The 107,595-nt window shown below is 49.5% G+C and overlaps 1 protein-coding gene across 2 annotated transcripts; it reads right to left on the bottom strand.

The window, feature by feature from the left end:
* Positions 1-645: 645 nt before the first annotated feature.
* Positions 646-96,052, bottom strand: LOC119973154 (protein SSUH2 homolog). 2 transcript variants are annotated; one of them, XM_038810771.1, is made up of 12 exons: positions 95,721-96,052; positions 69,504-69,608; positions 67,590-67,668; positions 58,162-58,291; positions 46,669-46,729; positions 21,921-22,042; positions 21,041-21,103; positions 18,715-18,797; positions 9,949-10,041; positions 6,531-6,636; positions 5,745-5,852; positions 646-934 (listed from the first exon to the last, which is right to left on the bottom strand). In XM_038810771.1, the coding sequence occupies exons 1-12, from the start codon at positions 95,734-95,736 to the stop codon at positions 797-799; spliced, it is 1,104 nt and encodes a 367-aa protein (XP_038666699.1). In that variant the 5' UTR covers positions 95,737-96,052; the 3' UTR covers positions 646-796. The 2 variants fall into 2 exon arrangements, with proteins under 2 accessions (XP_038666699.1, XP_038666700.1); XM_038810772.1 differs by lacking the exon at positions 95,721-96,052 and adding an exon at positions 84,773-84,859.
* Between the last annotated feature and the right edge of the window lie 11,543 nt (positions 96,053-107,595).

Raw genomic sequence — 107,595 nt, 5'->3', positions numbered from 1 at the left:
TACCTGACCGGCCGGATTGACAGCGCGAGCGGGCTCCGGGGTCCTGGCGGAGTCGCGAGGCGATCTGACCCGGGGGTGCCCCCACGGTGGCCTGGCCCGCGATTGGGGACAATGATCAGCGGGCGGGCCTGTGCCGTGGGGGCACTCTTTTTCTTCCGCCTCCGCCATGGCCTTCACCATGGCGGAGGCAGAAGAGAGCCCCTCCCCTGTGCATGCACCGGTATGACGTCAGCAGCCGCTGATGCTCTGGCGCATGCGCGGACTTACACCGGCCGGCGAAGTCCTTTCGGCCCTGGCTGGTATGGCGCCAAAGGCCGTTCACGCCAGCCGGCGGAGTGGGAACCACTCCGGCGCGGGCCTAGCCCCTCAATGTGAGGGTTTGGCCCCTAAAGGTGCGGAGAATTCCTCCCCTTTGGGGCGGCCCGACGCCGGAGTGGTTCACGCCACTCCGACACGCCGGGACCCCCCGCCCCGCCGGGTATGGGAGAATCCCGGCCCCTGAGTCAGAATGACAGTTTAATGGCTGTATGGCCTGTGCAGATAAAATTTAAAACTTGCTTTCATGTAGCCAGAGAACTCTGCGCGCCAACATTCAAGATCAATTCATTTGGGTTCTTTATCTCTGTCTCATTCCTGCAGCAAGAATTATTTCAGTATATAGAGCTGTTTATTATATGTTTGTGTATGTATATTTCAATTCATTTATTAATCTTCCCATTGATATGTGTATATACCTATTGGAAACATTAAAAAAGTTGTACAGTAAAGAAAAAATTAAATTGGTGTGTAAATCGCTTCACATAATTGTGCAATTCTTGCCAGGATATTCTGGAGCATGAACCTTATTTTCGGTGCCATACACAAAGTAACTGTAATCTTTTCTTTTCCACTGGAAGTGCACTTCGGTGACAGGGATGAGTTCAATTGTATGGCGCTGTCAAAGGGAGGGAAAAAAATCCATTAGAGTTACAGGGAGATGGGAATATGTGACAAAATGGCCATATTTTGTGTAGCGGATGGCTAGAGGATCTGAAATGCAGCACCTGCCAGTGCAGCGGAGGCACACAAAAGGTAATTGGATAATTAGCTGAAAGAGAAAGTTAGGTTGGTTATGGAGAAAAGGCGGGGGAGTGGGCCTGGCTGAGTTCTCTTGCAGAGAGCCAGCAAGGACACGACAGGCCGAATGGCTTCCTTCTGTGCTATGGCCATTCTACAATTCTATGGAGATAAATACATGAGGAATAAACAGTTGATCAGGATGAAAGACTGACTTAATCTGATATGGATACCACCATTATACGTGAGAACACCACCCACCTGGTACGCAGTGCATACTCGTGCGACTCGGCCAACGTTGTCTACCTCATACGCTGCAGGAAAGGATGCCCAAGGCGTGGCCACTCCCCCGCCTTTTCTCCATATTGGCGAGACCATTCAGACGCCGCGACAACGGATGAACGGACATCGCGCGACACTCACCAGAGAGGAATGTTCCCATCCAGCCAAGGAACACTTCAGCAGTCGAGGGCATTCAGCCTCTGATCTCTCCAAGGCGGCCTTCAGGACGCGCGACAACACAGAATCACCAAGCAGAAACTTATAGCCAAGTTCCGCACACATGAGTACGGCCTCAACCGGGACCTGGGATTCATGTCGCACAACATTCACCCCCCCCCACCGTCTGGTCTGGGCTTGTAAAATCCTACCAACTGTCCTGGTTTGAGACAATTCACACCTCTTTAACCTGTGATTGTCCCTCTCTCCAGTCGCACCGTCTGGACCTGTAAAGATTAAATTACCTGCAAAAACTTGCATTCATCTTGCATCATTGACTTTGTCTATAGATGTGTTTGTGGAACCCACCTCTTCACTCACCTGATGAACGGACTGTGCTCTGAAAGCTAGTGATTCCAAACAAACCTGTTGGACTTTAACCTGGTGTTTTAAGACTTCTTACTGAGACTTAACCTGAGCAAATGATGAGAGTATTGATGACTGCTAAGAGGCAGCAGGAAGTGGTCCGGCAAAGGTGGAATTTACCCAATGCCTTTTTATAGTCCCAATGGCCAAACACTGCACTTTGTGCAGTAAGTAATAAAGTACACAGAGCAGGTTTGATCCTTGCTCAGTCAGAAATTAACTTGTTGTGATATGATGTACATGCATCTTTAAGGATGCATATTTTAAACTGCTACCAATCACTACCAGCGAGGTAGGATTTGATGTTGCAGTTCCACGACTCAACTCAGTCCAGAGCAGCTGCAGTTGAGGTCAGAATTGTGCATGGTCTCCTACTTAACGGACCGAACGCACTTCAGGTCAGCATCCCTCAGCTGAAGGGTGGGATGGGAGGCAGAAACATCAGGTGGGATTCCTTTTCTAGAATACATTCTAGTGACCGCTGCTGGAAAGGTGTATGTGTGAAGACTCGATGAGAATATGATTGACAAGTAGTCAGCCATTCCCCTCGGTCCATGTCCACACATGGAAATTGGCCACTCTGAAGCCCCTTGAGATATTTTGCTTTGTTACAGGCGCAATCTAAATGCAGATTAGTGAAATCCCCAACAATTGACTCCTTGTCAATATTCCTGGTTCTGAGTTTGCACGTTCTCCCTGTGTTTGCGTGGGTTTCACCCCCCAAAACCCAAATAAATGTGCTGGATAGGTGGATTGGCCATGCTAAATTGCCCCTTAAATTGGGAAAAAATAATTGGCTAATCTAAATTAAAATTTTAAAAAAAATTCCTGGTTCTACACACTGCTGGCATTCATGGAGTTGTTGCCCACTACATGTCAGTGAAAAGAACAACGGGAAGGGGATTTAAAAGGAAGTAAATAAAGTCTGTGTAGTGAGATGATTTTAGTCATTCTGAGATGAGCCATTCTGAAACATGACGAATGATGAAGTGCTACTTCCTGATGGCAGGGACCCCGCTGACCTCTGATGTACTCATACAAATAATATTTTCCATGACAGTACATCAGTCCAATGATTTTTATTAAGCATTTATGCTCGTCCTATCGGAAACAAGGAATGCAATTTCCTCAATTTAATTTCCCTGACAGGCAGGATTTGGTTCCTAGAGAATGGTTAAGATTTCAGATTGGAGCAACTTGATGATTTAGAACCCTGGATGAGGCTCTGTGAAAGAAGGGTGTTGTTGTTTCTCTTCCTACTCCTATTGGTACGCAGGGCAGACTTTCATCTGTTCTCATAGTGAAATTTTCTTTCTGGAACAGGTCACTAGCCTCTCACTAGAGGTTGAGAGCTTGAGACGCGGCACTCCACATCAAGTATGGATGACCAGGAGTCTCTCCTGCTCTTACCGCCCACCATTGGCGCATTGGTAGGAGTTTACAAATAAATTTAGTGTACCCAATTGATTTTTTTCAATTAAGGGGCAATTTAGCATGGCTGATCCACCGACGCTGCATATCTTTTTGGGTTGTGGGGGTGAGACCCACGCAGACACGGGGAGAATGTGCAAACTCCACATGATCAGTGACCCGGGGCCGAGATCGAACCCGAGTCCTCCGTGCCGTGAGGCGGCAGTGCTAGCCCCTGCGCCACCGTGCGGCCCTGCATTTGAAGGATTTTGCAGGTTGATATTCAACCTGTTTGGCGGCATTATGAATGCGTCTTCCTTGGCCATCAGGTTTTGGGGTGGGTCTCGAACCCGGGAGCTTCTGGCTCATAGTCAGAGACACTACCCACCGTGCCACAGGACCACCTCCATTAATCAAGGTGAGAGTTCACTGAGCATATTTTTAGCACCATGACTTATTTTATCCTCACTACAGGAGGAATCCCGCTGGCGGAGGGAGCTGACAGACGAGATGAGCTTGGCTGTTGGTGAGTGGCAGGGGAGGAGGCAGGCGAGGGAGTCTGTATTTAATCAAGCACTGCCATCAAGATCAACATGCTCTGTATTCCCAGCCACTTGCCTAATTGTACTATGCTCACGACTGGGCTCCCCTGCACCAATGTCCTGACAATGAGCTGCTGCTGTAATTCAATCCTTTAATTACTGGGTGTGGTGAATGTAATATAGATGTATATATGATAATTCACACTGTCTTTGTAAGCGCAGTAGCACTATCCTACCACTATGGGGAGTAGCTCTGGGAGTACTCAGGAACTTGTACTGGGCTCCACCCTTGGCTCCGCCCATGACTCCTCCCCCTAGTGCAGCTGTATAAATACCCTTGTCCAGAGTCAGCCTGAGTTCACTAAGAGTTCATCAACGGGTAACAGGCTGGCTCTGAAGTAAGTCGATTAAAGCCTAGATTCATATCGGAAACACGTGTCTGGTGAATTGATGGTTCCATCACTGGGTATCTTGGGTAGAAGACTCAATCAGCTCTCAAAACACATTCCACATGATGTTACATTGAATACTGACCAAGGCTTAATTGTATATTTATTCAACTATTATCCATAGAATCCCTACAGTGCAGAAGGAGGCTATTCGGCCCATCGAATCTGCACCAACCCTCTGAAAGAGCACTTCGACCTAGGCCCACCCCTCCCGCCTTATCCCCATATTTCCAAATAAATGCTTGAGATTTTGCTAAAGGTTGCTAGTATGCAGCCTTTTAGTAACACCACCACATACGCACATGGATATTTTTTCTCCAGTCATATTGTACTGTCTCTACCAATGTTCCCTCTCATGTCTGTTTTCTGTGCACAGCCAATTTGTTGCACTGCATGGTGCCTTTAAGATTGATGCATGGCTCCGCATCTTAAAGGAAATGTTGCTTGTGCACAGTCTGTTTGTTACCTGCACAGTACATTCCCAATTGCTGCACAGCCATGCACTTGTGCAGCTTTGATGAAACATTGGCCACCATGTAACCATTTTAGTCACTCATTGGACATACATAGAAATATAGAATCCCTACTGCGCAGAAGGGTTTGGCCTATCAAGTCTGCACCAACCCTCTGAAAGAGCACACTGCCAAGGCACATGCCCCACCCTATTCCCGTAACCAAGTAACCTTTGGGACACAAAGGGGCAATTTAGTCTTTAGTATTCCATTAATGACATTTAAGGACCTTATCCCACCAGTGGTGTTATCAACTTAGCTGCAGGTGGGCCGTCACTGTGTGGCGTGTACGACAGGTAAACCTGTCTATTTGCCAACTGCAGCTGGGGGGTGGCCTTCGGAGGGGCGTCTGATCCTTTGGTCATAGACACTTAGTGCCTGTTAGTGCCTGATCAAGGGGGTCTGGAAATCAGGACGCTGGGGGGACAGGTGGTGGTGTGGTGGCCCGTGAGGAGCCATCCCAGCTGACCTTGCTGCTGAACCCCTCTCCCCACGATTCCCACCCGTGAATCCTCCCCCTCCCTCACCATTACTTATATGTGACCTCGGACATGCCACAATCCTGGGACTCTGGTGCCTGTCATTCCGGCAGTGACCACAGCCTCCTTTGCGGTGCTGCTGAGCACAAGAGCAGCTCTCTTTAGGTGAGATGTCTAGCCCTGGGGGCCTTAGTTTCAGAGCAAGGCCCAAGTGGCCTTGACACTGCCTGGTTGGCTTGTGGTTTGTCAGACCTACCTGCAAAGGGGCAGTGTTGGTGTCTCAGTGGCTCTGCAGCTGATGGGCGAGCCCCCCACGCCTCAACAAGATTCCGCCCATTAACTCTTCTTTTCTCTACAGACTCTGCCAGGTCTGCTGAGTATTTCCAGCATTTTCTGTTTCCAACATTCACAGTGCTTTGCCTTTCACCTCACCTGTTGGATTATACGCGAAGTTTTGCCAAACTGAGTCCAGTGTTCCTGGATCCCTTGTTTGGAAACCTGCTGAATCCTGGAATCTGGGAAGTCCATTATAGGATACACCTAGGAAACAGGAAGGAAATGTGACATAAGGATATGACATGGGCTAAAATATAAATATTCAGTCACAAAGAAAAGTGAGGGAACAAGGCAAAATTGAGATTGAATTTAGACTTTTGAATGATCATGCAACCGACCACCCATTCCCACAGTACAGTGATCCCCATGATTTTGAGATCCCGCACTCTTATTATGTTTGGCAGGCATGCAGTGCCAAACAACAAAGGTCAGTTACCACCATGGAGAGCGGGCCTCCCAGGATGGCAACGGCCCAAATTATGTTGTGAACTCGGATGATGCATTCCCACTCCTCCAGAGCCCACACAAATAATCTGACACACCTCCTTTGGCAGCAGCCATCTTTGGCTCCATTATCCGTGGAACTGGTCAGAATGTCCACGATGTCGGTTTGGATCCGCGCTGACTGCAAATGGCAGTCAGGGTTCTATTTACGATAATAAGGTCCTGATTTTCAAATGAATATGGGATTGTTGACCAGAGCAAGTGGGCACTGTGGACAGCTGGTCATAGGGTCCCTTTCAAAATGGACTCGGTTGCATTGCCAGTGTTAAAGGGGCAAGATGGATTCTGACCCCATTTTGCGTTCATTGCCATCAGGTAAAAGCATTAGAAACCACTCCACAACAAGTCTATCAGTCTCGTGTCTACCTAATCTCTTACTTGAATCTGTTGATCATGGAAGAGTTTCAGCCCGGTGACTTTGCTGAAGCGTTCTGTAGGAAATCCACATTGCTGCTCAACAATATGTTCAAATTTGTTGTTTTCCCTTTTTAAGAAGCAGAGGTCATGGCAATTCATTCAACAGTCCATGAATAATGCATCCTGTTTTTAAATTTCCCCTTTTAAAATCTGAAATATCTTTCAGTTGGTGCCCCAGTAAAATTATAGACATAGAATAGAACAGTACAGCACAGAACAGGCCCTTCGGCCCTCAATGTTGTGCCGAGCCATGATCACCCTACTCAAACCCACATATCCACCCTATACCCGTAACCCAACAACCCCCCCCCTTAACCTTACATTTATTAGGACACTACGGGCAATTTAGCATGGCCAATCCACCTAACCCACACATCTTTGGACTGTGGGAGGAAACCGGAGCACCCGGAGGAAACCCACGCACACAGGGGGAGGACGTGCAGACTCCACACAGACAGTGACCCAGCCGGGAATCGAACCTGGGACCCTGGAGCTGTGAAGCATTTATGCTAACCACCATGCTACCCTGCTGCCCCGAAGATGTAGAGTTTAGTTCTGATTAAATATCTATCTAGAAATTGAAGTGGTGCATTTTACAGAGCCCTATTCCCAGTGTGGAGCCCTGATCGTTGGGCATATAGGTTGCAGAATCAATCATGTCCCAATCATGATCCAGCCATTTCTCTTGCTCCCCGCTGTCTAGAATGATTCCCCCTCAGAAGCAGAGTTTTGCAGCGCGATCTCTTAAAGAGTTTAGCATACCACAAAGTGCCACTCTTGAAAAATGAAACAAAAATAACCTTTATTTACATGTCTCCTTTGTCACAGTAAAACATCCTGAGACATGTCAGAGGAGCATTACAACTCATCACTTGACCCCGAGTCACATTGAGGTCAGATAACTAAAGGCTTCATCAACAAGTTAGGTTTGAAGGGACGTCTTAAAGGAGAAAAGAGAGATAGAGACGCAGAGAGGTTTAAGGAGGGAATTCCAGAACTTGGAGCCTAAGTACAGCCATCAATCGTGGAGCGATTGAAATTGGGAATGATGAAGAGGCTGGGATTAGAGGAGTGCAGAGATCTGAGATGGTTGTGGGGCTGGAGGAGATTACATAGATAGTGAGGAGTGAGGCCAAGGAGAAATTTAAAAACAAGGATGAGAAAGTTAAAAATGAGGCATTGCTTAACTGAGAGCCAGTTAGCGGTGAGCACTGGGTTAATGGGTGAATTGAACTTTGTGTGAATAAGGCCCAGGCATCATCTTTGGATGACCTCAAACTTACAGAAGGTAGTAGGGAGGAGATTGGACACGAGAGCTTTGGAATAGGTAAGTAAAGATTAAATCACCATAGTCCCAGATGACCATCAGCTGCTTTCCCCTTTGAGGGGGAGAGCTGACTGGCGGTGATTGAACCTGAGGATCACCACATTTCAGGTGAGGGGTAGGTCGAGAAGGCGGGGCCTTCATGTATAGGTAAGTATGGCGACACCAAAAGCAGGGATAAGAGGTTCTGCGGCAAATGAGCTGAAGCAGGACGGATTTAGGCAATGTTATGGAGATGAAAATAGGTAGTCTTTGTGGTGGCGCAGATACACAGTCATGGGGTCAGATAGGACAACAGGATTGCAACCATTCTGGTTTAGTTTCAGACAGTTGCTTGGGAGAGGGATGGAGTTGGTATCCAGGGAACCATGTTTGTAGCACGGATCACAGACAATGGTTTCAGTCTTCCCAATATTTCATTGGAAGAAATTCTGATCCAGTACTGGATGTCGGGTATAATAACCCCCACAAGGCCCATGGGGATACCCTGATTGATCCCCCTGTGGGACTATTGGAATATGAGTTTCTCCGCTAGTGGGTGGAGGCCTACCCAGCTGGGGTTCATAAGAACTCTGTGTAAAGGCCGGCCTGTACAGGGACAGGCATTTTGCTTCTCCCAAAGGGACTGTATTTTGTAAATATATTCATTGCCTTGGGCAGACTTCTTGTGACCGTAAATAAATCTGCGTTCGCCTTATTGCTCGGCTTTCTGGGTCTTAATATCGGAAAAGAAGCCTGGTAATTTCGAGACAGGCTGGAGGTATGGTAGTGATGTAGAGTTGTGTGTTGCCAGTGGGCATGTGGAAACTGACATACTTTCAGATGATATCAGTGAGGGACAACAAGTAGATGATAAATGAGAGGAGGCCAAAGAGAGGTGCTTGGGGGATATCAGAGGTAACGACACAGGAGCAGGAAGAGAAACCATACGAGGAATATGCATGTTACACTTATACCTGATTTGCTGAAATGTCATAATAACAAAATCACTAAATGTCATAATTGAGTAACCTTCAGAAAAAAATCCAATGTTTGAAAGTCTCTGTGGTGTAGTGTTCTTTGTGACTCTTGTTCTCAGGATGGATGTTGTAGTGCTCACAAAGACCACAGAAGCATTAACAAAGCTAACATTTATTTACATTACTTATTAAAGCTCGACCACTTACTCCCACAGTAAACAATAATCTAATAATCTACAATCTACACTGAACTAACACTGGTCTCTACACTCTATCTATAACTGCCCTCTGATCTCACTCACGACTCCTATACTCTCCTCTCCAGCCGTCTCCCAGACGTTTGTGAGTCAGTGCTTTATATAGTTCTCCATCTAGTGGTTAATTATGATATGACATTAACCCTTTCTATTCATTTCCCATAATGTCACAAATGATGTCTTGCAGCTTTCTGCTCACTATGTTAAGGTACCATTGATTAACAAGCAGCAGCCGCCAGTCTAGACAAAGTGCGGGCAGAAAGGTGCAGGTTAGGTGGATTGGCCATGCTAAATTGCCCCTTAGTGTCCAAAAGGTTAGGTAGGGTTTCGGGAATAGGGTTGAGGTGTGGGCTTCAGTAGGGTGCTCTTTCCAAGGGCCGGTGCAGACTCAATGGGCCGAATGGCCTCCTTCTGCACTGTAAATTGTATGATAAAGTGGAGCTTGATCCTGTCCTCACGCAACATCCAAACATGCACATTTCCAGCAGAGGGTGCTGGAGAGCAATCAGGAGAATGAGCCCTATTCAACGCTACTCTTTCTAAAGAAGGAGGGCACTGTGGTCAACTGTTAGCTGCCAAAATAATTTTAATCTTACTTGTCAGCTTGGCAAGTTGCTCTCTAGATAAACTGTCTGAGGGCTTAGGGTTTGGGTGGAGGAGCCAAATTAAATGTCTAAACATTGAAATGATGTGCATAATTTTACTTGTCTTTGGGTCAAACCTTGTCACCTTTCACTTGGCTAAAGCGTTTCAAATTTTGCGACAATGTGCAGCATAGCTAGCAGGTATGGCAGACCAAACAATTCAATTTTTACTTAAGGAACAGAAACAGAACTCACCATTTTACTGTCAATTGAATATAGAAAAACAACTGGCCTCGACCCTGGCATTCGTTGCACTTCTGACATCCAAGTCCAGAGCAGTTTTTACAACTGAGGGGAAACCAGAAACTTGTCATATACATATATATATATATATGTGCCTGGCGTTTTTTTGCTATTGTGCTGTTTTTTTGACCTGAATCAATGGATATCAATGCAACCGGTACAAAAGATCACAACATTTTAAGCATAAATTGTGTGCAGTGACGTTTGGGTTTCCCCCAATATTGTGAAATAGTTTTAAAAACATCCCACAAGAAGCAGGTCCCCACTCACAAAACAGGTCATGTCCACAGGCTGACTAAATCACTACTGGGTGCTTGTACCTGCTTGTAGGCTTTCAAGGAGGCTCCACAAATTAAGCTGGGTGTTTTTCAGCGCAAGGTCACCAATAAGTATATTTTGAAAGGTTAGAGATTTTTAAAAACAATTATTGAGGGATAGACGACTGTAACTCAATCTAACTGGAAAATAAATTTACATAACTTTTTAAAAGCCATTTTCAGACGGGTAACTCACTCTGATTTCAAAAGTTACTTTTTGGTGTTAAAACTCTCTTTCAGCCGGATTAATCAAATTCTATCAAATCACCACTTTTAAAAATGTCTTTTTTATGGCAAATTTTGAAAGGACATTTTGAAACGTCGCCTGATTGCGCTGTTTCATTGCAGAATTGTGTTCAGAAAAATATAAATGAGCTTCACAGAAACTAGGTGGTGGGGAGGGCACGGAGGACAGACTTTTCAATTCCGACACCATTTGTACTGGGATTTCTGACTGTGCCCAAGGTAGGATTCCATCCCATAGTCTACATCACATGTGGTGTCTTCTGAAGATCTGTTTTACAGGAGATTATGCCACCTGATGTCTACCTTCATGGCCAAAAGCACAGGGCACGATCTAACCAAAATAAAACAGAGTCTGTTCTGGGCGGGATTAGCAGGGTCGTCCTGGCACTTGGAGCGCCGGGAATGACCCCGCTATCTAGGGGCACTCTGTCTTGTTTTCGTGCCCTAGTGGGGAACACCTCCCCAAAGCTGCACTTTGCACCATTTCCTGCTCTGAGAAGATCCGACGAGAAGAGCACCTCAGTGCAAGGAGAGATCGGGATGCCATTTTTAACATTTTCCCTCAACACCCCCGATGTAGCCCCCGGAACCTTTCCAACACCCCAATTTATCTGTTGTAAGGTCCTCAAACTGGCAAAGCACCCCCAAGCCCAATGCCCAGATTGGCACCTGGGCACGGCCGGGATGCCCAAGTTGCACTTCCAAGGTGCCAATGCCAAGGTGCCCTGGTGGTGCCAGCAGTGCCTGGGTGCCACCCTGCGGAAGGCCGACCATCCAGGGGCTTCCAATCACCTGTGGGAGCGCCACCCCCCCCCCGCCACCATTTGTGGGGATCAGTATTGAACAACGCCCTGCTGGGGGTCTCCTCAGTGATGCCTTCCCTGACTGCATCATTCTCATGTCCCCTATCGGCTTCACCAGCCCAATGCGGCCCCCCAGACCCTCCACCAGGTTCTTCCCACCTTGGGGAATTCCAACCATCCAGGAAACTCCTCAAATATCCCGTAGCTGCAGAGACCTTCCCCGTATCATTTGTTTCCAGGTAGATCACCCGCCCACAGATCGCTTCATCCGCTAACAACCCCACATCCAAACTTCATAGCGGACGTTGTCCTCTCTCCAAACTATCTCGTAGATCCACCCAATGTGGGGCATGATCCGACACTGTGATTGGTGAGTGCTCAGTATCCACAACCCCCGATATTAGAGCCCTGCTCAGAACAGAAAAGTCGATGCGCGAGTATACCTTGTGGACATGGGAAAAAAAAGAAAACTCCTTCACACTTGGCCGTGCAAACCTCCATGGGTCTACTCCCCCCCATCTGTTCCATAAACCCCTTCAATTCCTTTGCCACGGCAGGCATCCTCCCTGTCCTGGATTTTAACCAGTCCAATTCCGGATCAATTACTGTATTAAAATATCCCCCCATGATCAAGTTATGTGACTCTTAATCTGGGATCTTACATAACACCCACCTCATAAATTCCACATCGTCCCAATTCAGAGCATATACGTTCACGAGTACCACCCGCACCCCCTCCAGCTTCCCACTTACCATAATGTATCTACCCCCATGTCTGGCACGATTCTCCCTGCCTCAAATGCCACTCGTTTATTGATCAAGATCGCTACCCCCTGGTCTTTGAGTCCAGCCCTGAGAGGAATACTTGGCCAACCCACCCCTTTCTCAATCTAGTCTGGTCTATAGCCTTTAGGTGTGTATCTTGTAGCATTGCCACATCCGCCTTCAGCCCCCTCAAAAGCGCAAACACACGAGCCCTCTTGACCGGCCCATTCAAACCTCTAACGTTCTATGTAATCAGCCTGGTCGGCCCCCCGCCCCCGCCCCCGCCCCCCTGGTAACAGCACTAGAAACCCAACCCCCCATATGAAGCTCCAGCTCGCCCCCCCCCCCACCCCTCACTGTGCTTCCGTAAGTCGGCTGACTAAGCTGACATGATAGCTCCATTGTTCTCTCCCCTCTCCCCCCACTTGGACAAACATATTCAAAGCATTACATTCCCCAGTAAACAAACATCAGAAAAAACATTGAAAAAAACAACCACAGAAACCACCCCCCCTCCAAACAGCTCCTAGTAAGACAAATTTAACTTTAGCCATCGAAACAGCCCCTTATTGCCCATAACACTACTTATTCAGACCAGCACAAAAGTGATTTTCAACAAATCGGCACTACAATACTCTCCAAGGATTCAGTGTCTTTAGTTCACCTCCAGTCTTTTTCACTTGAATAAAGTCCATACATCGTCTGGTGTTTAGAAGTAAAAATCCTGTTCCTCATATGTGACCTACAGATGGGCTGGGTACAACATCCTGAACTTCACACCCTTCTTAAAGAGGGCTGTTTTTGCCCGATTAAACTCAGCTCGTCTCTTCGCCAAATCCGCGCCCAGGTCTTAATAAATGCGCAGCTCACAATTCTCCCACTTGCTGTTCCGCTCTTTCTTGGCCCACCGTAGAACATGTTCCTTGTCCAGGAATTGGTGTAAACGTACCACCATCGCCCTCGGCGGCTTCTTCGCTCAGGGCTTCTTCGCGAGGTCTCTGTGCGCTTGATCCAGTTCCAGGGGCCAAGAGAAAGCCTCAGCCCCCATCAACTTCTCCAACATGTTTGTCACATAGGCCCTCGCATCCGATCTCTCACTGCCTTCAGGGAGGCGGACGATTCTCAAATTTTGCCTTCTGGACCTGTTCGCCAGGTCCACCAGCTTCTCCTACACAGGCGGGAGCTATCAAATGTGCAACCTACTCCTCCATGGCCACCACCGGAAGTCTCTTGACTGGATTCAATACTCTCACATTCCATGTGACTAACCTGCTAATCAACTATATCTTTTCTTGGGCCAGCCCCCAGCATGTGTTACACGACCCTCCAGGCCCACTCTTGGATACCCACCGCCACCACTCCCTTTCTTGCTGCGCCACAGCAACCACATCATTGTCAGCAGCTGCCCCCTCCTCCCTCCCCCTCTACTACAGTAGCCAACCCTCCCCGTTAACTCGCCCGCCCAGCTAGCCTGGCAGCCCCCATGCAAGGTGCCTGAGCCACATACCCCCCTCCCCCCACTGATTCCCCTCCCCCTCGCTTGCATACCTGCATAACACGAACAATGAAGTAAGTAAAAAGGTGCATTCACCTCCACGCTCTCCAAACATCCCACCACAGAACCCAACAAAACATCTCAAAGGAGAGAAGTTCTCCAACAACCAACAAACAGAAAGCAGTAACAAAAAGGCAGAGTAAACCAATATCTCCCCTTTGCCAGGTTCGCGCCCAGGTCCTGGTACACCCGGAGCTCATTGCTTCCCCAGGTGCACCTCCTCGTCTGCCATGCCCACCGCAATATTTCCTCCTTATCGAGGAATCGATGGAGCTGCACCACCATTGCCCTCGACAGCACATTCGCCTGAGGCATCCTCATCAGCACCCTATACACCCAGTTAACCTTCAGGGGCGGGCCGTAGGCCCCCATTCCCATGAGCTTCTCCAGATCTTGGCTATATACGAGCCAGTGTCCGCTCCCTCGCTGCCTTCAGGCTTCCTCGCGATTCTTAAGTTTTGTCTCCGGGAGTGGTTCTCCAGATCCTTCTCCTTCTCCAGCTGCTCCTCGTGTTCCCCCACCACCTCGTCCACTTTCCGAATGGCCTGGCCCTGGGTCTCTCGCCTCTGTTCCATCTGATCAATTCCTGTTTTTAGTGGTTCCATCGCCTTGGCCAGGTCTTCCTGGGCTTCCCTCCTCTGCCGGCTGAAGCTCACATTTAAGAAGTCCACCAGCTGCTCGGTTGACCACTGGGCAGGTAGGGCTGACCCTTCACCCTCCGCCATCTTTACCTGTGGCGCACAAATTATTTCTTGCTCCAACAGCTCCCTTCTTCTCGACTCACTACATGGCCGCCACTGGAAGCCTGAGTTCTAATTTTTAACCAGTTTGTGGAAAAGACGTTTCTCCTGAATTTGCTGGAGAGCATTTATTGGAGAGTATATCATATTTATGGCCACTGTAGTATAAGGGTATCTGGCATAATGCGGAACTGGGCAACAGCACTGTCCACAGTGTGATTTAAACAGACATATGACCTGAGACGAGAGAGTTGTGGACTGGGTAGGGACCTATGCAGAAAAAAGCATGGAGTTAGCTTATAGCTTGGGCTATACCCTGTATATATTTGCATAGTTATGGGTTATTAATGTTCACTACACAAGACTCATTACCTCTTGTGGGAACTACTGAACATACAACAGCTACTAATTCTGGTCTTGTCCACAAATGGAAATGTCTTCTTTCCATCTACCCTATCAAACACGTCAAACACTTTAAAATACTTGGAGACCTCTATCAGGTCACTCTTCAATCATATTTCTAGGGAGATGAGCTCTGGCTTGTTCAATTTTTCCATTGTGTATATAATCTCTAAGTTCAGCCATCATTCTAGTAAATCTTCCTTGTGCCTTCTCGACTGCATGTATGCCCTTTCTATAATATGAAGACCAGAACTGTGCACAGTACACGAAAGGTGGAATATTTCTGGTCCTTCCCGCCGGAGTGGGATTTCCCTGACCCGCCGAAGGTAGCCTCTTTGCGGCAGGTTCCCCGGTGGCAGGGCGGGCAAGCTATACAGAACGCCATTGACTTTGTTGGGACAATGACGTGCCGCCTCTGCTGCCGGAAAACCCACCGAATTGGGGGGGGACGGACATTTCTGACCAAAGTGTGTAGTCCAACCCAGTCTGTATGGAGATTTAACACTTCTCTGTTTTTCAAATCTGGCCTTCTAGGAATGAACCTTCTGTGCTTTGTTGCTTTTTATGACTTTATAAATCTGCGACCATAAGACGGGGGAGCAAAAATAGGCTGTTCGGCCCATTGAGTCTGCTCCACCATTCAATGAGACCATGACTCATCTGATACGATAATCGTCAACTCCACTTTCCTGCCTTATTCCCATAACCCTTGATTCCTTTAACTGATTAAAAATCTGCCTGTGCTTCTACTTTAGTTGTGTACCGTCCCAAATGCTCTGAACCTGCAACCCATTTACACACTTAATTTCCGAGCACTTTATGGCCTCCTTATTCCAACCAGAATGCATCACCTCGCATTCCCTGTACTAAATTAATTTGCCAATTACATGCGTAATCTGCAAATTTGTTAATGTCTTCCTGTATTTTGAAGTTCTCCTCTGTGTTAACTCCACCCCTCAATTTAGCGTCATCCACAAATTTTGAAATTGTACTTCTGAACCCAAAGTCCAAATTGGTTAGGTAAATGGTGACTGATGTACCATCAATTGGACTCGAGACACGATGAAGATCCAAACTGTGGCTTTAATCAGCTAGTTGTTAGCCCGGTGGTCGACTACAGAGAAAGGCCGACCGCCGGGAACTCTGGGTACTTATACCCCGCCTTGGAGGCGGGGCCTACTGGCCTCTCGACCAATTGGTGAGCAGTCACATGACTAGTCCCAGCCAATCGGACGAGAGGCACATGACCAGCCAGAGCCAATGGGAAACCAATGGTCTGCACCAATGGCAGTGCTCACATTCATACCACCACAGTAACCAACAGTGATCCCAGCACTGATCCATGTCGAACATCAGATCCTACCATTCGCCAATCTGAGTGACCATTCTTAATCCCTACTGTCTAGCTGTTTTAAGTTTTGTAACCAGCTTGCTATATTCTGTTGTTTTCCCTTGATTAGCCGGTGGCACAGTGGTTAGTACTGTTGCCTCATAGCTCCAGGAACCTGGGCTCAATTCCGGCTTTGGGTGACTGTGTGGAATTTGCTCAGTCTCCCCGTGTCTGTGTGGGTTTCCTCCGGGTGCTCCGGTTTGCCCCCACAGTCCAAAGACAGGCAGGTTAGGTGGATTCGCCATGCTAAATTGTCCCATGCTGTCAAAGGATGGATAGGGATAGGGCTGGAGCATGGCCCTGGATGAGGTGCTCTTTTGGAGGGTCGATGCAGACTTGATGGGCCCAATGGCCTCCTTCTACATGTAGGGATTCTATATTCTCAGCTTGTTTATGCAACACTGAATTAATTCCAGTAAACAAATAGTTTGAGGCATAGTACTAATATTATTAATTGTATCTCAGTTGGCTTCACGGTGGGCGCGATCCTGCGGGCACGCTGCACCGGAAGAACAGCTTGTCGCGGTGTAGCGTGGTCGGTGAAAGCCAGGAACCCCCCCCCCCCTCCCTCCCGTGATCTATCCGGCTCACAACGCCTCATGAGATTCAACACAATCTCGTGAGACATTGCAATGGACGGAATCACTTTCTGGCAAATCTGCATATTAGAGCGAGGCAGTAAGCCTTACCCGATTGTGCAGATTCCCGAGATACCTGAGGTTTTGGGATTCAATTCCTTTGCCTTGGGGACCTTGGGTGAGCGCTGTATGGTACTGGTCCCCACAAATGGGGACCAGATGTAATGGCACTCGTGGGGATCTCCAAGGGGATCGGAGACCCCTGGCTGCATGCCTTTTGGGCTGGGTGGTTCCCTGGCACTGCTGCTGCCACCTGGACAGTGCCAGGCTGGAACCCAGGTGGCACTGCCAGGCACACTGGCAGGTTGGCACTGCCAGGATGCCAAGCTGGCAATTTTTGCACGCATGCGATTGGGCCGGGGTTGCTCAGTGGAGGGGGGAACAAGGGGCCATCCCCTCCCCTTCCATGTTGCTTTTGGGAAGGGGGGCGAAGTTGAGGATTCTTTTCGGAGATCGGGATGCCATTTAAAAATGGTAACCCGATTTCTCGCTACAATGGGGAATTCCGGTGCGCGTAGCTCCCGATTGTAAAAAACGGGACAATGTGTGGCCTTCGCCGCACGTTCCCGGTTCAGGTCCCTTATTCAAAGTGAGGGAAACACGCGGCTAAATGCGCTCACTAGCTTTTGTTCCTTTTTGGGATGATCGCGCCCAATATATTTTATTTCTAGTAAAGCTGCATATGCTTTATTATTCCAAGATTTTGTTGCACTTGGCAATTTCTGCTTGAGCACATTGCAGCACCGGGAGTGGGATTACCGAGTTCTTTCCGCCGGCAGGATCTTCCAATCCTACCGATGGCGACCCCTCGTGGCAAAATCCCCGACGGTGGGACGGGTGGGCCACGCAACACGCCGCAGGCATTGACGGAGCCGGAAGATCCGCTTCTGCCGCCGGAAAACAAGCTGTGGAGGGGGCAAGGGGCAAGGGTTTGTGCCTTCTTCACACACTAATGTCCATCACATTGCTGCAGGCAGTCGCCATCGGTAGGTCATGGGATCGGGAGAAAGCCATGGGAAATTAGTTCTATTTTAATAGGATCCTTTACTCATTGTATAGGGGTCAGTATAACTTTCCATCCTAGTCGGTACACTCTAGTACACTCTAGTCTCCTTTAATTGGAGAGCAATAAAAGCTGATGGTACAGATCTGAATGTGGGTTTAGTCTGGATACCACAGTCTCAGATGACACCCAAAGGTTATTGGAAGAGAAACTCTGCCAGCAAGCGCAGGTGAACAGGTCGGGTTGCAGATGGTGAATGGGGCTACCACTATATTAATCTCTCCCATCCAAATGTAGCACAATTACTAGGTGCAGAATATTGTACTATCCAGAGCTGAACACAACATGGGAGCATATTGGGTCTCAGTAAGAATTCTTACTGGTCAAATTTCACTATATTTTCTAGGTGTTGTGCAGCTCAGGCTGCCAGAGATCTGGGACAGGATTCTCCGCCCTGCCAGCCTCATGTTCTGGCACGGTGCTCCCCCACCGGCAGCGGAATTCTCCATTCCCGTAGCCTGCCAATGGAGTTCCCCATTGTGGCTGCCTCCACGCCGTTGGGGCGTGGTTGCGCTGCTGGTGAAGTGGTGGATCCTGCTGACAGAGAATCCTGTAGCTGCTGTTTCTGAGGGTCTCACTACAGAAACTAGATTGCCAGAATGTGACGTGATTGATTGCACATTTGGCCACAAGATGAAAAAGGGTCATCATAAGCAGTACAACGCTGATGCAGTATTTCAGCAATTTTAACAGACAGAAAGAATCACCAGTGTTATATGCAATCAAACAAATTTAATGTACAAGTAACAGCAAACTCTATGGGGTTTGCCATTACATTCTTAGGACCCAACGCGCTTACCTTTGAATCCCACTGCCCATACAATGATTACATCTTTCATCACCAAGTCGAAAGCCTTTACCAGAACAAATCCAGCATTTCATCTGTAGTTGCAAAATGGCTCAGTGTTACTTTATATATTTCACAAAATTGCTGCCTCATACATCGTTCGGACATCAATCTGTGGGTACAACTCTGTTTAAAACAGAACTGCTCTCTGGATTCAGGGGAATTGCTCCCTCTCTCAAACCCGGGTCTGTTGGGATCATTGGGTGGCGGAGTGAGCTCCTCACCCATCCATCGTGATTTTGAGGTGGAGGCCTCCTGTACATTGACCAGGCAGGCTGCAGGACACCATATAGCCACTGCAACACAGATTGCCAGATTCAGCAGAGGAAAGTAGGAGGTTTCTGTCACCAGGATGGAGAGTGACAATCATGGATCAGTGGCCCAGATTATTTTGTGGGGCTTGGAGGTGCATTCCTGCTCTTCCAGTGCCCAGAAAAATAATTCAAGACTTAGCTTTGCTGGGCCTCTTAGCCATCACCAGGTCCTATTTAAAAATGACAATTTGGGTCCTATTGACATCAAGTGGCCTTTCACCTAAAATGCGGGAGCACCTTAGGCACTCACAAGACAGCCCACCTTTTAATGGTGGGGTAAGGCTATCAAGTATATTTTGAGGGTTTCAATCATCCATTAGCATTGAAATTGCTGTTTATTGTTGGGTATAGTGCAAGAGATGCCCAGCACCCTTTATTACTTTGACCATTTACATAGAGAAACTTTGACTGTGAGTGCCTGCAGGCTATTTCTCCAAGAGTTAAACCTGAATTCAATCCTCATTATACATCTAGGAACACACATACACTTTCATCCAAAATTACACGTGTGGTGCTTGTCTTTCTAAGTTAGTGGTTTTGGTAAAATTGCAGGCTGCTGAGTGGATGTTGCCAAGCTGTGCTCCTGTCCAATGGCAAGGGGCAACATAGTCATGCTCCTCACTGAGTGAGATGGTTGGTTGATGGATTCTAACTCCACTACAGAGTTTGAGCACACAATTTCACTGACATTTGAATGCAGTATTGAGAGTGTTCGGCACTTTCAGAGGTCCCATCTTTCAGGTGAGATGGTTAAGGTGTGTCCCCGCCCACCTTTCCAGGTGGTTAAAAAAATAAGGTTCCGATGACAATATTCAAATAAGAGTTCTCCCAGTGTCTTAAACAACAATAATACCTCAATCCTCAAGACTCCTTGAGAGGGTGCAGAGATTTACCAAAATGGTTCCAGATTTGGGAGGTGATTTTTTAAAAATTTTAAATTAAAAAAAAAATTTAGAGTACCCAATTCATTTTTTCCAATTAAGGGCAATTTAGCGTGGCCAATCCACCTACTTGCACATTTTTGGGTTGTGGGTGTGAAACCCACACAAACACGGGGAGAATGTGCAAATCCCACACGGACAGTGACCCAGAGCCAGAATTGAACCTGGGACCTCGCTGCCGTGAGGTCACAGTGCTAACCCACTGCGCCACCGTGCTGTCATCGGGAAGTGATCTTAATGACAAGGTTAGGTTGAGAAGCTAGGGTTGTTCTCCTTGGAGCATAGGATTGAGGGGAAATTTGTTAGAGGTGTGCAAGGATAAGGTAGATAAAGAAAAGCCGCTCCCATTAGGTGATGGTACAAGGATGAGGGGAACACAGATTTAATGTTTTGGGTAAGAGATGCAGGGGGAATGCAAGGATTGTGGTAATGACCTGGAACTCACTGCTCATGACGGTGGTGGAAGTGGTAGATGATTAATGATTCAAAAGGAAATTGGATAGGCACTTGAAGGAAATAAACTTGCAGGGCTTCAGCGATAGAGTGGGGGAAATAGGACTGACTGGTTGCTCTAGATTGGCTTGATGGACCAAATGGCCTCCTTGCAGAATGATTCTGACCCAGATCTTCAAAAGAGCTTAACTGCTCTTCTCAATTAACTGCCTCATTGATGACACTTTAAAAGGTTGCTCATTGAGAAGTGCTTCGTCACTGGACTAATAATCCAGAGATCCAGGGTAATGCTCTGAGGATGCGGGTTCGAATCCCCCCACAGCAGATGGTGGAATGAGTATTCAATTAAACAAATCTGGAATTTAAAAAAAATCAGGAAGGGAATTGAGGGTCATGGGTATAAGGTGGGAAAGAGGATTGTCACATCAGATTAGTCATTATCTCGTTGACTGGCAGAGCAGACCTGATGGGCTGAATAGCCGACTTCTACTTCTATGTCTTCTGGTCTTATGGATGCTCTGAGGTTGTGAAAAGTTCAATATAAATGTGACTTTCTCTTTGTTTACTTACCCGTCCTGTTTGAAGACACTTATTGCACGGGACTTTACCCATGGCCATGCATCTGTGACACCCCTGAAAGAAATCACAACCAAAGTGAGTGTCCCCTCACTGATCCTGGGCCTCTGGTGGCTACATTGCTGGCAGCTGGCACCACTCCCGCTGGCAAAAGACAGCTGCCAGCCTCTGGCCAACAACTTTGGTGGGTCAGGATTTCTGCCGCCGAGGATGGCCTGCCGCGGTCACTTAAGTGTTAATATATGGGCCTTCTCCAAAGACGGCAATGTGGGGCCCTCATCAGCTCTCCAGCTGGTGAACGAGACCCCTGTTCACCTGGATTAAATACTGCTCACTATCTCTGTTCACACTTGGATAAATTAAGATTTTTAATTGTTAGCTTTTTAGCACTTCATAAATGGAGGCCAATCTCCCATCACTAGCTTCAAAATGAAAGGTAGTGATACCAGTGAGCTAATTTGATTGTGTAAAATGGGAGATAGTTTTAGCAGTCTTTGTTATATTATTCCTGATGTATAATTCCATTAAAGAGCATACAGTTCAATTAAAATACCACTGAGGAAGTACTACAATCAGAAACCTTTTTAAAGTATAAAGTGAACCTTTCTCTCAGTTCCCCTGTAGTCTTCAATGTCTTAATCAGTGCCAGACTGTCTGCCTGCAACCAGAGTAAAATAACAAGTCGTTGCCCATGAGTGCCATTTGTCTAAGTTCCCATCGCAACTTTGGAGTCAGGGGATTAATTCTCCATATGGCGGCCTCCATCCTACATGTTACAGTACAAGTCATCTTTAACTTGGCCTAGCCCCAGGGATGATGTTTGCCGGGACATTCAGCCCCAGCTGTGTCTGACCTCTGTTCCAAGTTGACATACCTTTACAGATGCAGTGTGAGGCACCTTGACCTTCTTTTTGTTTTTCTCAAACATTTTTGGTACATCAACTGCAACTTCCCAGGGAGGGGGAGGGGGATAGCCATAGTTGTCAATGATCTGATCTAAAAAAAGAGAGAGGGAGAAAAAACCGTATATTGTAACCCCAGTTTACGAAGAGTTGCCCTTGTTGCTTTAACCATGTCACTCTTTACATCAGGGTCCAGGAGATTGGTGTATACGAGACATCTCCCTGGTGTTTGCATTTTCAGTTATTTTATTCCAGGAGAGGATTGTATACATCGGGCCCGGATTGTCCCTCCTGAGTCTGTGAATCTAACCTGGGAGAAAGAGGCCCAGAATTTGGGACTTTCAGTCTGGCAGGGGGAGGGGGCTGGATTAGAAGTTGAACCACCATCCCTGGATGATTGCTGAGGCTGCTAGGTGTGGAGGCAAGCCTGGCAGAAGGCTTATCACCGTACGCTGTCTAAAAGATTGAAAACAAAAAGCAAAAAAACAATAAATAGCCCTTCAGCCTTCACTACTCACCTCCCTAAAAAATCCCCGATGCCTCATCCATGCCACTTCATGTCCACAAACGCCCCAACACCCCAATGGACTCCCATACCCCTATGCCAACCTCTGCATCTGAACCACCTCCCATGGCTCCCTCATCCCCATGCCAGCTTTTGCCCACTGAACTACCCTTATAGCGCCATGCAACTCATGCCCCCACTCATCCAATGGCCCTTTATAGACCTTTAGTGTTGACTCAGGCACCTCAACATCTTTTGCCTTTCCCCTCTTCATGCTAACTCACTTCGTATTCGCCATGGGAAACCTCAGGAGCCATGCTGATGTAAATAATTAGGTGGGGGGTGCGGAATGGACCGGGAAGGTGGGGGGAATGAGTGGTGGGGGTGGGGGGGGGGGCAGTGGGTGGGAGGGGGGGGAGGCAGTGGGTGGGAAGGGAGGAGGGGGTGAGAAGATGGGCAAAGCCACATCCTATGAGAAGTGGGTAAGGATGAGGGCCCTGGCTCTCTGGCCCTCCGGGCATGCCGAACCCTTGCCATAGCCGCCTGTCCTCTATCCTCTGGCTACTCCCGCGGATTTTCCCTGGGCATATCCTCCAGCCCCTCCTGGTCCGGCTCATCCTGGTCATCCTCCTCTGACAAGGCCGCATGTTCCTCCTCCAAGACGTCGCTCCGCTGCTGTGCCAGGTTGTGGAGGACAGAGCAGGCCACCACAAACAGGCGACCCACCGTGGGGTGTACTGCGGTGCACCACTAAAGTGGTGAAGGAACAGAACCGCACTTTAAACAGTCCGATGCACCACTCAATGTCAGCCCGGGTGGCCACATGGGCCTCGTAATATCGGGTCTCTGCATCGGTCACTAGCCTCAGCACTGGCATCATTATCCAGGTCCTAAGCGGGAAAACTTTATTCCCCAAGAGCCAACCGGCAGCTTGGGGTGTCCCTCGAAGTTGCCTGAGATCTCCGACTGCCCAGGATGTAGCTGTTGTGCACATTCCCAAGGAAGCGTGCACACACATGCATGAATTCGACATTCAGGAGTGGAACCCCTTCCTGTTAATGAAGGGCGCTCCCATACTGCTCGGTGCATGCAAGGTGACATGCGTACTATCTATTACCCCCTAGACCTGGGGAATCCCGGCGATGGCAGAGAATCCTGCCCTGGCATCTTGATGGGCCTGGTCCAGGTCAAAGTTTATGTAGTCGGCTGCCCGGGCAAACAGGGCATCTATGATTTCACAGATGCACTTGTGGGATGTTGGCTGGAATAAGTTGCAAAAGTCCCTGCTTGAGCCCTGAGTATTAACTCAAGGCGTAACAGTTCAGGGCTGTGGTTACCTTGACGGCCATGGGAGCGGGTCGTCTCCTTCTCCATGTGGTGCCAAGTCCACAAAGACATGGCACAAGTGCCGCACCATCCCCTTGTTGAGATGGAGCCTCCTGCAGCACATGCTGTCTGACATCCCTTCGAATGAACAGAGACGCCTGTACACCTTGGGCTGTTGACGACTTCCCCCTCTGGGTCCTTCCCTGGATTGATGGGTAGCCGGGTGCTCAGAGTGTGGGGTGGGCCTCTGCACATGGGCTGCCACCTCAAGCCTCTGCCAACGCTGCAGCCACCGACTTCTCCCAGCATCTGGTCACTTGGACTGCCACCCCTACCATGAGGATAGCTGCTGTGGGGTCCACGATATTATATTATTTCTTATGTCCGAATAAAGCTCATAGTCTTCCAGTTGAAGCAGATGGATTATTGAGTAAGTTCATTCTCTCTCCAGAGCTTATACTAGATGTTACATGTGAGCTGTCTGTCTGTGTCCTCCTCACTAGCTGCCATTCCTGTGAAGAGTGAGATCCTGGCTGTCGTCTGTCTATTTTATACCTCTCTACTGCCCCCTCTAGTGATTACTTAGTTGTAGTGTATTTACATTAACCCCTTGTGTATATACAGATGTGCAGATTACTACAGATATCATCCATAATGTGATATCCGTAAGGAATTGGAGAATTTGAAAGACCGACGATCAGTTATGGCTTCCATCCCGGGACCCTCAAATTCCCCAAGTCTGTCCCACTCTTACATTCTGTGCCTTCTCTCAGGGTGCAATCCAATGAGCCAGTTGTGCTGGGGGACCCCAACCTGCGTATGCACCCCCGGCCACAGACGCGAACTCCAGACCCCCGCCGGGAACAGCACTGGGACCGGGCTCAAGACCCGCCCCCCTCCAAATCAGCACACCCAGCCTCTGGTCACAGGAGTATCCTCAATGCTGCGGCCCAGCTCCTGGGTGTTTGATTGTTGGCTGCTGTTCCCTGCGGTTTTGAAGCCTCCAGTGTCCAGGCCTCACAGTCTAATTGGGATGCTAGGCAGTAATACCCGACTGCGACATGGCATGTCTACCCACAGGAATCAATTTGAGAGCTGTAAAATACAATACTAACATTTCCAATTAACTATTAGCTGTGCGGCCAGAGGCCGCCACGGTCAGTGAGAGTTAAAGTGACCGTCACCATATTACCTGTCCTCGAGGTGTTAGGAGAATGGACAGGCAGAAGCTGAAGTTGCCTCTGGTATGGGTATACACAGGGGTGGCATGTTGGAACCACGGGTGCTGATACCCTTGCCCGCACAGCCCAGGGGCGACCCCCTTAGTGTCCTGGGATGTGCTGGTTGGGATATGGGGTTATGGGTATAAGGCCTCGTGGATCGATGCAGACATAATGGGCTAGCTGATGGTGTCACTGGTGAGGCCTCTGCCCTGAGAAGAGCAGTTTGCCAGGGATGGTGTCAAAGGCCACTGTGCATGTGTCCTTTGTTTGGGGGGAGTTCTGCTATTCCCTTGCTTCCCGTGCAGTTGGGCCACACTTCTGAGGAGTGCCAACAGCTGGTGAGCCAGTGATTGAGCTTGGCCATACCCATCCTGTTGATGATTCAGCTGGGGCATGACGGTTTCCAGAGGGGTGGCCTCGGGAGTTCCCAGATGACAGAGGCTCTCTGAACATTTACAGGAAAACAGTGAGCAGACAGCAGTGTGAGCAGCCAGGGGCCTGTAAGTAGCACCAAAGGGGTGAGTTAAAACCACATATTGCAGCAATGGTGGTCTGAGCCAGGCCATCCCAATTCTGAGGGAGACACCCTGGGTCCACGGATCTGGTACCAAGTTGCTCCCAGCTGCACCCCCAGCCCAGGCAGCACCCCCCCCCCCCCCCCAACACCCCAGCAAGCCCGACAATTTTGCAAAGTTTTTTAAAGTTTTCTTATCTTTTCGCTCCCCCTCAAGTGGGAGGAAGAGTTGGGAGAGGGTATGGAGGAGGAGTTCTGGTGTGAGATGCTCCAGAGAGTGAACGCCTCCACCTCGTGTGCGAGGTTGGGGCTGATACAGCTGATGGTGGTATATCGAGCACACCCCACGTGGGCGAGAATGAGCCAGTTCTTTGAGGGGGTAGAAGATATGAGTGAACATTGCAGGCGGGGGGGGGGCGCAAATCACGTTCATATGTTTTTGTCCTGTCAAAGCTGGAGGATTACTGGAAGGACGTTTTTAGGGTAATCTCTAAAGTGGTGCATGTGAAACTGGATCCGTGCCCACTGGAGGCCATATTCGGGGTGCCGGACCAGCCGGGATTGGAAACGGGTACGGAGGCAGATGCTGTAGCCTTCGCCTCATTGATCACCCGAAGGCAGATAGGTTGGGATGGAGATCAACCTCTCCACCCTGTGCCCTGGCGTGGCGGGGGGACCTGTTGGAATTCTTGACTCTTGAGAAGATTAAGTTTGAACTGAGAGGAAGGGTGGAGGGGTTCTACAATTCATGGGCATTATTCATTAAGCACTTTCAAGAATTGGATAACATCGAACATTCGTTGGGGGGGGGGGGGGGGAGGGGGGGGGGAACTGTATGTGTTAATGGTGACTATGGTTGATTCCTGTTTCCTTTTTGTTATTTGTTTATGTTAACATGCGGACAGTTGTTTGCGGGTTGGTGGAAGGATGGGATTGTTGTTGTTGATATGGGGATTGACATTACATTCGTTACTGATTATTGTTTATTGTTGATGGGTGTAAATTTGGGAGAAAATGTGAAAGAGGAGGAGAATAAAAATATTTTTTAAAAAAATCTTTTCACTCCCCCTTAACCGCCATGGCGTTCAGGCCCCGCTTGTAAATACTTGCACCAACGCGCACACACGTGACTTCGTCTAAGAGGGGCGGAGCATCATGGAAGGGAGCATACTGTGTCAAACCCGCTAATGATATTAAAATCCATGCAAATGACGATTTTGCATTGACCCGCGGGCACGGGCGCAAACATTTGATATCGCCGCCAGCGAGGGGCCGCACAATGCTGTCAGAATTAGCACTGGACGCAAACCTTGATTTTTCTATTTCGCATGATTCACCGCCAGTTCGCAATTTGTGCTTCTGACTCGCAAAGCTGAGAATTCAGCCCAATAAGTCTAATGGGGCTGTGCTTATGTGGTACAAACCATGGTCCAGAAAATTAGTAGCAATAGGCTAGTTGAACAGGCTATTTGACTGCAGCATATATTGCAGCCAAAAACCCGGGTCCAATGTTCCCCATCCTTCACCAGGAATGCTGAAAAGGTCCAAGGCAGAAGTAAAAGCAGTGCTCATGATCATAACTTTTAAACAGCCAAAAATGAAGTACGAGGTTTTAAAAACATCCCGAAGGATGTCCTTTGAAGAGCAGGGACAGTTATGCAGACAAATGCGGTAATTAATGTGCACGAGAAACAATCCTGAGATGATCTCCTCTCTAGAGTAAACACCGCAGATTACACAACAAATGAAACCAACAGATAGGCAACCTTTTCCATTTTAAACATATAAACTCACCATTCGACTCAAGGCTATTTGCTTACACAAGCTGCAGCAGCACTTTAGCAAATTTATTCTGACAGATTCAAGTACACCAGCCTTTACTTTAGGTATTAGTCCCTTCCCGATTGCATGAGTTGGTTAGTTCAGTTGGCTGGTTCATGATGTGGAGCGATGCCAACTGCATGGGCTCAATACCAGCTGAAGTTATTCATGAAGGCCCTGCCTTCTCAACCTTGCCCCTCGCTTGAGATGTGGTGGCCCACAGGTTAAATCACCACCAGTCAGCTCTCACTGGGAAGAGCAGCCCATGGTCCTCTAGGACTGTGGCGACATTACAGTTACAGTTCCTCCCCGGTACTGGTCCCTTTCCATTTGTTTATTCAAGTGACCGTTATTAACAATAATGAAGTCCCTGCAGATGAATAGCTTGCTGACAAGGTACGCCTCAACAATTAGTAACAGCGCGAGGAGAGCGTATTGCCACTTTTTAATTTTTTGATCCACTGGCATTAAGGTCAATTACTGCTCTACTACTGAGGTCAGCCAATTCAGCAAAGGTCAACAGTTGCATTGAAGATCTTTCCAATCTACAGGGTTTTCTTTTTTTAAAATGTTTATGAAAAAAAATTCCATAACAACCAATATAACTTGAAACAATCAAACTGAAAAATAGGCAAAACATCACAATCAAAAAAAGGGACAACACACAATACCTAATAAACTTAAATACCAAAACTAACGTAAATCCCCGAACAACTGACAGTGACTAACTCCTGAAACAAGGAAATAAATGGTTGCCATCTTAGATAGAACCTCTCCACCGACCCCCGATGGTGCACTTGACCTTCTCCAAATGCAGAAATTACATTGAGTTATCCAGCCAAGCAGAGGCGCTGGACCGAGTGGGAGACCTCCAAACAAGCAAAATTTGCCTCCGGGCTATTAACGAGGCAAAGGCAAAGACATCCGCCTTCACCCCAGACTGTATCACAGGTGAATCTGACAGCTCAAATATGGCCACCATGGACATGGATCCAAAACTACATGGAGAATCTCCGACATGGTGTTAAAGAATGAAGCCCAGAAGCCTATTAGTTTTGGACAGGACCGGACCAGAACATATGCGTATGGTTAGCTGGCATAAAGGATTAGTGCTCACACCTACCCTCAACACCAGGAAAGAGCCCACTCATCCTTGCTCTGGTCAAGTCTGTCCTGTGCAAAACCTTAAACTGAATCAGGCTCAGCCAAGCACATGAAGACTTGGAGTTGACCCTATGAAGGGCCTTACTCTGTACTTCACCATTAAGAATGGGAACACCCCCTCCCACCGAGAGGGCGACATGGCGGCACAGTGGTTAGCACTGCTGCCTCACGGCACCGAGGAACAAGGTTTGATCCCGGCCCCAGGTCACTGTCCGTGTGGAGTTTGCACATTCGGTCTCACCCACACAACCCAAAAGATGTTCAGGATAGGTGGATTGGCCACGCTAAATAGCCCGAGATAGAATCCTCTACATCAGGGATAGGGGGATGTCAAAGGAAAGAAAGGAAAAACTTTATCCGAAAAATCATGAAATACTACAAAGACTGGAATTAAGCAGTTGGAATTGCTCAACTACCTCCTGAGTCTGACAAACCTCCCGTCCACGAAATGGGCCCCAAACCACTCCGGACTCTTCACCTGCCAAGCTTTGAATGTCGAATCCAAACCAGCTGGTGGGAAAAGGCAATTATTGCAAATAGGGGCTAGCGAAGACAGGGAAAGGAGTTTGAAATGCTGCCGGAACTGTTTGCAAATTCTCAGGGAGGGGGCCACCACCGGATTGGGGGAAAATCTAATAGGGGAAAAAGGCAACGGCGCAGTAATTATTGCAAGAAGTGTAGATGTAGTGCAGGAACCAACTTACACTTTTCCCCAAATGTACCCTGGATTGCTAAACCACAACAATATTTTTGAATGTTAGCTGACCATTAATAAAACAATAAACTGACTTGACTTCCGGGCGGCGAGCGAGGAGGTCGCAGGGAGAGGGGCTCCCGCAAGCGGTGGACAGCAGGAGGAACAGCCCCCCCCCCCCCCCCCCGACAGGCCGGACGGCGGAGGAGGAGCGCCGGCGGAGGAGCCGGAGCGGGAGCCGAGGAGCCGAGGAGCCGGAGCGGAGGAGCCGAGGAGCCGGAGCGGAGGAGCCGAGGAGCCGGAGCGGAGGAGCCGAGGAGCCGGGGCGGAGGAGCCGAGGAGCCGGGGCGGAGGAGCCGAGGAGCCGGAGCGGAGGAGCCGAGGAGCCGGAGCGGAGGAGCCGAGGAGCCGGAGCGGGAGCCGAGGAGCCGGAGCCGAGGAGCCGGAGCGGAGGAGCCGAGGAGCCGGAGCGGGAGCGGAGGAGCCGGAGCGGAGGAGCCGGAGCGGCGACAGGGGGGCCCAACAGCAGCAGGTCCATCCCCTCTCCCTCCCCCCCCCCCCCCCACGCGGGCCAGGAGCGGTGCGGCGGCGGCCCCTCTTCTCTCCCCCCCCCCACGCGACCCAGGAGCGGTGCGGCGGCGGCGGCCCCTCTTCTCTCCCCCCCCCCCCCCCCCCACGCGGGCCAGGAGCGGTGCGGCGGCGGCGGCCCCTCTTCTCTTCCCCCCCACCCCCCACGCGGGCCAGGAGCGGTGCGGCGGCGGCGGCCCCTCTTCTCTCCCCCCCCCCCCCCCCCCCACGCGGGCCAGGAGCGGTGCGGCGGCCCCTCTTCTCTCCCCCCCCCCCCCCCCCCCCCGCGGGCCAGGAGCGGTGCGGCGGCGGCGGCCCCTCTTCTCTTCCCCCCCCCCCCCAGCCAGCAGCGGGGACCCCCCCCCCCCCCAGCCAGCAGCGGGGACCCCCCCCCCCCAGCCAGCAGCGGGGACACAACCCCCCCCCCCCCCAGCCAGCAGCGGGGACACAACCCCCCCCCCCCCAGCCAGCAGCGGGGACACAACCCCCCCCCCCCCCCAGCCAGCAGCGGGGACACAACCCCCCCCCCCCCCAGCCAGCAGCGGGGACACAACCCCCCCCCCCCCCAGCCAGCAGCGGGGACACAACCCCCCCCCCCCCCCCAGCCCGCAGCGGGGACCCCCCCCCCCCAACCAGCAGCGACCACCGGCCCACTCGCCCCTCCCCCCCCCCCCCCCCCCCAACTGCTGTGACCACCACGTGGCAAAGACAAAGGGACTCTCTCTCCTGGTTGAGTGGGGAAAAAAGAAAAAAGAGACTTGTATTTCTGTTCTTCCCAAAAGAAAACTGGTAAAGAGAAAAGGGGTAGGGGAAATAAATTTAAAAAAAAAAAAATATATATATATATATATATATATATACATATATAGATATATAATAATAAATAAAATAAAAATAGGGTGCGGAAAAGGGGGAAAAAGAAGAACAAGGAGAGAAGAAAAGATGAAGGGGAAGGGGGAGAAAAAAGTGCCAGAAAGGAGCCAAGAGAAAGGGGGCACCGGAAGTAGACTGGGCAAAGGGAAAGCCAGCTCGGGCGAACGAGTCAACACGCGAAGCGGCGGGAAGGATGCTTCGCCGCATCCAGAAGAGCTGGACGGGCGGGCAACCTCTCCCCTGGGGTTAGAGGGGGGCGTGAACTGGAAGGAAGCCTTTGCCGAGGTGGTGAGGGAGCAGCTGCAGGCATTCAAGGCAGAGTTAAGAGCAGACGCAGAGGCCGCAGCACAGGCAGCAGTGACCAGGGCCATGTCAGGGGTGCAGCAGGTTCTGACCAGATTGGAGAAGAAAGTGGATGCCCAAGGGAAGATACTGGAAGCCCAAGGGAAGATACTGGAAGCCCAGGGGGCAACCATTAAAGAGCTGGAGAAGGCAGCGACTGACGCGAGCGACCGGGTCATATCCCTGGAGAGGGGAATGGTGAAACTGAGTGCAACACAGGGGAGCCTGAAGGGCAGGGTAGACGACCAGGAGATCAGCTCGAGAAGGCAAAATATCAAGATAGTGGGCCTGCCAGAGGGGATAGAGGGTAGAAATCCCACAACATTCGTGGCTGCGATGCTGGGCTCCTTAGTGGGGCGGGAAACTTTTCCCACCCCACCGGAAATGGACAGAGCTCATCGGTCACTGCGCCCGAAGCCCAAGGAAGGGGAAAAACCGAGAGCAGTTATAGCCAGACTGCACCGGTACCGGGATAGGGAGACAATCCTGCGCTGGGCCAAGGAGAATAGAGCCTGCAATTGGGACGGGCACGCCATCCGAATCTACGAGGATTTTGGAGCGGACATAGCTAAGAGACGGGCGGAGTTCAACAGAGCGAAAGCAGCTCTCTATAAGAACAAAGTACGTTTTGGTATGCTGTACCCAGCAAAACTCTGGGTCACATACCAACACAAGGAATATTTCTTTACAGCCCCTGCCGAGGCGAATAGATTCGTCGAGGAGCACGGGCTGGAAAAACGCCATGGGAAGTAGGGACGAGGGGCCCATGGCAAGGAGACACGTCATGCCGACGGGGGGGTGGGGAGGGGCGAGGCAAAGCCAGCCCCCTCCCCCCTGGCAGAAACACCCAGAACGGAAAACAACCCAATGCCCTAGGGCCCGCTCCAGGTGGGAGGCCAGGCCCCGGCACGAGGGAACGGGAGTACTGGAGAGGGGAGAGGGGAAGCGGGACAGCAACCTCCGAGAGGGGAGCCACCGTGCTAGCAGGAAAGCTAGCGAAGGGGGCGCGCAACAGAGCAGGGCCGCAGCGCACCCCCAACAGGGGGGAAGGCGCCAGGCAGGGGAGGGGGGGGATCACCCATCAAAGGTGGGAGAGCAAATGGGGACAGGAATGGGGGAGAGAGGGGCAATGGAGGGGTACACAGGGGTATCCCCGAAAGGGATAGAGCGGGGGGGGGGGGGGCACCCGGGGGGCGAGAGACCAGGGAGGGGAAACGCAGGGACGAAGGGACAAAAGAGGCCAGTAAGGGAATAGGGCCACAAAGTGCCACAGACAAGGGCTCGAAACAGGGAACTGCTGCAAGCACCCACCCAGTACGGTCTGTGGGTGAAGGGGCCCCCCGGAGTGCAGGGGACTACCCGCGTGGCGGACACAAAGTGGACGGCCATGGCGGGTGTCCCCGGGACAAGGGGGAACCCCGGAGCGCAGGGACCCGACCGCATGGGGAGAGCAGTGATAGTGGACATCCTGGACGGCCCCCTAACATAGGGAAACCCCAGAGGGCAGGGGCGCGTCCACCGGACAAATATGGTTAACCCCACAGGAGCAAGGGGGCAGAAGCCCCCCACCAGAATAGTCACCTGGAACGTAAGGGGACTTAACGGCCCAGTGAAGAGATCTAGAGTCCTCACCCACCTTAGAAACATGAGGGCCGACATAGTCTTCCTCCAAGAGACGCACTTGAGGGAGCAGGACCAACTGCGGGTAAGAAAGGGCTGGGTGGGACAAACCTATCATTCCTGTTATGGGGCAAGGGCCAGGGGGGTGGCGATCCTGATTGGCAAGAGGACAATGTTTAGGGCGACAAAGACGGTTACGGACCCAGGGGGACGGTATGTCATGGTCAGCGGGGCCCTGGATGGGGCGCCGGTAGTTCTAGTTAACGTGTACGCGCCCAACTGGGACGACACGAGCTTCATCCAAAAGACCATGGCAGAAATCCCGGACATAGCGACGCACCGACTAATCATGGGGGGGGACTTCAACTGTGTACAGGACCCAACGACGGACAGATCAAACCCCAGAACGGGGAAAACCTCAAACATGGCAAGGGAACTCAGCCACTATATGGAGCAGATGGGAGCAGTAGACCCCTGGAGATTCGCCCACCCGGGGGAGAAAGAATTCTCTTTCTTCTCCCCAGTACACAACGTGTACACCAGAATTGACTTCTTTGTGGTGGGGAAAACGGTGCTTCCAGAGATAGACAAGGTGGAATACTCCGCAATTGTGATATCAGACCACGCTCCACACTACATGGATGTGCGGCTAGAGACGGGAAGGGCCCAGCGCCCCAAATGGAGGTTGGACGGTGCCTTACTAGCTGACAAGGCCTTCAGCGAAAGGATAGCGCAGGCCATAGCGGAGTACACTGAGATCAACCAAAACGGGGAGGTCTCACCCTCCACGTTCTGGGAAGCGCTTAAGGCCGTACTAAGAGGGGAAATCATAGCCTACAAAGCGCAAAGAGATAGGGAGGAAAGGGTGGCTAGGCAGAAGCTGGTCGACTCCATACTGGAGGTAGACCATAAATACTCCGAGGCCCCGACTGTAGAACTCCTGGCGGAGAGAAAAGAATTACAAAGGAACTTTGACCTGCTCTCCACCAGGAAAGCAGTACACCAACTCCGCCAGGCACGCGGGGCCCTATACGAACACGGAGACAAAGCCAGCCGCCTGTTGGCCCACCAGCTGAGAAAGCAGGCAGCCAGCAGAGAAATTGCGCAAATCAGAGATACCAGAGGCACGTTGGAAACAGAACCAGAGAAGATTAACAAAACCTTCAAGGCCTTCTACCAAGAGCTGTACACCTCAGAGCCCCCAACGGGGAAGGCTGGGATGAACCGGTTTCTTGACGGACTGAACATACCAGTTGTGGGAGAGGGCAGAAAACGGGATCTGGAAGCACCACTAGCACTGGGAGAGATCATGGAGAGCATTAGCTCCATGCAGGCGGGGAAGGCGCCGGGACCGGACGGATTCCCGGCGGACTTCTACAAAAAATTTGCGACAGCGCTGGCCCCGCACATGCGGGAGATGTTCACAGACTCGCTAGCTAGGGGCACGTTGCCACCCACGTTAGCACAGGCCTCAATCTCGCTGATACCTAAGAAAGACAAAGACCCAACGGAATGTGGGTCATACAGACCCATATCTCTGCTGAATGCAGACGCCAAAATACTGGCCAAAATCCTAGCCAAAAGGCTAGAAGACTGTGTACCTGAGGTGGTCACAGAGGACCAGACGGGCTTTGTCAAAGGTAGACAGCTGACCGCGAACATCAGGCGCCTGCTGAACGTGATAATGACCCCCTCCGGGGAGAGAACACAAGAGGTGATCGTCTCCCTAGACGCAGAAAAGGCCTTCGACAGAGTCGAATGGATATACCTCATAGAGGTACTGGAGCGGTTCGGGCTTGGAACAGGGTTCACAGCTTGGGTAAAGCTCCTGTACAACGCTCCCATGGCGAGTGTACAGACCAACAATACCAACTCCCAATACTTCCAGCTGCACAGGGGCACCAGACAAGGATGCCCACTGTCCCCGCTGCTGTTCGCACTAGCAATCGAACCGCTAGCAATCGCGCTCAGGGCAGCAAAAAATTGGAGGGGGATCCGAAGGGGAGGTAGAGAGCACAGAGTCTCACTCTATGCGGATGATCTGCTCCTCTATATCTCGGACCCACAAAGCAGCATGGACGGAATCATCGCGCTCCTGAAAGAGTTTGGAGCCTTCTCGGGCTACAAACTCAACATGAGCAAAAGTGAGATCTTCCCATTACACCCGCAAGGGGGGGGGGGGGGGGGGGGGGGGGGGGGGGCAGCACTAAAGGGGCTGCCGTTCAAACAAGCCCGACATAAATTCCGCTACCTGGGGATCCAAATAGCCCATGACTGGAAAGGGATCCACAAATGGAACCTCACCAGCCTGACGGAGGAAGTTAAAAAGGACCTGCAAAGATGGAACACACTCCCGCTCTCCCTCGCGGGGAGAGTTCAGACGATCAAAATGAACGTACTGCCCAGGTTCCTCTTCCTGTTTAGATCCATTCCGATCTACATCCCCAAGGCCTTTTTCAAAGCGCTGGACAAACTCATCATGGCGTTCGTATGGGGGGGTAAAAATGCTAGGATCCCAAAGAAGGTCTTACAAAAAACAAAAACCAGGGGAGGGTTAGCCCTCCCGAATCTACAATTCTACCACTGGGCAGCAACAGCCGAGCGAGTAAGGGGATGGATCCAGGAGCCAGAAGCTGAGTGGGTGCGTGCGGAGGAGGCCTCCTGCATGGGAACCTCCCTCCGGGCCCTCGCCACGGCAGCACTCCCATCCCCACCCAAAAAACACTCCAGCAGCCCAGTGGTGACAGCCACCCTCCAATCCTGGAACCAACTGCGGCAGCAACTTGGCCTGACCAAAATGTCGAACAGGGCTCCCATCTGCAACAACCATAGGTTCAAACCAGCACTGACCGACGCCACCTTCAAAAGGTGGAGGCAGGACGGGGGGACACTGACAGTCAGGGACCTATACACGGACGACAGGATCGCAACACTGGACGAACTGACAGAGAAATTTCAGCTAGCTGGGGGGAACGAGCTACGGTACCTGCAGCTCAAAAACTTCCTACGAAAGGAGACAAGGACGTACCCACAACCGCCACGACAGACACTACTGGAAGACCTACTGGACGCAAGTATCCTAGAGAAAGGGAACTGTAGTGACATGTATGACCGACTGGTAGATAGGGACGACACCGTACTGGACGCAACAAGGAGGAAATGGGAGGACGACCTGGGGATGGAGATCGGGTGGGGACTCTGGAGCGAAGCACTGCATAGGGTCAACTCCACCTCCACGTGCGCAAGGCTCAGCCTGACGCAACTAAAAGTGGTACATAGAGCCCACTTAACAAGAACCCGTATGAGTAGGTTCTTCCCGGAGGTGGAAGACAGATGTGAACGGTGCCAAAGAGGCCCGGCCAACCACGCCCACATGTTCTGGTCCTGCCCCAGACTCGTGGAGTACTGGACAGCCTTCTTCGAGGTAATGTCCAAAGTGGTGGGAGTGAGGGTGGAGCCATGCCCGATAGTGGCGGTCTTCGGGGTTTCAGAACAGCCAGATCTATTCCTGGGGAGGAGGGCGGATGCCCTTGCCTTTGCCTCCCTGATCGCCCGCCGTAGAATCCTGTTTGGCTGGCGGTCAGCAGCACCGCCCAGAGCTGCGGACTGGCTGTCCGACCTCTCGGAATCTCTCCAAATGGAGAAAATCAAATTTGCCATCCGAGGGTCGGACGACGGCTTCCACAGAACGTGGGAGCCATTCATGCAACTGTTCCGGGACCTATTTGTGGCCAATGTACAAGAGGAAGAATAGTCGGGGGAAGGTAGCGGGAGGGGGGGGGGGCTACAGGTTCGTTACGGGGGTTCGATGGCTAGCTAAGGCCCAAAACCAAGCTAAATAAACATGTTGAGGGGGGGAGGGGGGGGGGGGGGCGCAGTTACTACTACGAAGATGCTTACCTGTAAATATGTATGTTAATTTTTGCGTGTTTGTTTTTGTTTGTTTTTTTTTCTCTCTCCTAACAATTTGTAATTTGTTCAATATAAAATACGAAAACTGAATAAAAACATTTATAAAAAAAAAAAATAAAACAATAAACTGGGGAGAGCCAAGCCCCCCGACTGTCCCTTTGGAGCAGAACAACACAAATTCTAGAAGTCCGCCCAAATAAAAGAGGATATCAGTTTGTCAGCCTTGATAAAAAAGGATTGGAGGAGAAAAATGGGGAGAGCCTGAAAGAAAAAGAAAAACCTCGGGAGCACGCTCATTTTAATAGTTTGAACCTTCCCCGCCAAGGATAGGGGGAGGTAGTTCCACCTCTGTAAGTCTGCTTTGATACTGTTAATCAGACTGGTGCAATTTAACTCATGAAGTGAAGCCCAGTTGTGGGCCAACTAGACTCCTAGACAGTGGAAGCCTGTTTGAGCAACGCAAAAAGGCAACATCCTCAGTTGGGTTCGCCTCCCGGGGCGGCTAACCGGGAAACATTCACTCTTGCCCAAGTTCAATTTGTACCCAGAGAAGGGACCAAAGGTGCTAAACAACTTCATTATGTCGTCTATGGAGGGGGCTAGATCCATGATATAAAGAAGTAGGTCGCCCGGGTAAAAGGACACCTGATGCTCCACCCCTCCCCGACGAATCCCCCTCCACTTACTAGAGGACATCTGTGCTCTCGTGAACAGCTCTATTCCAACAGGTGTGGGGACAGTGGACACCCTGCCTTGTTCCCCTGTTCAAAGGATAATAATCAGAGTTCAGGCATTCCCACGAACACTGGAAGTGGGGGGGGGGGGGGGGGGCCTTGGACAACAGACGGATCCAAGAAATAAATTTGTGACCAAAAACAAACCTCCCAAGAATCTCAAATAAATACTCCCACTCTACTCTATCAAATGTCTTCTCCGCATCAAGAGATAATTTCAACTCAGGTTCGGGCATTGAGGAGGGGAAAGGAACAACATTTAACAGGTGACGTAGCTTCAGCGAAGCCTGTTTGATCATCCGAGATCATAATTGGGAGGCAAGGCTCCCTTGACCAGCACCTTGACGAGCTTGGCTACATGTCCACGTTCAGAAGCAAAATAGGATGGTACAAACCACACTTTGTCGTGTCTTTGTCCCTCTTAAGAAACAGAAAGATAGAGGCTTGAATGAGGGTCGGGAGCAGTGACCCCCAGGATAGGGAATCATTGAACATGCCCAGAATTAAAGGCACAAGGTGCTCCAAGAACGTCTTAGAGAATTCAATTGGAAAGCCAGACTCTAGCAACAAATTAATAAAGTGCTGGCCATGATCCCAAATAACAATTGCTGAATACTCAGCCGTCACCATTGAAGGGAGGAGAGAGCTATCTGAAAGAAAAAAAACCAATACACGAATATACTTGGTGGTCATGTGAAAAAAACAAAAGTCTTCATCACTTGGGTGCTAGAAGCGCCATGGATCTACCCCCCCCCCCCCCCCCCCCCCCCAATCTGCGCCATGAAAGATGTCAAAGCCCTGGCCATCCCTGATGAAGCAAGAGATTTAGGCTTGGAACAATCTTGAGGGAGCAGTGTGGTGCAGCGGAAGTGTGTCGGGCCCATAACCTAGAGCTTGATGGATCAAAACCATCCTCTGCCAGTTATCTTTATGGATGGCACGGTAGCACAGTGGTTAGCACTGTTTATTCACAGCGCCAGGGACCTGGTTCGTTCCTGCCTTGGGTCACTGTCTGTATGGAGTCTGCACATTCTTCCCATGTTTGTGTGGGTTTCCTCCGGGTGCTCCGGTTTCCTCCCACAAGTCCCAAAAGACGTTCTTGTTAGGTGAATTGGACATTCTGAATTTTCCCTCTGCTTGCCCGAACAGGCGCCAGAGTGTGGCGACTAGGGGCTTTTCACAGTAACTTCATTGTAGCGTTAATATAAGCCTAGTTGTGACAATAATAAAGTCTAAGACACAATTCAGGTCCCCAACCAGAATAAGCTGATGCAAGTCTAAATTGGGGAAGGAGGCCAGCAGGGAGTTAATAAAATTTGTATCATCCCAGTTGGGAGTGTAAATGTTAACCATGACAACCAGGGAACCGAGACTGAGGTAAAGCACCTAGATTAAGCAGTCTCCTGGTATCATGATGTGTTATGTACTCTGGGATAACACAGGCTGCAACTGGATGGAGCTTTAACCAAAAGATACTCCAGACCTTGAAGTTAGTTCAATCTGATTTATTGAACCTGTAGCACAGTTAGCACAGTTCTCTATGAGTTCGACTCTCTGCTAACCTAAGTGTGGTTACTCTGTCTGACTGAACCAGACTAGCTCTTAGCCACGTGCTAGAGGTGTGATACTGTACATACACCCTGACTCACTCTGTATCTGTTCATCAGTGGAAAGAGATGGAGTGTGAGTGCCTGGTTCCTTTTATAGTGAGATACCACCCCTGAGTGTCCTGCCTGTTCATTGGCCATGTCCTGTTCTCTGTGTTAATTAGCTGCCTGTCTGTATATAATTATCTGCATGTTTGCATATCATGAAAGGAGCCACAGACAATAATGTATCGAATGTTGGGGTCGGCCATAATCTTAGAGGCAAAAAACTGAACATTTTTAATAATTAAAATTGTTGCACCCTTGGCCCTGCCATCGAAATCCAAATGAAAAACTTGCCCTACCCACCCCACGTGCAATCTTATTCGATCTCTGACCCACAAATGGGTCTCTTGCAAAAACAACACATCGGAGTTTCATAGAATCACTCCAGTGCTTAAGGAGGCCATTCGGCCCATTGAGTCGACAATGATCCTCTGAAAGAGTACCCTACCTAGACCCACTCCCCGCCCTATCCCTGTAACCCCATCTAATCTTTAGACACTAAGGGCAATTTAGCGTGGCCAATCCACCTAGCCTGCACATCTATGGACTGTGGGGGAAACCGGGACCTCCGGAGGAAACCCATACAGACTCAGGGAGAAAGTGCAAAATCCACACAGACAGTCACCCAAGGCCGGACTTGAACCCGGGTCCCTGGAACTGTGAGGCAGCGGTGCTAGCCATTGTGCCACCGTGCTGCCCTTAACATCAGAGTTTAAACTCTTGAGTTGAGAAAATGCCCTTGATCTTTTCACTGGGCCATTTCAAGCCCCTAACGTTCCAGGTGACCAAATGAATTGGAGGTATCCCATCCCCCCTCAATCCAGAGTCAGCTATTTCCACCGAGAGATTAACCAAGGTATACTTAAAAGATAAAGCAAAAAGATCCACCCAAGGTGGCCACCAAACCAAGTTTCCCTGGTGGTCTATTGGTTAGGATTCAGCGCTCTCACCGCCGCGGCCTGGGTTAGATTCCCGGTCAGGGAATGGCGCTTCTATGGGCAGCACGGTATCATAGTGGTTAGCACAGTTGCTTCGCAGCTCCAGGGACCCAGGTCCGAATCCCGGCCTGGGTCACTCTCTGTGCGGAGGCTGCACTTTCTCCCCGAGTCTGCGTGGGTTTCCTCCGGGTGCTCCGGTTTCCTCCCACAGTCCAAAGATGTGCAGGTTAGGTGGATTGGCCATGCTAAATTGCCCTTAGTGTCCAAAAAGGTTAGGTTGGGTTACGGGGATAAAGGGGATAGGGTGGTGGTGTGGGGCTTAAGTAACGTGCTCTTACCAAAGGCCGGGGCAGATTTGATGGGCTGAATGGCCTCCTACTGCACTGTGAAATCTATGTGAATTCTATGATTCTATATTGATAGAGAAATACAGCACAGAACAGGCCCTTCGGCCCACGATGTTGTGCCGAATTTTTGTCCTAGGTTAATCATAGAATTTTGGACACTAAGGGCAATTTTCCATGGCCAATCCACCCCACCTGCACATCTTTGGACTGTAGGAGGAAACCGGAGCACCCGGAGAAAACCCACGCAGACACGGGGAGGATGTGCAGACTCCACACAGACAGTGACCCAAGTCGAAATCGAACTTGGGACCCTGGAGCTGTGAAGCAATTGTGCTATCCACAATGCTACCGTGCTGCCCTTATTCTATGTAAAAAGACTGAACAAAATAAATCAACAGTCAGCAAAATACCCCCACTCAAATACTCTCCCTTTCCCCCAATGTCATTGATTACAACCATACCCAAGTACAAATACAAATAGAAGTGAGACAAACAACAACTTACCCACATACTAATGCCTATGTCTACAAACCCAAACAGAACAAGAACTGTAAGCTCATTATCTAAGCAAAACTGCTATAATGAGCTTCAGCAACCCTCCAAAACCTGTTCCGTGAACTAACTCCTTAGTTAGCAGGGGATGCTCCCTACTGGAGAAAGAAAAAAATAGATATAAACAACAAAATACAAAAACCCCACTTAACGCATGGCAAAGGCTGCACTTAGTCCCATTTTGTGCACTGAGGAGCCCCACTCGCTGAACTCCTTAGTGCAGGGAGAGATCAGCATGCGCCCTCCCTCAAGCCCCAACTCACCATAAGAGGGTCCTTGGGCTCCCCTCACCCACTCAGAGTACCTCCGCCGTACAAAAAATGCCAGCTTGGCATCTTGGCAGTGACAGCCTGGAACCCTGGCAGTGCACCTGCCAGCTGACAGTGCCACCCGGCCACCTTGGCAGTGCCAGGCTGGCACACAGGTGGCACCTCTAGGGTGCCAGGCCGGCAGTGCCAGTCTGTCCAGGTGGCATCAGCAGTGCCAGGTTACCACCCCGCCCAGAGGGCAAGTACGTAGAGGCTTCCAATCCCCTGGGAAACCCCCACAATTTAAAAAAAAATACTTTATTCATTAAATCTCTAATAAACATTACAGGACATTTTGAATTGTTGTGACTGTACATTTCCATCAAAGTTACTATTCACTTGACTTTCTTGCATTCAATTGGGATGACATTCCACACGTTTCCCTGTTTACAATTCTTTCATAAGTATTTACGTCATCATGTTTCTTTCAATACTTTTGTACACTGGAGTGTTAATGACCCAGACCGAGGGGTTTTACACTGTTACCAGCCCCTCGGTGTACATTTGTTGGTAGACTTTACACAGTGGCCTTTCCCCATTGCGCCTTGGCGGCAACTGCCCCAAGCTTGAGTGCGTCCCTGAGCACGTAATCCTGGACCTTAGAATGTGCCAGTCTGCAACACTTGGTCGAGGACAGTTCTTTGCACTGGAAGATCAGCAAGTTTCGGGCAGACCAAAGAGCGTCTTTCACCGAGTTGATGACCCTCCAGCAGCAGTTGATGTTTGTCTCGGTGTGCCTCTGTAAACAGTCCGGAGAGCACAGATGGCGGTATGTCATAGAGCTGCTCGGGATGAACCACTGCATCTCTCTCCAGACCTTCTTTGCAAAGGCACATTCCACAAGGAGGTGGGCCACCGTCTCATCTGCCCTGCAGCCACTCCGAAGGCAGCGTGCAACGGTGCTGAGACTTTGGGTGTACATGAAGACTCTGACGGGGAGGGCCTTTCTCACCACCAGCCAAGCTAGGTCTTGGTGCTTGTTTGAAAGTTCTGGTGATGAGGCGTTCTGCTAGATGACTCTGACAGTCTGCTCAGGGAACCATCCAACATCCTCCACAGCCTCCTTTTCCCTGAGGGCCTCGAGGACATTACGTGCTGACTACTGCTTCATTGCTTTGTGGTCAAAGGTGTTTTTCTGGGGATAGAGAGAGAGAGAGGAATAGAGAGAGGGAGGGATGGAGAGGGAGAGAGAGAGAGAGAGGGAAAGAGGGAGGGAGGGATGGAGAGAGAGAGGGAGGGATGGAGAGAGAGAGAGAGGGAGGGAGGGAGGGAGGGATGGAGAGAGAGAGGGAGGGAGGGAGGGAGGGATGGAGAGAGAGGGGGAGGGAGGGATGGAGAGAGAGAGGGAGGGATGGAGAGAGAGAGGGAGGGAGGGAGGGAGGGATGGAGAGAGAGAGGGAGGGATGGAGAGAGGGAGGGATGGAGAGAGAGAGAGGGAGGGATGGAGAGAGAGAGGGAGGGATGGAGAGAGAGAGAGGGAGGGAGGGAGGGATGGAGAGAGAGAGGGAGGGAGGGAGGGATGGAGAGAGAGAGGGAGGGAGGGAGAGAGAGAGGGAGGGAGAGAGGGAGGGAGGGAGGGAGAGAGGGAGGGAGGGAGGGATGGAGAGAGGGAGGGAGGGATGGAGAGAGGGAAGGAGGGATGGAGAGAGGGAGGGAGGGAGGGATGGAGAGAGGGAGGGAGGGAGGGAGAGAGGGAGAGAGGGAGGGATAGAGGGAGGGATGGAGAGAGGGAGGGAGGGATGGAGAGAGGGAGGGAGGGATAGAGAGAGAGGAATAGAGAGGGAGGGATGGAGAGAAAGAGAGATGGAGGGAGAGATGGATGGAGGGAGAGAGAGAGAGAGGGATGGAGGGAGAGAGAGAGGGATGGAGGGAGAGAGAGGGAGGGATGGAGGGAGAGAGAGATGGAGGGGGATGGAGGGAAAGAGAGGGATGGAGGGAGAGAGAGAGACAGAGAGAGAGGAATAGAGAGAGGGAGGGATCGAGGGATAGATGGAGGGATAGAGAGATAGAGGGAGGGATAGAGAGAGAGGGAGGGATGGAGGGAGAGGGAGACAGAGAGAGAGGGAGGGATGGAGGGAGAGAGAGAGGGAGGGATGGAGGGAGAGAGAGAGAGATGGGGGGATGGAGGGAGAGAGAGAGATGGAGGGATGGAGGGAGAGGGAGACAGAGAGAGGAATAGAGAGAGGGAGGGATGGAGGGATAGAGAGATAGAGGGAGGGATAGAGAGAGAGGGAAAGATAGAGGGAGGGATAGGGGATGGATAGAGGGAGGGAGGAATAGAGAGAGAGAGGGAAAAAAAAAAAAAAAAGGTGTTTTTCTGAAAAAGTTTTTACACGAGGTACAGGTGATATGGCACGGTCCAACTACTTGGAGCGTTCCGCGGCAATGAGGCCAGGCCCATCCTTCGTAACACCGGGGACAGGTAGAACCTTAGTATGTAGTGACACTTGGTGTTTGCATACTGGGGGTCCACGCACAGCTTGATGCAGCTGCACACAAAGATGGCCATCAAGATGAGGGAGACGTTGGGTACGTTTCTCCCTCCCTTATCCAGAGATTTGTACATGGTGTCCCTTCGGACACGGTCCATCTTGGATCTCCAGATGAATTTGAATATGGCCCGGGTGACTGCTGCGGCGTAGGGTCGGGTAATGGGCCAGACCTGCGCGAATTGCAGTAACACCGAGAGTACCTCACACCTGATGACCAGAGTTTTGCCCGCAATGGAGAGGGAGCGTTGCTCCCACCAGCCCAGTTTCTGTCTTACCTTGGCGATGCGCTCCTCCCAGTTTTTGGTGCACGCCCCAGCAACTCCGAACCATATCCCCAGCACCTTCAGGTAATCTGACCTGACGGTAAAGGGGACAAAGGACCGGTCGGCCCAGTTACCAAAGAACATGGTCTCGCTCTTGCCACAGTTCAAACTGGTCGCAGGTGTCCAAGAGCCTGCGTACCGACATGGGATCTGAACAGAAGATGACAACGTTGTCCATGTACAGGGAGGTCTTGACTTGCGTGCCTCCGCTGCCTGGGATTGTCACTCCTCTTATACCCGGATCCTTCCTGATGGACTCGGCAAAAGGTTCTATGCAGCACACAAACAGGGCAGAGGAGAGGGGGCAGCCCTGCCTGACTCCAGATTTGATCTGGAACTCTTCTGATTCCCACAAATTGATTGAGACTGCGCTATAGATGTTTGTGTAGAGCAGTTTGATCCAAATGCGAATTCCCTCTCCAAACCCCATTTTGGAGAGCACATCCATCATGTAGGTGTGCGATATTCTGTCAAAAGCCTTCTCCTGGTCAAGGCTGATGAGGCAGGTGTCCACCCTCCTGTACTGCACGTAGGCGATCGTATCCCTGAGTAGCACGAGGCTATCAGAGATCTTCCTGCCGTGTACAGCACAGGTCTGGTCAGGGTGGATCACCGACTCCAGAGAAGACTTGATCCGACTGGCGATGACCTTGGCTAGAATTTTATAATCCACATTCAACAGTGAAATGGGTCGCAAATTTCGAATTTCTTCCCTTTCCCCCATCTGCTTGTAGATGAGGGTGATGATGCCTTTCCTCATGAATTCTGACATGCTGCCATCCAGAAGCCTACTCTCGTACACTTCCAACAGGTCTGGGCCCATCCAGTCCCACAGAGCCGAATACAACTCAGCCGGTAAGCCGTCGCTTCCGGGAGTTTTACTCGTCTCAAAGGACTTGATGGCCTTTGTCAGCTCATCCAGAGTTAGCGGTTTGTCCAGGTTTTCCCGCTCGCTGTGCCTAGGACCTCCGTGATAGACAACAGGAAGGTCTGGGAAACCATGCTATCTGTTGGCTTCAGATCATACAGTCCAGCGTAAACAAATTTGCTGATCCTTAGAATGTCAGACTGCAATGACTTTACAGAGCCATCTTCTTCCTTCAGGCTGCTGATCACAGAGGTCTCTCTGTGCACCTTTTGGAAGAAGCGTGAGCACTTTTCATCCTGCTCCACGGAGCAGACTCTGGAACGGAAGATAACCTTGGAGGCCTCCGAGGTATAGAGCGAGGCTTGCTGGCTCTTCACCTCTTGGAGATCCTCCTTGACATCAACCCCCATCGACTGCAGCTGGAGCAAATTCTGCATACTTTTCTGGAGCCTGGACATGGTCCGTCGTCTCTCTCTCACCTTTTGAACGTCTTTGAGGATGAAAAACCTTTTGATGTTCCCCTTGATTGTTTCCCACCAGAGATATGGAGACTCAAAGAGGGGTTTCACGGTTCTCCAACCTTTGTAATCCCTTTTAAGATCCTCAAAGTTCTCTGGAGTCAACAGTTTCACATTCAGCTTCCATGTCCCCTTGCCCACCCCCTGGTTTTCCTGCAGGTGGCAGTCAGCCAGTAGGACCCCCACAAATGCCGTTCCATCTGGTCCCTGTTTATGGAGACCAGTACTAAATGGCATTTGCCCGAGGTCTCCAAGGTGAAGAGGATAGATCCCAATGCCTTGGTTACCTCAGGGAACTGCATATTAAAGTGAGACTAGCTGTCTCGCTCCAATATGCAGATTTGCCAAAAAGTCCACAATGGGCTGGCTTCACTTCGTGAGATTGAATTAGATCTCGCGAGGCGTGTGAACCGAGTAGATCCCAGGAGTAGGGTATCCCGTCATTTACCGGCCACCTTGCGCCGCAGCGCGTTGTTTTTCGGGTGCAGTGTGGCCGTTAGATCGCGACCTGTGTAAAACCTCAATTCTAATCAAGAACCAGACGGACTCACCCCCAACAAGAAAAAACGAGAGCAAACATGAAACACCAACAATGGCACAATACAACATGCCCATCGACAGGACTGAAAAACCAATTACAACCTGCCCAACTTGTGTCTTTCAACAAAAGAGTCTGCTTCTCCCAGCACGTCAAAGAAATAGTCTTTTCCCTCAAAAGTTACTCTGAGACAAGCTGAGTAGACCTAATAGAACTGGACTCCACGGCGGCCTTAACTCCATTGAACATGGCCCTTTTCTTAGGTAACACCGCACCCATATCCTGATAGAAGCTGATGGAGTGGCCATCCCATTTAAAGTCACCGTGCTCCTTTGCCCATCGTAAAACCCTTTCCTTTTCTTTTTGAAAAAATATTTTCAGTACCTAATTCATTTTTTCCAATTAAGGGGGAATTTAGCTTGGCCACTCCATCTACCCTGAGAATCTTTTGGGTGGTGGGAACGAAACCCATGCAAACACAGGGAAAATGTGCAAACACCACACGGACAGTGACGCAGAGCAGGGATCGAACCTGGAACCTCGGCGCCATGAGGCAGCAGTGTTAACCACTGTGCCACCGAGATGCCCCCTTTCCTTTTCTTTAAAGCTCATGAGGCCTCGCCCAAAGTGTGCAATGGCTTGGTCCAATTCAGGAGGGGATGTGAATCCACCATCACCCACCATCTTGCAGAACATGCCCTGTGGATTGCAAGATGATGGGTGAGGATGGATTCACGTCCCCTCCTGAATTGGACCAAGCCCATTGCACACTTTGTCCATAATTTGTTGAACCATCTGTGGAATTGCAAATGGCCTTTGAAAGAGAACACTGGGCTTTCACATAAATTTCCAATAATGAGTTAAGTTTCCCTAAATGTAACATACTCACTTTGATAAGGTTCACTTTTCCATTCAGGTGATCTGGATTCGGTGAAGCTCTCTAGGCAATACTGAAGTGGAAGAGAAAGTTAGATGAACCATCAAATTATTCCGTTGTCCTTGTAAACCTTGAGGTAATTCACAAGGTGCTACAGATCACACAGTGACAAGTGACACAGTGCCAATGTGGTTTAGCCTGCGAATTCCATTAGTACTTTATTCCGGGATTGCAGTTTTTCAGCAATTCCCTCACCGTGCAGATAGAAGTTCAGAATTCAGGATTAAAAGTTAAATGGACTGTTGGGAAATCAATTGAAGAGCTTTTGCCTCCACAAACCAGACAGGTAACAGGCAGCATCTTCAAGAGATAAGGGAAAAAAATTACCAAAGACTAAAAACAGAACAAACAAAAATTCTGGGGGACTTCCGGTTGTGGCATGTATGTGAAGGTCCATGTTTGATGTCTCCTGCCAGAGCTGTCTTTTATGGCCTTTTTAGCCCAGTTTTCGGTGAAGATCTGTTCGTGAGGGGTTATGGGGAGTCTTAGGGCACTTGTAGAATGGCAAAAGCCGGCAAGAAGAGTCTTGGGAAGAAATCAGTGGGCGAAGGTCTGCCACAGACTACGTCGAGGTGTGCAACAGGAGGAAAGATGGCGGGAGAGAGTCCATCAGGTGGGGCCATGCCAATTACAGTGGAGAAGGTAATGGAGGTGATGGCTGGGGAGTTCAAATGGCTGTTGTTAAAGCATTTCGAAAAGCATCAGATGGGGATGATGGCTTCGTCGGAGCGTGGGTGGGAGAGACCCTTGCCCCGATGAGAGAGTAGTTGGTGAGAACATCAATGATGGTGCGGGAGCAGGGGGAGAAAATGAAAGGGATGGGTGAGGCCTTGTCATGGCATAGTGACCATTTCACCTCGGTGGATGAGGAGCTATGGAGGGTGGCGGAGATCAACGGAGGGCTGAGAGCCAAGGTTGAAGACCCGGAGAACAGGTCACAAAGGCATAAGCTGAGGATCGTGGGTGTGCCCGAAGGGGTGGAGGGCCAGAGGCCGACAGAATACTTCACGTGTTTGATGGCAAAGCTGATGGGAGAGGGGGAGGAGCTCCCCCAGTACGAGTTGGACTTGGCCGACTGGTTGCTCCTGCCCAAACCGAGATGAATGAGCCACGAAGGGCGGTGATCGTCTGCTTCAATAATTTCCAGGTGAAGGAGAGAGAGCTGAGTTGGGCAAAATATAGGCACAAGATGGCGTGGGAAGGCAAGGATGTATGTATATACCAGGATTTGATGACGGAGCTGGCAAGGAGGCAAGCAGCCTTTGGACGGGCTAAGGCAGCATTGTATAAACGCAACGTTCGGTTTGGTGAGGTCCATCTGGTGAAGCTGAGGATCACGTTCAATGGCAGAGACTATTATTTTGAGACAGCGGCGGAGGCGTTTGTAAAGGCAGAAGGCTTGGGATCGGCCTGAATTTGGACTTTTGGCAGATTCTGGTTGAGTTTTTGTTTTTGTTTTTGTATTTCTCCTCTCTTTTTTTTCTCTTTGTATTTTCTGAGCTGTTTTTTTCTTCTTCTATGGGTGTCACAAATACCTATTTTTTGGCAGGGGATTGGATGTTATGGGGTTGGAGGAGTGAGGGGGGCATTAGGGTTGATGTGGTTTTGTTTTTGTTATGGGGAGGAGGCTCTGGCAGGGGCCATCACGCTAGCAAATGCTATGTTTGCTAGTGAACGGGAGCGAGGTGAGGGGAGGGGCCGTGGCTGTTGGAACATGTACGGGCAGGTTTTGATGGGCCTGGGAGGTGTGAATGATGGGAGGATGAGATCGGTGCTGGGTGAGGTATTTTCAAGAGGAAGTGATGGAAGGGTTGCTGGGGGGGGGCATGGAGGTTGGATGTGGGCCAAACATTTGCAATAAGGTGGGGAGGGTGTTGAAGGAGTGTAACCAAAATGGGGAGGTCTCAGCATCGGGGGTTTGGGAGGCATTAAAGGTGGTAGTGAGGGGGGAGTGGGGTCATCGCAGGCGAAGGTAGATAGGGAGACGCGAGAGGAGCAGCAGCTGAGAGAGGAGATTTTGGAGGCGGATGGAAGATATGCGGGAGATCCAGTGATGGGGCAGTTGGTGAGGAGGAAGGAGTTGCAGGTGAAGTTTGGCGTTCTGTCTATTGACAGGGCAGTTGGGAAGTTGAGGTGAGCGTGGAGGGTTGTGTATGAGTATGGTAAGAAGGCCTGTTGGTGGGCCAGCTCCGTCGCCAGCAGCAGTGAGGGAGATGGTGCGGATTAGGGATGGGACAGGAGCAGTGGTGGTGGCTCTGAAGCAGGTGAAAAGGGTGTTTGAGGACTTTTATCGGGGGTTATATAAGTTGGAGCCGCCGGAGGATGAGTCGTGGATAAGGGAGATTTTGGAGCGGCTGGAGTTGCTGGAGGTGGGAGAGGTGGAAAGGGCTGGATTTGAGGAGCCATTCGGTCTGGAGGAAGTGAAGGTAGCGATAGGGAAGCTGCAGTCGGGTAAAGTGCCGGGGCCGGATAGATTCCCAGGGGAGTTCTATAAAAAATTTAAGGACAAATTGGTGCCACTGATGTTGGAAATGTTTGAGGATGCAATGGTGTGGTGGAGGGTGTGGGGGAGGGGGGCGTGGTAGGGGTGGGGGTGTGGTTACCAAAGACTATGAGGCAGGCATCTATCTCACTATTACTGAAAAAGGATAAGGACCAGGTGGAGTGTGGGTCGTACAGATCCATTTCTCTGCTGAATGTGGATGCCAAGGTATTGGCTAAGGTACTGGCAGTGAGGCTGGAGAGGTATCTTCCGAAGGTGGTGGGTGCGGATCAGACGGGGTTTGTCAAGGGCAGGCAGTTGGGTCGAACATGGATCTGCCGAATGTGGTGCTTTCTCTGTGGTGCAGAGGGGAGGGAGTTAGAGGTGGTGGTGGCGTGGAGAAAGCATTCGACAGAGCGGACTGGAGGTATCTGTTCCTGGGAGTGGAGAAGTTTGGGATTGGGCCTAGGTTTGCGGCTTGGGTACAACTGCTATATAAGGATAGGACAGCTTGTGTGCAGATGAATGAGATGCAGTTGGAGGACTTCCCACCATTCAGAGGAACGACGCAGGGGTACCCTGTTAGCGTTGGCGATTGAGCCCTTGACGATTGCACTGAGGGGCTTGGGTTTATGGAGGGTGTGGTTGGAGCACAGGGTATCTCTGTACGCAGGTGATTTGCTGCTCTACAACACGTACCTGGGCTCTTCTGTGAGGGACGTAATGGGGTTGTTAGGGACATTTGCGATGGTATAAATTGAATTTAGGGAAGAGCGAGTGTTTTGTTGTGTTTCCTTCGTGTGCAGGGATGGGATTGGAGGGGTTGCCTTTTAGAGTGGAAACAGCTCACTTTAGGAACTTGGGGGTGCAGGTAGCGCAGGACTGGCTGCGACTCTGGAAGCTGAATTTCATGACCCTGGTATGGAAGGTGAAGGAGGGTCTGGGGAGGTGGGGTAGTCTCCCCTTTGTCGTTGGCTGCTCAGGTACAGGCAGTCAAGATGAATATTTTGACACAGTTTTTGTTTCTATTCCAGTGTCTGCCAGTCTTTTTTCCAAAGCCATTTTTCCGAGGGGTGGATAGGCTGGTTTTTATCATTTATGTGAGTATGGAAGGTGGTGAGGTTAAGGAAGGTGGTGCTCCAAAGGGGGCAGCAGTCGGGGACTTGGCTCTTCCGAATCTATTGTACTATTACTGGGCGGCGAATGCAGAGAAAGTGTGGGGCTGGAGTAAGGAGTTGGGGTCCTGTAAGGGGTCAGGATTGTGGGCGCTGGCAATGACGTCGCTGCCGCCAGCCCCAGGGAAATATTTTGGGAATCCAGTAGTGGTAGCCGTGCTGAGGATTTGGGGGAAATTTTGACAGCACTTAAGGACGGGGCTGAGGGTGATGCCATTAAGAGGGAAACATGGGTTTGAGCCGGGGAGGATGGATGCGAGGTTCCGGGGGTGGGAGGAGAAAGGGGTGAAAGAGATGAAGGATTTGATTCTAGAGGGGAGATTCGTAAGTTTGGAGGAGCTGGGGATGAAGTATGGGCTGCAGCTTGAGGAGGGCTTTAGGTATTCGCAGGCGTGTAATTTCGCAAGAAGACTTTTCCGAATTTCCCAATGGCGCTGCCCTCCTTCTTGCTGGAGGGGGTACTGTCTGTGGGGGGCCCGGAGAGTGGGGTTGTCTCAGCGATTTATGGTAGGATTATGGAGGAGCAGAAGGAGTTAAAGCCTCGTCCTCGTATGTGAGGCTGGGGTTGATTCAGCTAAAAGTGGTGTATAGAGCGCACTTGACGAGGGTGAGGAAGAGCCAGCTGTTTGAGGGAGTGGAGGATAGTTGTGAGCGGTGTGGGAGTGGCCCAGCCAACCATGGCCATATGTTCTGGTCCTGTCTGAAGTTGGAGGAGTATCGGGGGTCAATTGTCAGCACCATGTCCGTAATTCTGCATGTGGGTCTGGAGCCGGATCCCCGAGAAGCTATATAAGACCGTACGAGCAGAATTAGGCCACTCGGCCCTTTGAGTCTACTCCGCCATTCATACATGGCTGATATTTTTCTCATCCCCATTCTCCTGCCTTTTCCCCATATATGTGGGTGTCAGAGCAGGGGCGGAGGTCTTAGCGTTCGCCTCATTGATCAGGCAGGTCCTGTTGGGGTGGAGATCGGCTTCTCCTCCTAGCGTTGTGGCGTGGTTAGAGTACCTGTTGGTTTTCTGGCCTTGGAAATGTAAAATTCGCACTGAGAGGGGTGGAGGAGCGGTTCCATTAGAGGATGTTGATTTTGCATTTTGGAGACCCGATTGTTTCCAAGGGGTGAGGGGGGGAGGGATGGGTGGTGGGGAGACATTGGGTTTTGTTTGTGTAAAAATGTAAAAATGTTGAGAACGTAGAATAAAAATATATTTTAAAAACATGTTCTAATTTTCCCCTTTCATTCTTCTCGTCTTAAGGCACTGACACCTGGGGTGGGATTCTCCGCCCTCCCGCCGGCCGCGGCGCGCATCCGCGAATTCACACCGGCGTGCTGGCGCCCGGATCGGCAGCTGGAGCTGCGTGAAGTGCTCCAGTGCCTTGCTGGCCCCCCTGTGCAACGCAGGATCGCTGATCCTGGGGATGCTCTGGCGTTTACGACAGCGTCAACACTTAGCCCCAGGATCGGAGAATCCCGCCCCGATGTGTTGAAATTGTAAAAGGACAGTTAGGGGAAAGGTGGGCCCAATTCGTCACTGTAAAAGTCAAATATGCATTGAAGCAGTGGGCATGGCTGAGGTACTAAATGAGTAATTGCACCTGTCTTTACGAAGGTATAAAAGAAGATCTAATTGAGATACTGGACGGCTAACCTTTGATAAAAAAAGAGGTATTCGAAAGACTGCCATAAAGTTGATCAGTCACCCAGACCAGGTGGAACGTGTATGAGGGTACTGATAGATGGAAGGGTGGAAATTGTAGAGGCACTGGCCATAACATTCTCATCTTCTTCAGATATGGAGGTTGTGCCAGGGGCCTGGAGATTTGAAGATTTTACACCCCTTTCCAAAAAAGGTTGCAAGGATAAACCCAGCAACTACTGCAACTGGCGGCTTGGTGGCACAATGGTTAGCACTGCTGCCTCACAGCGCCAGATATCCGGGTTCAATTCTGGCCTTGGCTGATTGTGTGGAGGTTGCACATTCTCCCTCTGTCTTGGTGCTCCTGTTTCCTCCCACAGTCCAAAGATGTGCAGGTTATGTGGATTGACCATGCCCCTTAGTGTCCAAAGACATGTAGGTTAGGTGAACGGGTTATTGAGATAGGACGGAAACGTGGACTTGGGCGGAGTGCTCTTTCAGAGGGAAGACGTTTTACAATCTTACACTGCATTAGCTTAATCGGATGGGTGTAAAATTAGTAAATGGGTATAAAAGGTAGATAGTGGCATGGTGGTAATGTCACGGGACTACTAATCCAGAGGCCCAGGCTCTTACATAGAATTTTACATAGAATTTACAGTGTAGCAGGAGGCTGTTTGGCCCATCGAGTCTGCACCAGCCATTGGCAAGAACGCCCTACTTCAGCCCGCACCTCTACCCTATCCCCGTAACCCAGTCACCCCACCTAAACTTTCTGGACACTAAGGGGCAATTTAGCATGACCCATCCACCTAACCTGCACATCTTTGGACTGTAGGAGGAAACTGGAGCACCCGGAGGAAACCGACGCAGACACAGGGAGATAGTGCCGTCTCCACACAGACAGTGACCCAAGCCAGGAATCAAACCTGGTGCCCTGGAGCTGTGAAGCAACAACATTAACCACTGTGCTACCGTGCCGCCCATTGTTCTTTTTCTGGGAACACAGGTTCAAATCCCACTACAGGGGCTAATAAAATCTGGAATTTAATTGGAACAGTAATGCTGACCATTGAATGATCATTGATTGTTGTAAAATCATCTGATTCACAATACCCTACAGGGGCAGAAATCTGCAATCCTTACCTGTCTGGCCTACATGTGACTCCAGACGCACATAAATCTGGTTGACTCTTAACTACCCTCTGAAATGTTCCAACAGGCCACTCAGTTTAATAGTAATTAGTAATGGGCAATACCCACATCCCATGAAAGAATAAATTGTAAAAGAAAAACAATCTCGTCAGTTTTCTAAATGGATTAGGTTAACATTACCCCACGACTCCCAAGCGAACCGCAGTGAGGAATTTCAGGCAAATTTTGAGGATCCTAGACATTGTTTCAGGTCTGTTGTCTCTCAGGCAAAGCCTTCCATAGATTGACATCAAAGTCTCATGTTGGTTCAGAATTCTCTCATTCCACCATCTCTCCCTTTGGCTTTTTCTCTTCCGATGTGCTCTGCCCAGCTCCCTAACTTGAAAACGCCCAGAAACCTGGATTTTAAACATCTGCTCAGATACTTAGAGAAGGTATCCATTCCCAAAATTGCGAGGAATGGTCCACTGAACAGCAGGACCTACTTCCCTCTACGGGTCAGTGGGATTTGTGAGGGTCTGATTTTATCCACTAAATCCAGGAAAATCCATCAAGACATATGAGAGTAGCTGGTGAATGGGAGCACCATCACCTCCAGGTTCCCCTCCAAGCCACACACCATCCTGACTTGGAAATATATCATTATCCAATCATTGTCGCTGGATAAAAATCCTGGAACTCTCTCCCTAATAATACAATGGGTGTACCTACACCTCATGGACTGCAGTGGTTCAAGAAGGCAGCTCACCACCACCTTCCAAGGGAAATTAGGAATGGGCAACAAATGCTGCCCAGCCAGCAATGCCCACATCACCAGAATTAATCAAAAATAAGGGAATTTTAGGGTCCTCCCTGTTTATTTCCTTATTTCCCCTTTCTTTTATTTTGCCGTTATTATTTTTTGATCCATGGATGATTAATGGACATGTATCTTTAAGTCAAGCAGCAGAGAGGAGTGAGGAATTCAGAGGTTACAAGAGAGAACACTGCTAGTTTTATAGGAGATCTAAGACATTTTGGCACGGAGAGAGATGGGTTGATACTCGGTTCGATTGGTTGGCTGGTGGCCAATGAATTGGCAAAAAAGCTGTACTCTGCTCGGTAACAGGTGGTGATTGGATCCTACCCCAGTGGGATGATTCTTAGAGATCTCAAGGAGCAGTTGAGTCCTGGACACACAAAGACAAAGATTTGCTCACTCTCTGTGTTTTCCCCCAGGAAAGCTGCATAACAGCTATATTTCCGAAGCTGCAGAGAACCTGAATGAATTAATATACATGGAAGACTATTACAGGCAGCAAACAAAGACAAAGACCTGCTCTCTCTCTCCAGAAAGACTGTGAGTGTAGTATTTCTGGAACTACAAATACCTGGATGAATCTACAGTAAAAACCTGAAAACGTTTGAAGAGGCGTAAGATGCTATAAACAAGCATCTGAAACATAGACCCTTCTTCCTTTTGATTCCTATGGTTTTTACTCCTCCCCTATATGTTTGGCTGTATTGTATGTGTGTGTGCAAAGGGTGTGAGCAAGTTAAAGTGGGGAATGAGGCAATAGTTAACCAGCTGTATTTGTTGCATATTTCATTTTAGTTCTTGTTATAAATAAACAGTAATTGTGTTTACATTTACAAACCTGGTGACTGTAATTATTGGCCCGTCAAGGGCCTAGAGTTTGGGTATTTTCGAAGAATGCTTGGTTAATTCACTTAAGTTGTAACTTTAGGTCAGGTGGGGCTGGAATTAGCCGTGCCCTAGCCCAGGATGTCGTAACAGGAGTGAATATTCTATTCCAGGTGGACAAGGAGTAAAGAACAGAACTCTAGCCTAATCTTTACTCAGTCACAAAGACAAACGCCCACCTCCCAACAGTTTCAGTTTGTTCTGAGTAATACCTCTTTTGTAGCACCTGTAACCAATTAAGTGTTCCATTTGAAAGGGGCACGACAAGCCATTGTAATGAAAACAAAGCAAACTTTAAAGGAAACTCAACAACTTAAATTGCCAGGGTTGCTGTTCCACTCCACCCCATCATGCCCAGTGGGTGCAGAAGAGCCTCTAAGTGTCACAGCAAACACTGCATTCTCCATCTTCAGGAGAGATGTAACTGCAGGGGAGAGACAGGCAGGCAGGCAAGAAGGAAGTCAATCAGCCAATCAGTCAGGTAGGCAATCAGTCAGGTAGGTAGGCAATCAGTCAGTCAGGTAGACAATCAGTCAGTCAGGTAGACAATCAGTCAGTCAGGTAGACAATCAGTCAGTCAGGCAGACAATCAGTCAGTCAGGCAGGCAATCAGTCAGTCAGGCAGACAATTAGTCAGGTAGGTAGACAATCAGTCAGTCAGGTAGACAATCAGTCAGTCAGGTAGGCAATCAGTCAGTCAGGCAGACAATCAGTCAGTCAGGTAGGCAATCAGTCAGTCAGGTAGGCACTCAGTCAGTCAGGCAGACAGTCAGTCAGTCAGGTAGACAATCAGTCAGTCAGGCAGGTAGGCAATCAGTCAGTCAGGTAGGCACTCAGTCAGTCAGGCAGGTAGGCACTCAGTCAGTCAGGTAGACAATCAGTCAGTCAGGCAGGCAATCAGTCAGTCAGGTAGACAATCAGTCAGTCAGGCAGACAATCAGTCAGTCAGGCAGGTAGGCACTCAGTCAGATAGGTAGGCAATCAGTCAGTCAGGTAGACAATCAGTCAGTCAGGTAGACAATCAGTCAGTCAGGTAGACAATCAGTCAGTCAGGCAGACAATCAGTCAGTCAGGCAGACAATCAGTCAGTCAGGCAGACAATCAGTCAGTCAGGTAGACAATCAGTCAGTCAGTCAGGCAGACAATCAGTCAGTCAGGTAGACAATCAGTCAGTTAGGTAGGCAACCAGTCAGTCAGGCAGGTAGGCAATCAGTCAGTCAGGCAGATAATCAGTCAGTCAGGTAGGCAACCAGTCAGTCAGGCAGGTAGACAATCAGTCAGTCAGGTAGGCAACCAGTCAGTCAGGCAGGTAGGCACTCAGTCAGTCAGGCAGGTAGGCACTCAGTCAGTCAGGTAGGCAACCAGTCAGTCAGGCAGGTAGGCAACCAGTCAGTCAGGCAGGTAGACAATCAGTCAGTCAGGTAGACAATCAGTCAGTCAGGCAGACAGTCAGTCAGTCAGGCAGGTAGGCACTCAGTCAGTCAGGCAGACAATCAGTCAGTCAGGTAGGCAACCAGTCAGTCAGGCAGGTAGGCAATCAGTCAGATAGGTAGGCAATCAGTCAATCAGGCAGACAATCAGTCAGTCAGTCAGGCAGACAATCAGTCAGGCAGACAATCAGTCAGTCAGGTAGGCAACCAGTCAGTCAGGCAGACAATCAGTCAGTCAGGTAGGCAATCAGTCAGTCAGGCAGGTAGGCAATCAGTCAGATAGGCAGGCAATCAGTCAGTCAGGTAGACAATCAGTCAGTCAGGCAGGTAGGCAATCAGTCAGTCAGGCAGGTAGGCAATCAGTCAGATAGGTAGGCAATCAGTCAGTCAGGTAGGCAACCAGTCAGTCAGGCAGACAATGTCAGTCAGTCAGGTAGACAATCAGTCAGTCAGGCAGGTAGGCAATCAGTCAGATAGGTAGGCAATCAGTCAGTCAGGTAGGCAATCAGTCAGTCAGGTAGGCAATCAGTCAGATAGGTAGGCAATTAGTCAGGCAGGTAGGCAATCAGTCAGATAGGTAGGCAATCAGTCAGTCAGGTAGGCAATCAGTCAGATAGGTAGGCAATTAGTCAGGCAGTCAGGCAGACAGGCAATCAGTCAAGGAGGCAGGCAATTGGTCAGCCAGGTAGACAATCTGTCAGTCAGGTAGGCAATCAGTCAGGTAGGCAATCGGTCAGGTAGGCAATCGGTCAGGCAGGCAGGCGGAACAAACCCCTCTTGCCTGGTTCTGTTCATGACCACCTGCAAAGAGAAGCTCTCCTGACCTGCTCATTGCTGCTTATCCCTTTACAGCAGAAGTTAAAACAATGAAGTGATAAACAAATTAACTAATGACCAATCCCTGAAAGTGGAAACTGTAACTCAAAACAAAATCTTTAATGGAAAATTAACAAATTAAGTTAAAATATAATTTCCATGGGTTAACCCTGTTGCCTCACGGCGCCCAGGTCCCAGGTTCGATCCCGGCTCTGGGTCACTGTCTGTGTGGTGTTTGCACATTCTCCCCGTGTTTGCGTGGGTTTCGCCCCCACAACCCAAAGATGTGCAGAGTAGGTGGATTGGCCATGCTAAATTGCCCCTTAATTGGAAAAAATTAATTGGGTACTCTAAATTTATTTTAAAAATAAAAAAAAAATAAAAAAAATATAATTTCCGAGGCTCATGACATAAGATGGCGATGAGGATTATTTTTTTCCTCTCAGGTACTTGTGAGTCTTTGGAACTCTTTTCTTCAAATGGCGGTGGAAACAGACTCTTTGAATATTTTTAAGGCTGATCTAGATAGATCCTTGATCACCAAAGGGGTGAAAGGTTATCAGGGGTAGGTGGGAATGTGGGGTTGAGGTTACAATCAGACCAGCCATGATTTTATTGAATGGTGGAGCAGGTTCAAGGGGCCGAGTGGTCTACTCCTACTCCTAATTTGGATGTTCCTGTGATGCACTTCAGCCCCTGTGGAATATACCAGCCATGGAGGGCCTCAAACATACTAGAGAGACCATATATTCCCTCTCCAAGCATACTGGGCGTGAACATAGCTGTGGAAGAGGGGTAGACAGTCATGCTAGATGACCCCTTCAACCACCCACTGCCGGGATCTGTTAATGGCCGCCTCTCCAAAGAGGTCTCCTGACCTGCCTGCTCCTGCTTTTATTTATGGAAGCACAAGTTAGCACACCACCCCCTCCCCCCAACTCCCCACCCCCGTTAATGCCCATTACTTGAATATAATTCACCACTTTTGAAGGGGACAACTTGGAACATAAACAAATAGCTGAAAGAGAATTCAACAGCACAGCAACAGCTGAGCAATCACGTACCCTGTACATGCTGTATGGTTTAAACTCTTTCAAGACCATTTCTTCAGCAGGACGACTACTGTAGGTGACATGATCAGACGCATACTTGATCAATGCTTGTCTAGCTGTATCCTCATTGATGGAGGGTATGCTGTAGGAGAGATGGTACAAAGGATGTTGTGACTGTCTTTTTGTCAAAGTCCCTTCCTTTTTATACATTTGCCAATGTTCTGTTCATCCACGAAAATAATCATTTCTAAAATTGAATGTTTTGTTGATAAAAGACAATATATATCAGGATTTAAACGTAAAATCTTTGACGAACAATGGTCACGTATGAATGTGTAAAATAAACCATATGTGTTCAATTTAGTAATACAAAAAAGAGCATGAGCATGCTAAGTTGTGGTATGTAAAGTTCTATTCTTAAATCTCTCATATAACTATGTTAAGAACTGGAGAAAATTAAGATTAAGAAGAAAGAAATTGGGATAAAATAAAACAGGGAGTTGATAAGGGCAGCTGAAGAAATTTTGAAATGAAAAGTAAGTGCTTACCTTTGTGACTAGAGGAAAACAATGGGGTATAAAAGAGTAGCCAGGTCCACAGAGTGGATAATCTCAAGGGAAACAATGACATATCCATAGCACAATGACTGGGGAAAGGAGACACAGACACAACTGCCATCACAGCCACACACAGCTGCAGATATAGTCTCCCGAAAAGTAGTGGCAGATTTTGCCGTGCCCAAGCTTGGCAAAGAACCTGGGTGTGGTAACTATCTATTGGATTTAACTCAGAGGGTTATATAATATTGGACGTTGTTTGGGAACAAAGGGCCGTCTCAGAGTTCAGAGATCGTAGGTAGTTGGGAACAAGAGGCAACTTCATGTAATACCGCGAGTCTATTGCTATCAGTGTAATAAAGTGTTGTAGTGTATTATAGTCCTTCTTGTCATGTGTTTTTCTAAATTAATAAGTATCCTTTATTAATTGTTCACACAACGACTGGATTATTCCTCCCTGGTCCACATACTTTTCTCACAGTATACCAGCTTGAAAATATAGACCACTAAGAGCCAGTTCCAAGTTACCCTTCTGTGTTTTAGGATCCTTTCGCATTTAACATCAGTGGGGTTCTTAACAACTAAAATAATGATACAGGACTGAAGTAAAAGTGAAAAGAAAAACTCCATGTCAGACATCTGCAATGTTTAGCCAAAATAATAGACTTTCTGATGGGTGTGATTTTAATTCTGCCAATAACTCGTTGCCTGGGTTCCCATAATAATACATGAATACACAGACACAAATCTACAAGAGTAAAGGGGGCACACAGGGCCGAAGAAGATTACAAAGATAGGGTGAGGCTTTGGAAGGGTTTGAAAATGGTCATTTTAAATTTACACTTGGGGAAGGGAAGGAAAACAAGGTTGTTGAGAATGAGAGTACAAGTGTATGAGATGCAGAATAGTGCAGCAGTAGAATTCCAGGTGAGCATCAGTTAATATGGCATGAAATGCAGATAGATGGTGGGAAAAGGTTGGAGAAACTAGCCCTTAAACAAGAAAGGAAGGGACGAAAATAGCGGTGGAGATGAACTCGGGATACAACAGAATTTACTGTGGAGATAAATGTAAGCATTTTGGTGATAGGCGGCAGGGAATTGAGGATGCACAGGAGGGACTTGGAGGGATTTAGAACCCGTGAAGGATTATACCTCTGGGAGAGTTTACAGAAATAAGGAGAGATGAGGTACAACATTGCAAGTTGGTTTGAGTGTTAAATACAAACTATTGAATTCCCCATCTGTGTATCTTTGTGTTTCAGTATTGTAAGGATTTTCACTGTTGTCTAAGACAGCGGGCTAAGATCTCCGCCCCACGATGCCGGAAACGTGAACCGCGATCGGGCGGAGAATCGGGCATCTGACCAAAATCAAGGTTCATGTCCGACACCGAATCAAATGCCATGCTTCAACCACCAGCTGGTGGCGATAACGAGGTTTGCACCCCGTGCCAGCAGCGGCATGCAAAACCCCCAGGCCACCCCTCTGCAAATCCTCTGACCTGGGGATGGGTGTGGCCAAGCTCAATCAGTGTCAAACCAGGTGCTGCCACTCCTGAGTACACTCATTAGAAGCTCAGCCCCACTACAGGGGAAGTAGGGGAAAGCTGAGCTCACCCCAAACAAAGCACACATGCCTTTGACATCCTTCCCGGCACACTGCTCCTCTCAGGGCAGAGGACTCACTAGTCACACTATCAGCTAGCCCACTCCTCAGGACCACCAGATGTCTCCAAGCCCTGCCTGCCCACCGCACCCCTGCACCCATCCATCCTGCCCACGGTCAGGTTGTCACAACCAATGCGTAACACCCAGGACCCATATGACACGGCAGCTACACTCCCGGCAGACGCACACTTCCCTGCGCCACTCTGTAGGGCTTGCCCACACTCAAGCCTCGAAGCATGGTGGCACACGGTGAACCTGCTCACCGTACAACCAGGTGGCATTGTGCTGTCGGGAGAACACACGAACCACCCAATGAGGACACTCACAGTAGACCACACTGGGGAAACAGGACAGGGGCTGCAGAGGCCATCATGGCCACTGGTTGCAACAGCCACTGGTACTGCTGTTGCCAGGCATGGGTGGTGAGGATAAAGCCTCCCCACATCACAAGCCCGCTGCCACTCACTGATGGGGACAGGTGTAATGTGTGGAATGCAACATATTGGGAGGGGGAACGGCTGAGGGGCTGGGCTGCGTTTGGGGGAGTTTGTAGAGGGTGTAGCTGAAGTGCAACTCAAGGTCACCATTTAACCTGTTGGATTTCGATGGGCAAGGGGATACTCATCTTGCTAACATGGCTTCTCTTTCCTCCCCCCTCACAGAAGATGGATATCTGAGTACAGCCAGGAATGCTTGTCACCTATCTGGCCTCAGCCGTGGTCACGGATGCACGGATGCTGGAGGCACAGGGCCTGCTCGGAGAGGACCTAAGCCAGAGGAGCAGGGGTCAGCAGTTGAGCTGGAGAGGTGGCCGTCCAACAGGCCGAGGAGGAGAAGGTGAGATGGAGGCGCCACATCAGGGCATGTGTACACGTTCAGCACCTGTCATTCAAGGACCCGCTGGACTGCATGTGCCGCCAGAGACTCAGGCTAACCAGGGAGACCGTGCGCCTCCTGTGCCAGATGGTGGTGTACCTGGCACCGCGGAGGCATGGAGGAGGACACCTGCTCCCGGTGCCCGTCGAGGTCATGGTCGCCCTGAATGTCTATGCCTCTGGGTCTTTCCAGGCGCCGATCGTGTACCTGTCCTGAATATCTCAGACATCCATTCAGAATTGCATACACGCAGTCACGGATACGCCATTTGCTTGGGCAGCGGACTATATCAACTCGGTCTGGACCAAGCTCACCAGGATGCCCAGGCAGCAGGACTCACCACCATCGCTGGCATGCCAAAGACTCAGGCTAACCAGGAAGACTGAGCGCCCCTGTGCCAGATGGTGGAGTACCTGGCATCGCAGAGAAAATGTAGCTGGTCTGATTAGTAAGTTCGCAGACGACACACAAATTGGTGGAGTTGCAGATAGTGAAGAGGATTGTCAGAGGATACAACAGGTTGGAGTCTTGGGCAGTGAAATGGAAGATTGAGTTTAATCCGGACAAGTGTGGGGTAATATATTTGGTAGGTCCAATGCATGTAGGAATTGTACAATCAATGGTAGAACTCTTGCGAGTAATGACAGGCAGAGAGATCTGGGCGTGCATGTCCACCGATCACTGACAGTGGCAAGGCATGTGGATAAGGTGGTCAAGAAGGCATACGGCATGCTGGCCTTCTTTGGTCGGGGCATTGAATGTAAAAATTGGTTAATAAGTCATGTTGCAGGTGTACAAGACCTTAGTTAGGCCTCATTTGGAATATTGTGCACAATTTTGGTCGCCACACTACCAGAAGGATGTGGATGCTTTGGAGAGGGTAAGAAGTGGTTTACTAGGATGTTGCCTGGTATGGAGGGCATTAGCTATGTGGAAAGGTTAGATAAACCCGGTCTATTCTCACTGGAACGACGGAGATTGAGAGGTGACCATATAGAGATCTACAGAATTATGAGTGACATGGACAAAGAGGATAGTCAGATGCTCTTTCCTAGGGTAGGAGTGTCAAGTCCCAGGGGAGATAGGTTTAAGGTGCGTGGGAAAAATTTTGGACTAGATGCGTGAGGCAAGTTTTTTACACAGAGGGTGGTAAATATATGGAACGCACTGCCTGGGGAGGTGGTGGGAGCAGGTATGAAAGCGGCATTTGAGGGGCATCTAGACAAATGTGTGAATAGGGTGGGAATGGAAGGATACGGACTCCATAAGTGCAGACGGTTTTAGTTTAGGCAGGTACCATGGTCGGTGCAGACTTGGAGGGCTGAAGGGCCTGTTCCTGTGCTGTATTGTCCTTTGTTCTTTGTTCTCTTTGCTCTTTGTCCCAGGACCAGGGGTGATAGATGGGACACATTGTCCCTGTGAACACTGGCGTAGCAAAGGGGGGCATATTTGGATGATGAGGAAGAATGCCAGGCCTCTTCTGACGAGGTGGATGAGGAGGGTGTCCAGGGAGATCCGGGTATGGAGCCCGAGCTTGCAGAGCAGACCGCCCAATGTGTGCTCCAGGACTGCCACACGCGAGAAGTATAATCACCTCCCGATTTTCACCGGCAGCTCCGCCATCCAGTCCCACCTCTCCAGACTCTCCCCAACATCCCCCAACCCCAAACCCCCTTCCAAGTGGTTCCCCCCTCCTCATAGCCACTCACATCCTCCCCTGTCCCCATCACTTCCCCACCGCCCCTCCGAGGATCTACCAGCATCACAGGGTGTTGGCCCTGGGCAGGCCGTATCAGCGGGTCTTGCCCATGGGACGGAGGATGATGATGACGCTGTGAGTTGAACTCTGGCGCTCCTCATCATTTGACAAAGTCTGACTTGCTTTTAGATCACGGCGCACTGTCTGCCTGGATGATTCCTGCATGTGTGCTGGACAATCCATCTCACAGGCCCATATATTCTCTGGGGCATGGGGGGAGGAGTGGGTGGGGTGGGCATTTATGGAGATGGTGAACGATGATGGGTCACTCACTGGATAGGCTTTCCTACAAGGCGCCTTATACTTCTGGCCCCATCCCCTGGTGCCTCTGAGGATCACTCTAGATGGACTGTCCATTTGTCCTGGAGGCCCTGCCCTGTGCCATCCTCCAGCACCCCCCACCACCAACCTACCACACACCTCATCCTCTACACCCAGCCTAGCCCATCACTCACACCCTTGAGACAGCGGATTGAGGCAGGTAGCAGTTTTGGTGCAAAGGTGTTGAATTGTGACTATTTACAATAATGTGCCCTGACCTCTATCTCAAACCTGAGAGCTGCGCCTGCACCAACTTAACTGGTGTCTAAATTCCCTATCTTACAGGACCCACTGCTCTTTCCAGATGTGACCCCAGGCAGCACATCAGACGTGGAGGCGGCTTGCTGAGTATCTCACCCTCTGACCCAAGGTGCCTGTGGTGGCCTTCTTCTGGAGGGCCTGGAACGGGATGGGCCCAGCCAATTTTCGGGTGTCAGGTGATGAGGGTGCCACCCTGTTCTGCCCGCTGACCATCAAATGCTCCAGTGTCGGGTGGGGGGGCATTCAGAACCACTTAGGTATTCCAGTGCTCTTGCCTGTGGGAGGCACTGGCATGGCCCCATTGCCTCCAACTCCCTCGGGGTGCTCAATTGCCCCAGGCTACTCCATGGGTGGAGGTGAGGCCAGAGTGAACTGTGCAGTCTCAGCCGTCACCTGGCACAGCCAGACCTGGAGGCCTGCTCTTGTCTTAACCAGGGTCTTGATGCCCTCAACCACATAGCAAGTAAGGTTAAGGGGGGGGGGGGGTTGTTGGGTTACGGGTATAGGGTGGATACGTGGGTTTGAGTAGGGTGATCATTGCTCGGCACAACATCGAGGGCCGAAGGGCCTGTTCTGTGCTGTACTGTTCTATGTTCTGTGCTGTACTGTTCTATAGCATAGATACTGGGACATGTCCTTCAGCAAGTGAGACACATATCTCTCACTGCCTTGGTCATGTCCCTCTGGCACTGTGCCACATCCCATTGGGACTGTGCCTGGTCTCTCTGTGCCTGGCCAATGGATTCAACACCCTCAGCCATGACCCTGTGTGACGAGGCCAAGTTCTTGAGCTCCGCAGCAATGTCCATGTGGGCCCGGTACATGTCAGCCTGTGACGGGGCTCCCCTTTCTTGAGCCTAAAACATCGACTGCACAGCGTGCCCCACGCCTTGTCAGCACCACCTCCTGTGCCTGGAGGTGGTTAGACTCTGATTAGCCTGAAGGAGGGGGCGGGGGAGTGGTGAGGAGTGAGGGTTGGGAGTGATGCCAGAGCCCATTTGACATGACGGGCAGCAGCCTCCTCCCCACCCTGGGGAAGTGATAGTCCCACCTCTCCTGCACTATGTCCAGCATTCTCTCCAGCTCACCCTCCGTGAACCTCAGGCAGCTCTTCGTGGAGCCATCTTCTTGGCTGGAATGAGAGTGTGTGGAGAGTGGAGTGCTTATAAACAGCTCCAGCTCATCAAGCTTACCAGCGCCAATTCCGGCCCCAGCGAATCCGATGCCGCTGGGAATGAGAATTTCTCTAGTTAGGCATGGACAGAATGGTGGCCCATTAGCATGTCCTAAAATGCTTCGGAACTAGTGCCCCAAAGGAAAGGTGTACCCCCGTGCAATTCAGTCCTGCTGTCAACATTTTGTCTCCCAGAAGTCTGCCCAGAGTTTATTTGTTTTATTATTATCTTACCAACTTTTACAGATGCACCATAGAAAGCATCCTATCGGGCTGCATCACAGCCTGGTATGGCAACGGCTCGGCCCAGGGCCGCAAGAAACTTCAGAGAGTTGTGCACACAGTCCAGTCCATCACACGAACCTGCCTTCCATCCATTGACTCCATCTACACCTCCCGCTGCCTGGGGAAAGCGGGCAGCATAATCAAGGACCCCTTCCCACCCAGCATACTCACTCTTCCAACTTCTTCCATCGGGCAGGAGATACAGAAGTTTGAAAACACGCATGAGCAGACTCAAAAACAGCTTCTTCCCCGCTGTTACCAGACTCCTAAATGACCCTCTTATGGACTGAGCTCATTAACACTACACCCTGTATGCTTCATTCGATCCCGGTGCTTATGTAGTTACATTGTATACCTTGTGTTGCCCTATTATGTATTTTCTTTTATTCCCTTTTCTTCCCATGTACATAATGATCTGTTGAGCTGCTCGCAGAAAAATACTTTTCACTGCACCTCAGTACACGTGACAATAAACAAATCCAATCCAATCTACTTTTTAAATATAAATTTAGCGGCAGCAGTGGTTTTTATTGTTATCTATGATCAATGTATTTTATGTGTGAGGTTAGTGTAATTGCTTAACCTCAAAGTTGATGTGTTGGGCAGGCTGAATCGACGTGGACTGCACTTGATGCAGTGTAGCGAAAGACAGACCTCCAACACTTGATAAGATGCAACACAATTTTATTTAACATCTTAACTACTATACATGTTCAACTGTGGGTTGACACTATACTGACTTGACTGGAGACCTAGTACTAGCCTGACCAGACTTACTAGCTACCGAATGGTGTTTGCACTGGCTAGCTCATGAACTCTGACTGTCTCAGTGGCTGGGTCCAGAGAGAGCGGGAAACCTAGTGCCCTCTGGCTTTATAGTGGTCGTGTCCTGTCTGGTGATTGGCTGCTGTGTTCTGTGTGCTCACTGGTCATCCTGTGTGTCAATCACTGCCTGTCTGCACGCCATTATATACATAGATATATATCATGACAAAAGTGATTTGTCATAATTTAAATCATTATCCATCAGCAAGCTGTGATTATTTATGTGATTTATTGGCACACACTTGCCATGAAAATTTAAATGCAACGTCTCGCACACACTCTTGCAGACTCAAAAAGACTGCCTCTTTGTTCTGATCTCAACCTCTTTTTTAAAAAAATGATATTAGAAACAACAACTGCTCAATAGATGAAGCACTTCAGACTTAATGGCTATAAAACAAAGAAAGCTAATACTCCCAGTGAAATAGCCTGGACATGTCAATCAAGCGTCTTGCAAAAGGTAATGGACCTTGAAATTGTGTTTAGACAATGCAGTTCAAAGCTTTTAGGCTTTTCAGCATGTCCAGAGGTTTGAAAAAGCCAAAGGAGAATGAAATTGACTGTGAAAGAAGCCACTTCAAAGATTTCCAACACATCAGAGGGAAGACTTCCACCTTCATCTGACAGATATTTGATATTGACATGCTGGGGGAGACATAAAAGTGTTCCAGCATATCAGAGGAAAAACCTTTAACCTGAAACATGTTAGCACAGTAGTTAGCAATGTTGCTTCACGGCTCCAGGATCCCAGGTTCGGTTCCCGCTTGGGTAACTGTCTGTGCTGAGTCTGCATGTTCTCCCCGTGTCTGCGTGGGTTTCCTCCGGGTGCTCCGGTTTCCTCCCACAAGTCTCAAAAGACAGGTGAATTGGACATTCTGAATTCTCCCTCTGTGTACCCAAATAGGCACCGGAGTGTGGCGACTAGGGACTTTACACAGTAACTTTGTTGCAGTGTTACTGTAAGCCTACTTATTATTAAGTACAACATGACATTCTGAAAGAGAGTTTAATGATTTCCAAAATTGCAGAGGGACAGCCTGCCACGCGACCCCTATCCCAGAAAGGACACACGATCTGAGACCCTCCAGCCCAGTCCAAGCGCCCTCAACACCAACGTCCCTTGAAGGACCCCCCCCCCTTGGCACCCTGGAGGGAAGTGTATACAGGGTACTCAACCCCTTCCTTCCCCTGTGGCAGTGCTGTAATGCTATGCTATCTATCCCTTTAAGCCACAGCTTCTACAGTAGGGCCAACTTAGGGACCAGTTGTGATTTGCTCCCAGGTGAGTTTCAGCTGGCGGTGCGGGGGGTGGGGGGGAGCATTCTGCTTCAAACCTGCTAATTACATTGACATGAATGGTAATTAGTTTGAATCAGGTTCTTGCCCACTCTAGATGGGGGCCTGATCTTGTTGGAGGAGCAGGCCAGGAGACTCACAGCGGGTTTGACGTCTGGTGATAATCCCGATTTGGCCCATCAACCCCCGATCCAACGGGCCATCGGGAATCCCACCTGGGTCTATCAGCCCCGGAATATCACTCCCAAGATACGAGAGTGAAAGGAATATGCTGATAGTTCGATGAAAAGGAATGGGAGGAGCGGTTTGGCCCTATCAGCTGCTTCTGTGCTGTAACGCGATGCAATCTATCACCTTAAGTCACAGCATCTGCAGTAGGGCCAACTCCAGACTGTACCATTAAGATTAGAAACTCACCTCCATTGCTGAACAGGCTGTGATTGTCCACCCATCGCATTGGGTCCTGGATAAACTGGGGGAGGCAGATACCTTTCCTCTGTGGGAAATAGAGACAGAATGCTCTCCCATTACACAATATCATAATCATGGCAACATTACACCTAGTACACAGACCAGTAAGGGTAGCAGATTTCCTTAGCTAAAGGGCATTAGCAAACTAGATGGGTATTTACGGCAATCGTTTCATGGTTACCATGAGTCTAACCTTTTAATTCCAGATTTTAAAGAAAGAATGACTTTAAATTCCACCAGCAGCATAGGCGGGATTTGATTCCACATCCTAGAGCAGGGGTGGGCAAACTTTTCCGTGCAAGGGCCACATTCAGAAATTCACAATTCACAAAGGGCCGCATAGTATATTAAGTAAAATAATTACTTCACCCGGTTATGATTCTGGGCGCCTCATATAGAACATAGAACAGTACAGCACAGAACAGGCCCTTCGGCCCTCGACGTTGTGCCGAGCAATGATCACCCTACTCAAGTCAACGTATCCACCCTATACCAGTAAGTAACCCAACAGCCCCCCCCCCCATTAACCTTAAAAAAAAATTAAAAAAAAAAAAAAAATTTTTAAAAAAAATTTTTTTTTTTTAAATGACTTGGTGGGCCGCAGAAATACCTTTGGCGGGCCGCATGCGGCCCGCGGGCCGTAGTTTGCCCACCCCTGTCCTAGAGCGTTAATCTGAGCCTCTAGATTACTAGTACAGTGAAATTACCACTGTGCCACTATCTCCCCCTCACTATACATATGAAAATTAGACTGACAATTTGTAGTCAAAAATATTTATTTAGCCAGTTGATTTTACTTTGACGTGAGAAAAATCGGGATTCACTTTTTTTAGACCACTATGCGCAGGGCTTCAGGTTGGATTCTGGGCAAAGAAAGATTGATTACACTGATATAATGAAGGCAATAATTCCTTGCTGGGTACAGTTCGATGGTTGTAAATGTCTCGGAGACTCATTGCATTGGTAATTAGTTACATATGAAGTTTTGACAGTGATTGCTGGCTAACTGCACCCTATCCTATCCTCACCCAGTATCCACATGTGCAGTTTCACCTGGGTTCACAGGAAAATGTCATGGAGCAGGGAATCGTGATCAGTTTGTGGACCCAATGCTACACCTCCCCATCACCCCCTATCCCAGTGTGCTGAGGTCAGATGAAGTGCCCTATTGTTGTTCTCGTTGAGACCGGCTGCCTAAAACAAACCGGAAGTTAAATATTTTACTTTCCTACTCTTTGTTTATCTACTCCTACAAGCATCCAGCAGTGATGAAGACCATTCAGCCCATTGTGGATGTTCTGGCTCTTTGAAGAAGGTCCAATTTGTATCACTTTCCTGCTCTTTCCACATTCCTCTGCAATTCTTTCCTTTTCAAGTACTGTCCAATTCTCGACCGAACATTACCGTTGAATCTGCCTTCCAGGCAAGGTGTTCCCTAACAACTCACTGTGTCAAAATATCTTCCTCTGGTTCTTTTACTGATTACCTTAAATCTCTGTCCTCTGGTTATTAATCATTCCGCCACTGGCACTAGCTTTTTCTTATTTGCTCCATCAAAACCCTCTATAATTTTGAACAACTCTATTATAAATCTCGCTTTGATCTTCTTGGTTCTAAGGAGAGTACTATCAGCTTCTCTACTCTCTGCATAACTGAAGTCCCTCAGCCCTGATATAAGTCTGGTAAATCTCCTCTGAACCCTCTCCAAGACCTTCACAATCTGTTATTCTAAATGTAAACTATCTCAATGAAATTGGATTAGATATATTAACATTAATTTGGGTTGGTACATTGGATCAGGCTTGCATAACACCATATGATTAAACTGCATCAATCCTTCAACTGCAATGCTTCACTTACCACCGCCCATGGGTATTGATTCATAGCCAGCCACTGTATCCAGCATGCTCGCCGGTGGAGCAGTTGGGCCCAGAGTTGCCATCGGAGGATTTCCGTGTGCTGACCCTGTGTGAAATAGAACATTTGGCTCAGATTCAGACATGTTCTCTGTAGTATAAGGGTATCTGACAAAGAAAGGGCTAATGTGGAACTGGGAATCACTATCACCCACAATATGAGGTAAAGAGACACATGACCTGAGACTAGAGCCAGTTAGAACATAGAACATAGAACAGTACAGCACAGAACAGGCCCTTCGGCCCTCGATGTTGTGCCGAGCAATGATCACCCTACTCAAACCCACGTATCCACCCTATACCCGTAACCCAACAACCCCCTCCTTAACCTTACTTTTTAGGACACTACGGGCAATTTAGCATGGCCAATCCACCTAACCCGCACATCTTTGGACTGTGGGAGGAAACCGGAGCACCCGGAGGAAACCCACGCACACACGGGGAGGACGTGCAGACTCCGCACAGACAGTGACCCAGCTGGGAATCAAACCTGGGACCCTGGAGCTGTGAAGCATTTATGCTAACCACCATGCTACCGTGCTGCCCCAGTTGTGAGCTGGACAGAGACCTGTGTAGAAATAAGCATGGAGTTAGCTCATAACTTGGGCTACACCTTGCATCTATATATAGTTATGTGTTATCAATTAACAATTAATGTTCAACCATACAAAACTCACGACTTCTTTGCGAGACATACTAAACATACAACATTCTCTTCCAAATTAAATTTGAGGTGTCAAATGGCAAAATGGGTCATTCATCAAGAGAATTTTACCTTCAAGATTTCACCTGCAACTCAACTGTCGCAAGAGTCATTGAAGATTCTATTGCTGCTGTCCCCCTAGGTTAGCTTTACAGTTGCAAGAAAGGAGAAGCAGGTTCCAGCTATAGTTAACAGTCTTTGCCACCAGCTTGTACCAACCCAATTCTGCATGGTAATTGCTGGTGCCCTAGCAGGAGATGGCACAGGTAGTATCCAGCAGACTGTTGACCTGGACACTGTCAAGATTAGTTCCCCGTGTTCATTCCCAGGTACAGTAGATGTCGCAATGCCTGCTCTTTTGGTTAGTGATATCTGGTGGGCATCGTTAGCCCACACTGGTTCTTCATTTCACTGCCATGTGATTTTAAATATTATAGACTGTGATTGGGGTGCTTCCAAGGAACCATTTGGCAGTTTGGTTAGTTTAATATTTACATGACCTATTTGCCATCCAGTCTGATGAATAATAATAATCATCTTTATTAGTGTCACAAGTAGGCTTACATTAACACTGCAATGGGGGCAGCACGGTGGCCTAGTGGTTAGCACAACCGCCTCACGGCGCTGAGGTCCCAGGTTCGATCCCGGCTCTGGGTCACTGTCCGTGTGGAGTTTGCACATTCTCCCCGTGTTTGCGTGGGTTTCACCCCCACAACCCAAAAATGTGCAGAGTAGGTGGATTGGCCACGCTAAATTGCCCCTTAATTGGAAAAAATAATTGGGTAATCTAAATTTAAAAAAAAAAAAAAATTAACACTGCAATGAAGGTACTGTGAAAAGACCCTAGTCACCACACTCTGGCGCCTGTTCGGGTACACTGAGGGAGAATTCAGAGTGTCCAATTCGCCAAACAGTACGTCTTTCAGGACTGGTGGGAGGAAACCGGAGGAAACCCACCAAGACACGGGGGAGAACATGCAGACGCCGCACAGACAGTGACCCAAGCCAGGAATCGAACATGGGTCCCTGGCTCTGTGAAGCAACAATGATAACCACTGCGCTACCGTGATGACCTAGGTTCCTTTGGGAACAGGAGCTTCTGCAAGTGCTAATCGTAACCCAAAGTGGGAAATCTGAACTGTTTTATTACACTTCTGGCAGTATGTTATGTTATACTACTGAATGTAATACATGTTACTCAATACTGTTGTTGATGAGATTTTCTGAATCTTGATGAAAAAGACTCGAAGTCATCCAGAAATAACAAAAGATTTATTGAGTAACTAAAACAATAATTTTGTGAGTTCTTTACTTTAATATTTATACTGGCGATAAGGTTAACAAGATCTAAATACAGTAACTATGGTTATCTACACTAACACTCTGAGCTAATCTACACTCCTGCTCTCTTGTCACAGTACACCCAAAAGAGAGAGAGGAACAGAATGTGGTTGCTTTTATACCCCTGTTGGTACTGCCCTCTAGTGATCATCTGATTCTACTGATTGCACATTAACCCCTTATGTACATGCACATACAGAGATCACTACATGCACCTCTGTCTGGACATGCTGGTGTCATGGTACCCACAAGAGGGCACAGAGAAAAGCTGACACAGCATGCCTTGCATGGAATTCCTCGGTTTGTAAAGAGCAGCCAAATGATGTACTGCTTTTCATGACCACTAGGGCTGGAAATTTAAGACCCCCCCAATCCATGGATTCTTTTTTCTGTAGTGGAGGCAGCTCGCCACTGGTGGGATCTTCTGGTCTTGCCGAAGGCAATGGGCACTTGCGTTGCTCTCTGACCGCGCCGCTGGTGAACCTACAGCAGGGGTGTCATCTTTGGCGTGACCAGAAGATCCCGCTGGGGGTAAGGGCCAGAAATTCCCACCCCAGACACCTCAAGGCACTTTACAGCCAATGAAATACTTTTTGAAGCACAGTTACTATTGTAATGTAAGAAACATGGCTGTTCATTTGTGGACAGCAAGCTTTCCAAAAGATGTACCTCCAACAGTGCTACACCCCCTCAGTACTGTACTGGAGTGTCAGCTAGATATTTGCACCTAAGGCCAAGAGCAGAAATTGAATTTGGAACCCCCCCAGAAGTGGGGATGTTTTCTGATGACTGCACAATGTTCATCGCTATTCGTGACTCCTCAGATAATGAAGCAGTTCATGTCCAAAAGCAACAAGACCTGGACAATATCCAGGCTTGGGCTGACAAGTGGCAAGTTACATTTGCGCTGCACAAATGCCAGGCAATGACCATTTCCAACAAGACAGGATCTAACCATTGCCTCTAGACATTCATTGGCATCACCATAGCTGAAGCCCCACAATCAGCATGCAGGGGGTTACCATTGACCAGAAACGGAACTGGAATAGCTATAGAAATACTGTGGCTGCAAATGCAGGTCAGAGGCTAGGAATCTTGAAATGAGTCACTTCCTCACACCCCAGAACTTGTGCACTACCTCCAAGGTATAAATCAGGAGTATGATGGAATACTCATCACTTGCCTGGATGAGTGCAGCTCCAATAACACTGAGAAACTCGACACCATCAAGGAAAAAGCAGCCCACTTGATTGACACCCCATCCACAAACATTTACTCCCTCCACCGCCGATGCATAGTAGCAGTTGTGTGTACCACCTACAAGATGCACTGTAGGAACTCACCAAAGTTCCTTTGGCAGCACCTTCCAAACCCACGACCACTACCATCTAGAAGGACAAGGGCATCAGATACCTGGGAACACCACCACCAGGGTGTTTCCCTCACCACCTTGACTTGGAAATATATTGCCGTTCCTTCTGTGTTACTGGGACAAAGTCCTGGAATTCCCTCCCTAACAGCATTGTGGGTGTACCTACACCTCAGGGACTGCAGCGGTCCAAGAAGGCAGCTCACAACCACCTTTTCATGGGCAATAGGGATGGGCAATTAATGCCAGCTTAACCAGCAATATGGATGATTTTTTTTAAATGTTGAAATTAAATAATTAAAAAAGCTTGGGGAAGTAAAAAACTGGAAAAGACTCTTTCATGACCATTGTCACAAAATGTTCCGTCCTATGTTTAAGTGGATATTTATCCACCCCGCTTTAATTTAAATTGACACTGCAGGAGTATATCCATTACTTTATTCTTCTGGTCTCTGGTTGTGCTTGGAGTTGTTAGTTTGATGTCCACAATCCAAATTAAGCAACGCTCTTTGCCGAGTTGACCAATAATACGGGAGTGATTATGGCTGTTTTTGTTATCCTGACTAAAGCAGAAACACATTTGGATTTGTCAGCTGAAGCAGATTTGTTTCTTGACCAATCATGTTAGAGAGACTTGGATGGAGGCCAAGTGAAGTTAAAGTTCAATGGTAAGCTATGGGTGGAATGTGTAGAGGATAATTGAAACATCCTGCAAGGCAACAATGAACAATATAATTGAATTTTTAAAAATGTTTGACTGGTGAAGGTTCCAGAGTTTCATCGTATTAACACTCACTTTACAGAGTGAATACACACTGAGAGTGGGACTCTGTGTACATACCCACAGTCAGTGTCCCTTTACAGAGGAGGTCTCACTATCAATGTTTCTTGACAGAGGGAATCTCACAGTGTCCCACTGTCAGTATGTATTTACGCACAGAATTCCACTCTCAGTGTGTATGTACACAGAGTCACACTGGTACTCGTGAACATATATGCTCCGAATTGGGACAATGTGGAATTTATGAGGCGGGTGTTAGGTAAGATCCCAGACTTAGAGTCACATAACTTGATTATGGGAGGTGATTTTAATACAGTCATTGATCCGGAATTGGACTGGGCAAAATCCAAGACAGGGAGGATGCCTGCCGTGGCAAAGGAATTGAAGGGGTTTATGGAAGAGATGGGGGGAGTAGACCCATGGAGGTTTGCACGGACAAGGGAGAAGGAGCTTTCTTTTTTCTCCCATGCCCACGAGGTATATTCTCGCACTGACTTTTTTGTTCTGAGCAGGGCTCTAATATCGGGGGTTGTGGATACTGAGTACTGGGCAATCGCAGTGTCGGATCTTGCCCCACATTAGGTGGATCTACAGGTTAGCGTGGAGAGAGGACAACGCCCGCTATGGAGACTGAATGTGGAGTTGTTAGCGGACAAAGCGATCTGTGGGCGGGTGAATAAGTCCATCCAGAACTACCTGGAAACAAATGATACGGGGGGAGGTCTGTGCAGCGATGGTTTGGGAAGCTTTGAAGGCAGAGGGGAATTAATCTCGATACGGGCCCACAGAGAAAAGGCAGAACGGGCTGAGAGGGACAGGTTAGTTGAGGAGATGAAAGGGAAAATGCTGGAAAATCTCAGCATGTCTGGCAGCATCTGTCGGGAGAGAAAAGAGCTAACGGTTCGAGTCCGATTACTCTTTGTCAAAGCTAACAGGCAGAGAGAGTGGGAAATATTTATACTGTGGAGTGAGAATGAAAGATGAGTCATAGCCACAGAAACCCAGGGAAACCGGGTGCTAATGGGCACAGAAACCAAGTGGAAAGAGTGTTAATGGCAGCCCCCAGAGAGGACAAAAGATGTGAAAGGTCAAACAGCAGAGAAACTAACATCAGAGGATGAACTGTAGGTGTGGGGGGAGGGGAAGGGGGAAGCAAAGAGGAGAAAGGTGCAGGAAAGAAAGAAATGGTAAAAGACAGTTAAAATGAAATGAAAACAAATGGGTCGAGGTGGGGCTGATCATCTGAAGTTGTTGAATTCGATGTTCAGGCCGGAAGGCTGTAGCGTGCCTAACGGGAAGATGAGATGTTGTTCCTCCAGGCTATGACTCATCTTTCATTCTCACTCCACAGTATAAATATTTCCCACTCTCTCTGGCTGTTAGCTTTGATGTGGAGTGCCGGCGTTGGACTGGGGTGAGCACAGTAAGAAGTCTTACAACACCAGGTTAAAGTCCAACAGGTTTGTTTCAAACACGAGCTTTCGGAGCACAGCTCCTTCCTCAGGTGAATTAAGAGATATGTCTCTCCATATCTCTTCATTCACCTGAGGAAGGAGCTGCGCTCCGAAAGCTCGTGTTTGAAACAAACCTGTTGGACTTTAACCTGGTGTTGTAAGACTTCTTATTCTGTTAGCTTTGACAAAGAGTCATCGGACTCGAAACGTTAGCTCTTTTCTCTCCCTACAGATGCTGCCAGACTTGCTGAGATTTTCCAGCATTTTCCCTTTCGTTTCAGATTCCAGCATCCGCAGTAATTTGCTTTTAGTTGAGGAGATACTCCAGGTGGGCAGGAGATACTCGGAGGCCCCGTACATTGGGCTTCTGAGGGAGAGGCATAGGTTACAGGCAGAGTTTGGGCTGTTGACTATAGGGAAAGCAGTGGAACAGCTGAGGAAGGCAAGAAGGGCGATGTATGAGTACGGGGAAAAGGTAAGGTGAATGTTAGCGCACCAGTTCAGAAAAAGGGAGTTGGCCCGGGAGATAGGGAGAGTAAAGAGTAGAGGTGGGAATACGGTCCTGGACCCAGTTGGGGTGAATGAGGTGTTTAAGGACTTTTACAGTAAATTATACGAGTCAGAACCCCCGGCGGTGGTGGAGGGGATGAGGCAGTTTTTGGATCAGTTGAGGTTCCTGAGGGTGGATGAGGATCTAGTGGAAGGGCTGGGAGCCCCAATTGAAATTGAGGAAATTATTGAGGGGCTGGAAGGCATGCAGTCGGGCAAGGCCCCGGGGCTGGACGGCTACCCGTGGAATTCTATAACAAGTTTTCAGAGATATTGAGCCCACTGCTGGTGAGGACATTTAACGAAGCAAGAGAGAAGGGAGTCCTCCCCCCAACAATGTCGCAGGCCTCGATTTCATTGATCCTGAAACGGAAGAAAGATCCGGAGCAATGCGGGTCATACAGGCCAATTTCCCTATTGAATGTGGACGCCAAACTGCTGGCTAAGATATAGGCCACAAGGATAGAGGACTGTGTCCCGGGGGTGATAGGGGAAGACCAGACGGGATTTGTAAAGGGCAGGCAACTCAAGGCCAATGTTCGAAGGCTTTTGAATGTTATTATGATGCCCTCAGAAGAAGAGGAGGCGGAGGTGGTGGTAGCGATGGATGCGGAGAAGGCTTTTGATCGGTTGGAGTGGGATTACCTGTGGGAGGCGCTGGGAGGGTTTGGGTTTGGTGAGGGCTTTATTGACTGGGTGCGGTTGCGCTGTCAGGCACCAGTAGCGAGTGTGCGTATGAACCGGCTGAGATTGGAGTATTTTAAAGTACACTGAGGGACGAGGCAAGGGTGCCCCCTCTCCCTGTTACTGTTTGCTCTGGCCATAGAGCCATTGGCCATGGCGTTAAGAGCCTCTAGGAACTGGAAAGGGCTGGTTCCCGGAGGGGGGGGAGAGAGAGAGAGAGAGAGAGCACCGGGTCTCGCTTTACGCAGATGACCTGATCTTGTATATTTCAGACCCGTCGGAGGGGATGGGGGAAGTAAGGCGGATCCTGGGGGAATTTGGTAATTTTTCACGGTAGAAATTGAACGTGGAGAAAAGTGAGATGTTCGTGATCCAGGCAAGAGGGCAGGAGAAGAGACTCGGAGAGTTTCCGCTTAGAATGGGAGGGAAGGACTTCCGGTGGCGGCTATGAGGGAGTAAGTCACGCATTTGGTGGCTCTCGCTCCGGTCAGACTTTAAGACCTTTCCCCCCGACTTTTTTGAGCTTTTGAGCGCTGGAGTGAAAGACAATAGCACTCTAGATCTGAATCCATACAGAGTTGTATGGACTAAAGGAGCAGAAGGGAGCGAAAACAGGCGAAGAAGGGGCTGAACAAAGGTGGTGTGGAAGCTCAAGTGGGAGGAAAGATGGCCGATGAACGGACAACGGAACGGACGGTCCAGACAGCACTGGACAACATGCTGTAGGTCATGAAAGAGAGCTTCGCAGCACTGAAGCGGGATATTTTGGAACCGCTCCAGAAAGCGGTGGAGGGACTTGACCAGAGGCTGGACGCTCAGGATAAGAAGGTCCAGGCACTGGAGAAGACAGTGGAAGAGCAGGCGGATTTCCAAACGGTAGCGGACGTGGAAATTAGTAAGTTGAAGGAGCAGCAATCAAGGCTGATGGACAAGCTGGAGGACCTGGAAAACAGGTCTCGCCGGGAGAATCTGAGAATCATTGGGCTCCCGGAGGGGACCGAGGGAGTGGATGCCACGGCATATGTGGCAGACATGCTGCAGAAGCTGGTGGGGGATGATTTCTTCCCGCGACCGTTGGAGCTGGATAAGGCACACAGAATGTAGGCGAGGCAGCCGTGGGGGCGGCGGGGTGGGAGGGGGGGGGGGGGGGGGTGAGGTTCCATAGGTTCGTTGACAAGGAGCGGGTTCTACAGTGGGCCAAGAGCACGAGGAGCTGTTCATGGAACAACAGTGTCCTGCGCATCTACCAGGATCTGAGCCAAGAGGTGGCCAGAAGGAGGGCAGCCTACAGACAAATTAAAGAGATTCTGTTTAAAAAGAGGGTCAAGTTCGGGCTACTTTTCCCGGCGCGGCTTTGGGTCACATACCGGGAACAGCAATGTGATTTTGACGACCCGGAGGAAGCGATGGACTTCGCTAAGGGGCATGGACTGGTGCCGAACTGAGGACCCATGGACTCAAGTTAGAGTGTATTAAGGGATGTCTACATTTGTTCACAGATTGCCCTTCGTGTTAGCGATGTCGTTCGGCATGCTCTTTTACTTAAAACTGGGGGTGTTCTTGTGTTTGTGTTTGCCTGTTTGAAAGTTTTAAAGTTAAAGCCAAAGTTACAGTTAAAGTTTAAGTTGCTGGGTGCTGGGGGGCTGTTCGGGTTCTCTTTGCCTTTTTTCTTCTTCTGGGAATGTTGCTTTGTTCTTTGTTTGTTTTCTCCCTGTTTCGGTCCCAGAGCGATTGCTCGAATAGGGCTGTTCTGGGGAGGTGGTGTTGATGGGCAGGGGGGGGGGGGGGGGGGGGGGGGGGGGGGGGAGTGGAGTGGGGGGACAATAGGTGGGAGACATGCTGGCGCCGGAGTTGAGAGCCACCAGGCTAGCTGCTTTGAGCTAGTCAACGGGAGCGAGGTGGGGGGTGTGTATACAGCCAGTATATGGCAGGGGTTAGGTTACAAGAGGTTGTTGCTTGGGGTTGGGGGGGGGGGGGGGGGGGGGGGGGAAGATGATCTGCTGACGAGGGAGGGAACTGAACCAGGTAACAGGGAAGGGGTCGGGGGTGGGAGCTGCCAAGAGGCGGACCAGGGGAGGCGCGGCACATGGGCAGGGGGTGGGCCCAAGAAGGGGGATGGCTGATCGGTGTAGGGGGGGGGGGGGTGCCCTCCAACCAGGCTGATCACCTGGAATGTTAGAGGATTAAACGGGCCGGTGAAGAGGACACGTGTGTTCGCGCTCTTACGGGCTCTGAAGGCGGATGTAATGTTGCTGCAGGAGACGCATTTGAAAGTGGCGGACCAGATTAGATTACGGAAAGGCTCGGTTAGCTGGGTCTTCCATTCGGGGTTTGACGCTAAGACCAGAGGGGTCGCGATCATGATTAACAAACGGGTTAAATTTGAGGCGGACAGCACAGTTGCGGATGGAGGTGGTAGATTTCTCATGGTCCGGGGCAAGCTTGAGGGGGTAAAGGTGGCCCTAGTGAATGTTTACGCTCCAAACTGGGATGATGTAGATTTCATGAAAAGGCTGCTGGGGAAAATCCCCGACTTGGATTCGCACAAGTTGATTATTGGTGGGGACTTCAATACAGTCCTCGACCCCGACCTGGACCGGTCGTGCTCCAGAACGGGCAGCGTCCCGGCAATGGCAAGGGAACTGAGAGGGTACATGGAACAAATGCGAAGGGGGTAGACCCCTGGAGAGTCAGTCAGCCGACGGGGAAGGAGTTCTCGTTCTATTCACATGTTCACAAGGTTTATTCTCGTATTGACTTCTTTATTATGAGTAGGGACGTTTTGGAGGGGGTGAGGGATACAGAATACTCGGCGATCACTATTTCGGACCATGCTCCACATTGGGTCGACCTGCTGGTCTGCAAAGAAAGTTACCAGCGCCCACAATGGAGGTTAGAGGTGGGATTGTTGGCAGAGGAGAGTGTGTGTGAGAGAGTGGAGAAATGCATGCAGGACTACCTGCAGGTCAACGATACAGGGGAAGTCTCAGCAGCGGTGCTCTGGGAGGTGCTGAAGGCGGTGGTGAGAGGGGAACTGATCTCAATCCGAGCCCATAAGGACAGAACGGATAGGGCAGAGATGGACAGACTGGTGCAGGAGAGGATACGGACGGATAGGGAATATGCGGACTCCCCGAGGGCAGAGCTACTTAGGGAACGACGGAGACTGCAGGCAGAGCTGGGAGCGCTGTCCACTGGGAAGGCCGTAGAGCAACTCAGAAAGGCCAGGGGCGCGGTGTATGAGTATGGGGAGAAAGCCAGCAGAATGCTTGCACAGCAACTTAGGAAGAGGGAGGCGGCCAGGGAGATAGGGACGGTAGTGGACGGGGCAGGGAACCGGGTGGGAGACCAGGCAGGATTGAACAGGGTATTCAGGGACTTTTACAGTAAGCTGTATACCTCAGAACCTCCCACGGGGCCGGAGGGGATGAGGCGCTTCTTAGATGGGCTGACCTTCCCAAAGGTGGGCAGGGGGATGGTAGAGGGGCTGGGGCCCACGATTAGAGCTGAAGAAGTAATGGGGGGCCTGAAGGCCATGCAGTCGGGTAAAGCCCCGGGGCCGGACGGATATCCAGTGGAGTTCTACAAAAAGTTTGCGGGTATACTGGGGCCGGTGCTGGTTAGGGTTTTTAACGAGGCGAGGGACAATGGGGTGCTACCCCCGACGATGTCGCAAGCCACCATCTCACTGATATTAAAACGGGATAAGGATCCCGAGGTTTGTGGTTCCTATAGGCCAATCTCCCTGATTAATGTAGATGCTAAACTGCTGGCCAAGATCCTGGCGTCCAGAATCGAAGACGGCGTACAGGACGTGATTGTGGAGGACCAAACGAGGTTTATTAAGGGCAGGCAGCTGGTAGCCAATCTAAGAAGGCTACTCAATGTGATTATGATGCCCCCGGAGGGCAGAGAGGTGGAGGTAGTGGTGGCAATGGATGCCGAAAAGGCTTTTGACCGGGTGGAGTGGGACTATTTATGGGAGGTGCTGGGACGGTTTGGATTTGGAGAAGGCTTTGTGGACTGGGTTGAACTGCTATATCAGGCCCCGGAGGCTAGTGTAAGGGTGAACAGGACGACATCTGAGTATTTTAGACTACACCGCGGGACAAGACAGGGATGCCCCCTCTCTCTGCTGCTGTTTGCGTTGGCCATAGAACCGCTGGCAATTGCTCTGAGAGCGGCAAGGGGATGGAAGGGAATGGTCAGGGGGGGAATAGAACACAAGGTCTCGCTCTACGCGGATGACTGCTTTGTATGTGTCAGATCCAGCGGCAGGGATGGACGGGATTATGGAAATCCTAGGGGAATTTGGCCGGTTTTCGGGCTACAAGTTGAACACGGCAAAAAGCGAGATGTTTGTGATGCAGGCGAGGGGGTCAGGAGAATAGGCTGAGGGAGCTACCATTTAGGCTGGTTGGGGAAAGTTTTAGGTATCTAGGGATACAAGTGGCGCGCGACTGGGGTAAGATGAATAAATTGAACTTGTGCAGGCTGGTGGAGCAAATGAGGAGCGAGTTTCGGAGATGGGATGCATTCCCGCTGTCACTAACGGGGAGAGTACAGACGGTGAAGATGACGATCCTCCCGAGATTCCTGTTTATTTTTTAGTGCCTCCCTTTCTTCATTCAGCGGTCCTTCTTTAAAAGAATCAGTAAAATCATCCTGGGATTTGTTTGGGCGGGGAAGTCTTTTGGGGTAAAGAGGGGAATGCTGGAACGGAACCGTAGTAAGGGGGGGCTGGCGTTGCCGAACCTCAGCAACTACTACTGGGCGGCTAACATAGCCATGATAAGGAAATGGATGGTGGGTACGGGGTCAGTTTGGGAGCGGGTGGAGGCTGCTTCGTGCAGGGGCACCAGCTTGTCAGCCCTGGTCACGGCTCCCCTGCCGTTTCCGCCGGCCAGGTACTCCACCAGCCCCATAGTGGTGGCAGCTTTGCGGATTTGGGGCCAATGGAGGAGGCATGCGGGGGAAGTGGGAGCGTTGGTCTGGTCCCCAATATGCGACAACCACTGATTTGTCCCGGGGAAGATGGATGGCAGGTTTCGAGCGTGGCGGAGGGCAGAGATGGGAAGGATGGGCAACTTGTTCCTGGAAGGGAGCTTTACGAACATGAGGGCGCTGGAGGAGAAGTTCGGGCTGGCGAGGGGGAATGACTTTCGGTACTTGCAGGTGCGGGATTTCGTACGTAGACAGGTCCCGTCCTTTCCACGCCTTCCACCAAGGGGGATCCAGGACAGGGTAGTTTCCAGGGGTGAGGTAGAAGAGGGGAGAGTCTCAGATATTTATAAGGAGCTTATGGGAGCGGAGGACACAGGGACCGAGGTACTGAAACTCAAGTGGGAGGAGGAGCTTGGTGGGGAGTTGGAGGGAGGCGTATGGGCAGACGCTCTGAGGAGGGTAAATGCAACCGCAACATGTGCCCGGCTCGGCCTGATTCAGTTCAAAGTGGTTCACCGGGCCCACATGACGGTGGCCCGGATGAGCAAATTCTTTGGGCTGGAGGACAAGTGTGCGAGATGTGCGGGGAGGACCAGCGAACCATGTCCACATGTTCTGGGCGTGTTCAAAATTCAGGGGATACTGGCAGGGATTTGCGGACGTCATATCCGGGGTACTGAACACAAGGATGGTGATGAGTCCAGAGGTGGCGATTTTTGGGATGTCGGAAGACCCGGGAGTCCAGGAGGGGATAGAAGCCGACGTTATGGTCTTTGCTTCCCTGATAGCCCGGCGACAGATACTGTTGGCTTGGAGGGACTCAAAGCCCCCAAAGACCAAAATATGGCAGTCGGACATGGCAAACTTTCTCGGCCTGGAAAAAATCAAGTTCGCCTTACAAGGATCACTATCGGGGTTCACCCGGAGGTGGCAGCCATTCATCGACTTCTTCCCGGGGAACTAATCATCAGTGGGGGCGGAGGGCGGGAGGGGGGTAGAATAGTGTAGAATAGGGGGGAAGAATAGGTGGGTCTATTTGCGAGAGAGGAACTGTTATTTGCACTATGTTTTTTGTAATTGGTATCTGCACACTAATGTATATTGTTACTGTTTACAACGCCAAAAATACCTCAATAAAATTGTCTGCTAAAAAAAAAGAATGGTAGGGAAGAGCTTTCAATATCTGGGAATCCAGGTGGCCCGGGAATGGGAGGCACTGCACAAGTTAAACCTATCCCGGCTGGTAGAACAAATGGAAGGGGACTTTAAGAGATAGGACATGCTCCTGCTATCACTGGCGGGGAGGGTGCAGACCGTGAAAATGACGGCCCTCCGCAGATTTCTGTTTGTCTTTCAGTGCCTCCCCATCTTCATCCTGAGGGCCTTTTTCAAGCGGGTGAATAAGATTATTTTGGGCTTTGTGTGGGCGAGTAAAACCCCGCGAGTGAAGAAAGTGTTGCTGGAGCGCAGTCGGGGGGAGGGTGGGTTGGTGCTGCCGAACTTTTGCAATTACTACTGGGCGGCTAATATAGCCATGATCAGGAAGTGAGTAGTGGGAGAGGGGTCGGTGTGGGAGCGGATGGAGGCAGCGTCATGTAAAAACACAAGTTTGGGAGCACCGATAATGGCACCTCTCCTGTTCTCGCCGGCCCGATACTCCACAGGTCCGGTGGTGGTGACGGCTCTGATAATCTGGGGGCAGTGGAGGAGATATACGAGAGTGGAGGGAGCATCAGTTTGGACCCCGATTTATAATAATCATCGGTTTGTACCGGGTAGGCTGGATGGTGGGTTCCGGAGATGGCAAAGGGCAGTAATTGGAAGGATGGGGGATCTATTTATAGATGGGAGCTGATTTAGCTCACTGGGCTAAATCACTGGCTTTGAAAGCAGACCAAGCAGGCTAGCAGCACGGTTCGATTCCCGTACCAGCCTCCCCGGACAGGCCCCGGAATGTGGCGACTAGGGGCTTTTCACCGTAAATTTATTGAAGCCTACTCGTGACAATAAGCAATTTTCATTTCATTTAATTAAGGGCAAGTGGGAAGATGAGCTAGGAGGATAGATAGAGGCGGGTCTGTTGGCGGATGCCCTAAGCAGAGTTAATACATCCTCATAATGTGCCAGGCTTAGCCTGGTACAATTCAAGGTAGTCCACCGGGTGCACATGACAGTGGCTGAATTTTGGGGCTGCTCTTCTTGGTGCCATTGTTGCAAGCTGGCTGGGGTTGGCTGAGCAAGTGCAGCTTAAATGGTGCTCAACCTTGTTCACGGGGCGGGGGCGTGGGGGGGGGGGGGGTTGCTGGCGAGTGCAGAGCCGGTGAATCAGCTGGCGAGCCTTCTTTTGCGGCGTGAAGCCCGTGGGGCCCTGTGAAGTAGACCAATTAATGATGAATAGCATGGCTAGCGTCGCTGGGCCGAGTGTCACGAAGCCGCAGCAATTCCCGCTCGCTCTCACACTTAGAGATCTTTCCAGAGAAGTGTCACAATAGTGTGCGTTGACACAGTGAGTCCCACTCTCAGTGTGTATTTACACAGAGTCCCTTTACAGAGAGGGTTCTACCATTCTGTGTCCCTTTACAGACAGACTTCCACTGTCAGTGTCCCTTTACGGAGAAGGCTCTACTATGGGTGTCCCATTATCACAGCCCCTTTGTTCCTGTATAAGAATATCTTTATCAGACAAGTGGATTTTCAGCTGTTGACGATTTTGATGCTGTAAAGTCCATTATCACTTGTTATATTTAAAAAGTTGTCCCAATTTCATCCACGAAGCAAGTACTCACTGGGTCACATTTCTGCAGGATCTGATGATCCCGGACACCGTGATCAGGTGTCCTTGTTTATCTTTTGAGCTTAGGCCAGATATTGTTTGACCATGAAGTAATATCACAACCGAATTCTGATTGGACCTCCATTGTTGCATATTTGTTATTGTGGGTGGTGATCAGGAAAGGGTGGATCAGTGGGTGATTTTGCTTTTTACTCACATGCTCAGACGTAGCGCATCATAACCATTACTTTCTCAGCTGCCTCGCTGTATCATTTCCTGTTCATTTGGGGCCCAATAGGGGATCTCCTTATGCTATTGTTAAAAGGATATTTGTCTCGCATATTGCTGGAGGAATGTGCGAGGAACAGTTAGTTCCAGCCATTAAGTTGGGATACAGCAGTAACCCTGGGTGGGGCTCTCTGTCCCACCAGCCCCCTGTTCCGGCATGGCAGCAGGATCCTCCATTCCGCCGGCCAGCCAATGGGGTTCCCGCCTGCTCACGCCATAAGGAATCCCGCGGGTATGGGTGTGAAAGCGGAAGATTCCAGCGACGGAGAATCCCGCAGCCTGTTGCTTGCATTAAAATCTTAAAGTACAAGAACAAAATCAACAGACCTGGCTGCATCTGTGCAGAGAGAGAGAGACAAGAGTTAATGGGGCGATTCTGTGTCAGTGTTAATGGCGACACAGGTGCAGAATCTCACAAGGTTCAGGAATCGAGGTTCTCGCAGGCATGATCTCCTTTTCCAATGGTCTCTGACCCTCACCGGTGATGCTGAATATATTTACATATATTTGGATTGACATATCATTAAAGGGCCGACACTTCACATGATTACTGAATATACAAACATCACGGACTTTCACAACAGCTTTAGGAAGATGGAAGACAGATGAGGGATTCTCGCTGGGGGTGCCAAGGCCGCTATCCCACAGGGGGAAGAGGGGCATGTTTGTGCACTTCCCTGGTTGGCAGCTGCCTGGCAGTGCAAATCTGGCAGTGCCAGCTTGTGCCAACCTGTGCCAGACATGGGCCCTCTGAGGATTTCAATTGGGGGTGGGGCTTTCCCCAACATGTGTGGTGGAAGGTGAGGGGGGGGGGGGGGGAGAAACGTGGAGAGCACCAAAACATTTGTAGGTGGGACTTGATAGTGACAGGGGAACGGCCATTAAGGGGGGGAGCTTGCTGTGACGGGGGCAGAGGGCACTGAGGTGGGAAGGGAGTGGCAGCAATACTGCCGCGGTGGTTGTGTGGGGGGAGGGGGGGAGAGCTCCCGATAATTGTGCGTTGGGGTGGATGGAGAGCCCCCAGTAAATGTGCGAGGGTGGGGGTGGTGGGGGGTGGGGGAGAGAGCCCCTGATAATATAGCAGTAGTGGGGGAGATCCGCGATACTTTTGTGGTGTGCGCTGGGGGCAGGGATGGGACGCAGTGGTGGATTTCAGGTCTGTGATCTTTCATCAGAAGTAAGAAAAGTTAGAGATAAAATTGGTTTTGAGCAAGAGGCGGGTGGAAGACAGGGGAAATTGAATGACAGAATAGTTAGCCCTCCAATGCCAAAATAAATCAAGTTGGGGCAAGAAAAAGAAACAAAAGATGTGCCCACAGAGACGCTAACTTAACTCAGAGAGTGGTTAGGGTGTGGAATGGAATGCCTGCTGTGATAGTGGAGTCGGACACTTTAGGAACTTTCAAGCAGTTATTGGATAGAGACATGGAGCACATCACAATGACAGGGAGTGGGATAGCTTGATATTGGTTTCGGGAAAAGCTCGGCACAACATCAAGGGCCGAAGGGCCTGTTCTGTGCTGTACTGTTCTATGTTCTATGTTCTATGTAAAGCAAAACAAAAAAAAACGGGAACAGAATCACACATTGCAGAAGAGACCCTCTGGCCCATCGAATCTGCATCGACACGTGACAAACACCTGTCTTCCCCAATCCCATTTGCCAGCACTTGAATGTTATGACGTGCCAAGTGCTCATCCGGGTACTTTTTAAAGGATGTGAGGCAACCTGCCTCTACCACCCTCCAGGCAGTGCATTCGAAGATTTTCCTCACATTCCCCCTAAACCTCCTGCCCCTCACCTTGAACTTGTGTCCCCTCGTAACTGACTCTGCGACTAAGGTGAACAGCTGCTCCCTATCCACCCTATCCATGCCCTTCATAATCATGTACACCTTGATCAGGTCAGCCCTCAGTCTTCTCTGCTTCAGAGAAAACAACACATGACTCGCTTGGAGAATGTGAGGTGAACAACAGACTTTAGGGCTCTGAAATTGATGAACTCAATGTTGAGTCTGGAACAATATAGAGTGCCTGATCAAAAAATGGAGCGCTCTCTTCCTGAAGCTTTTACATTGAGCCTCATCGGAATAGTGCTGTAGGCCAAGGACTGAATTGGCAGCGTGAGAGCAAGGTGTCGAATTGAAATGATGGGCTACCGGAAGCTCAATTCCGATTGCGGCCAGAACGGAGATGTTCCACAAACGTTTGGTTTTCCAAATGTAGAGGAGACCACATGGTGTCAGGTTCACTCAGTCCTCTAAGGAACCCAGATGATGGTCTTGGATTTTCCAGCCACAAACCCGTGGCGGATGCGGCGAGCCATTGGCTGCAGACGGAATCTTCCTGGCCTGCCAGTGTCCATGAGCTTTTGCATGGTTTGCCCGCTCTGCCGTGAGTGGTTGAATTCAGCGGGCCCAGAAGATCACAAACCCTTTGAGTGAAGAAATTTCTCCTGATGTGAGTCGCAACATCGCACTCAGTGATTCTCTTGGCGACTGAAGCAACAGCTGACTGGCCTAATCAGTTACCAGTAGTAAGGATATTTATTGTCAAGAGAAAAGTCACATAGATTGCAAGCCAGTTTAAACAGGTAGAGAAGTTCCCACTCTGCCATGTGTCAGCGTGTATATATGCTGGGGTAGATTTCTCACTTTGCATCCCCTGAAATGTCCCCTACTTCATTCATCAATATTTTTTAAAAATATTTTTTTATTAAGGTACTTGAAAATTTTTATAATAATATCAATAACAGTGACATAAACATGGTATAATAGACATTTCCACCCCCATCCCAATCTTCACAGACCGAACCATAAAACAACAATCCAGCCCCCCCCCCCCCACCCCCCCTTGGAATACTGCATCTGCTGACATTTTAATTTTCCCCAAGAAAGTCGACGAACGGCTGCCACCTCTGGGTGAACCCGACCATTGACCCTCTTAAGGGAAAATTTATCTTCTCGAGACTGAGAAACCCAGCCATGTCACTAACCCAGGTCTCTACACTTGGGGGCTTCGATTCCCTCCACATCAACAAGATCCATCTCCAGGGAGGCAAAGGCCAAGACGTCAGGCTCTTTCGCCCCCTGAACTCCCGGATCTTCCGACATTCCAAAGATCGCTACCTCCGGACTCAGCACCACCCGTGTTTTTAGCACCGTAGACATTGCCTGAGCAAAATCCTGCCAAAACCCTCTCAGCTTCAGGCATGCCCAAAACATGTGGACATGATTTGCTGGGCTTCCCCCGCACCTCGCACACCTATCCTCAACCCCGAAAAACGTACTCATCCTAGCCACTGTCATGTGTGCCCAGTGGACTACCCTAAATTGTATCAGGCTAAGCCTGGTGCTTGATGAGGAGGTATTAACTCTGCTTAGGGCATCCGCCCATAGACCCGCCTCTATCACCCCTTCGAGCTCGTCCTCCCATTTGTCCTTAAGCTTCTCCACCGGAGTTTTCTCCGCCTCCGAAAGCTCCTGGTAAATATCCAATACCTTCCCCTCTCCCACACAGGTACTGGAAACTACTCTATCCTGAATACCCCGTAGCAGCAGCAGCGGAAAGGCCGGCACCTGTATTCTCAGGAAGTTGTGCACCTGCAAATACCTAAACCCGTTCCCTGCTGGCAATTCAAATTTATCCTCCAAGGCTTACAAGCTGGGGAAGCTCCCATCTATAAATAGATCTCCCATCCTAATTCCTGCCCTTTGCCATCTCCGGAACCCACCATCCAGCCTACCCAATACAAACCGATGACTATTATAAATCGGGGTCCAAACCGATGCTCCCTCCGCTCTCTTATATCTCCTCCATTACCCCCAGATTCTCAGAGCCTCCACCACCACCGGACTTGTGGATAACCGGGCCGGCGAGAATAGAAGAGGTGACGTTATCATTGCTCCCAAATCTTGTGCCTTTGCATGACGCCAACACCTTAATCAATATTAACAACATTTGCAACAATGCAGTAGGGTGAGCCGGCTAATTTGTGCTGGATGTGGGGAGCCCTCCCCCAACATAAAATCCAGGTCAATTATTCCTACTCTCTGTTTCCTGTCCATTATTGAATCCTCAGTCCATAAGAATATATAGAATGTGTCGACTTTCATGACAGGAAATTCGGTGCCGATCCCTCACCGATTCCGGTACCGGTGAGGGGCTAGCATCGGCATCGACTAAAACACCTGCCGCTGATGCCAAAAATGGACGACGAATGGCCGGGTCCCAGGCCACACATGCGCATGGCTGATGACCTGCACTGGTCGCGCCATACAACATGGCGCTGGTCGTGCGCTAAACCTAACCCGCCGACCACTACCCCACAGCCCATCCCCTGGCCATCTCCCGGTCACCCTGCACCAGGCCCCAGCCCTGACTGATGCCACCCCCGGCCAGCGGCACAGATCCTGGCTACGTATGGCGGTGCTGGAGACAGTCTGCAGCTGGCATGCTGGCTCAGACCACACGTGACCCGCGCTGTCAGGAAATCGGTCCATCGGAGGCACAGCATCGCCGGTGATGTAATGCGTAAGCTGGGTCTACGAGGACTGCATTTGCTGCAGTAGTGAGAGAGACAGGCTTCCAACACTTGAAGAAATGCAACTCGATTTTATTGAACACTTAACTATAATACATGTTGACACTATGCTGACTTGACTGGAGACCTGAGGCTAACCTGACCAGACTATCTTACTACCACATGGTGTATGTTCGTGTTGTTGCTCACGGGCTCTGACTGTCTCAGAGGCTGGATCCCGAGACAGCGGGAAAACTAGTGCCCTCTGGCTTTATAGTGGTCGTGTCCTGTCTGGTGATTGGCTGCTGTGTTCTGTGTGTTGATTGGTCATCCTGTGTGTCAACCACTGCCTGTCTGCACACCATCATATACCTGTGTGTATATTATGACAGCGGGTGGGCCAGCCGATCAGGCACCAATGGCATTGCGAACGTGCGCAGTGCTTGTCATGATGCCGACGGTTTGGAAAAAAAGAAAATCGCTTATTGTCACGAGTAGGCTTCAATTAAGTTACTGTGAAAAGCCCCTAGTCGCCACATTCCGGCGCCTGTTCGGGGAGGCCGGTACGGAAATTGAACCGTGCTGCTGGCCTGCCTTGGTCTACTTTAAAAGCCAGCGATTTAGCCCTGTGTGCTAAACCAGCGCAGAGAATCGGAAACCGGTGCCGGCCCTGTCTCCCGTGTCGGAATCGATTCTCCAACTGGTCCCTGATTACGATTTTGGCATCTGGCAATGGAGAATCCAGCCCATAGTCTCACACCCCATACATCCAAATCTGTGGCACCTTAATGAATCCCTTTCAAACATCCAAATACACCGAATTCACTAAATTTTATCTACTGCTGGAAATTAGAGATATGCATGATATTGTGAAACAGATCATTGATGACATATAAGGGCTTGGAAGCCCACGAGGCAGTACTTTATGTTTTACTGGGGATTGCTTGGGTTTCATTTCATTGGAAATGAAACTTATGCAATTCATTGGAAACAAAACCAGTGCGAGAAGGTGCCATAGTGAATCATAGTTCAATGGTATCTCTCTCCCTCACACTGCACCTCACTCCCTCACACTCTACCTCTCTCCCTCACTCTCTACCTCTCTCCCTCACTCTCTACCTGTCTCCCTCACTCTCTACCTCTCTCCCTCACTCTCTACCTCTCTCCCTCACAATCAATCTCTCTCCCTCACTCTCTATCTCTCTCTCTCACTCTCCACATCTCTCCCTCACACTGAATCTCTCTCCCTCACTCTCTACCTCTCTCCCTCACTCTCTACCTCTCTCCCTCACACTCTACCTCTCTCCCTCACTCTCTACCTCTCTCCCTCACTCTCTACCTCTCTCCCTCACACTGAATCTCTCTCCCTCACTCTTTACCTCTCTCCCTCACTCTCTACCTCTCTCCCTCACTCTCTATCTCTCTCCCTCACACTCTACCTCTCTCCCTCACTCTCTACCTCTTCCCCTCGCACTGAATCTCTCTCATTCACACTCTGCCTCTCTCCCTCACACCATACCTCCCTCCCTCACACCCTACCTCTCTCCCTCACTCTCTACCTCTCCCCCTCACACTGAATCTCTTTCACTCACACTCTACCTCTCGCCCTCACACTCTACCTCTCTCCCTCACACTCGACCTCTCTCCCTCACACTCTACCTCCCTCATACTCTATCTTTCTCCCTCACATTGTACCTATCTCCCTCACACTCTACCCGTCTCCCTCACACTCTACCTCTCCCCCTCACATTCTACCTCTCTCCCTCACTCTCTACCTCTCTCCCTCACTCTCTACCTCTCTCCCTCACAATCAATCTCTCTCCCTCACTCTCTACCTCTCTCCCTCACTCTCTACATCTCTCCCTCACACTGAATCTCTCTCCCTCACTCTCTACCTCTCTCCCTCACTCTCTACCTCTCTCCCTCACACTCTACCTCTCTCTCTCACTCTCTACCTCTCTCCCTCACTCTCTACCTCTCTCCCTCACACTGAATCTCTCTCCCTCACTCTCTACCTCTCTCCCTCACTCTACCTCTCTCCCTCACTCTCTATCTCTCTCCCTCACTCTCTACCTCTCCCCCTCGCACTGAATCTCTCTCATTCACACTCTGCCTCTCTCCCTCACACCATACCTCCCTCCCTCACACCCTACCTCTCTCCCTCACTCTCTACCTCTCCCCCTCACACTGAATCTCTTTCACTCACACTACCTCTCTCCCTCACACTCTACCTCTCTCCCTCACACTCGACCTCTCTCCCTCACACTACCTCCCTCATACTCTATCTTTCTCCCTCACATTGTACCTATCTCCCTCACACTCTACCCGTCTCCCTCACACTCTACCTCTCTCCCTCACACTGTCTCTCTCCCTCACTCTCTACCTCTCTCTCTCACACTCTACCTCTCCCCCTCACACTCTACCTCTCTCCCTCACTCTCTACCTCTCTCCCTCACACTGAATCTCTCTCCCTCACTCTTTATCTCTCTCCCTCACTCTCTACCTCTCTCCCTCACTCTCTACCTCTCCCCCTCACACTGAATCTCTCTCATTCACACTCTACCTCCTTCATACTCTATCTTTCTCCCTCACATTTTACCTATCTCCCTCACACTCTACCCGTCTCCCTCACACTCTACCTCTCTCCCTCACACTGCGTCTCTCTCCCTCACTCTCTACCTCTCTCTCTCACACTCTACCTCTCTCCCTCACTCTCTACCTCTCTCTCTCACACTCTACCTCTCTCCCTCACACTCTACCTCTCTCCCTCACTCTCTACCTCTCTCTCTCACACTCTACCTCTCTCCCTCACACTCTACCTCTCTCCCTCATACCTCTCTCCCTCACTCTCTACCTCTCTCCCTCACTCTCTACCTCTCCCCCTCACACTGAATCTCTCTCATTCACACTCTACCTCCTTCATACTCTATCTTTCTCCCTCACATTTTACCTATCTCCCTCACACGCTACCCGTCTCCCTCACACTCTACCTCTCTCCCTCACACTGCGTCTCTCTCCCTCACTCTCTACCTCTCTCTCTCACACTCTACCTCTCTCCCTCACTCTCTACCTCTCTCTCTCACACTCTACCTCTCTCCCTCACACTCTACCTCTCTCCCTCACTCTCTACCTCTCTCCCTCACACTCTACCTCTCTCCCTCATACCTCTCTCCCTCATACTCTATCTCTCTCCCTCACACTCTACCTCTCTTCCTCACACTCTACCTCTCTTCCTCACACTCTACCTCTCTCTCACACTGTATCTATGTCCCTCATACTCTATCTCTCTCTCTCACACTGTACCTCTCTCCCTCATACTCTATCTCTCTCTCTCACACTGTACCTCTCTCCCTCACACCTCTCTTTCTCACACTCTATCTCTCTCCCTCACACCTCTCTCCCTCATACCTCTCTCCCTCATACTCTATCTCTCTCCCTCACACCTCTCTCCCTCATACCTCTCTCCCTCATACTCTATCTCTCTCCCTGACACTCTACCTATCTCCCTCACACCTCTGTCCCTCACACTCTATCTCTCTCCCTCACACTCTACCTATCTCCCTCACTCTCTACCTCTCTCTCTCATACCCTATCTCTCTCCCTCACACTGTTGGCTGGATTCTTCCGCCCCACCCACCGCAAGATTGCCACGGGCGAGACACGGGCAATGGAAAAGTCCATTGAACTCGGGCGGCCAGATAATCCTGCCCGGCATCTCCCTCCTTCAGTCTCCCTTTATTCCTCGCTTAACGCAATTAACATAAGGAACAGCAAATGGCCATTCAGCCCGTCGAGCCTGCTCTTCCACTCAATTCAGTTTTGACCTATCTGTTCCAAGTACCCACCTTTGTTTCATATCCGCGAATACCCTAATCTAACCACAAATCTGTAAATTTCAACTGACATATTGTCCATTGCCCATTGGGGCAGCTTTGAGGGTGTTTCAGATTTTTACTACGCCTGGTGTGAAAAAATGCTTCCTGATTTCATTTGTATATAGACAGCTCTCATTTCAAGACCACGCTTTCTTGTTCTGGATTTGATTGAGTCATTAACATGGCCTAAATCTTCTCGCATTTGATGAGGGTGAGAACAGAGCTAAGAATTGACGCTGTGAATCAAGGTTATTCTGCTTTAGGCCCTGGCCGCTCAGGCCTTGGCAGAAAATCTTCATTTCAACTCAAATGCACTTGCAAAATAAAGAATGTACCAAACAATACAAACAGGAGAGTGTTGCCTTCCAAATTAGGGCGAGTTGAAAGGTCGGCCTGTTGTAGCCGATGAGGGACCAGTAGTGTAGTGGTAATGTTCCTAGGCAAATAATCCAGAGGCCCAGGCTAATTTCTGGGAACTAGGGTACAAATCCCGCCATGGCATGGTGGGATTAGAATTCAATTAATAAATCTAGGATCGGGGAAGAAAACAAAATTGCCAATCTCAGTGATCGTGACCAAGAATTGACCGTAGTAAAAACTCATCTGGTTCAAGAATGGCGTTAAGGGTAGGAAATTGGCCGTCCTTACCCGGCCTGACCTACATGTGACTCCAGACCCACAGCTTCTCTCTGAAATGGCCTAGCAAGCCACTCAGTTCAGGGGCAATTAGGGATGGGCAACAAATGTTGGCCCAGCCACTGATGCCCACAACCCATGAACAAGGTAATATTTTCAAAGGAGAACCTTTATGAAAAGGCATGATAGCCAAAGGACGAAACAAAACATTTGGTAAACTATTTACTGTGAGGGAAGGAAAAAGCAGAACGGTGGCAAATGTGACCACCTTCCCCTTTCTTTGTGTCAACGAATCTCATAAACCTTACTTTATTCTCTGAATCAGTAACAGTGGCTGTCAACCTTTCTATGCATAAGACTTACAAAGTGTTGACAGGGTCCTTATGAATCCCCCCCCTCCTCCAAAAATTACAAAAGTAGGTGGAAGTCGGATGAGCTCCACCAGACTTGTTGAAGACAGAAATTTAAAACATGGAATGAGTTTCAGCACAGGAGTAGCCCATTCGGCCCATTTACCCCAGTGCCAGTTGTCCAAATGGAAACAGAGATGTTAACACAAAATCATTTCTGAAGAACTGTAATACAGTAGCCTAGATGATTTTAATTGATTCAGAAAATGCAGAAAGCTGATGGTAACGGCCCTAAAGACATCCTCGCCTCTGAGTCACAATGTTTAGGTTGAAGTTTAGGGCAGCACGGTAGCATGGTGGTTAGCATAAATGCTTCACAGCTCCAGGGTCCCAGGTTCGATTCCCGGCTGGGTCACTGTCTGTGTGGAGTCTGCACGTCCTCCCCATGTGTGCGTGGGTTTCCTCCGGGTGCTCCGGTTTCCTCCCACAGTCCAAAGATGTGCGGGTTAGGTGGATTGGCCATGCTAAATTGCCCGTAGTGTCCTAAAAAGTAAGGTTAAGGGGGGGTTGTTGGGTTACGGGTATAGGGTGGATCCGTGGGTTTGAGTAGGGTGATCATGGCTCGGCACAACATTGAGGGCCGAAGGGGCTGTTCTGTGCTGTACTGTTCTATGTTCTATGTCTCACGCTGGGGTTCAAAGATCAAGGTCCTCTCCAGTGCAGTACTGAGGGAGTGCTGCGCTGTCAGAGATGCTGTCTTTGGATGGGACATTAAACCAAGGTCCCAACTACCTGCTCCAAAGACAAAGATCCAATGACATAATTTCAAGGGAGTTAACAACAGAGGGAGTTTTCCCCAGTATCCTGGCCAGATCCAGGGTCCCGGGTTCAATTCCAGCCTCGAGTGACTGTGCGGAGTTTGCACTTTCTCCCTGTGTCTGCGTGGATTTCTTCCGGGTGCTCTGGTTTCCTTCCACAGTCCAAAGATGTGCAGGTTAGGAGGATTGGCCATGCTAAATTGCCCTTTAGTGTCCAAAAGGATGAGTGGGGTTACTGGGTTACGGGGATAGAGTGGAGGCATGGGCTTAAGTAGGGTGCTCATTCCAAGGTCCGGTGCAGACTCGATGGGCCGAATGGCCTCCTTCTGAGCTGTAAATTCTATGATTCTATAATGCTTATCCCTCAATCAACATGACAAAAGAACAGATTATCTAATTATTATCAATTGTTGTTAGTTGGCCACTGTGTTTTCGACATTTGCAACAATTCCTGTACCAGCTGACAAATGCTGGAATATCTCAGTCTTTCTGACAACATCTGTGGGGAGTAACAGCTTGTTTCGAGTCTGGGTGACTCTTCATCAGAGCTCCTTTGTGGAGCCACTGGGGTTCCAGGATCTGAGTTTGAAAACCTTTGCCAATTCTTAGGCACCCTTTCAGGCAGCAAGTTGCAAATGAGGCCCAGAAATTAAAATCTTTCCAACACAACCCAGGGTATTCAAGTCCACATTGACGTACCAGAACTGGGGAATTCAAAACACAGTTCGTTGTCTTACTACAGTTGCTTACTGGGAACTGAGGCAGTCCTTCTAAAACAAAAGATATGCTTCAAACCCAAGAGAGTTGTTAATTCTAACCTCTCCCTGTGTGTGATGCACATTAAGAACCTTGTTTCTTTGAAAACATTTGCTGTATCCATGCAGTAATCTGACCACTCATATCCTGAGAAGCCTGTTGTGTGGCCTGACAGCCTTGATACTGGGGGCTGTGTGGGATATTTTTTTGGGAACATACAAGTGAAAGCGGCCCTGTAGATCACACAGAACTAACTATAACACATGCTTTTCCACTGCAAAAAAACAGTGATCACAAGTATAAACTGCAGTTAACTTACATTGTTGAGGATCCATGATTCACCAGCTCAAAGATTAATGTCGAAAACAATGATCGTCGCTTAAAGGAACTATCAGGAACTCAAAGTAAGCTGATGTGGTTCAGCAGAGTAGTGACTCAACAACTCCCTCTTCAGCACAAGAGAAAATATCGTAAAGAGGCGGGACTTCATCAAAAGCACCCACTTGTATTTAAAGAAAACATGAAGATAACGGTCTGAATGTTTGCTTCTGAGTCGGAAGCACAGTCAGGGAAATCCCTGGCACCTCAAATCTAATTCAGGAGACAGTGTTGACTTTCATTCCGGGGGCCAGGTGTTAACACGAGTTGGGCCCACTGCCCCCAGTATGAATGCAGAGATTGCCACAGGTGTTGCCCAGTGCAGAGGCATACTGTCTGAAAGTTCCACCTCACTGACCCTGGAGTTAGACCCAGCTTTTAAACAAAAGTGATAAAACAAAATACGGCTCTCACCACATTGATAGCCTCCTATGACAACCTATGAGTTTCTATTCATCCCTGATGGTCGTTTATAGCCCCCAAAACCAGTTGAATGTCAACCCATGTCCCTCACCGACCATCCCATGTCCTTACACTCTCTATGGCAACTCACCCAGTATTCACCATGAACCTCAGGACTTGTGCTGATGAAATAAAACAATCCCATGCCTCCATATTTTCTGCAATAGCCTACCATGGGGAAACTTATCAAACGCTTTACTGAAATCCATATACACCACATCAACTGCTTTAGCCTCGTCCACCTGTTTGGTCACAAAGAACTCAATAAGGTTTGTGAGGCACGACCTACCCTTCACAAAACCGTGTTGACTATTATTCCTTTCTAGATTATTATAAATCCTATCTCTTACAAACCTTTCCAAGACTTTGCCCACACAGAAGTAAGGCTCACTGGTCTATAGGTACCGGGGTTGCCTCTACTCCCCTTCTTGAACAAGGGGACAACATTTGCTATCCTCCAGTCTTCTGGCACTATTCCTGAAGACAATGACAACATAAAGATTGAAGCCAAAGGCTCAGCAATCTCCTCCCTAGCTTTCCAGAGAATCCTAGGATAAATCCCATCCGGCCTAGGGAACTTATCTATTTTCACACTTTCCAGAATTGCTAACACCTCCTCCTTATGAACCTCAAGTCCTTCTAATCGAGTAGCCTGTATCTCAGTATTCTCCTCGACAACATTGTCTTTCTCCTGTGTGAATACTGATGAAAAATATTCATTTAGCACCTCTCCTATCTCCTCGGACTCCACACACAACTTCCCACTACTGTCCTTGACTGGCCCTACTCTTACCCTAGTCATTCTTTTATTCCTGACATACCTATAGAAAGCTTTAGGGTTATCCTTGATCCTACCTGCCAAAGACTTCTCATGTCCCCTCCTAGCTCTTCTTTGCTCTCTCTTTAGGTCCTTCCTAGCTAACTTGTAACTCTCGAGCGCCCTAACTGAACCTTTATGGAAGAAAATCTACCTGTGTCGGATGAAAATATGAAATTAATAAAAGAAGAAACAACTAAGGGTGACACATTACAGCATGTGATGTGTTAAATGAGAGATGGTTGGCTTAAAGGTAGTTGCTCGAGCTATAGGAACGATCGAGCCAATCTGAGCAGCATCAGTGGATTTCTGATTAGACTGGATAGTCATTCCGACTTCATTAAGGAACATAATCCTCGGTAAGATGCATGAAGGCCATCTAGGGTTGGAAAAGTGTAAAAGAAGAGCTTGATACTCAGTTTATTGGCCAGGCATTAATGCAGGCATGACTAACCTTGTGGCCGAATGTGAAACATGTCAACGAAACCAGTCACAGCAACAAAAAGAAAAATTGACGGTGCAACAACTAGTCAAGACTCCAGGGTCAAAGGTTGGCATCGATCTATTCTACTTTCATGGTAGAGATTATTTACTAACCATAGATTACTTCTCTAACTAACATGAGGTGATCAAATTGCCCAATTCTAGTTGGAAAGCGGCCATAAAAGCAACCAAAGAAATATTTGCCAGACATGGGATACCATTTACTGTCACGACAGATAACGGTCCATGTTTTGACAGCTGGGATTGGGCAGAATTTTCAGAAAAATATAATTTTCAACACATTGCGTCAAGCCCATTACATCCACAGTCGAATGGGAAAGCTGAAAAAGGGGTTCACTGAGCAAAACAATTGTTAAAGAAATCATTGGATTCAGGAAGCGATCCAACTATTCCAATTCTAATTTTTAGCTCTACTCAGCTACAGAGCTACACCATGAGCAACAGGTTTGTCACCAGCTCAACTGCTGATGAATCGACAGTTACGTACAATGTTACCATACATACCAACAGCAGATACTGATCATGATGATGTTGTGAAGAAGATGGAACAGAACAAAAACACCCAACAGCATTGCTACAACAGTACAGCTAGGGATCTAGCGACGGTAGAACCAGGTGATACTGTCAGGGTACAGATTTCAACTGGAGGATGGTCCTACATGGTATGTGTGATTCGCCAAGCAGCTCCATACTCTTACACCGTTCAGCCAAGTGATCGTTCTATCCTACGTGGGAATTGTCGAGCACTTCTCAAAATGAAGACAGCTAATCCTGTATTTCCACACATAGAGTTTGACATAGAGCTACTCAAATCAACTACTGCAACTTCTACAATATACCGAGATGTTGTCATACCAGAAGAGACAAAGACATCTGCTGAAAGACCACAATTGAGAAGATCCACTCGCATCAAAAAGAAGCCAACAGAATCAATTTGTACAATATCAATCTGTTTGTACAGTCTCCAAACATCTTCAAAGGAAGGGGGATGTAACAATATGCATATTGTTTTAGAGATAAAGAGTTAATAATTTAATGTTAATACTTCTGACCACCATAGGAGAGGTGATCAAGAGCAGTCACATATATATACCCTGTGACGTCCCTTGATTGGGAGAAGATGTTTAGGCATGAGATAGATTAGTTGTGTATTTGAGAGTTCTGCAGTTAGAGATAGCATTGTTTAATTCAGTAATCTTCACGAACAGCATGAACACTGGCTTGGCAAATGTCCAAGATCTCTGCTTTCTGTTCCGAGGTTCTCGCAGAGGCAAACATGTGGCTCGCGGTCAGTACTCAACCGTGGAATTATGAAAATAAAGTTAACAGTTCTGTGCTGTGCTGCATTCATTTACACTTTGATGTGGGTAGAGCAATTCACAAACAGGAACTGAGTAACAGCCACACCAAACTTTAAAACATAAAGACACTGCAAAAAGTGAAGGCAAAATAGGGTAATTAGTCTTAACAATACAACAAAAATTGTGCTCCTTATTTTGTGTAATATGGTTTCAATGTAGTTATTTTCTCCTTGTAGTTGGTAATTTTACTAACATAAGTAAAAATCAGCAATTCGATGAAAACTGCCTTGAAGAAATGTTGGAATTTCAGTCAGTTCAGTGGTATTGAGTCATACAGTTCATGAACCTGCTGTTTTCCTCTCAATCAGCTTTTGGTGTGCAAAGGTCAAACTGAATTTTGGCTAGTAACTCATACTTTAACCCTTGCAGGATAATTAATTTTTGGATTAAAGATCCAACTGGAAAATAATGGTAAAACATTGCCAAAGGTAAACATTTCCAAAAAGATAGGGCAGATCTCGAATTTCCTGTCCCAGGAAATAAACCTGGAATTGACTGTCCAACCACAGCAGGGTTGAGGTATTTCCATTCGACTCTGTCGAAGGCCTTTTCTGCGTCCAGGGAGACGATCACCTCTTGTGTTCTCTCCCCGGAGGGGGTCATTATCACGTTCAGCAGGCGCCTGATGTTCGAGGTGAGCTGTCTACCTTTGACGAAGCCCGTCTGGTCCTCTGTGACCACCTCAGGTACACAGTCTTCTAGCCTTTTGGCTAGGATTTTGGCCAGTATTTTGGCGTACCTGCGTTCAGCAGAGATATGGGTCTGTATGACCCACATTCCGTTGGGTCTTTGTCTTTCTTAGGTATCAGCGAGATTGAGGCCTGTGCTAACGTGGGTGGCAGTGTGCCCCTAGCTAGCGAGTCTGTGAACATCTCCCGCAAGTGCGGGGCCAGTGCTGTCGCAAATGTTTTGTAGAAGTCCGCCGGGAATCCGTCCGGTCCCGGCGCCTTCCCCGTCTGCATGGAGCTGATACTGTCCATGATCTCTCCCAGTGCTAGTGGTGCTTCCAGGTCCCATTTCCTGCCCTCTCCCACGACTGGTATGTCCAGTCCATCAAGGAACCGGTTTTTCCCAGCTTTCCCCGTTGGGGGTTCTGAGGTGTACAGCTCTTGGTAGAAGGCCTTGAAGGTTTTGTTAATCCTCTCTGGTTCTGTTTCCAACGTGCCTCTGGTATCCCTGATTTGCGCAATTTCTCTGGTGGCTGCCTGCTTTCTCAGCTGGTGTGCCAACAGGCGGCTGGCTTTGTCTCCGTGTTCGTACAGGGTCCCGCGTGCCTGGCGGAGTTGGTGCACTGCTTTCCTGGTGGAGAGCAGGGCCTGCTGCCAACTTAAGGCTCACAGGCAGAGAACCAGTTGACAGTCAGTACTGGTGGCTGAAAATGAGTTAACTTCCTGTGCCGTTGTTCATAGAAGATCACAGAATAAATTTTCCTCATACTGCATTAGAATTCTACAGTTACATGTATGATGCTCCATCTGCTGGCAGAAACATGTAAAGATTTACAGCAAAGAAGGAGGCCATTCAGTCCATCATTGCTGGCCAAAAAGAGTGATCCAGCCTAATACCACTTTCCAGCTCTTTGCCTTCCCAGCCCTGTAGGTCACAGCACCTCAAGTGCATATTGTTAAATTTGATGAGGGTTTCTGCCTCTACCACTCTTTAAGGCAGTGAGTTCCAGAGCCCGGCTCACTCCAGGTGAAAAAAATGCCCCTGAAACCCCTTCAATACTTTCATCAATTACTTCAAATTTATGCCTGCTGGTTTCTGACCTCTCTTTCTAGGCCCTTCATAATTTTACGCCCTACAATTAAAATTTCCCTCAGGTTATTCTGTTCCAAAGAAAACAATCAAAGTTGATTGAATCATTGCCCCTTGCTGAATTTCTCCCTTCCTGGAACCATCCTCATCAATCTCTTCTGTACCCTCTCTAGTGTGATCATAATAATAATCTTTATTGTCACAAGTAGGCTTACATTAACACTGCAGTGAAGTTACTGTGAAAAGCCCCTAGTTGCCACACTCTGGTGCCTGTTCGGGTACACTGAGGGAGAATTCAGAATGTCCAAATTGCCGAACAACACATCTTTCAGGACTTGTGGGAGGAAACTGGAGCACCCGGAGGAAACCCAGGCAGACACAGGGAGAACATGCTGACTCCACACAGACAGTGACCCAAGCCGGGAATTGAACCTGGGACCCTGGCGCTGTGAAGCAGCAGTGCTAACCACTGTGCTGTGGTGCCGCCCAATAATGGAGAAATTAAAATCAGAGGTGTTCGAGAGGATCAGAGTTCCAAGGAGGATTCATAATATGTTAAACAGGTTGAATGACAACCTACAAGTTCTACCAACACGTCAATGGCTGACGGGAAGTGTGGGAGGGATCCCTGGTCAGCCATGTTTGATGTGAAGTGGCGCTTCATAAGCTATAAGCCCCTGGTGACAGAGTAGTGACCAGTTCTGGACATTACTAGCTATGGAACAGACATACGCCTGCCTTAGTACATCACTGGGTGTGGGAAGAGAGCTGGAATTGGAAATAATGAAGAAAGACAGTAAGCGGGATTCTCTGGAGACAGCGCGATGGCCCGACGCTGACGTAAAAAATGGCACGAACCCCTCTGCCGTTGGGCCGTCCAGAAGTAGCAGAATCCTCCGCACTTCCCGGGGTTGGGTGGAGGCTGGCGGGTTTGGTGCCGTGCCAGCCGGCACCGAAGGGACTGCGCGAGTCCGCGCATGTGCCAAAGGACCGGCGTATTATGCCGCATGCGCAGGGGGGTGTCTTCTCCGTGTCGGCCATGGCGGGGCCCTACAGAGGCCAGCGTAGAAGGAAGGAGTGCCCCCACGGCACAGGCCTGCCTGCAGGTCGGTGGGCCATGCCACCGTGGGGGCCCCCGTCGGGATCGGATCCCCCCCCCCCCACCGAGGACCGTCACAGCCGACTTACCTGCCAGGTCCTGCTGTGTAGGACCATGTCTAATCCACGTCGGCAGGACTGGCCAAACACCGACGGCCGCTCAGCACATCTGGGCCTGGAGAATTGCCGGGGGTGGGGGGGTGGGTGGGCCGCTGCCAACGGCCCACGACCGGCGTAGCGTGAAACCCGCCCCGCCTGAAAACCGGCGCTGGAGAATACGGCAGCCGGTGTCGGGGTGGGTTCCGCGCCGCCCCCCCAAGGGGGGTCGGAGAATCCCGCCCAGTGTGTGGATTAGAGTATAATCTCTCTAAGTAAATATAAAGTCATTTTTATGCGCATTAGTCAAGTGAAGTTTTGCTTTTCAAAAGGCTTTGGAAAGTTTATTTGAACAAATGGCTGATTCCTAAACTAGCTGAAATGGACCATTTTCTAACACTTGCAAGGTCCTGCCGATCTTTAAACAGTAACCCCATACCCAAGTACCCACATCAACATTTTTGTGGCCACCACTGGATTACCTGGTCCTGCCATATCATCACAACACTTCAAGAACAAGGGGATCTCTCTGACAAATGTCTTCTCCAAACCCCTCTTAGCTTATCCAAAATCTACAAGGCCCAATAAGTCAGGGATGTGATGGTGCTCATCAATGACCAAAAATGGAAAAACATGCATCTAAATGCATAACCTCAAGATGTCCTAACGTGCTTTATCGTCAATAACAAAACCCTCTGACGTATGATCACAGGTCAATGTATGAAATAGAGCAATGAATGTGTACACTGCAAGGTCCCACAAAGAGCAACAACCTGATAATCTGTTTGAGTGATATTTTCTTGAAGGGTAAATGGCCAGAACTCCCCTTTTTTCTCCTTACTGTGACGAGAGCAGTGTGAGCACTTTAGTTGTGGGATCCAGCAATTATTGTGTACAATTCTAGCAGAACCGCCCTGCTTTATATCCTGTGCCTCGTCCAAAGAAAGTATCCCGTATGCCTTCTTGACCATTTTACCTATCAGTCCTGCTACTTCTGGGATCTGTGGATATCCAAAGAACAAAGAACAAGGAAAAGTACAGCACAGGAACAGGCCCTTCGGCCCTCCAAGCCTGCGCCGACCATGCTGCCCATCTGAACTAAAATCTTCTACACTTCCTGGGTCTGTATCCCTCTATACCCATCCTATTCATATATTTGTCAAGATGCCCCTTAAATGTCACTACCGTCCCTGCTTCTACCACCTCCTCCGGCAGCGAGTTCCAGGAACCCACAACCCTCTGTCCACTTCAAGGACCTTCAGTTCCTTTACAATTCTGACTGAATCACTATTTATTGTGAACTCATTGTCTTGTTTGTCCTTCCCAAATGCATTACCTCATTGTTTTCTGCCCGTCTGTCCATATTACTGTGTGGGTTCCTCAGGGTGATTTCTTGGTCCCACCATCTTCAGTTGTTTCATCAGAAGACCTTCCCTGCAACATAACGCCTAACATGGGGATGTTTGCTGATGATTGCCCCAGCAATGACACTTACTCTCAGGATTGGAGAATCTAGTCCCCGATTTCTTGAGCACATTTTTAACTGCCTCTTTGCAATCTTTTGGCCAAGTCCTTTGTTGGTTCACACGTATTAATGTATGGTGTGGTGTGGTTTTAATATGGTAGCGAGGTTTGGAATTAATTTTCCATATTAATTGCTGAATCCTAAAGACGATCTCAGTTGTGAGATACTCTGCGATCTTGGGCATCTAAAATCGGTGTCATTTTCTCAGGCTACTGGTGGAGTGGGTATCACGGTGGCGCATGGTTAGCACTGCTGCCTACGGCGCTGAAGACCCGGGTTCGATCCCGACCCTGGGTCACTGTCCGTATGGAGATTGCACATTCTCCCTGTGTTTGCATGGGTCTCGCCCCCACTACACAAAGATTTGCAGGTTAGGTGGATTGGCCACGCTAAATTGCCCCTTTATTTGAAAAAAAATAATTGGGTACTCGAAATTTGTTTTATAAAAGATCCTTGTGGAGCCTGTCCTTATCAATTACATGGCCGAGGTAACTTATTGATGACTGGAAAAATTTGCATCTCTCTTGACGTGAAGATCTCCATTGGCCGACGTGGGAAATGCGATGGGGCGGAGAATAGGTTCCGACCCCAAAACCGTGGCGGGCGCCATTCTGATGCCAAATTGCAATTCTCCATCACCTCGACAGTGGCGTTAATATGTTCCGGAATGCACATACAGTAAACACCATTTGCACATCATTAGCAGGCTTGACCCGGTATTCTCCAGGGCCTCCGCAATTCTCCTCCTCTGATGGGCCGGGTTCCCGATGGCGCGGTTCACTTGTGCTTTTAAAAATCGTGAAACTGGCGTCATGGCTGATGAGAGACAGAGAGAGAGAGAGAGCGAGGAGGTAGGACACAGAGAGGAGCGACTGTGGGCGGCCAGGCCGGACATTGGTCGGGCTGGCAGGGGTGGGGGCGGGGAAGGGGGGGCGTGATGGGGGAATAGGCCGAGTTGCTGGTGTGATCCCCCCCCCACCCCACGGGACAGTGGCAGTGCCCAGGCACGGTCTGCCATTACCATGGCCCGCAAGGCAGCCATTCTGCTGCGCACCCACTGACCACTGTTGCTCGTTATGCTTTCCTTAATTTGCTCTGTTTTAATTACCTTTGCTCAAGAGTCGCCAGGTATGTATTAGGAGGTTGAGGGACCTGTTTGTGGATGGGAGGTTCGCGAGCCTGGGGGAGTTAGAGGGGAAGTTTGGGCTCCCCCCCGGGGAACATGTTTAGGTATATGCAGGTTAGGGCGTTTGCCAGGCGACAGGTGGAGGGGTTACCTCTGCTGCCCCCACGTGGGGTATGGGACAGTGTGCTCTCGGGGGTGTGGGTTGGAGGAGGGAGGATTTCGGATGTATACTGCGTAATGCAGGAGGTAGACGAGGCCTCGGTGGAGGAGCTGAAGGGTAAATGGGAAGAGGAGCTGGGTGAGGAGATTGAGGAGGGGACGTGGGCAGATGCCCTGGTAAGGGTGAATTCCTCCTCTTCCTGTGCGAGGCCTAGCCTCATACAGTTCAAGGTGCTGCATAGGGCCCACATGACTGGGACGAGGATGAGTAGGTTTTTCGGGGGCGAAGACAGGTGTGCTAGGTGCTCGGGGAGCCCAGCGAACCACGCCCATATGTTTTGGGGATGCCCAGCGCTGGGGGAGTTTTGGAAGGGGGTAGCAAGGACGGTGTCAAGGGTAGTAGGATCCAGGGTCAAGCCAGGCTGGGGACTCGCAATTTTTGGGGTTGCAGTGGAGCCGGGAGTGCAGGAGGCGAAAGAGGCCGGTGTTCTGACCTTTGCGTCCCTAGTAGCCCGGCGGAGGATTTTGCTTCAATGGAAGGATGCGAGGCCCCCAAGCACGGAGGCCTGGATCAATGATATGGTGGGGTTCATCAAATTGGAGAAGGCGAAATTTGCCCTGAGGGGATCAGTACAGGGGTTCTTTAGGCGGTGGCAGCCTTTCCTGGACTTCCTGGCGGAACGGTAGGGAAATAGGCCGGCAGCAGCAGCAACCCGGGGGGGGGGGTTGGTTTGGTGGGAGGGAGAATTATGTACATGGGTTTGTTGGATGTGGCGGGTGTTATCTCTTTCCTTTTTGTTGTTTGCTTTTTTTTTGTTTTAGTAGTTGCTTTTGTAGTTGGGTGGGTGTTGTTCTTGGGTTTTTACCATGGTTGTTCTGTTAATATTGTTTTGTTGTTTATATTTTGTGAAAACCTTAATAAAAATAATTTTAAAAAAAAAAGTCGCCAGGTATCTTTCTGATACCACCACAAGGTTCAAACCGAATACTGATCAATGACTCGATACACCAGTTAGTAAGTTTGAAATCAATGCACATTTATTTACACACACAGTCAATTATTACTCATGCACAAACTCTACTCACTAAACTACAACTACTACTAAAAGCCTATACTTAGTTTTGGGCGCCCACTCAGTCAGAGGAACAATGGTCGTTGTCCGGTTCTGATACTGCTGGCTTTGAACTGATATAGAATAGTAGCTAGGAGAGCCTATCTCGTAGCGAGCATTGACCTTAGACTTACTTGGCTGGTGCTTGGCGGGCCTCTCGTCTCTGAGAGCCAAAGGCCAAGATGAAGGTGAAGAAGGAGAGCGATCTGTCTTTGGGGACTCCTCTTTATACCCCAACGGGTTTCGCGCCCTTCTGGGCAGTTCCTGAACTTGGTCCCAATTAATTGGACCATGTCCCAATCATTTGTATTGATTCTCTCCAATAACGGGGTCGTTCCTCGATTTGCTGGACGCGCCCTAGGTAAACGTTGGCCTGCCTTTGCTTTAGTCTCCACTGGTGTCAGGGAGTCTGCCCTGGTACCGATTGTTTAAATGTTTCTCTTTTGTCCCCGGAGATAGCTCATTGCTATGCTAATGGCTTGTAGTTTCAGTTCTGTCTGGGTTCTGCAAGTTCCAATCCACAGGCAAACCTTGCACCTGCTTGTTTTCCTAGTACTGTCCAATTTTCCCTGCACTCTTTGCGAATGTCCATTTTGGAATCGGGACGTGGCCACCCCAGGTGGCTACACCACTCACCTTTGCCCCTGGTTCTGCAGTGTGACATCGACCATATGGGTGCCCCAACCCCACCCATCACTGTAGTGATATGCATCACTGTATATACACAAGGGGTTAATGTAAATACACTATAACTAAGTAACCACTAGAGGGAGCACCAGAGATGTCATGACATGCAGACACGCAACCAATGGGTCATTACAACAGAACTCAACCAATGGGGAATCAGGACACCCCGAGGTGGCATTACCACAAGGGGGCATGACACGACCCATATAAAAAGGACAAGGCACATAGACTCTGCCTCTCCCACCGGCAGAAACCAAGAGAGACAGGGTTGATTATCAGCAACATCACACCCTAGCACATGGTTGAGAGCAAGCTTGTATAGTTAGCAGAATAGACTTAGTTACTAGAGGCAGATTAGTAAAGTGTCGAACTCATTTAAGAGCATTGTTAATTATTCAATAAATATGTTAAACTTACCTCAGAGTCTGGAGCATCTTTCAGCAGAGCCTGCATCAAGTGGCAGCTTATGTTACTAGCAATAACTGTTTTTTTAAAGGGCAATTGATCATGGCCAATCCACCTAACCTGCACGCCTTTTGGACTGTGGGAGGAAACCGGAGGAAACCCACGCAGACACGGGGAGAACGTGCAAACTCCGCACAGACAGTGACCCAAGCCAGGAATCGAACCTGGGACCCTGGCGCTGTGAAGCCACAGTGCTATCCACTTGTGCTACCGTGCTGCCCTGTTGCTAGCAATAACATAACACAACAACCACCATAGCCCCCCTCCCCAATCGGCCGCCACCCACTGGCAGCCCTCCGAGGGCAACTCCCGCAGGAGCCCTTTTGGCGGCACGAGGTGAGGGCCGCGGAGCGTACCCCTGGCAAGGGCAGTGCCAGCCGACGGTACCCCGGGTATCAGGAACAGGTGCCTGGGCCAGAGGCTCCCATGGTGCCAGCCAACGACGGGGCCAGGGGTGTGGGGATGGGGGGGGGGACATGCAGGGCAGAGCCCGCATTGCCAACCGGGGCCATCATGTAACCTGTTGGATCTGGTTCAGCACGGGGGTACGCATCGTGCTAACATGTCGGCCTTTCATGCCCTGCAGACAATGGATATTAAAATTCAATCAACAATGGTGGCCTTCCATTTTGCCACCGCAGACCTG

This window comes from Scyliorhinus canicula, chromosome 11, assembly GCF_902713615.1.
Source record: "Scyliorhinus canicula chromosome 11, sScyCan1.1, whole genome shotgun sequence".
NCBI lineage: Eukaryota > Metazoa > Chordata > Chondrichthyes > Carcharhiniformes > Scyliorhinidae > Scyliorhinus > Scyliorhinus canicula.
Note: the sequence above shows the minus strand (reverse complement) of the source record. Positions and strands in the feature narration are given on the sequence as shown.

Bases quoted from the DNA above. Each gene is read 5' to 3' on its own strand.
- LOC119973154 (XM_038810771.1), bottom strand. The intron at 67,669-69,503 runs GTAAGTGAAGCA...TATTTCCCACAG, and splicing joins ATCAATACCCATGGGCGGTG to AGGAAAGGTATCTGCCTCCC. The intron at 18,798-21,040 runs GTAAGTAAACAA...TTGCAACTACAG, and splicing joins AGTGTCTTCAAACAGGACGG to ATGAAATGCTGGATTTGTTC.